At 40.2% G+C, this 144179-nt stretch overlaps 1 protein-coding gene across 2 annotated transcripts; it reads right to left on the reverse strand.

Moving 5' to 3' along the window:
- Positions 1-5240: 5240 nt before the first annotated feature.
- ADRA1A (adrenoceptor alpha 1A) lies at positions 5241-95478 on the reverse strand. Of its 2 annotated transcripts, XM_068552419.1 has the most exons (3): positions 94596-95478; positions 9466-9851; positions 5241-5277 (listed from the first exon to the last, which is right to left on the reverse strand). In XM_068552419.1, the coding sequence occupies exons 1-3, from the start codon at positions 95476-95478 to the stop codon at positions 5269-5271; spliced, it is 1278 nt and encodes a 425-aa protein (XP_068408520.1). In that variant the 3' UTR covers positions 5241-5268. The 2 variants fall into 2 exon arrangements, with proteins under 2 accessions (XP_068408520.1, XP_068408519.1); XM_068552418.1 differs by lacking the exon at positions 5241-5277 and having other exon boundaries at positions 9150-9851.
- Positions 95479-144179: the final 48701 nt, after the last annotated feature.

Genomic DNA, 144179 nt, shown 5'->3' on the forward strand with positions numbered 1-144179 from the left:
GTCACTAAGGGTGTGGGCAGTAAGATTGGGAGGTGGTCTTCAGAAGGTCTGAATGAAAAGGCCTCTGAGCAGGGAATGGCTGTCTACATCCTCATATCCAGTCAAGTCAGTGGACTTTCCTTTCCTCTACTCTTAGGCTGTGAGACAAAGCAGAGTAAAAGCTAACTGGAGGCTGGTTGGCACCCATCTTCCAAGCTAATCCTGATGCAGGGCAGGCGTCACTGAAATAGCACTCACCCACTGCTGGGATTGGGGTCCCGTGGTGATCACAGCCTCCCATGTGCTCCTTAGTGACCCAACTCCCAGAACTGGGTTCTGCCTTTGGTTCTTTTTTTTTGGCCACAAGGCATGTGGGATCTTAATTCCCTGACCAGGGATCGAACCTGCGCCCTTGGCAGTGAAAGCACAGAGTCCTAACCACTGGATCACCAGCAAATTCCCTGGCTTTGGTGCTTGATCCCATCTTGCTCTGTCTCACCTTCTCTCAGGGTCTAGAGTCTGTCCCCTTCATTGATGGCTCCGGGGAGGGATTCCGTGCCTGTGGGTCTGGAGACAGTCACTAGCCTGGGATTCCCCACTGCTGGGTTCTGAACCCTGATTAGAACCAGAAGCCTCTTGTCATCAGCTATCACCCGAGCCTTCCTGGTGGAGCAACTGGTGCTCCCAAGAACCTGTGGTCCTGGTCTCCCAGCCCCTACCTGTAACTAGCGCTTGAATTAGTGGTCCCTTGCTTTCTCCTTGCCTGCTTATGAGGGGTCCCAGTTCTCCGAGATGACCACCCAGGTGCCGAGGACCGCTGTGGGCATATGAAGTCATGTGACACTCCCTGTCCTCCAAGAGTTTTCATCTAGTTGAGAAGACAAAACCTATATAGGTAGAGTGTAAAGTACGTTTTAAAGTGAAAAAATAGTTATGGATTTTAAAAAGCAACAGAAAGATCACAATAAAGTGCGCAAGTAGTTAAATATATTTTATAGACAATCGCTGTAGGAACTTGGAGAGGGTGATCAGGAAGGGCTGCATTTGAACTTCTGATTTGGGAAAAGAATTGTGGAAAAATTTTTATGGGCAGAAAGAAGACAGTGGGAAGGGAAGTGTTATGGGCTGAATTGTGTCCCCCCCTGAATTTTGTATGTTGAAATCCTACTCCTAGTACTCCAGAATGTGACTGTATTTGGAGACAGGGTCTTTAAAGAGGTAATTGCAGTTAAATGAGGTCATTGGCGTGGGCTCTGATCCGACAGGACTGGTGTCTTTCTAAGAAGAGGAGATTAGGGCACAGACACACAGAGGGAAGGCCGTGTGCAGACACAGGGAGAAGATGGCTGTCTGTAAGTCAAGGAGAGGGGCCTCAGAAGAACCAACCCTGCCGACACTTTGATCTTTGACTTCCAGCCTGTAGACTGTGAGAGGAGAGACTTCTGCTGTTTAAGCCACTCAGTGTGTGGTACTTTGTTATGATGGTCTGAGCAGACGGAGGGATTAGAAATGCTAGGAGCTGTGTCAGCAAAAGCAGGAGCACGTTTGGTTGGAGAGGACCCTTTGCTTGCAGTGGAAAGTCTCCCGGTGCAAGGATACGATGAAAGAATAGGAGTCCAGGAGCAAATGGGCTGGTGGGATAGAGACGGGGCACAGCAGCACCAGAAAAGAAGGAATACCTTGCACGCAGTTGAGTTTTGCCTACAGTATTTCTTCTGGGGGAATAATCATTGCTTCATGCTAACATGAAACCAAGTTTACAAGATTAATCAAGGCCTCAGAGGCCCTAAGGCACACATGAGAGGGAAGTGAAAGGAAAAATAACAACAACAAAGGCAAGAGACAAAAGTTGAAGAAGAGAAAGAGAAGGGGACTTTGCAGGGTCTGTAAAGACTTCCGAACTGTCTGAGAGGGAGAGGTGGCAGCTGGTAAAAGGAGAAACGCACATATTGGGGGGGGGGGGAAATAGATACCACTCCTGACTCTTCTGAGATGTGACTGCACATGGTGTTTGTAGCCTTCATTTGGAACTAATAGTATAAGAAGACAAAGACAGCAACCCGGGCAGAGGGTAAGGGTCCTTGGGGAGGCCTCGCCTGCGCTCTCAACCGGCGGGGGTGGTGGTGGAGGGGTGTCTCTTGCCCTGGACTCACTGGAGGGCACGGACCTGCCGTGGGAGGGGACAGAGCAGCTAAGGGAAGCCCCAAGTTGTCGGCACTGTACCCCGTGGGATCTGGCCCCCTCTGGAGCAAGGGCACCTACCCCAGCATCACCACTGCGTGTAAGCTTGGCAAGACAGGGAGGGCGGAAGGATGGAGAGAGAGGAAGGGATGAGAAAGGAGACGGGAAGGAAGGGAAGGAAATGGTGCAGACAGACAGGGCCGGGAGGAGGGAAGGGAAGCGGCCACACAGCGCCTGCCCCAAAGCCTTCCCTTCTGTGCCCACCACGGGCAGTGGTGTTATTACTGACTGGTCTCTATGTTCCCAGGTCCTTCCCGAGCAGGTCTGCCCCTCCCCCCATCCCACGCCCCACCCCAGCCGAGTCTCATCTCTCAGCCCCGTGCACACCGGGTCCTGGGCCAAGGGAACTGGCACACGTTGTTCCCAGCTGGGACAGCCTTCCTCGCTTGACTGCCCATCAGAGCTGGGAGGGGACGGGAAGGAAGCCCCGCCCACAAAGCGCCCAGCTCAGAGAAATATGGCTCCGTCATCCCAGGGGAGGTCTAAATATGTTCCCCATAGTAACGCCATTTCGAGGCTAGTTAGGTCATTTCAGACTTAAACAAAAAGGTATTGAAGAACAAGAGAAGGAGGCAGAGGAGAGCGCTGCTGGTAACTAGCAGTGGTCTTGCGGCTGCTGTCCTCCCGTCCGGCACCTCCTCTGGACCCCAGGTCCCCACGAGCTCCAGGGCAGACCCTCAGATGCCCGGGTGCCTGCGCCGTGGTGAGGAGGCCTTCCCAAGGAGCCAAGTGTGGCCCCTAAAGCCTCGGGGGACCTCCCTTCAGCAGGCTCCAGGGGGCTGGGAGGGATTTCACATCGACCTTGTCAAACGGCTCTGATCGGCTGTTGCTTCTTTCAGAGTTGGCCAGGTGGTGCTGGGGCATTTTGCCAATGAGGGGAAGGGCTGAAAGACCCCCGTGGATGCCCCTGGGCTTCTGCTGACTTGCTTGTTCTGCAGAATACAGCAGTGGGAGGGGGGATTGAAAATCACAATGACGTACTTAAGTTATCTTTTCGGTGGGCAGGTCATACGGGGCAGGAGCCAGCCCTGAATATGAACTTGTCACTTTACCTAACAACTCATACAGTTTGGGAATGTTAATGTAGTCAAGTGTAGATGTGGCAATGGAATATTAAAAAAAAAAAAAAGAAGCTTGTATGTTGAACACCTAAATCCACTGCTTAGCATTATTTGTACTACACTAAACTAGTAATAGCAGAGATCAAGGATGGTAAATTGTGGCCCATGGGCTCAATCTGGCCCATGGCCTACTTTTTGGTATAGCCTGTGAACTAAGAATGGTTTCTACATTTTTAGAGGGTTGTCCAAAAAAATAAAAAAGTTCAAACAAAGAAGAGTGTGTAATAGACCGTATGGCCCACAATGCCTAAAATATCTACTGTCTAGCCATTTGCAGAAAAAGTTTGCCAATCCCTGGTGTACGTTAAATAGATTATTATTTTTTGGTTCATCTGGGAACATCCTTCCCCGTCCCCGTTTAAAACAATGCCTCTTGGAAAAATGCAACAGATGAGCTTGGAACACACCCAGATCACAAGCTGGGGACTGTCTGTGCCTTTCTGTATTTTTTTGTGCCAAGTGCAGCGCCTGGTGCAAGAGAAGAAGTGAACAGCTTGCTGATGGTGATGATCGGGGTGTATACAGTTCTCACTGGAAAACAAACATTCCCGAAACTCTCTCTCTGGGACCTTTCCTGAAGCCCTTAAGGTGTCAATCACTGCTGGCTTTGCCTTACACGTCACCCCGTTGAGCAACCCAAGAGCCCCTCGCCTTGCTTATTTCCTTAGCTCTTGCTGCCTATCTAAGGAGAAAGAACGGAATTACATCTGCTTGTCTTTTAGCCAGTGAGAGAACCCTAGACAAATATGCACTCAGCCCCTAGAACAATCTTGATCGGCCCAGCCGCTGGCAGAGATACAGCAGGAGAGAAGGTACAAATAGAGCTGAAAATACGGTTCAAGAGGTGAGTGAGTGAAATGTAAATGTCAAGAGTCTCGAGAAATGCAGTGGACCTTGGGGATATTGAAAGCATCATGGAAAAAGAAGTCAGAGGCTGGATTTGAAGATATTCAAAGAAATCCTTAAACCTCACGTCACCTTTCCCCTTGTTTTTTCATATGCTAGGTAAAGATAATAATTCCTTCCTTCTCTTTCTGCTTCACAGGGATAACTCGAGATAGACAAAAGTACTTTGGACCCGTATGAAATATTATATAAATAGAAGAAAATACTAAACTCATGTTGGGATTTTCTGTAGCTTCTTTTCTATCACATTGGAATGAAACTACTATATTCAGGTTTTTTAATAGGTCAGTGCCTTCATTATTTTCTTCCCTGCCAAATATAGTATTAATTTGCTCTTAGATTTTATTTTTTACCTAATTAAGTATGTATTTCTTATAGTTTCGCAATAATCATTTCCAGCTCATAACGTGCAACGTTGACTGTGATATGGAGGGAAAGTACTGTAGTAACTCCTGAGCCACAAGTATAAGAAAGACAACTACTTTGTCTTTGGAAATGAATAAGCATCAGCTTTAGGGAAGTTCCTTGTTTATCAGTTGCTGCAACGCATTACCGAACAGCTCTGAGCAATGTCCACAGTCTTCTTCCTCTTCAACAGCCCCCTTCCAACGTCATGACCTTCTTTTTAGGTGGAAGACTCAGTAGTCCGTATTGCAGTAGCAAAGAAGTGACATTTTCCTATACAGAACAGACAAGGTCCATCCTCAGCCCCCATGACATTTGGGTCTGGGGAAGTATGAAAGAGGTAATGCTGATGGGATCACTGGCAAGGGCTGCTGTCCTCTGCTCAAATCCCAGCTGGCTTTCGCCAGCCCAAACCCACAACAGTCATCTTCACTCACTCATCTTGCAGGGACTTTGGAGGACCAGAGGCCATTGCTGCCATTGCTTTTTGAAGATGGCAGACCCCACAGCAGCCTGGGCTCAGCCCTGCTCCTCAGCACAGTTTGTAGACAAGGAGCATGGGGCCAACAGTGTTCCAACCGGGCTCGACCGGAGCTGTGTGCAGGTAGTTTCATGGTTAAAAGTCCTAGTAGTGTAAAAAGAAATCAGAGTGACAAGTGAGCATACCTCGGATGTCTCCATATTTACCACCGCTGTCTTCTTTTTAGTCTCCCTGGTTTTGCTTGAAGAATTTACTTTCCATGTGCTTGGGCTCCCTTCTCCCTTTGCTGACAAGCAGAGCTCTTAATTAAGTCAACAAGTTCTCAGACACAGAGGCAGTGTCTCTTTTGGCAAGAGGATCTGAGCAGAAACAGCCCCAGAAGCAAGTGAGAATGTTTGTCAAGCTGTGATTAAGCAGCTGTGATTAAAGAGAGAATAATTCCCTGCCCAAGCAAATAGTTCCTAACAAGTTATCACTCCCAGGCCATAACCGTGAAACCTATTGGGCCAGAAGGTCTGTGTGATGGTTCACTTTGAGGGATGGGAGTAGCTGAGACACTCAGGACTTAAAGCTTTCATTTGTGAAATCCAGGAACAAGAGGATGTCATCTAAGAAGCAGCCATAGCTGCCAACTGATTCTTCATTTTCAAAGATTGCCAAGGTCTCTGGCTACTTGAAGACCAGCATTCTGAACCATTTCCTCATGGTGACAGATAATGAAATTCACATATTTGACACACTCTCTGGGCTTTGTGTAATTCCTGGTGAAATATCTATAATTCCTTCTCTCTCTCCAACTCAAAAAAACACTTTTTTTGGAGTACAGGTGAATGTAAGTGATACTGTATTTGCTTTTTATTTATTTTAAATAGGGATATACTTCCTGAAAGTGTGCTGATGACCTGTGGCTGCTCGTCAGTAACTTCAACACACTGCACAATGCGTTTTGCATCCACAACTGTGTTTGCTGTTCTAAGCCAAGCCAGCCTCTTCTGCATTCTCTTATATGTCTGTCTTCACCCAGTTTGATATAATTTGTCCTTCATGTAAAGCCTGAAGAACATTCCAGGCCATTCTCCCCTACAAAAGTGGTGCCATCTGATAGTTAGAATTATAGGCGCCAAACCCTTCCCATTACGACCTGCTCTTGGGTTTGGCTGGGATGGAGATTTGGCAGCATGTTTACTGAGATTGACTGGAAGCAAATCCCAAAGAAACAAAACATTAAAAAGTGTGGGTATGGTTTCGTATCCTCAGCATATCCAATCCCAACTTGGGGAGCTTTGCAATCCAAGTAGGTGGCAAGAGCGTTAGAAGCCTTACTATCTTGGGGAGCGTTAGCAGATCCCAAGTGATTACAGGCAGAAGCGGTCTTTAAATGAGACACAAGGGAGGTAAAAGGAAGAAAACGTGACACGTAAAATGCTTTTCTGAAATCCTTGCAAAGGTCTGGGGAAATTCTTGAGTAAAGAGATTCAAGGTCTCTCTTAAGGCGTGCAATTTGAATTGCAGGAGAAACTCAAATTTCACCTATCCCATAATGTCAAGTTGATTTTTGGTGATGTTTAGACAATCCCAAAGCAACTGCTTTTTATAATACATTAGAGAAGATATTTTGACCACTGTTACTCTGGGTATGTTCTTCAAACTCCAAATAGAAGCAGTAAACATGTGAGTATAAATATGACGATCATTTATTTAACTGTGACAATTTTAGAGAGCTTTTGGCATGCTCAAAGGTACAGAGATTTTTGTGGATGAGTAAAAAAATAACTCGTACATTGTTTATCCCGCTTTGGACTAAGTCTTGGGTGACATTATCAATTTCTTGTAAAATTGGCATGTTTATACCTAATATCATGTCATGGGAAAGGAAAAAAATGTTAAAGTTTGCCTCCCTGGAGGGAGTGGGGATGGAAAAGGGTGTAGCAGACAATTATTTATGGATAGTTTTACATGAATACAATTGTCATGGCTTTTACCTGATGACCGAAAGATTTCCGAGTTGTTTATTTTGATTAGAAGTGGCATTAAGGCTAGCTTTCCGGTGATCCTAAGCTTTCTAGTATCTAAAATTTAAATTTGTCTGTAGAGGTGTTCAAAGAACATCTCAAACATGGAGTCATGTTCTGTTGAAGAAAAGCTATTACCCTTCTTTTCATGGGGACACACTTCCTGTAAGGGGGAGCCTGGTAAGATTTAAAAATTCAGATCCTAAAAGAAGTTCTTCTCAACAATGAAACTGAAGTGAAGTTTGCACAGTCAAGTCCTTCCCTGATGCCTACAGGCATAATATAGGACACCTACATCTGGAAGAGCTGTCAGGAGACATGCAAACAGACCAGAAGAGTCTAAAAATCCAGCCAACATCTACTGCCAGAATCCAAGTTACAAGCACAAGGCACAGTGTCTATCTGGTCAACAACGAGACACTTTCCAGAAAGGGCTGAGAAAGCAGTAACATTCTAGGTCAAAACACAACCAACAACCAAACTCAAATCCACATGCAAGCATACCTTCCAGCGCAGTATGCGAAGAAATTAGCCTTTTAGAAAGATTTCAGGAAATTATCATTTTGCTGCAAGAAAAGAAGGAAAGGATGCTGGGGACACTACCTTTGTTGTGAAGGTTAAATAATGGCTACAATCTGCCTTGAAATTCTTAGAGGGAATTACCCCAAATAGGGGGAAGGAGGCCACAGAAATGGTCAGGAGTTTAAGAACAGTGATTCTAGTCAAGAATTATTTCCAAAACATAAATCTTCTTTTAAATTCTTACTGTGGAATGCGAAAATATTTTAATTTTTACATATAGTCACCATCTGTATCTTTGTAATATACGGAATTATTAAGGTTGACCAAAATTTGGTATACAGAAAGCAAAAAATAGTGTGTTCCCCAAGTTCTTGTAAAAAGTGGGGATAGATTAAATAAACGGACTATTGGATCTTTTATCAGCATAAACAGGCTTCTGTCAAAAACCGTTTGCAAACTCCTGTTTCTGATGGGTTTTTGGTGACCAGAAAGCATCCTCCCAAGCTAAGCGTGTGTATCTTTCAAAGTTCTGGATCATCAGGCTCATTCCAACATGTCCCATTTGCCCCAGGGACTGTGGACTTCACTCATTATGCAATAGTGAAGCAGCTGAGAAAAAATGGGAGTCGTGCTGTGCCTTTCAAAATATTACAAGCTCTGGTTTTTTCATAATGGAATTCTGGAAAAGGTAAGTGATTTGCCAAGAAAAGCCTTTCTAGGCCATGTTGAAAAGCCTGTGGAGTAATTCTGCCACCTCTATCTTAGCATGAAATCAGCATCCACCCCAACCCAACCTCTTGATCTTTAAATATGTTACACAGGAAGCCTTCTTCCAACTGATCTTTGAGACACTTAATGGAATTCTGTCTGTAGAAGTTAAGTTGAAAAACTGACCCTCATCTTCACTGTCTTCCATTAGGAAAAGCCATCTTTCCCCGACTGGTTCTTTCAACTCTTTCTAGACCCAAGTGCAGATGATGTGCCTCCATTGTATCAGAGACGTAATGAGTGTCCCTCCCTCTCATCCTTAGGGAATCAGAAGCAGTCACATTATAGCCAAAGGTAAATCTCACTGTCAAGTTTCCCCCAAGCTGAGAAACTGGATGTGTCAGAAATGGTGGAGTTTAAAACTTGCTCTAAAAATAACGTGTCTGGATACCGGCCACCATCTTAAGGCTCTTCCCCTCCAGGCCTTCTCCCCGTAAAAATCCAAAGTGGTTCTCAGTAAGTTTAGCCTGGAAATAAAATCCCCTCACTCCATCAAGAAATAGCTCCAAACTTAGAGTGCATGCTCAAAATATTCATGATGAAATCATAATCCTATATTTATAGTCTTTTGGATTGTGTATGAAATTCTGTTTCCCATGGTGTTTTTCGTTGAAAGGGCCAGACATGGAAAGCGGGCTCAGAGGATGACCCAGAGAGCATCAGCCTCAAGGAAGTGCTGTTTACCATCATTGTGAACGGGACGGTTGTGTGACATCCTTCCTCTTCCCTAAGCCCTACCCACTGCCCAAGAGTCGGGTCTCCTCCCCAGCCCATTCCCAGATGGTCCCTGGTTTAATGGTCCTGTCTCATCATCCACAAAATGTGAACTGGCCTTCCCAGTAGGAAGTGGAGTGGGTGCCTAAGATCATGCCCCTGCCCTTCTGACCTTCCCTGTCCTCTAGACTTCCTCCCCATTCTCACTGAGGGAGATGGTATGGGTCTTAATGGTTGGAATTTGATGATTCTCTCCATGGCTGGGTGTCGAGGGCCCCGTGCAGCAGCAGACCTGCAAAAAGCTTTTACTTCTCACCCGGGCAGTGGTGCAGGCTGATTGGTCTTTGGGCACTGTAATCCTGGCAGATCCACGGGGCAGGGAAGAGAAAAATTTCCATTCACAGACCCCATCCGTCTTGGAGATCTTATAGAAGGTCTCTCCGGATCCCACTGGAATGCGCACCAGGTCCTTGTGCTGCCCCTCCAGGGCATGGCTGGGTGGGTGCAGAGTATAGCCCAGGGCATGTTTGGAAGAGTGCTTTCGGCTCAGACACTGGATTCTCAAGACATTCTGAAAGGCCTTTTTAAACTCTTGACTGGAGCATGGGTATATAATGGGGTTGATGCAGCTGTTTAGGTATCCGAGCCAAAATGCTATTTTAAAAACTGTTTCTGAGGGCCTGAAATCAGGAAAGAAAGACCCTGGAAGAAAACACACAGATTCATACATGTTATTTGCATGCCAACGGGCCAACTGGTTAGGAAAATAAAGCAAACCAACCAACAAACACCTTATTATATCTTTAAAAAGTTTCAAGTGATTCCCAATGCATTTGAGTTTTCACATTTGACCAATTGTTCCCTAGGAATGTACCCCTTGGTAATATCCTCAAAGGGCATTCTCACTTGGTCCACATGTGTAATATTATTTAAGGGAAAAGACCCAAAGGGTAGGGCTGTGCTGGTTCTTAGTGATAAAACATTACTTGGTGTCCGCTATAAAGCTTTAAAAGATGAAAACATGAAATTTAGGCTGAGTCTACATAGGCAAATTGTTTTCCTGAATTTAAAAATAAGTTGCAATCCATTCAAAAATTCATAATAAAATAGGGTTACCTGAATGTTCCCTTTGTTCTTTGATGCAGTATTATACAGGCACAGCCTAAATAATTATGAATTCTTTCTCTCCTGAATATTGGAGTTGTATATTTTAATGAGAATCCCAAATTTATAAAATATTGACTTGGCCAACTTTGGCCAGTGATTTTTGATTATTTTCCTTTGATGATGCCTTTTGACATTACAGTATACTTGTCTGCTCATAGTACTCCAGTAGCAACCAAATGCTTGTCAATAGCTTGACATGCAGGGTCCTCCACAGTGCTAAACCTACTCTAGATTTCTAACATTAATACTTCCACTCTAACCAGACTCACTACAAACTTTTCTCCAGATCATTGCTCATTTTTTTTTGTTCTCTTAAGTTGGGTCCAGATGTCTAAAACTCTCTTTCCTGTCCTCTTCACCTATTTAAGACATCCGCTAATTTACACGGCAGGGATCAAGTTTCAGGCGTCTTTACATCTTATGTGGTCACTATCTAATAGCTCTTGGAAGCAGAATGGCAAAAGCATGGAACCCTAAAGCAGGAACTGTCTTAGAGGTTATTTTCTTCAATTATTCAATTTCCAAATGAAAAAAAATGATATTAAAGTGGCTGCCACAAACTTAATAGCTACAGTACTAACATAGTGATGGATAAAGAGATATAGAACTCCAAGCCCAGTGTTCTTTATTCTCCGCACAACTTTTTTCTTTTGCCTCAGCCAAATAAAGGTCTTGATTTTATGTCTTTCTTTTTGTCTCTGCTCTAGAGACCCATCAGAGTCATGACAAACTGATGGGTAGGCTTAAAAATCTACTCTGGCAAGCAATGCCCTGAAATTTTGCAGAGAATCTCATAAATATAAACAAAGAGTAAAGTTAAATATTGCAGAGCCAGAGAAGGCAAAATGGTACAGTGATTAATGAGAGCATTTTTTTAAATCTCTGAAACACACTCCCTGATAAATTCAGTGTGTCTCAAAGAAATTAAAACACACACACACACACACACACACAACCACACATGCAGATGATGATGATGTTAAGTGAGAAAGTATTATTCTTTAGCTCCAAAGCTTTTAACATTTTCCTATAATTATAAGTTACTCATATGGAATGCCTGGTGTGGAACAGGCTGTGTGCTAAATACTTTACATACAATTTAATCATCATTAGTAACATCAAGAGTTACATGATTCCTACTGTAGAGCACAGGGAACTCTACTCAATACTCTATAATGACCTATATGGGAAAAGAATCTAAAAAAAAGAGTGGATATATGTATATGTATAACTGATGCACTTTGCTGTACAGCAGAAACTAACACAACATTGTAAATCAACTAGACGCCAATAAAAATGTTTAAAAAGTTATATGATTCGCATCAACATCCCCATTTTACAAATGAAGAAACTGGTTTAATGAGATTGAATAATTCAACTAAAGTCACTCAGCAGATGGTTACTGGTAGAGCTGGGATGTGAAACTGGGAAGTCTGACTTTGGGGCCTATGTTCCTTTATCGAGTCTCAAAATATATTAGAATAATACATCTCTAGGGAATGAGGATGGTGGGTGGAGAATGATGAGGTGCACAGTTGGGGGCGTTAAATTGGAAAGATGGTTTTTCAAACTTAAGCAGAGAGGTGAAGAAAGCAGCCAATAGCAACATGAATGGTGGTTTTGTGTGAATGTAGTCAGTTCCAGAAAAAATTCATCTTAATTATGATGCCTGTATGTTGTCCAATATTTCTTCCTGATAGTAACAGTGACAGGATTAAGGGAACTTACTTCACAAGGCAGGCCTTGGCTCAGGCTTAATAAGAATATATGAGCAGGGCATGCCCCGAATTACCTTGTCTTGGAATTTCACTATTCTGTAAATCAGCTAGAGAGGGAAGTGTATTTCCCTTATTTGAAGAGCTTAAATTAAAAGAAAAAGAAAAAAAAAAAACCACATGAATTCTGAATGTGAATGCTAGCGAGGTGATTTGGGATCCTCGGAATTTCCCATAATTCCTTCAGGGACACTCTTCGTGCTCACAGACCCCCGTTCTGCATTCAGACATCTCAACAGTTCCTTTTAGTCCCTTTCCTCCCATTCCTCTTCTCTCCTTCGAGGCCCCCTTAATGCCAGGTCTGGCTGACCCGGCGCCAAGTCACTCTGGCCTTCCGGTTGTGTCCACAGCTTCAGAGGTAAATACCGGTCCTTTCCCTCCTGTGCCCTGCTCAAAACACCCATTTCCTCACTGCAGCTGAGGTATAGGGTGAGGAAGGAGATGGTTAAAATGAATTTACACTAAGATTTGAAAAGTCAGATAGTCCAGCTTTAACCCTGCAGGAATACTGTGTTGCTAATCCAAGCAAGTCTCTAGAGTTTTGGCTTTTCAGACAGTGAATGGGAGAGTCTTCCGGCCAGAGGCTTTCCCATAAAGGAAACCACTTGCTTTATCCCATCAGGTGTGTGACAGCACCTGTCTAAACCTAGCATGATCTGTCCACTCCCAATCTGATGATCCCACAGGGGTGGATCATGGGACCCATTTCTCCTGCCCGCTGTGTCCATCCTCCCTTGGGGGTGATTCTCTCTCGTCAGCTCCCGGCTGGGGTTAAGAGAGAGATTCATAACTGTGCTTCCTTCAGATGCTTTCCAAAAGTTAACAAAAGACAGCACAAGGCTGTTTCCATCCTTATTAATATTATTCACATCATTAGATATCTTCCTTCCCTTCATTTTTCCTCTCCTAGGAAGAGAAGGTTGAGCTGGGATCAGGCTTGGAAAAGAGTTGTTGCTTCCTGGGATCGATCAGGGTGTGCTCATCTCGGTACCCACTTCCCTGCCCAAATCTTTCCACTCAGGCGTCATCTTCTCTGAACTCCCCACGATTTCTATTCCCAACCTCACTTTCTTCTCAGATCCCTCTCTTCCTGATGACGATGGTGTTTTTTAGACTAGGAAGGCAGCTGGACCATGCTTCTCTCTGTCGTCCCCCCATCATGGCGTGGAGCACCAGGGTTGAACCTGCCTGGCTTAGGGATGGGCACCTCAGACCCAGTCACTAGGTTGTAAACTCCCTCTGAGCCGGTACCATGTCAGTTTTGCTCGCTCATGGAGCTCCAGAACCCAGCACACTGCTGGCATGTCAAAGGCATCCTTCTAATTTTTGCTGAATGAAGAGCCGATTCCTTGAATGACCTACCGAATGAATGAATGATCCTCCCCATGACTCTGCTTCACAGTGTGGCCTCATTTCTGCTCTGCCTGAGTCATAGCTCTTATTTCTCTTCCTGCCCCTGCCTTCTTTCTGTTGTCTCTTTCTTTTTTCTTCGGCCCAGTTTCTGCTCAAACCTCTGCTTTTCTCTGGGCTGTTATTACACTATTTTATTTTTCCGTGCTGCATCACCTGGTGCTTAACACTCTAGTTTTTCTCACCATGCTTCATAGGAAGAGCCAGACTTTTGAGTTATCCACAGAAGCATAAGGTCTCCTATTTTTCTTGCCACCGTAGGTATGTTGTACTCTTCAACAACTTCTGTCCAGACTCTGCTTCAAGAGGAGCAAATAGCTTCTGGCTTAATTCCCGGGAACCCCTCACCCTGTGGGTCATCCTTTGCATATGAATTTGCCTCATTTAATTCTTGAGCTTTGGAAAATCCCCAAGGCCCTGGGGACTCTTCCCTTCACTGAGTTTTCCTCCACGATTTGATCCTGCTGCAGAATTTCTGACTCTTCTTTTCAGGGCCCTCCAAACTCCCTGATCGACTAAAACTTGGCCAGACTGAGATGGGCAGAGCATGAATTTATCCATGAACACCATCAACATCTTCACCCTTGGAGAGTCAAAATCTTGGCTTCCGTTGTCAAGGTCCCTAGATTCCAATGAGAAATTGAAACTGATGTGTTCGAAGGATGCCACTTAAGTCTCATCACTTGATGTCTCCTCCACTGGAAGCATTTGACTTTTTGTTTCTGATCTGGGGCTTATCTGTAGGCTTATGATGGTGGACACTGGGGACCATCTTAGTGAAGGCTGTGCCACTAAGTTACAGCAAAATTTGCTCTCAATGCCCCCAATACAAAGAAAACCATTTTCCGGCCAATGTTGGTCTCCTAAGTGAGTTTTCTCCACCAGTGTTCCAGTTCACTCTAAAACACAGTAAGGATAAAAATGGAGTCCTCAAATTCCAACCCAGCACTGGTAATAGAAGGTTCCTCTTCAGTTCAGCTCTTGCAGAATCAGGGGACTTGGTATAGAAGCAGAAAACCATGAGTCAGTCTTCTGGGTTCTAACCTCCCAACTTCTAAGCTTCATTTCACCTACCTGAAAACTTGACATCTTAATGACAACCTTGAGAGACACTGGGTTATGACAAACCCTAATTAGCTGGAGTCACAGAATGCTAGGGTGTGAAGAGTGGCGGAAACCTAGCAGGCACTGTCAACCTGTCCTATGCAGATGAAGATAGTATGGATGAGAAGGGAAAGTGGTTTCCACAAAATCATCTGCTCATCTGTGGTCCAGTCAGAATGAGATCCAGACTCTGCTCTGCTTCCCCCATTTCTGCTCCTGATCTTGTGCACCATGTGGCAACCCCAGAATGGCTGGGAAGTGTTAATGGCAATATGTCCAGCTGTTGTCATAGGATGACAACAGGTTCTGCAGAGATAATGAGAAAGAAGGGGGAGAAGAGTAGTGTCATCAATAACTACATCATTTAAAAAAGTTGTACTGTTCAAACACTGGAAAAAAAAACAGTGGGTGATGATCTTGGAAGGCCTTATCTGAAGGGTATCACATTCTGAAGACTGAAGCTTAAATGACTCCAATTAAAAAAAAAATATGGACTCCAAAGCAGAAGCTAATGCTATGTGACCATAGGAGACAATAACCCTTAATCGTTTCTCTTTGTCCAACCAGTAGTCTCTCCATATGTCTGGTACCAGTCCAATGTGGCTGGTATACATCTAATGAACAGGGGACAGACACAAGCTGTTACACAAATAGGTGGCCAGTTCCCCAGACCAAGGAGCTCCAGTGCCAAACAATATTCAGGCCAGATCAGTTGGCATCTTCTGGCCAGGAAAAAAGTTCTGTCCCATTGATGTAATCCCAGAGAAAAGCTGTTGGAATCAGAGTGTGAGCACAGAGAGACCCAAGTTTATTGTCATCCTGGAGTCTACCAGACGCCTCCATGTTTGGCTGCTGGTTTCCCTGTGTCACAGTGACTTGCCTGAGCCCTCCTGAGGTTTATCCAGGGGCCACCCTTGGGCAATTCTCAGCCAGACAAGAATATTTAGGTTAGCTACCTGGAATGGTGGTCAGAAATCTCTAAGAATGCTGACCAGATTAACTGCAGACTAGAACCCTAGGCTCTCAATGCAAGATTCATGGATAGACTTCCCATGAAATGAAATACAGTCTGTGTATGAACAGAGATTTTCCTGAGAACAGGAATTCAGCTTTTGTCAGCTGTGCACAGTGGTCTTGGAGATGCAAAAGATGGCTGAGCCTGCCGCCCAGCTACTGAGCAAAAGCTGAACCTCTGGCTGGTGCACGTCACTTAGCCCATATGTCCTGATAAGAGCATCCAGCTTACAAACATGGCAAGAGGATGCCAGTTTACACCTCTTTAGAAGGACCTGCTCTTTTCTTCTCCTAGTTAACTGGGACTTGAAATAGCACAGCTCTCATCTTGTGCCTCTGAGGGCAGGCATCTGATTGCTCCCTGGAGAGAGTTAATATGTTGGGTCTTTTCTGAACTTTCTGGAGGGAAACTTGAATAGTATAGTCAAGGTGAGGAAGGATGGTGTGGGAGGGTGTAGTGAGCAGGGGGAAGAGAGGCACATTGTTTGCTGGTTATGTAGCGGTGAACAGAACAAATCTGGAATGCTGTGGGGACCCAGTGGAGGATGGAGGCGCTGCCCCTTTTCTCTTTTGCTGGGGACTGAGGTATATCAGCCTATGGTTACTGTTGTCAAAAACCACTGCTTCTTCCAACCATAGTGGGGAAAAAGGTCGGTTGGGGAGACTTTTTCTCATACCTCATACTTCTGCAAGTGGGAGACATTCTTCATGGGATCTTTCTGGCTGGTCAAGTGTAATTCTGCAGAATCAGGGGTTTTATCCTGGAGGAGTCCAAGCTGCTCGAGGTAAAGCTCTTCAAAGAGTTCCTCTCTCCAGTTACGAAGCCCCAAACAGTATTTCTCCTTTTAGCAAAGAGGACTCTCTCCCAGAACGTGCATGTGAGGCCCCCAAACCCACGATGACTCGGGAGAGAACGACTCTGACCCAGGTGCACTCGACTCACCATGTACATTTCCCTAGAAGAGCTCCTTGCGTTGCCTGTTTCCTTTTGAAATGAATACATAATTCAAACGATTTCAACAGATTGCAAGATTTTTTTTCTCCTTTACTTAACAAAATATATTTTGATTCAGGAAAACGATAGTAACTAAGTCACGTGTTCTTTTGTTGGTTGCTTCCTCAAAAGCAATCTCCTTTCATAAACCAACTTATTTTCCAAACTTTGCCTTTTTTCATTAAGGTCACCATTGTTTCACGAGTCTCACATTAGAAGCATCTTCTTGTTTTAAAAAATTTATTTATTTATTTATTTATGGCTGTGTTGTGTCTTCGTTTCTGTGCGAGGGTTTTCTCCAGTTGCGGCAAGCGGGGGCCACTCTTCATCACGGTGCGCGGGCCTCTCACTATCGCGGCCTCTCTTGTTGTGGAGCACAGGCTCCAGACGCGCAGGCTCAGTAGTTGTGGCTCACGGGCCTAGTTGCTCCGCGGCATGTGGGATCTTCCCGGACCAGGGCTCGAACCCGTGTCCCCTGCATTAGCAGGCAGATTCTCAACCACTGCGCCACCAGGGAAGCCCTAGAAAGCATCTTATCACCTCTACAAAATCTTTCTCCTACCACCCAGTGTAAAGCAGAGGCGTCCTCGAGCGTACACCTGTAAGCGTGGTTTATTTCTTTCATGGCGTGTCCGATTTCTTTTCTTTTTCTTTCAAAAAAGTTTTCTTTTTCCTTTTTCTTGTGATGAGGATGTTTAAGATCTACCCTCTTAGCAAATTGCAAATATGCTACTGTATTATTTACTATAGTTACCATGCTGTACATTATATTCCCAGGACTTTTTGTTTTATAACTGGAAGTTTGTATCTTTTGAACCATTCACCCATTTCATACCCTGTAAGTCGTCTTGTTTACTTGTTTTCTTTGACAGTCTCATTCTCCAGAGTGTCTAATAAGCACTACAGTGGTTTTCTTTTGGAAAACCAAAACTGTCAAAAATGATACCCGTCTGTGTCAGGAGGGATGATTAAAGAAACCTGTGGGGAGGTGGCCAGAAGGGAAGAGGGCAGATTGAAAGGGGGGAACTCGAGGTCCTAGGTTAGGTTTTAGGGAAAACATCCTGATATCCATCCTGGAGATCTGTGTCTTCTGGAGGGAAAGAAGGACTGGGAGGAGAAATCCAAGGGCTGTTGTCATGAGATACACCTGTGTAGAGGCATGTGTGACACTCTGAGGCCCAATGACAGTGAGTCACACGGAGTGGGAATGGCATTTGTTCTTCTGTGGTCCAGGCTGCTGGCAGCTCCAGGGCACCCGTGCTCCTTGGCAATGTGGGGGCTTCACACACCCACATCTAGGGCCTAAGGTGCTATGGCAGACGTCATCTGGTCACATCCAAGGGGATGGGACAGAAAGTGGTGGAAGCCATGAGGGAAAATTCCCAGAAACAACCAAAGGAAGGGGAGGTTTTTCAAGGGGATAAGGGAACCTCATAATAGTGAGACCGGCCAAGATATGTGTTGTACATGATCTTTTTGTTGCTGATAAGATCAAGTTCAAGCTCATCACCTTGTCATTCAAGGCCCTTCATCATTTGGTTTCACCAGCCTTACACGACTTTCTCTCCCGTTATTCATTCACTTAGCAAGTAATTTGCTTAGTGCTTTCTACGAGACAGACACTGTTGTAGACATTGGAGATAGAATGATCAGGAAAATGCACAAGGTTCCTGCCCTTGGAGTTTACATTTTATAAGTATTTCCAATAAATGCCTGTTGAATTGAATTGTGAATTTCCAACAGCAAGGCTATCTTCTTGCCATGGTTGACTTTTCACTGTAACTCTGTTAATCCACCAAGGTGACTATGGCCTCAGCTCACACGGTTGTCACCTTCATTCTCCTGCTCCTCTCTCAGTGACCTGCCCCTCTCCCCTAGTCAAACTTGGATTCATTCAAAATCTCTCTGTCTTCAAAATTGTGTTCAAAATCCAGCTCATCCATGAACCCTTCCTTCTTGATAGCGTAACTTGTTTTCTCACCTCCCCTAAGCATTCAACCTTAATTCCTTTTCTCTATATAGCACTCATCACCATCTTCTATGCTTATTTCTTCTTTGTCCCTTTCCTTGAATATGAACTCCTTGAAGGCAGAGGTTTTTGTCTTTTCATTTCACTGCTTCGTCCGCAATGCCAACAACAGTTTATAACATATAGTAGGCTCACAGCAAATACTGTTGGACGAATAACACAATCCTTATTTTTAATGTCTCTCTAAAGACACATACTACTCCTTTTCCTTCATTTAAATTTCCTTCAGTGATGAACAAAATTCTCAATAAATGTGTATCAAATCAATGGACGACATTTGCTGATGGAAGAAAATGACATTTTGTATAAAACTCCCGCTTCAACTACTTAAAGCGGGAAATACACTCTTAAATGGAGAAAGAGAGCCTGTCTTAACTCCCATTCCAACACTTTATCTTCCCGATCCTCAAGACACTCATATTTACACAAAAATAAAACCATTCTACAAATAATTTTATACAGCTAAGTTGTAGGCACTTCATAAAATGATTACTTCCAGTACTTATAAAGACATTTTATAGGGTCCTGTAGGAAAGGTCAGAGCCTGTAATTAAGATGCGATAGTCATCAGCAGCCTTTCATATTTGTGGGATGTGAAGCCAAGGCCAAACACCACAAATCCGAAGCAGTGACAGAAACAACCAAAATCGGTCACCCAGGGAGGAAGCGTGGGAGGTCTTCACGATGCTGTGCCTTCATGTTCAGCTTAAAGGCTACTGCAGGCTCTGTTCCAGAGTCCGGCCACCAGGGACATGGGTGAGTTGGCTGGTGCTTATGTAGTAAGAGGTGAACGGGGGAGCCAGCAGGGACTGTTGGCTCTGGACTGATGGTAAAGATATGGAATCTGAGTTCTCTGGACAAGTCCCTACTTGGAAATGACATCCCAGGTCCTCTCACTGGTCACTGGGTCACCCAGAGGCATGTGCCCTGATGCTGTAGCCATCCTCCAGGAATACCATCTAGTTCAGTTCAAGGTAGAATATGAAAAACACTTCGCTCTCCACTGGGAGCTCCTGCACATCCCCTTCCCCTGCCTGGGTTACGCCAGGGATGGAGGTTGTCTTTGGCCCCTGCTACTTCTCCCCAGCCCTAGACTCAAGCTGGACCAGACCAGAATGCCTGACCTCCATCAAATCAGATGGTATTCAAACTGACATAACATACACGCATAGGCATTTTACTAGCTTATTTTTCAAAATAAAAGGTGCTTTTGGGGAAGCTGTAATCTGACTTCTAAATATAGCTGGGCAAACTAATTTTAAAATGCAGAAAAGGGTTGGGGAAATTTACTTTTTAATTTTGAAAGGCAATAGAGTATGGCCCTGTTTTGATTATAGACACCTTTGAAAAAAAAGAAATGACTATGCCTCCATCTTTCATAATAAATGCAATGCCGAGACATCTCAGTTTTGCTTGCAGGAGACATTCTCATTCTTTTCAAACTTAACCAAGCCTTTTGCAGTCTCAACTGAGAACTGTCTGACACTCTAAAGGGGGAAGATAGAGGTCAGGGAAGCTCATCCATTTCCATGGTTTCGATTTCTTTCTTTGCTTTGATGAATTCTCCGATCTCTATCCTGAGACCATATCTGGCTCCTAAGCTCCAGTTCTGTATACACAACTATTACCAGACATCTTTCCTGATGTTCCCAAACCATCTCATCCTTAACATAACCAAACTGAGTTCACTGTCTCTCACAAAACCTACTCTTTCTTCTCTGGTCCATCCTCAGTAGATGGCACCCCTTCCCCTAAGTTGTCCCAGCCAGAAGCCCACTGTCATCCTCAGCCCTTCCCTCTCCCAACTCTTCCACTGCAACCAGCCACTCAGTGCAGACCACAGAACCTTCATTCTTCTTGTCGCCATCCATCCTAGTTCAGGCCACCATCACTTCTAGCTAGGATCCCGCATCAGCTTACTAATAACTAAGCTTCCTGATTCTCATCTCACTGCCTTCCAACCTACTTTCACATTGTAGCCAGAGAGGGTCTGAGAAAACAAAGCTGATTTTATCTTCCTTGATTAAATCATTTCAGTGACTCCTCACTGAATTCAAGTACTAGGACTTATTAGTTTCACGGGTCTGGGAGAGTGAAAATCCACTTTTCTAGATAACTAGTTAGTAGACTATGGTGATCCCAGTGCCCCTTCAAAGACTCTAGTTAGTATTATAGAAGAGTAGAAAATTATAACCAACAGGAATAACAGTGTGTAACTGTTACCTCAAGTGAGTGATAGAGCATTTTTGTTCGCTAGGATATGGTTTAGGGTTTCAGTGGTTGATGTATCATTAAGGAGTCCTTAATCCTAAGGAAACAAATATTTGGCTTCCAGACAGAATCACGCCCACTAAAAAGTCTTCTCAAGGTCAAGGAATAGAAACCACTTATGAATTTCCAGCCGTTCCAGTGGTAGTGATGACAATGGTTCAGAGAGTTTTGCAACATCTGGAAGGTCTGAGTTGGGAATAAAGATGCCTGGAGGATAAACATGGAAAATGGTGAAGAAAAAGCAAAGACACAGACAAATGCCTTCGAGGCTTCCCGAAAAGAACGAATCCCTGGTGCATGGTGTGATTTTCTGTTACCAAAAACAGTCATGTTTCTAAGGAAAGATTGTTCCCCACTGTGGTGGTTCCCCTCTGAAATGCCCACCCGATATCTGCTTGTCAGGTGATTAATTCAGAACACACTAGATAATCACAAACAATATTTTTTGGATGCACTGTTAGGAAAAGTAGTTTCCCTCAGCAACTCCAGCCCAGCTGGGTTCAGTCCCCAGGCAAGTGTGGAAGCAGCAGAACTTTTACCTGCATTAATTGTCAATTTGTCTCTCTCATTCACAGAAAAATTTCCATGGGAAGAGAAGAAAGCTACAGTTTGTCAACATGAAAATAATGATACTCATTGTTGTCTCTTATTCCAAGTTGATTCTGGTGAGTTAGAAGTTAGCTCCACTTAACGTCTCGAGATGGATATCAGTGTTAGCAAGTGGCTGGCTTAGGAACATGCTAGAAACTGGGGCTCTGGCAGGTTTCCATTTTCCTAGTATTTTGTTTTTTTTTTCAGAAAGCTTACATATCTAGGAATAACTAAAGAGGGGTGCTAGTAGCAGCAGGGAGACCAGCTAGGAGACTAGTACATTCATCTGTCTTAGATTTCTGACCAATGGCTAAAAGCTGTAGGAAATCAGATTTGGGCTGCCCTGAAAATAAGTCTTAGCATCAGTGAAAGTATCCTAAGATAGGATGGATAACCACTCACTGAAGCATCATACTGGGGACCCAAGCATCATGAAGCATCCTATTAAAATACTCTTAAGGGACCCTTCTAACCCTGAAGTTGGAAAGCAAACAGTACTGGGGGACAAAACACCGGTGGTTGTGAATGTCTTGCTTCCTTTTTAATACTGCAATAAAGAAATTGTGCATTGGAAGGATTTTAAGAGGCACATACATATAAGAATATGGACATGTTATTGGATCTGACAATTTACTCAGCTGATTTAACTTTTTCTGGGAGTGGGACTAGTCTGCATGTATTTCAATAGTTTGTAAATTTTCTTCGTAGTCTATTTGGGATCCAGCATACATATTTTGATCTAAATTGTTGTTGAAATTATTTATAACCACTTCCTATAAACTCTTGAGGCACCAAGAGCCAAGCGGACATCTGGGCTACAAATAGATAAGGATGTGAACATGCAGAAAGGGTAAGGCACGTGCTCAGGGTTACACAGCTGGTGAGAAGAAGGGCTAGATTAAAAATTCTTGTCTTCAGACTCCCGGTTCATAAACCTTTCTATTAATTAATACACTGAATTTTTCAATTGCCAGAGTGGAAATATCTCTGATTATTTGGGAGTGCTCAGAGAATCTGCTCTAAGAAATATGGATGCCATCAAGATTATTATCTGTAGCTAGCATTTAGATATTAAGTATATAGCTTGAGGCCTTGCTTATTTTTTGAGCTCATGACCCATACATGCATCTCCACTTAGATGTCTCACAGGAACCTCAATATTAATCTGTCCAAAATGACACCCTAATCTGTTTGCCTTCCAGTATTCCCCATCTCTAGAAATGATATTTAACATTCATTCATTTGTTTGTGACAAAAACATGGCAGTCAATCCTGATACCTTCTTGATATCTCCAGTAGACTATACCTCCTAACATTGCCCAAGTCTTTGCACATCCCTCTGTCTCACTGTCATGGCCTAATCCAGGCCACCACCATCTATCATCTGCAGGAGAGTCTTCTCATTGGTCTCCTGCATGCATGCGTCATTCTCCTTTTTCTCTAGGATGATCTTTATGAAATGCAACTAACTCCAATTCCGTGACATCTCTGCCTATATGTCTCAAGTGCTTTCCAGTACTCTTAGATGAAATCCACAATCACTAACACGGCTCATCAGGCCATACGATCTGGTCTTGCCTTTCTCTCCTAATCTGCCTTGCACACCTTCCATGACTCCTCCAATCATCCTCACCTTCTCTCAATTCTCTGCCCCAGGACCTTCACACCTGCTGTTCCCGTTACATGTAATGTTCTCTCCATCTCCATCCCCTTTGTAGTGCTTACTCTTCCTCATCCTTCAGGTCTAAGATTAAATTCCAGCTCTTCAGGAAAACTATCTCTGATCTCTCTCTACCCACCTACACACTCCGGATTCCACCTAGGAATTCTCTTGTTAAATGCAACCAAAACATCCTATACTCTTCATTCCTAGCACTTGTCACAATTGTTCTTATATGATTACGTGTATGATGATTTGCTTAATGTCTTTCCCTATATAAATTTCACCAAGATAGGAATTGTGCCTGGCACAGCATAGGCATTTAGTAAATATTCATGAAAAATACTCACATTCACTGAGCACTCATATGCCAGACATCATGCAAGATATTTTGCAAACATTATCCCATTTAACTCCTCCCTACAGCCCTATGTGGACATATTCTCACCCCCATTTTACAGATGAAGAAACTGAGGCTTAAGGAGTTTAATTCACAACTAAAGAAATAGCTGAGCTCAGATTCAAACCTAGTCCTGTTTGACACCAAAGCTTATGCTTTTAACCTCCAGATTATGCTAAGAGTAGGTCTCTGCTTTGGGGGCTTTTTAATGAAAATAGTGTTCACTGTTACAATGCTCAAAGTTCAAAACAAAAACAATCATCCGAATGGCCAAGAAAATTCATCACACATCTTATGTACTATTTTTCAGAAAGCAGAGAAATGTATAATTCAAATCATTAAAACAACAATAAATTCCTCCAAGTTGATAATTTTGTTTGTTCAGGTTAGACATGATTGGCCACGTGAAAAACTGTGAACATTATATTCTGTCAAAAAACCTTTGACAAAACTCTATTAATAAAGAAGGCTTAGAAAACAATCAGGTTAGACTAAGTCAGAAGGTATTATTTGTCATTTATTTTAAAAAATTAGAGTTCAGGCCTTAAAGGAGAACTGAAATCTGTAGTTCTTGAACATGGAGAGTGGGAAAAAGTGAAGGAGAGCAAAATGAAAATAGTTACCATCTATTGTGGTGCATAAAAATACCAATTCCTGCTACAGACTCTTTAGAGCTGCTCCTTGTTCCTGGGAAGGAAATCCTGAATGCTCACTTACTGGTCTACTGTTAAGGGCAGGTTTCCTACCTTCTCTGTGCCTCAGTTTCCTCCTACAGGTAAGCACAGTGCCTGGCTGTAAGCACTCATTACATTTGAGCGATTTCTTCTTGCATATATGTCAGTTCTGCATCTAGTTTCAGGGTGTCTCCCTCATTCATTAGTGCTGATCTTGTCTATTTTTAACCTTCAGGGATACTTTCCAAGGTCAGAAACCAGACCTTCTGGTTATCCATGAGTATATCTTCCTATCGAGATGCATCTGGGATTCTTGTTCCGACTTTAGGGCTCTGGTCTCCTGTGAGCCCTCCCTGACAACATTTCTACTTGATTATCTCCTTAAACAATGATCAGCCAGGTACCTCATCTGTCATTTTCTCAAAGCAGCTGCTCTGAGAATTCCCAGGTACTTCGAGAGAACTTTGACTCTTATTCACTGTATTGGGGGGAACCCACACTGACGTGGGTTCCCATTTCTTGAATAGCCTCCTGCCTGATAATACCTAATTTTGGCAACAAAAAGGAAAGGTATAATTTTGTCCATTTGAGAATTTTCTTGGACTGGGTTGAGTCTAATTACATAAATAGTAGGTGCTTTTCCAAGTTGTGCTGTGTCCAGACTAGGGCTAGAGCCACACGCTCATTCCATTGCATTTCTCTCTTGAATCCCCTCCTCACGAAGGGGTACCTGGCCTTTCTACCACCTGGCACTTTGTTTCTTATTTTTGTCTGTTTTAAATGAAAAGGCTCTTAGGAATGAGGCATAGTTTTCTTGGTTTTGTCTTCCAAGTTTTTAAAGTTTCACAGTCCCATAAAACCTGCAAGAATTCTTCAGAGACCATGGGAGTGACAATGGCGGTTCTCGTAATAATAACACTAAAAATAGATGTTAATTATTGAGCACTTTCAAGTGTCCAGTATTGTGTTAAGTGCTTTTCAGGAGTCACCTCATTAACTCATCACAACCCTATAAGGTTATACTGTTTATCCCCATTTTGCAGATGAGGAAAATGGGACTTGGGGAGTTTAATAACTTGCCAAAGAACAATCAGCTAGTAAGAGTGAAGCTGTGTTCAAATCCACCTCTGTTTGACTCCAGATCCTGCACTGCACCCCCTAATACTGAACTTGCCAAACAAACCAATCAAAAAATGAGAAGACCTAAATAGACATTTCTCCAAAGAAGACATACAGATGGCCAACAGGCATATATATGAAAAGATGCTCAACATCGCTAATTATTAGAGAAATGCAAATCAAAACTACAATGAGGTATCACCTCATGCCGGTCAGAATGGCCAACATCAAAAAGTCTACAAATAATAAATGTTACAGGGGATGTGGAGAAAAGGGAACCCTCTTGCACTGTTGGTGGGAATGTAAACTAGTAGAGCCACTATGGAGAACAGTACGGAGATTCCTTAAGAAACTAAAAATAGAGTTATAATATGATCCAGCAATCTCATTCTTGGGCATAAGTCCCCAAAAGATGAAAACTGTAATTTGAAAAGATACATGCACCCCAATATTCATAGCAGCACTATTTACAAGGGCCTAGACATGGAAACAACCCATGTGCCCATCAACAGAAGATTTATTTAAGAAGATGTGGTATAATATATTAAACACACACAATGCAATATTACTCAGCCATTAAAAAACTAATGAGGGCTTCCCTGGTGGCGCAGTGGTTGAGAATCTGCCTGCCAATGCAGGGCACACGGGTTCGAGCCCTGGTCTGGGAAGATCCCACGTGCCGCGGAGCAACTAGGCCCTTGAGCCACAATTACTGAGCCTGCGCGTCTGGAGCCTGTGCTCCGCAACAAGAGAGGCCGCGATAGTGAGAGGCCCGCACGCCGCGATGAAGAGTGGCCCCCGCTTGCCACAACTAGAGAAAGCCCGTGCATAGAAACGAAGACCCAACACAGCCAAAAACAAACAAAAAAAAACTAATGAAATATTGCCATTTGCAGCAACATGGATGGACCTAGAGAGTATCATACTAAGTGAAGTAAGTCAGACAGAGAAAGACAAATAATATATGGAATTAACAGATGCAAACTACTTTACATAAAGTAGATAAGCAACAAGGATTTACTGCACAGCACAGGGAACTATATTCAATATCTTGAATAACTATATTCAAAATCTTGTTTTATATATATATATATATATATATATATATATATATATATATATATCTGAATCACTTTGCTGTACACTTGAAACTAACACAATGTTGTAAATCAACTATATTTCAATAATAAAACAAAAACAATGACTATACACCTATTAGAATGGCCAAAATCTAAAACACTGACAACACCAAATGCTAGTGAGGAGGTGGAGCAACAGGAATTCTCATTCATTACTGGTGGGAATGTGAAAATAGTACACCACTTTGGAAAAGAGTTTGGTGGTTATTTTTTTTTACAAAACTAAACATTCTCTTACCATGCAATCCAGTAACTTATGCTTCTTGATATTTACCCAAAGGAGTTGAAAACTTATCTCCACAGAAAAACCTGCACATGGATGTTTAGAGCAGCTTGACTCATAATTGCCAAAACTTGGAAGCAACCAAGGTGTCCTTCAGTAGGTGAATGGATAAATAAACTGTGATACATCCAGACAATGGAATGTTATTCAGTGATAAAAAAGAAATGAGCTAGCAAGTTGTGAAACGACATGGAGGAACCTGAAATGTATATTACTAAGTGAAAGAAGCACAATCTGAAAAGGTAAATACTGTATGATTCCAACTATATATGATATTCTGGAAAAGACAAAACTATGCAGATAGTAAAAAGATCCATGGTTGCCAGAGGTTAGAGGGGAGGGAGGGAGGGATGAATAAGTGGAGCACGGAGAATTTTTAGGGCAGTGAAACATTTATATGTTACTATAATGGTGGATACATGTCATTGTACATTTGTTCAAACCCATGGAATGTACAACGCTAAGAGTGAACCCTAATGTGAACTATGGACTTTGGGTGATTATGACATGTCAATGTAGGTTCATCAATTGTAATGAATGTAGGACGCTGGTCGGGGATGTGGATAATGAGGGAGGCTGTGTGTGTGGGGGGAGTATATGGGGAATCTCTGTACTTTCCTCTCAATTTTGCTGTAAATCAAAAACTGTTTAAAACTTTTATATAAAAAAGACAGAGCCTTTCAGAGTTAAAAAAATTAAATATGTACTGTTTGTGAAAGAACCAAGATAAAAAACAAAATATCATTATATGGCTAAAGGAAAAACATAGTTTGGAATTACACACACACACACACACACACACACACACACACACACAGACAAACCAACATGGGGTAGCAATATTAGTATCAAACAAAACAGAATTCAAAGAGCAAGGCATTTCATGGGATAAAGATGCTTATTTTATGTTGATAAAAGGCATACTTCCCAATAGAGCTATATTTGTTAAATTTTATGTACCAAATGATATCAAATATATATGTATGTGTGTATATGTATAGATATTAAAATGCTCTTAGAAAAAAATTGATAAAGCTGTACTCATAGTAGAATGACTAAAATATAAACTCAGCAAAATATCTATTGATAATTTTTCAGTTGAAGAGTAAATCAAAATTGCAATGACAGACAACTTAGAAAATACTGAAATCTGAATTTCATATAATTTTTGTGTTATAAAATATATTCTTCTTTTGATGTTTTTCAATCATTTAAAAAATGTAAAAATCATTCTTAATTCATAGGCCTTCAAAAAAAGGAAGCAGCTTGTATTTGGCCCATGGGCCATAGCTTGCTAATACCTAAAGAAGAATTTATCCCTCACTTTAAGGGGAATTTGTTTGAGATCAGAAATATTTGTTCTGTTCTTTCCTTGATTATTCAAAATGTTTTTTATGAACAAAGGTGTCTAAAATTATAATTAATGAACAATGTTCTAGAAGGCACAGTCAATGCAATGGTAGAAGAAAAGAAACAGGGGATATAATGGAAAAGACAACTTATTATTATTTGTATACTGCATACTAATGATTTGTTGCCTGGAAAACAAATGGTGTATTTTATCCTAAAAAATCATATTTCCTAGCTTTGACTACTAAAAAGACCTAGAAACAATGAACAATGCAATGTAATAAGTCTCCTACTAGACTGTGGCCTCAAATACTGTTTCCCACTAAAAAGAACCAAGGATTCTTGGAGAAATCAGGTCTGGGCAGGAAACAGACAAAAACAGACACGAATATGGTAGTCATGAGAAACCATGGGATCATGTCAAAAGGACTCAGGAACTAACCCGAAGAAGTTGCCACTGGCCAAAGTTGGCACAGTTTGAGGCTTGATAAGGATTTTTAAAAAGTATTAATCATCACAGTAAGGATTAATAATGTGTTTCAATCTATAAGTTTGAATCAAGCATTTATCCTGCCTCTCTTGTAAAATCTATACCTCAAATGCGCAAATAGTTGATGAGTGGAAGTTGCTCCTTTTAGATGTTTTCCAGCTAATAATAAATGAAGATAGAATGACAGAGAATAGAATAGAATGTAACCATTTTGTGATCCTAATAAATAAAGCAAATTGATGAATTTGCAGAGGTCATCATTATCGATAGAGAGAACCAATAAACATTATGTACCTCCTGATGGAAGTACACCATCTAAGCATTAATTTTTTAAAATGAAATCAAACATCTGATAAAGGCTTTTGGTTCTAATGACCAATTTCCAGGAAATACAAGGAGAAAAGGAACATGACAACACAGGGATGAAGTCAGAGGAATCTAGACTACGGAAAACTGTGCATTCAAATAAAATAAAAATAAAATTTTTAAGGAAAAGGAAAATAAAGAGATGAAGGGGGAACTTGTAGGGTGAAAAAGACTTAAGACACATAAAACCAACCGTAATATATGAACCTTATTTGGATCTCAATTCAAACAAAAAGATATAAAAGTATTATAAAAAAATTGGAGAAATGTAAACACTGGATATTTCATAATAAGTAATTATTGTTGACTTTCCTCTTAGAAATGATAATGATATTATGGTTATGCTTTTCAAAAATGAGTATTGTATAGAGGTACATAGTGAAAAATTTGCAGATGAATCAATGTGCTGTCTAGAACTTGCTTTGAAAGCATCTGCATGGAGTAGAGAATTTGAATAAAACAAACGGTCTACATCTCTATTTATAATTGTTAAAATTGGGTGATAGATAGGGCAGCCTCATTACCCTGTTCTCTCTACTTTTGTATTTGTATTTGATAACTTGATAATAAAAATTTTAAAAATTAAAAAAAATGAAAGCATATAACTATAAAAACAGTTCACTTATTACCTGAGTAGCTTCTAATATGGTAACATCAACAGATGTAATCCACATAAACAAAAGCTCTTTGAGGGTCTCAATAATTTTTACAATTGTAAAGGAGGCCTGAGACCAAAAAGTCTGAGAACTGCTGTACTCAAGTGTTTATTAAGGATACAGAGAAAAAAAGGAAAAATGTCAAGGTAAAAGTGGTCAAGACGTAGTAATTACTTCAGTAAATAATCATTAAACACTCACTATGTCCAAAGTACTGAAATGAAGCTGGAGGGATAAAAGTTATCCTCAGGCTGTCAAGCTGGCTGTCTGTTTGATTCAAAGTCAGACACAAATTGTTATCTGCATTGACAAGTAAGTTAGCTTTCAATAATTCCTAGTGATCCAAATTATCTGCTCTTTTAGCTGAGTGGATGGGCAAAGCTTTGAACATCTCTCACTATGAAAAGCATAGCTTTACTAACCCATGGAGAAAGAACGTGTTCTAAAAAGGACTCCTAATATATTCAGCAGATCCAAATACACTTATCCCTTTGCTTATACAAGTCATCAACACTAACAGTTCTCACCTACCTCCTGCTTATTCTCATTTACTTTTGTTCCAAGGACATTTTTCAGAGATAACAGTTCATTTTTCTTGACATATCATTTAATGCATGGGTAGGGAAAGCCAACTTCTTTGACTATCTGGAGTCTAATGAAAAATAGAGCTAGAAAGGTATATGCCTGCAAAAAACACACAAAGCTGTAAAATATTCTAAACTTTACAAGAAGAGTATATTTTAGGGATTATGTAGGTTACCATTCTTCAAAACCCAAATGGAGGGTTACTTCTTTAAGAAACTTTTCCAAAACACTTCTCACCCACCACCAACCCCATGTCAAAATTAAATACTCCCTTGTGTTCCTATGAGCACTTTTGATTTTCATCTTATGTCCTTTATTAATTTCTTGTATATGACAATTTATTACACTACTTTCTCCTTTGCTTCCCTGCCTAGGGAGGTCTTTTAGAGCAGGTACTTTACCTTATTCATATTTGATTCTCAACAATGTGGTACATGGTGCCAATTTTCAGTAATGGATGTTAAATTTAATTAGCTAAAAAATCCTAAGAGTTACCTATGTTGCATTTGTTTATTTAATGTGTGTAGTTCTGAACGTTACCAACCGCCTTGATCTACTGTCATTTATATAAAACATTACTTTCAAGGAGCGTGGGGTACATATTCTTTTTCAATTCATAGTGCACTCACCAAGATAGACCATAAGCTGCTTCATGAAACAAGTCTCATTTCATTTAAAAGTACTGAAATTATACAAAATCTGACCACATAAGAAATTAATAATGATAACATATGTAAGAAAACCCACACTATCTTATAATTATGCAACATATTTCTAAATAATTCATGAATTAAAGATGAAATCAGGAGGGATATTAGAAAATATTTTGAACCAATAGGTAATGAAAATAAAACACACCAAAATGAATGGGATGCAGCTAAGGCCCGCAAAGACACAGCTAAAGCTTAGAGGGAAACTTAGAGCTTTAAATGATTACATTAGGAAAGAAGAAGGATCTAAAATCGGTGACCTAAGCTTACACTGTTAGAAACTAAGGAAAAATAAAACCAGAATAGTAAGTTAAAAATAAGTAGAAGGAAAAAATAATAAAAAGGAGAAATCAATGGAATAGAAAACTGACATATGGTGGAGAAAATTAACAAAGTCAAAAGCAGGTTCTTTGAAAAGATAAATAAAGTGGACAAATCTCTAGCTAGACTGATTCCCCTCCTCCCCTGCCAAAAAAAAAAAAAAAAAGAGAGAGAGAAAATAGGAGTCACCAATACCATGAATAAGAATGATGCTACCACTACATGTTATATAGACATTAAATGGATAATAAGAGAATATTAAGAGCCACTCTGTGTCAACGAATTTGACAACTTAGATGAATTGGACAGATTTCCAACAATATATGAAAAGGTTATGACCTTTCATGTTATGACCTATTATGACCAATTATAGATTATTCCAGTAATACAAGCCTGGTTTAACCTTCAAAAAATCAAATGATAAAATTCACCATATTAACAGAATGAAAGAGAAAAACTAAATGATCATTTCAATAGATACAGAAAAATCATCTGACGAAAGTAAATAATCATGATAAAAACTCTCAAACTAGGAATGGTAAATGATAAATGACACCTATGAAAGACCTACAGCTAATGGTGAAATACTGAATTGTTTTCCCCTGATACCTGCTCAGGACATTAGGAACTAAAAGGCATAGAAGTGGAAAAGGTGAAGGAAAACTATCCTTATTTGCAGATGATATGATTATGTATATAGGAAATCTCAAAGGCTGAGTCTACAAAATAACTACAGAAACTAGGAAATGCATTTAGCAAACTAATAGAATACATGGTTAATATGTAAAAATCAACTGTATTCTTATATGCTAGCGGGAAACGTTTGTAAAATATAAAGGTAATCCCATTTATAGTAGCACCTAAAACATAAAATACTTAGGAATACATCTAAAAATTTGTCAAAGACTTCTATACAGTTTTGTGTGTGATAACTGTACTTGAAATCACTCTCTTAGCAAATTTCCAGTGTTTAACACAGTATTAAGCGTAGTAATCATGTCTGTACATTAGATCTCTAGACTTATTCATCCTACATAATTGCAGTTTTGTATCCTTTAACCAGCATCTCCTCACCCTCTCCTGCCCCATCCTTGCCCAGCCCCTGGTGACCACTCTTTTACCCTCTGCTTCTATGAGTTGGATTTTTTTTTTTTTTTTTTTTTTTGTAGATTCCACATATAAGTGAGATCACACTGTATTTATCTTTCTCTGTCTGGCTTGTTTTACTTAGCATAATGTTCTCCAGGTTCATCCATGGAGTCACAAAAGGCAGAATTTCCTTCTTTCTCATGAAAGAATAATATTCCATGGTGTATATATACCACATCTTTATCCACTCATCTGTTAATGGACTTGGGTTTGTTTCTGTGACTTGGCTACTGTGAATCATGCTGCGATGAACATGGGAGTGTAGCTATCTCTTCATGACCTTGCTCTTATTTCCTTTGGTTAAATACCAAATGAGATTACTGGGTCATACAGTAGTTCTATTTTTAATTTTTTGAGGAACCTCCATACTGTTCTCCATAGTAGCTGCACCAATTTGCATTCCAACCCATAGTGCATAAGGGTTCCCTTTTCTCCACATCTTTGCCAACACTTATCTTTTTTCTTTTTGATAATAGCCCATTCTAACACGTGATATCTTATTGTGGTTTTGATTGGTATTCCCTCATGATTAATGATATTGAGCACCTTTCCATATATCTGTTGGCCATTTGTATGTCTTCTTTTGAGAAATGACTATTCACATCCTTTACCCATTTTTAAATCAAGTTATTTGTTTTCTTGCTATTGAGTTGAGTTTCTTACATATTTTGGATATTACCTGCTTATCATGAATGGTTTGCAAATATTTTCTCCCATTCTGTAGGTTATCACTTCACTCTCTTGATTGTTTCCTTTGCCATGCAGAAACTTCTTAGCTTGATACAATCCCATTTGTCTATTTTTGCTTTTGTTGCCTGTGCTTTTGGGGTCATATCCAAGAAAATCATTGCCTAGATCAATGTCAAGACACTTTTCCTCTGTTTTCTTCTAATAGTTTTAGGGTTTCAGGTCTTACATTTAAGTCTTTAATCTATTTTGAGTTGATTTTTCTATATGAAGTGAGATAAGGGACAAGATTCATTCTTCTGCATGAGGAAAACCAGTTTTACCAACACCACTTTCTTTCTTTCTTTCTCTCTTTTCTTTTCTTTCTCTCTCTCTCTCTCCCTTCCTTCCTTTCTTCCTTCCTTTCTTTTTCTTTCTTTCTTTCTTTCTTCCTCTCTTCTTCCTTCCTTCATTTCTTCCTTCCTTCCTTTCTTTTCTGTCTTTCTTCTTTTTTTTTCTTTCTAATTGTTCTGGCTTGGACTTTCAGTACTATATTGAATAGAAGTGGTGAGAATGGGCATCCTCGTTTTGCTCCTGTTCTTAGAATAAAAGCTTTCAGCTTTTCACCATTGATTATGATGCTAGCTGTGCGCTTGTCATAAATAGCCTTTATTATGTTGAGGTACATTCCTTCCATCTCTAGTTTGTAAAGAGATTTTCTCATGAAAGGGTGCTGAATTTTGTCAGATGCTTTCCTACATCTATTGAGGTGATCATATGATTTTTATCCTTCACTCTATTAACGTGGAGCATCACAATTATTGATTTACATATGCTGAATGATTATTGTATCCAAGGATAAATCTCACTTGATCATGGCGTAGGATCCTTTTAACGTGCTTTTGAATTCAGTTTTCTAGTATTCTGTTGAGGATTTTTGCATTTATGTTCACCAAGGATATTGGTCCCTAATTTTTTTTTCTTGTAGTATACTTGTGACTATGAGAATAATTTGTTATGAGAATAATTCTGGCCTTGAGATGAATGGATAAGTTCCTAGAAACATGCAACCTACCAAGAGTGAATCACGAAGAAACAGAAAATCTGAACAGACCAATAATGAGTAAGGAGATTGAATCAGGAATCAAAAATCTCCCAACAAATGAAAGCCAGGACCTGATGGCTTCACTGGTGAATTCTACCAAACATTTAAAGGAGTATAAATACCAGTCTTTCTTAATTTTTTCAAAATATTTCAGAAGAAGAAACATTTCCAAACTCATGTCAACAGGCTTTTTTGTTTGTTGAAATTAACAAGTGAACCTGTAAAATTTATATGGAAATACAAAACATCTAGAGCAAACAGAGCAATTTTTAAAAGAACGAAGTTTGAAAACTCACATTAACTGATTTTAAGACCGTAGAAAGCTAGAGAACTAAGGCAGTTTGGTATTTGCAAGACATTAGGTATGTAGATCAACTACACATTATAGTCCAAACAAGAGCCTACATAAATATTGTCATTTGATTTTTGACAAGGATGCCAAGGTAACATGTAGTAGGCAGAATAACAGCCCTCTAAAGATTTCCATGTCCTACTCCCAGGAATCTGTGGAATATATTACTTTACATGGCAAAAGAAACTTTCCAGACATGATTAAGTTAAGGATGTTGAGATGGGAGGATTATCCTGAATTATCTAGGTGGACGCAATGTAATCATGAAGATCCTTATAAGTAAAAGTGGAGGCAAGAGGGCTGGGGTTAGAGTGGAAGTAGAGGTCAGAGTGATGTGAGTGCTGACTTTGTAGATGGAGAGGGCCATGAGGCAAGACACACAAACAGTCTATCGAATTCTCCAAAAGGCAAGGAACAATTTCACCTTTAGAACCTTAAGGAACACAGTCTTGCTGATTTTGATTGGATTTTCGTGCTGTAAGATCTATTTCTGACCTCAAGAACTGTAAGACCACAAATTTGTATTGTTTCAAGCCACTAAGTTCACAGTAATTTGTTATAGCAGCAGTAGTAAACTAATACATATCCAATGGTAAAAAAAAAGTGTTTTTCAACAATGTTTCTGAACCATCTAGTTATCCATATGGAAAGAAAATGAACATTAACCCTTATTTCATACCATACATAAAAATTAATTCAAAATGGATCATAGGCCTAAGTGTAAAACCTAAACCTATGAAATTTCTAGAAGAAAACATAGGAAGGCAGCTTTGTGACCTTGGAGTAGGCAAAGGTTATTCAGATAGACGACCAGAAGTATGAAATATAATGAAAAATATTGATAAATCAGACTTTATCAAATTTTTGTTTTTGGAAGACACTATTAAAAAAACAAAAAGACAGGAAGAAACTAATCTGCAACATATATATCAGATAAAGGATATGTGTCCAGAATATACAAAGAACTCTTACAACTCAATAATAAGACAATATATGTCACATAATAACAAAAAATGTGTAAAAGATTTGAAGATATCCTTCACCAAAAAAGAAACAAATGGCCAGTAATCACATGAAAAGATAATACACGTTGTTAGTCATCAGGAAAATACAAAGTAAAATCACCATGAGATACCATTGTACACCCATTACAACAGACAAAAAAACCTGACAATAGCACATGCTGGTGAAAAGCAATTGGAAACCTCATACACTGTTGGTGGGAATGTAAAATGGTCGAATTGTTTTGCAAAATATTTTGGGAGTTAAAAAGTTAAAACACACACTGAGCACATGACCCAGTCATTTCTCTTCCATTTACCCAGGAGAAATGAAAACATATATCCACACAAAGGCTTAGATAGAAATGTTCAAAGCAGCTTTGTTTGTAATAGCCCCAAACTTCAAAGTTCAGATAGTTGAAAGTATAAACATGTTATAATATACATATTACTTAGCAACAAAAAGGAACTAACTTGATACACACAACACAGACACACCTCAAAATCATGGTGAATTAAAGAGGCAAAAAAAGAGTACATACTACATGATTCCATTCACACAAGAGTCTAGAAATTCCAAGCTAATATATAGTGACAGAAAACAGATTAGTGTTTGCCTGGGGGCACAAGTCCATGACTCCAGAGTTGTGTTCTGAATTACTCAAACATATGTCACTGTTTGTTTAATGAACAAATGCTCATATAAAGTGGAGAATATCTAAACTAAAAGTTTGGGGACTAATTCCAGAATGACCACTGACAAGTCAGGTAACCTCTGTGCAACCCATCAGAAGAATATCTAATGCCTTAGAGGTTGGTTGTATTAGAGATCAGATGAGATGACTTATGAAAAATAATAGCAATTATAAGGTCTGATAGAAATTTAATTTATTCTTATTGTTTTGTTATTAACAGCTAGAGAGAAGCCATGAAATTGGGATTTCATAGCTCATCAGTGAGCATCAACCATGGGTGTACATTAAAATCAACTTTGGAGTCATAGACACACACACACACACACACACACACACACACACACACACACCCCACTTGGATTCCACAGATGTTGATTCTGGAGATCTGGGGCATAGCTCTGAAATTTTTTCTAATGCCACCGGTGATTTGGATGCTCATTTTAGGCTAGGATTCACATCCTAAAAGATCAGTTAGATGCAGCTTCATTGTGACCACTGAAACTGGGGTCACATATGTCTACCTATCTCTTTTACTTAAAGTCACCTTCCTAGTTTGCCCAGGGCAGAAGCAGTTCATGCCAGTTGTCTTGGCATAATTATTCATAGCCTCTCTTTCATTCTCTAAAGTGTCACGGGCTGGACAGCAGATTAACATGAATTGATATTTGCTGGTTAGGATCGACAAGGTGGGTATATCATTTCCACCTTAAAGATGAGGCAAATGATTTGCTGTAATGAAGGGAGCCCAAGACCAGGGCAACCGAGACCCAACATTTATTGCATGTTCACTATGTGCCCAGAACTTTATAAGTGTGTTCCATATATTATCTCACTTAATTTTCCAAAAATGCTATGAAGTAAAGTATTATTACAGACAAGGAAACAGGCATGAGAGGCTAAGGAACCTGCCTGTCACCACTCAAGAAGGAAATGGAGGAAGAGGATTTGAACTCACGCAACCCAGTGATCTGGAACCTATGCTCTCAGCCTGTACCCCTTGGCCTTACCACATGCAGCCACATCGTTTTTGTCTGAAGAATGAGTTGGCATGTTGATCTAACAGTTTTCTTCCTCGGAAGGAAGAAAGAAAACCTCTATCTATCAGACCGCCACTTCTACCCCACCTCTGCTCTCCCCCAAACCCCAGCATGACCCACTGTGGGGAATTATTACTGTTCTATTTTTAACTGGCTGCAATTCATTCAGCCTCCTAACTGTGTTTGTATCAAAATAATTTCCACCACAGCTTTCCTTTGGATATGGTGAAACCAGCCCCAGAAGCTGAGTGTTTAGGCATAAGAGTTTATTTTTTAAATTGAAACCAGGTTTCTGTTTTGCTCGTCCTTTGTAGTATAATAGCGAAGAGGGTGTAAAAAGCTCTTTATCAGTTGATACAGTGGCCCTAGGTGGAAAAAAAAGCACTATTCAAGTTTTCTGTGGCTTCTGACTCAGTTTTAACGGAATGTAAGTACAATGCCAGAGCCTGATAAAAATAGAAATTCTCTGGTGTCCAGGCTCTTCTCCAGATGGTGCATGGGAATCCAGACAGTAACTCATCACTGAGAGGGTCACTATTAATTAGTGGGAAGATGTCAAGCTTTACACAGGGCAGTAAGTGAAAATGGCTTAGAGTTTAGAGTAGAGCTGTTGCTATTGCCAGAGAATCGGGGTTGCTCCCTAAGTGTCTTTGGGAGCAAGTCTCTGGATTAATTGAGAGCTCAGTCACTATATAAAGCAGCCACATGCCTTGAAGGATGAAACAGGAAGAGACGGCGTGGTTGGCCCTGGTTAGATATGGCCTGAGGGAAAGTCCTGGAAAAGGAGAAAGAATCCGCCAGATATCCACAGAAAGGAAAGTGACATTCTAGACCCCACTTAAAAGAAGTAAAAGGAGAACAGGGCAGAGCCCTCCACCTCAGGTCACCAGAGTGGATGGGAGTGGGGGCAGCAGACCTTGTGAGCACTGAGAGAGGATGGATGAGTGGGAGGAGGGCCGGGGCTCGGATACGTATGGACCATCTCCTTCTCTACTGAGGGCCTGCAGAGCTTGACTTTGGCCTTGTTCATAATGTAAAACTTATGTAGGGGAAACACTACAAAAGAAAATGTGTTCAATGAATGAGCTTAAAATTCCCAAAACCCATGGCTCAACAAGGTCCTATAACCAGGTGCAATCAGTATAAGAATAGAGAGCCTTATAATAGTTTTCACAACAATAATTATTTTCCTTCATAAAGATTACAAGCTTACCTGCCTCCCATTAAGCATAGCCTCCTAAGAGGAATTAGCTTCCAGCCTTGGGCAAGCCACTTACCTCTCCAAGTCTTCCTTCTTTATCTGTCTAATGAGGATGATCATAGCTATTTTCACAGGATTTCTTTTAGCAATGAAATAACAGTGTACGTGCAAGAATCAGGGAGGGTGATTAAGCACATAGGTGATTAAAATATTAATTTAAGTAATGAAAGAAATATAAATGATTGGTACCATTAAGTTAGAAGCAGAGCGAAACGACTCTTTCTTTCTGATTTGACTGCAGGGTATCTCTCCCCTAGTCAATTCTTACTAATTTTCACTATTAAGAGTCAGTGTCATTTACAAGCAGCTCATGCAGCTCAATATCAAAAATACAAACAACCCAATCCAAAAATGGGCAGAAGACCTAAATAGACATTTCTCCAAAGAAGATATACAGATTGCCAACAAACACATGAAAGGATGCTCAACATCACTAATCATTAGAGAAATGCAAATCAAAACTACAATGAGGTATCACCTCACACCAGTCAGAATGGCCATCATCAAAAAATCTACAAACAATAAATGCTGGAGAGGGTGTGGAGAAAAGGGAACCCTCTTGCACCGTTGGTGGGAATGTAAATTGATACAGCCACTATGGAGAACAGTATGGACGTTCCTCAAAAAACTAAAAATAGAACTACCATATGACCCAGCAATCCCACTACTGGGCATATACCCTGAGAAAACCGTAATTCAAAAAGAGTCACGTACCACAATATTCACTGCAGTGCTATTTACAATAGCCAGGACATGGAAGCAACCTAAGTGTCCATCGACAGATGAATGGATAAAGAAGATGTGGCACATATATACAATGGAATATTACTCAGCCATAAAAAGAAACGAAATTGAGTTATTTGTAGTGAAGTGGATGGACCTAGAGTCTGTCATACAGAGTGAAGTAAGTCAGAAAGAGAAAAACAAATATCGTATGCTAACACATATATATGGAATCTAAAAAAAAAAAAAGTGGTTCTGAAGAACCTAGGGGCAGGACAGGAATAAAGACACAGAAGTAGAGAATGGACTTGAGGACACGGGGAGGGGGAAGGGTAAGCTGGGACGAAGTGAGAGAGTGGCATGGACATATATACACTACCAAATGTAAAATAGATAGCTCATGGGAAGCAGCCGCATAGCACAGGGAGATCAGCTCGGTGTTTTGTGACCACCTAGAGGGGTGGGATAAGGAGGGTGGGAGGGAGGGAGATGCAAGAGGGAAGAGATGTGGGGATATATGTATACGTATAGATGATTCACTTTGTTATAAAGCAGAAACTAACACACCATTGTAAAGCAATTATACTCCAATAAAGATGTTAGAAAAAAAAAAAGAGTCAGTGTCACCTATCTGAGAAACTGTTCTGGAATGCTATGCTACATCATTAATCTCAGTGTCTGTTCTTCTTAATAGGCAGTGAATCCCTTCAAGAGAGGGGCTGTGCCTCATTCAGGTGTGTGGTCTGCCAGCATGTCTAGTGAATGGAGGTGCTTGGATATTCATTGAATAAAGGAATGAATGAAAATTTGTGTTGGTGGGAAACACTGGGAAGAGTACTCCCTTTGGTGGGAATGTGGCATGAACAAAAGAAGAAGCATACTTATAATATTCAGGAAGAGGCAGGGGAGGGTGGCCTGGCTGGAGAACAGGGGTTGGGGAGTACTGAGAAATAGATCTGCCATAGAGGCCAGGACCCACCTGCTTTTGCTCGTCACCTGTAAATTCTGTTCCCTTCTTCCTTTTCACTGCCTCACAAGATGGCTAATTCTCTCCATCATCACCTCCTTCTCCTCTCTGGACACAGACCCAGTTCCCAAGCCCCTTATGCTACGTCCTCTGCAATTCCTTATTTTTTTAAGTTCACACTTGAATGGCTAATACATTTACTTGGTTCAAAAATTAGAACAATATAACAAGGTATGCACAGAGATGTCATACCCCTAGGCAATTCTGATCAGCCCGGTTTGGGAACCATTGCTGGAGAACTTGATAAAGTTGCAGAGATCCAGTCCTTTCGCATGGAAATGATCCTGGCTTTTGGAGGCTCCGCTAGCTCTCCAGCTGATCCTGACACACACCAGACTTCGAAAACCACTGTTCTAAGAGAGATGTGAGGCCAAATATCAGAGCCTTCCGTGGTTGGTTTGTTTTTAATGCCAATTGTTAAAATTTTGCACAGTCTTTTGAGATCTTAAAGTTCTCTTCTGTATTAGCCTTTTCAGGTAGAGTTCTTATTACAATGATTCTGAAAATAATAGTAGAGTAACAAGTTCTCTGTAAAAATTGGTTTTTATTCATTGGTTTGAACCCCTGTAAAATCACAAATCCCACAAAAATGGGAAATAAGTTGTAAAAAAAATGAAAAGACTCCATCTACGCTATTCCCCCTCAGCCCTACAGGAAACCATTTTTATTACTTTCTTGTTTACTCTTCCAAAGTTTTATTTTCTGCAAATGTAAGAAAGTGTGTCTATATAGTCTTATTTGCTTACATTTCCTCCACAAAATGTAGCATACTATATATACTTTTACGCCTTTCTTTTTCTCACTTAATGCATCTTGGTACTCACTTCTTTATCAATGTGTAAAGATCTTTTCATCCTTTGTCCTAGCTGAATAGTATTCCACTGTGTGTATTTAGCACAGCTTATTAAACTAGTCCCCTATTGTTGAATTCTTGGCTTGATCCCTCCCTATTTTTCTCACTATACACACTGTGGACATGGATGACCTAGTAATTTTGAAGAGTTTTTGAATTTGGTCTTTTACTTGTTATTGCCTTTGTCCCTTGGTGATCTCAGCCATTCTTAGAACTCCACAGATGACTTCCACACGGGTGACAAAGCCCTTTTGCGCATGTGTGCCCTCTCTCCTGTTCAAGCTGCTTGCAGAATATTACAATGTTGTTATCTCAGGAATATCTCAACTGCAACTCTAAAACTGACCTCATTTCTCCTCCACCCTCCTCTGCTTAGTAGGTTTTCCTACTAAAAAGGTATAAACACTGAGATGTCATGCTCGCTCTCCTACTCACTAAGATTTAAAACTTCTGTTGCCTGTGACTTCTTCCCTCCCTTTACCTCTACACCCAGTGGGGCAAAAAAACTCATTTTTTTTTTCCCTTGTACAACTTTTTGGACATACGTCCTTTCTTTTGGCTCTGATTGCTGCTAACTCGTTCAGGTTCCTGTTAACTCATACCTGGAGACATTTTAAAAACCAATATATAATTAGTTTTTCCACTATAACCATACAGAAAGCTTTGTGGGGGGCAGATCACCACAATTTTGATGGGATTACTTCCTGTCATCACGCATATCCCACTGCTGGTGAAGAAAGTTTATATCACTGCTTGTAATCACACTTAGATGTGAGCTCTGTAAGAGTAGGAACCTGTCTGCCTGCTTACCATCCTACCCCTCTCATCTCTCACGAGGCAGGGCACATGGAATATGCTAAGTATACAACTGTTGAATTTGTCTCTACAAAGTAATTTCAGTGGGAGTTTCCAATCTTACCTCCCACTAATCCTCTGACTGAACTTTAAACCAAAGCCACCTTGAACACTGTGAAAGATGCCTTTTGGGCTTCCACATCTTGGGTTATGCCATTCTCTCTGCCTGGAATAGTCTTCGCTCTTCCTCATACGTACTCTGGCCACATACTGAAAACCAATTATTCCCCAAGGAAGGTCCAGCCTCTCTGAGAAGTACTTTCTGATTACCCTAAAAATATTGAGGCTCCAAAGGAAGCAAGCTACTTAATAGAGAAAACCGAACCATAATTCTGGTGTCTCAGCTTCCATGAGCCAAGAAACAGTAAGAGACTCTGCTGGTGGAAACTACTCATTTCTATTTGAGTGTCATCTGGTCCTAGACCGATAGTTGCCTTACAATTTTTATTGAAAGATAGGGAGAATCCCATGAAATAATAGATAGTAACCATTTGTAAAAACACAAAATCGTATCTACTTTAGTGATGCACAATGGACACTTAAACTCAAATAAATAAACAAACATGTATTCAGCTTTTACCTCTACTATATGCTGGGCACTGTGCTATACATGGAATGCAGGGATGGTCTGTTCCCTCCAAGAGCTGAGGGACAGTCATGGCCACTGACTTAGCCTCATAAAATGCAAAGTGATGTCACCTATTCAAAGGAAGAGGAAAGAGTGACAATCCTGAACATGGCTTATCTCTGTAAAAGACTTGCTGTATAATTTTGGCAAAGTCTCTCCAGCAATTTGGTCCTCAGATTTCCTAGATGGTTAATAGAATTTCTTCCTTAGATTATTAAACTCTTTCCTGTGTCTCAGCTTGCAAATTTTATAACAGCAGTCGAACTCTCTAAGAAGGAGATCTTCCCCTGGAAACTGGCTGCCCTTCTCTTAACTATGCTCCATCGGCTTGTACACGTCTTTTTTTGTTAACCATTAATGCTTTAAACTCAGAGGTCAAGTCAATAAAAGCCAACATCTTGTAATGTGGCTATCTCAAGTACTAAAGTAACTTTTTTTTTTAAAAACAAAAGAGTAGTCATGTAGTTCTAGCAATTTAGGTAATTTCCGCTGTGGGTTAATTTCACATTGAATTTCTGAATTCCCTCTGCAGTTTCTACTGAATGTAATTGTGATTGCAGATTTTTCTACTTGCTCCATCCTAGGAGTTGGTGACAGGCAACAAGCTTAAAACAGCTGCTCCATTTCAACAGGGAGAGAGGCTGCACATGTACTCTGAATGAAACCATATGTTAGAATCTTCTAGCAGTGTGTTAAGGAAGGAAATGGTGGAGAATATTTCAAGAAGCTCAGTTAAAGGTAACTGAGTGTTTATGGTATGATCTGAAGCATCTTAAATAAGAAGGCAAGCCCTTATTAACATCTCACTCCTAAGTCACACTGGCAAGGCAGACCTGGCATATTCCAGCCTAAAGTACGCACAGTGATTTTTCCTTGCAGAAAACCAACTAGTTCATTAGAGAGATGGCATGGAGACTTTGGCAGAGACCAGAACTTATATTTCATTTCTACCTTCAAATCCCATATACCCACTCCTGTGAATCATGTATGGACAACACATCTTTGTTCCTTGGATGGCAGGTTTTGCAATTGTTTTTAATATGTGTGCTTCCTACTTGACTGACCCCAAAGAGTTTGAAAGTAAAAAAAACAAAAAAAAAAAAAAAAAGAGAGTTGCCTTAATTTAAACTCTGATTAACCAATTATTTGAAAAGTTACGTGAAAATAAAAAAAATCAAGATTCACCTGGCATGGCATTTTATTCTTTCACGATTTCCTCCAAATGTGCTTCTGTGCTCAGTTAGGTTTTGGAGTTAACGTGAGTTAACGTGAGCTAACTCCAGCGCATATAAGAGTATATAAGTGGGGCTCTACTTCAAATTTCTTGCATTAGAAAAAAATTGAGATTTAACTTAAAATTTGTAAAGTACCCAGATCTTCAGTATCCAGCTCAATGGTCTTATATGGATGTGAACACACAGGAAATTGCTAACCAGATCCAAATACAGAACATCTCCATCACCTCAGAAGGCTCCCTCATGCCTGCTCCCAGTCAACACTCCCCATAAAGGCAGTGGCTCTTCAAACCTCTAACACTGTAGCTTATTTTACCTGTTTCTGAACTTCATATAAACAGAGTCATGCAGTTTGTTCTCTTCTATGTCTGACTTTGTTCACTCAACGTTGTCTGTGTGATTCATTCATACTGTTATATATATATCAGTAGTTTGGGTTTTTTATTGCTGTATAGTATTCCACTATATGAGTACAACACAATGCATTTTCCTATTTAACAGGTGATGGGTATTTGTGTTGTTTCTTGTTGTTGGGCTACTCCAAATAAAACAGCTATGAACATACTTATAAATGTATTTGGGAGACAAAAGCCCTTTTAAAAAAAAAGTCTGATTTGATAAATTAGATATATTTAATGTACTTTCTCTTGGAAGAAAAAGGCAACATGACCTGCTGCAATAGGAAGCTGAGAAAACAGGACTCTGATTAGATGAATCCAGAGGTAACCTCTGCAAAATTGTGTCTTTTCTGCCTTTGATATGCCTACGCCTGCCTCTTCCTCCCCTTCTGCGTCCACTCCTAAGGATGGCAGCTCTTACTCACCCATTGTTGTTCTGGGGCATTTTCCATACCTTCTCCACATGCCTTCAACTTACATCTACTCAGAAAAAAATATAATCAAGTGACTAATACTTAGGCTTAAATAATAACGACACCACTCTCCCGATGATACATGCATATTAACAGGAAACAAAGGAAACAGTGTAACTACAATTTTTAAGCATTAATTACAACCATATACTTCTAGAAATTGTGAGCCGAAGGACAGGTAATGAAAGATTATACTCGCTTTAATAGTTAAACATAGTAGAGGAAGGTTTTTCAGTGAAAGCTGTTCAGTTGCTCTGAAAAAGCAAAAACTGATAAATATTGGCTTCCTCCTATTATATCCACGGTAGGCAACCTACTCCAAGCCACCAAAAGATCAGGTAAAATGATTTTCAGTAACATACCTAGTGGGAGGCTTTTAAAGGCAAGATTAGAAAGAAGGCATAATAAATATTTGGCACTCTTTTGTCTTGCCTTTCTCAGCCCTACCTCTCCCAAACTTTCTGCCTCACGGATTAATGAAGACTTAGTGAATTAATGAAGACTCTCCCTGTAAGGGAACTTGTGGCTGAAAGGGATCGTAACTACCCTTGCATCCATCCATCTATCTGTGCATGCATGCATGCATGCATGCATGCATCCATCCATCCATCCATCTGATGCTTAGATCCCAGACCAGTACTCCACAATGTGGACATTCGGTCTGTGTTTCATTCTTTCCAGTGATATAGGACCCACACAAACCAAGCAGCCAGCTTATTCCTGACAAAGTAACAAGGTCAACAGGTAGCTCTGATAAATTAGCATTCTTGTGTTCTCATTATTTTATTCTCCATTGCTATAACCATTGTTTCGGCCACTGTGCAATAGGACATTAAAAACAAAAGGCAATTTCATATGTAAAGGTCTTTTAAGACTGGATTCTAAAACCTAGACAAAATGAAGGGCAAGTCTTAAGAGCTAAAGTTTTTCTATAAGATTTGGAGCAGGAGAATAATTTCTCTACAAGTGACAAGGTCCTGATTCTGTTTTGCAGTGTGGGGCTCACACATTTGCTTTGTTTGGCCAGAACCATATTTCTAAAATAATGAATACATTGTTAAATTTTAACAGACTATTTCACATAAAACTTCAGTCTGGCTTATCCTAACAGAAAGAGGACGCTTAATGATTTTCATGATCCTTTTTCATAACTTTAAAAGAATATCTTTAGTGATTACTATCTGATATAGTGAAGAAACACTCCCTGGAATGAAATGAGTCCTTTAATTTGGCTTTAATGTATTTTCTTTCTGCCAAACAAATTAAATTTAATACCTTAAAATTAAAAAAAGCACATATGTCACCATTTTATGTTTCTTTCCATCCATCCATCCATCCATCCATCCAACAATTTTTCCATTTTTAGACTGTGTTGGCCAAGTGATAATGGCTGTTTTTTATGGATGGTAGAATTTTAGATGGTCTTTAACTTTCTTTTTGTATTTTTCTGAGTTGCTGTCATTTTTAGTATTCAACACATATTTTTACATAACAGTAGTCATTGTCACTTAACAAATTTCTTTAAAATTCAAATATATTTCTTTTCTTTTATCTCTTGAACTGAACTTTTAATGGATATGATTAGTGAAATCTAAATTAATAATAAACATCATTTTTCAGATTATAAGAAAAACTTAAAAACCAGAGTTTCTCTATTGGATAGCTTTTGCCTCTAATACCAACCCTTATTATTTAACTCATTGTAATAATTTAGAAAAACATGTATTTTATTCCTTTTATTGGTCAATATCATTTAGACATATGGGCCAAAATGTCAAAAATTTTCACTACCAAATTCTCATCAAGACATACTGGATTAACTTCTATGATAAAAGATGGTAAAATAATACTCTTAAAGAGACTTAAAGATCACATGTAGACTTCCATTTCTGGAAATAGGACAGACGAGATATACTGAAAACTTCCTGTAACAGAACACCTAGACATAATGGGTAAAATTTAATAAGACCCCTTGTACGTACATAGCTAAGTTATAAGATAGCAAAAAAGTTCTCCAAGGCCCAACAACAAGAGGTAGTTGAAAACAGAGTATCAACATAACACTGACCTAATGTTGCCTTATGGGCACTTACTGTTCTTGATTATCAAGAGATGTGAGTTTCAGGAACCACATGGGGACAGAACATGAAGGTTTGGGTCTGCATAAGAGTGGGGGGAATATAAACTAAGATCCTTGCATGAGACCTGGAATCCTCAAAGGGCTAGGCCTTCAATGAAAAGGTGGATGACTAGGAACCTTATCAGTCTCAGCCTGGATCCTGATTGTGGGAGAGAAAAGTCTTTGTTGAGAACTGAGCCATAACAAAGATTAAATATATCCAAACTTGGAGGTCGCAGCCAAAGCAGTACTTAGAGGTATATTTACAGCCTTAAGTACTTCTATTAGAAAAGAAGAAAGCTGAAAATTAATGAGCAAAGTATCTGTCTCTGTTCTCTATAAAACAGAGGTTGATGCAAGGAGTAAGTGCTAATGCTTTATTTGGAAGGTCCACCTCCAGGGCAGAAAGTATGAGGAAAAAGGGAAGTGAGGCAGGAAAGGTGGGAAGCAAAGAAAAGTGATGTGTTAGCACACTGGCCATTGATATATCAGAAGCCATGATGGGACTCAGCTGATTCCTTGACAGGTGTATCAATTTGGCCACCCTTTTGTGTCTGTGGATACAGGTGATACAGTGAAATAGTGTCTCCAAACAGAATCCTGAGAAAGTGTACCTTTTGGTGTAGGCCTGGGAGAGGGTAATAGCCGCCCTTGCAGGAAAGGCATAAAATACCACCTGGATCCTTCTCTTTTATATTTCCAATGGAAACAAAAACCTTAAGCTGATGTGGGAAGGACATAAAACCCTCTCACCTTTAAAGCATTGGAGAAAATCAAGCAGGGTAAACACAGTAAAACATAACAAAAATTGCTGATAACCAAAGACAAAGAGAGAAATTTTAACACAGATAGAGGGGAAAAAAATGTACATTACATACAGGAGAATACAAATAAGAATTACAGAGTTCTCATCAGAAACAATGCAAGCCAGAAGACAAAGATGTGACATCTTTAAACTGCTGACCCAAAAAAATCATTCCAGAATTCTATACCTAGAGAAAATGTCTTTCAAAAGTGAAGGAGGGCTTCCCTGGTGGTGCAGTGGTTAAGAATCCACCTGCCAATGCAGGGGACATGGGTTCGAGCCCTGGTCCAGGAAGATCCCACATGCCGCGGAGCAACTAAGCCCGTGTGCCTGCGCTCTAGAGCCTGCGAGCCACAACTACTGAAGCCCGCGTGCCTAGAGCCTGTGCTCCACAATAAGAGAAGCCACCACAATGAGAAGCCTGCGCACCACAACAAAAGAGTAGCCCCCGCTCGCCGCAACTAGAGAAAGCTTGTGCACAGCAACAAAAATCCAATGCAGCCAAAAATAAATAAATTTATTTTTTAAAAAAGTGAAGGAGAAATGAAGACTTTCTCAGAGAAATAAAAATTAAGAGAATTTGTTACCAACAATCTTGCACTATAGGAAATAGGAAAGGAAATTATTCAGATAGAAAACTGAATCTACACAAAGAAAATGAAGAACACTGGAAATAGAATAAATCAAAGTCATATAAATCATTTCCCCTTATTTTTAATTGTAAACAGACACCTCCAGAAGTAATGTTTTACCAGCTGTTTCTTTTATTCTGTAAAGTTGCTTAAATTCCTTTTAAAAAATTCTTTAAATCTCCCCTTGAGGAGTAATTTCTTGATTAAATGACCTTGATCTCCTTCACCTACAGCTTCATATCCATTCAGCTGGACAGTACAAACATTCCTTTCTCTGTGAGACTTTTCACCACCTTACTAAGGCATGTACCAAGCATTCTCTGCTTCTCTGCTACCACCTGCTACCTAACCAAGCCATGCATTTGTGGTTTCATATGCATACATATGCTCACATGTGTCAATATATAAATACTGTTACAAAAGAGAACTGGCTTCATTACACTGAGACTCTGGAATGATATAGTGTCCATAAGTAATGGGTGTATAAAAATTAAAATTTCTTTTGAGATAATTGTGGATTCACATATAGTTGTAAGAATATACAGAGAGGTCTCTTATTACCAGGTTTTCTCCAATGGTAACATCTTGTAAAACTATAGTACCATATCACAACCAGGATATTGACACTGATACAGCCAAGATACAGACCATTTCCATCACCAGCATACCACCCTGACTTTGTTCCCAACCCCACGTCCTCCTTAACCTCTGGCTACCATTAATCTGTTCTCCATTTCTATAATTTTTTCATTTCAATAATGTTTATAAATGGAGTCATACAGTATGTAATAATTTTGGAATTGGCTTTTTTCACTCAGTATAATTCTCTGGAAATTGATCCAAAGAATGTTGCATTTATCAATAGTTCTTTCCTTTTTATTGCTGAGTAGGAATGGATCAGTTTGTTTAACCATTCATTCACTAAAGAACATCCAGTTGTGTCTGGTTTGGGGCTACTACAAATAAAGCTGCTATAAATATTCCTGTACATGTTTTTGTGTGAGCACAAATTTTCACTTCTCTGGGATAAATGCCCAGGAATGTAATTACTGGGTTGCATGATAGTTTCATGATTAGATTTTTAAGAAATTGTCAAATTTTTCCAGTGTCTGTACCATTTTACATTGCCACCGGCAATTTAAGAGTGATCCAATTTATCTGAATCATTGCCAGCATCTGATTTGGCACTATTTTTTTTTTTAGCCATCCTGATAGTTGTATAATGATATCTAACTATTGTTTTCATTTGCATTTCCCTAATGGCTAATGATGCTTTTCATTATCATTCAAAAGTACATCTTTTTGTGTACTTATTGAGATGTCTGTTCATGTCTTTTGCCCATGTTCTACTTGGACTGGTTTTATTACTGTTGTTTTGAGAGTTCCTCAGATATTCTAGATAGCAGTCTTAGGATTGCTGAATATAGGATTTGAAAATATTTCCTCCCAGTATGTAACTCATCTTTTCCTCTGCTCAACAGGGTCTTTTGCAGAGCGAAATTTTAAAATTTTTATAAAGTCCAGTGTATTAATTTTTCCTTTTATGAATAATGCTTTTAGTGTCAAGTCTTGTCTAAACCTAGATGTCAACGATTTTCTCCTTTGTTTTTCTAAAAGTTTTATAGCTTTGTGTTTTTTACACTTACATCCATGATACATTTTGAGTTAATTTTTGTTTAGTGTGTAAGGTTTAGGTTGAGGTTCAATTTTTGCCTCTGGGTGTCCGGTTGCTCTAGCGTTATCTGTTGAACAAGCTATCTTTCCTCCATTGAATTGTTTTTGCATCTTTGTCAGAAATCAATTGGGCATATTTGTGTGGGTCTATGTTTGGGTTTTCCATTTTGTTCCATTGATCTGTGTGTCTGGTCTGTCCCTCTGCTTGGTTACTGTCACTATATAATCAATTTTGAAATCTGATAGAGTGATTCCTCTCACTTTAAATTTGTTTCCAAGTGGTTTTAGCTATTCTAGTTCCTTTGCCTTTCACATAAATTTTAGAAGAGTCTTATGTACAACTACTGATACAAAAAAAATCTTGCTAGAATTTTGATAGTGATTGTGTTAAACCTCTATATTAATTTGGGGAGAATTGATATCTTTGCTATATTGAGTCCATGAACACAATATGTCTCTCCATTTATTTATGTCTTCTTTGATTTCTTTCATCAGCATTTTATTGTTTTCAGCATACAGATACTGTATAATGCACTATTAGATTTAAACTTAAGTCTTTGTATAGTATTGATATATTTAATTTTGATGTCCATGTGCTTATTACTGGTACATAAATATATATATTTTTTGTTTTGTTTAACTTGTATTCTGAGACCTTGCTGAACTCTCTTACTAGTTCTAGAAGGTTTTTTAAAAAATAGATTCCCTTGAATTTTCAATGCATATATCATATCATCTACAAATAATGACAGTTTCATGTCTTTTCCTTCCTTTTCTTGCCTTACTGCATAGACTAGAACTTTCAGAATATGCTGAATAAGAGTAGTGAGAGGGAAGATCACTGCCTTGTTCCTGATTTAAGGGGGAAAGCAGTTACTCTTTTACGATTATGTTGAATGTAATCTGTAGGTTTGTTGTAGATAATCTTTATCCAGGTGAGAAAGTTTCACCATCTACTCCTAGTTTTCTGAGGGTTTTCATAATATCTGCTTTTGTCAATTAGCTTTTGTCAAATGCTTTTTCTATATCAATTGATATGATCATGTGACTTTAGTGTGTTAATATGATAAATTACACTGATTGATTTTCAAATATTAAATTAGCTTTGCATCCTTGGAATAAATTCCACTTGGTAATGACATACAATTATTTTTATATACTGCTAAATTCTATTTATTATTTTGTTAAGAATTTCTGCATATATTCATGAAAGATACTAGACTGTAGTTTTCTTTTTCTCCTTTTCCCCTTCCTTCCTCCCTCCCTCCCTCTCTCTCCCTTTCTTTTTCTTTCTTTTTTTTTTCCTTCCTTCCTTCCTTCTTTCTTTCTTTCCCTCCCTCCCTCTTTTCCTTCCTTTCTTTCTTTCTTTCTGGTACTAGCTCCAAAATGAGTTGGTAAATATTCCATCCCCTTCTATTTTCTTTGGATATTATTCTTCATGGAAACCATCTGGGTCTGGAGATTTCTTTTCTGACAGTTTTAGGGTAACAAATTCAATTTCCTTAATAGTTGTAGGGCTATTTAAATTATCTATTTATATTGTGTGAGTTGTGATAGTTTGCACTTTTCATGAAATTAGTCCATTTCATCTAAGTTGTCATATTGATGTGTGTAGAGTTGTTTGTAGTACTACCTCATCCTTTTGATGTCTGCAGGATCTGCAGTGATATCCTGCTTCACTCCTGATATTGGCAATTTATGTCTTCTCTCTTTTTTTCCTGGTCAGTCTTACTAAATGTCTGTCAATTTAATTGATTTTTTTCAAAGAACTAGCTCTTTGTGTTATTGATTTTCTCTCTTGTTCTTCTGTTTTCAATTTCATTGATTTTTACTCTTATCTTTTTATTTCCTTTCTTCTTCTTGCTTTGGGTTTATTCTGTTTTCCTTTTTCTAGTTTCTTGAAATAGAAGCTTAGATTATTTGAGACTTTTCATTATGATGTAAGTATTTCCATCTAGCACTACATTAGCTGTGTCCCACACATTTTGATATGTTTGCTTTTCATTTTCACTCAGTTCAATGTATTTCTGTTGAGACTTCCTCTTTGGCCCATGGATTATTTAGAAGTATGTTTTTTAGTTTCCAAGTGTCTGGGGTTTTCCCTGTTGTCTTTCTGTTATTGACTCCGTGTTTGATTCCACTGTGGTCAGAGACCACCTGTACACGTATGCTTTTAATTTTACATTTGTTGATGTGAGTTTTATGGTTTAGAAAATGATATATAGTCTAGGAGTCCTTGAAAAGTGTGTTTTCTGCTGTTGTTGGGTGACATCTTCTATAAGTGTCAATTAGACACTCTTGATTGATAGTGCATTGAGTTCTAAATGCTTGCTGATTTTCTGTCTGGTTGTTTTATCAATTGTTGAGAGAGGGGTGTTGAAATCTCCAAGTATACTGTGGATTTCTCTGTTTCTCCTTTCAGTTCTATCAGTTGCTCCACATCTTTTGCAGCTATGTTGTCTGGTGCATACACATTTAGGATTGCTAAATGTCCTTTTGGTGGACTGACCTATTTATCAGTAATTTGCATGCTCTGAAGACTACTCTATCTGATAAATATAGTTCTTGCTTTCTTTTGGTTAATGTTGCATAGTCTGTTTTTTCCATTGTTTCACTTTCAAACTTATATATCACTATATTTGAAGTGAGTTCCCTGTAGACAGCATATAGATGGGTCATGTTTTTAAAATCTACTCTGGCAAGTCTGTGATTTATGAGGCAAAAAAAGGCAACACAGGAAACTTATCACTGTGCTGTTCCTCAGGTCTGAAGGTCTCTAGCTGGTCTACCTTTTCTCCATCTTTCAGAATCTTCTGATGTTTACTTTATACATAATGTCCAGGATTTTTAGTTAAAATTAGTGGAAGGGATAGGCAAAAGTACATATACTCCATCTTTCTGGAAGAAGTCACTAGTCACATTTTGTAAGAATTTTTTGTTGCTATTTATCCATCAGAAGTAAAATACACTATGGTGGTTTAGAGAGGAGATTTTGGAGTCAGACTAGCCAATATCCACCATGCTTCCACCATATATGACCTTGGCAAGTGAACAAATATCTCCAAGACCTACATTCTTCATCTGTAAGATTGTACTTACCTCATAAATTGTTTTAAGGGCTAAAGGAGATTACACGTACAAGTTATTAGCATGTGGCTACTGAGAACTTGAAATATGGCTAGTATGACTGAGGAAGTGCAGCTTTTAACTTTAAGTCATTTAAATAGCCACATGTGGCTAGTAGCTACAATATTAGACAACACAGACTTAACTGTTATAAATGAGGATAACAACAATCCTCACAGGATTAAGGTAAACAGAAATACAGAAAATAAAACTGCTTTGAAGACATTCTAGTATGTAACCTAAAATGATATTTGTAGTCAATATAATAAATCAAGGACTTTTTGGGTACAGACTGAGAAAGGTTTTTTCTGCCTTCCAACTGAGAACTGACTTGTTTTATTATAGGCATGAACAGAAAAATAAATACTTGGACCTAGAGATTATCATACTAAGCAAAGTAAGTCAGAAAGAGAAAGACAAATACCATATGATATCACTTATATGTGGAATCTAAAATACGACACAAGTGAACATATATACGAAACAGAAACAGACTCATAGACATAAGAGAACAGACTTGTGGTTGCCAAGGGGTGGGGAGGGATAGATTGGGATTTGGGATTAGCAGATGCAAACTAGTATATATAGGATGGATAAACAACAAGACCCTACTGTATAGCACAGGGAACTGTATTCAGTATCCTATCATAAACCATAATGGAAAAGAATATGAAAAATAATATATGTATGTATGTATAACTGTCATTTTGCTGTACAGTAGAAATTAACACAACACTGTAAATCAACTATACTTCCATAAAATTTAAAAAAAGAAAAATAAATACCAGCAAGAAATGGACAAAGTGAAGGAGGATGGCAACAGGAAGCAAAGTGTGTGGCTAGTCTTTCTCCAAAGTGTGCCCCTCTCTGTGACACACTCAGACACCCGCACAGCATGGCATCTTCCTTCCACAGTGTCACCTGATGAGCTCCACCCTACACGGTGGCTCTCTGCTGGGGGCTGGGCACGGGTAGCAATTTTCTTCTGCTTCCTCACAAAGCATCATCTCACAGAATTCATTATGGAGATAGGTCACCCAAAGGGATGTGCTCTGGCATGAAAAACTTGTCCCTGATTAGCCCCATCTCTGATTCCCCCCTCTCAAAAATTTGTGCAAGGAAAGTAGATGAGGTTCATTGACAGATAGTTCATTATTTCCCCAGGACAGGTATACATTCCTGAAGAAAAAGAACTTTTCTTCCATCTTGGACATGAGGGCAAGTGGGCTGGCTCCAGAAGCACTGGGAATGCTATGAGGCTGCCCGGGTTCTCGACATATTTGTGCCACCAACTATGTATGTGGCACCAGGAAATTCAGCTCCTTTTCTTCCTGTGTAAAATGGAGGATCAGAATTCAATGGCTCAAGATCCCCACCAGGACCACAATTCCATTATTCACACCTGACGGGTACATTTTTGTGACTACAAGGAAAAGGAAACATCACTCCCTGATGTATATCACAATTACAGCTGTATAGATGAGGAACCAGAGGTACAGTAAGACCACGATTTAGTCAAAGCCTCACAATAAGAAGGCAGCAAAACTGGAAACGAAAACCTCAAACTCCAAGCCCTCGGGTCTTTGCCATATACCATGGTGCTCTGAGCTCATTTACTAGTTTTTTTTTTTTTTGGCCTCACTGTGCTGCACGTGTGATCTTAGGTCCCTGACCAGGGATCGAACCTGTGCCCCCTGCAGTGGAAGCGCAGAGTCTTAACCACTGGACCGCCAGGGAAGTCCTCTGAGCTCAGTTAGAAGACAGTACTGTTCAGGGCTGGAAAACGGAATGCCTAGTGAATATACCTGCTTCTCTCTCCTTCCCCTACCTTCGTTGCTCAACCCCTACTTCTGTTAACACCAGCCCTGGTTCAGATATGTAGAAAGGAGGATAAAAGCAGAACAGGGCTTCCGTGGTGGCGCAGTGGTTGAGAGTCTGCCCGCCAATGCGGGGGACGCGGGTTCGGGCCCTGGTCTGGGAGGATCCCGCATGCCGTGGAGCGGCTGGGCCCGTGAGCCGCGACTGCGGAGCCTGCGCGTCTGGAGCTTGTGCTCCGCAACGGGAGGGGCCACGACAGTGAGAGGCCCGTGCACCGCGGTGAGAAGTGGCCCCCGCTCGCCCCAACTGGAGAGGGCCCTCACACGGAAACGAAGACCCAGCACAGGCAAAAATAAAATAAATAAACAAATTTTTAAAAAAAGCAGAACAAAAGAAATAGGGAGCCAAAAAAAGTACAACAGATGCTTAATAGTTTCCATTGGTTCAGAAAGAAAGGCACTTAAGAGTTTCCATGAGAGCCAGCATCTTCATAGCATCATGAACAGTTAAAGAAAGGGAAGACAGGAAGGTGGAGTGACTTGTTTCAGGTGACAGAGGTTTATTTAGTAAGTGGACACTAATAATGGACAGCAGAGCCTGGGAATTAAGGCCAATTCGAGTTCCAGTCTCAGCTCTGCCACACTCCAGCTGGGAAACCTTGGTCAGGGCAGCTTCTCTGAAATTTTATTTTTCTCATCTCTCTGTAAATGGGGTTGTGATACCGCTTCATAAGTTTATTGTGACGATTAAACAAGATAATGTATGTAACACAGCTGTCCAAGATAAGAACATAATAGAAGAGAAGATTTATTAGTTTGGACTAGAACCCAGATATTGTTTCAATCAAGTGATCTTCCTGTTACAATATGCTGCCCCTCCTCTTCCCTCCCTCCTACCCCAATGCCAGCTCATTCCCTTAAGCCGTCTAATTAGCTAAATAAAGAGTGCAGACAGGGTCTATGTAAAAATGCTCTCGGAGCCAAGTGAAATCCCCAGGGGTGCGAAGAAACCTACATGGCCAATTACCATAGCATCATTTCATTTCCTGGGAGTGACTAATACCCAGAGATGGTCACTTAAACACTAATTGCAGGAGAACAGGTAGAAATCACGTTAAATGAGCCCAACACTATTTCTGGGGAAAAAGACAGCAAGCCTCTCTGATCCACGAGTATGCTTGCTTCTTAATCTACAGAAAGACGGCGGCTTCCATTTCCAACTGGACATAAGATTTCGATTGCATTGGTAATTGTTCTTACCAACAGATTTACAGCATGGAACTGATTTATCATCACAAAAACGTGCCAGCTCCATTCTGTGAGCATTTGATTTTTCTGAATTCAAGCAGTGGATGAAACGATGCTTCAGAGAAGCCATCCACACCCACACCTCTCACCTTGAGCTTGCTAGACCTTCCAGGGCCTCGGTGCCCACTTCTGTGCTGAGAGCGGGGGAGGAGAGAGCCTCTTCTTTAAGAGGGTTTTAGGGCAACTGTGAATCATCCCTCCCCACCCCCTAGCTGGCTTTCCGCCTTCCAACAGTACCTTTGTTTCCTTTCTTCTCTCTTCCTGCTTTTAACCATACATCCATCCAACACCAAAGACAGAGAGTTGGGCTGCATTACAAAAGGTGTAAGGCAAGCAAGGAGGAGGATGGATTTTCCTTCATTTCCTAAGTCAGCCCCACTTCCTTACCTGCAAGGAGATCGAAAGCCTTTCTCACCAGTCAGCCTTGGGTCTCTCATCCTCCAAAGGCTGTGTTTACCCCACCTGCAAGCTGTCAACCATTCTTGTCAAAATGTCCTAATCCCTCCTACTTAAGTCTTATTTATTCTCTAAGTCCAGGTCAAGTACCACCTCCTTAAGAAGTCTTCCTTAGCTGCTTCAGCCCTCATACAACTCCTGTTGCTTCTTTAGAAAAACACAAAGCGTACTTCATAATCATATACAAATTGTATTGTTGTGTAACGTAGACTCCTTGTCCTGATTTAATGATCCTGAAGGAAGGAGAGCAAATCTCCCATCACTCTTGTATCCTCCATGGGTGTCTTGGTTCAATGCTAGGCACAGACCTGGTTGCCTATCTGATACCTGCTTAAAACAGAAAACCCACTTCCAACTTCCACACGCTGGTGTTTGCATGAGGGCACGAACTTGGTGAGCCACAGAGACGGCTTTCCATGGTGCTAGGGTTCAATTCAACACAGAACATATGTTTTTGAATTCCCCCAGTGTTCCAGGTACTGAGCTGGCCACTGGTCGTATCAGAAACACACCCTGTGCAATGCAGTCTTCACCTCTTCTTTCTCAGGAGATGGCCAACCCTACAAACTGACCTTACTCTCATCACGAAGATAATGAAAACAAGGTGCCTTACAGCTGAGCCAATACTTCATGTCTGTCAAGGCTCAGCTCAAGTTGGACTTCCTTCTGTGACTTTCCTCAGACTGCGTAACCGTAAGTACCTTCACTTTCCCCAAGGAAATGAAATGAGGAATGTTAGAATAATTGACTAAGACGATTGTCTCACGAGATGATCTTTTGAATCTATTTCCAGTTGGTGGCTGGGTGTTCTGAGTGGCAGGCAAGCTCTTCAGTAGACTCCTTCCACCTGTGCTCTGCCACCCCCGAAGGCCTTGGTGTCACCTGCAATCAGGAGGCGGCAGTAGGGCCACATTACGACTTTCATGGCTCTTCTTCCATACAAAATATTAAAAATTATATTTTATGACTGTTGGTATAAAGATGAATATATTATGTATGAATACATTTTCTTTGACCTAAAAGCTTATTTTTTGATTCTGATTTTAAAGAAATTAAAACCTTCCATGAGGCCTTCAGAGCATCCTGGTTCCCAGGTACTGTTCTTATCCAGTCTGTGGTCATCTCTCCCTGGTCTGAACCTCCACGGCGCTGGTCCGCCCATGCCCTTGGCAACCGGCTCGTGGGGACTTGCTCTGCCCACATGATATGTGCACATCAGACAGACAGTAGGGTCTTAGGCGTCTTGCTAGCTCTCCAGCACATTGCACAGTGCTTGGTCCAGAGCTAGGGCTCTGTGTGTTATTGATGACGCAGCTGTGCACGATTGGACAATTTCCTTGACTCAGTAAACTTCTGTTTCCTCATCTGGAAAATGGAGCTCAAGATTTGAATCTTTCTCATGGTATTGCTGTGAGGATGAAATGAGATGATTCGTGCTTAACACCGAATCTGGCACATGGTAAGCAATGAATAAATGTCAACTTCGTTATCATTATGATTTAATATGACAATAACTCGTGGTTATAGAATGCTAGGGTTTTCAAAGAACTGCCACGGGATGATACTGTGTGGCCACAGTTTTCATGTCTCCCTGCAGCCAAAGCTGGTTTATGGAAAATGTTGAGATTTAACCAAAAGTTTTTAGAATAAGACAGATGTGGATTTGAATTCCACTCTGCCACTCACCAGCTGGGTGACATGTGACACATATTTAATCTCTCTGAGACTTTCTTTTCTCATCTATAAAATCAAATCATAATAGCAGTTGCTTTACAAGTACTAAAAAAACCATCCCAGAGTTTGGGATTGACGTGTACACACTGCTGTATTTAAAATGGACAACCAACAAGGACCTACTGTATAGCACAGGGAACTCTGCTCAATATTATGTAACAACCTAAATGGCAAAAGAATTTGAAAAAGAATCATACATGTATATGTATAACTGAATCACTTTGCTGTACACCTGAAACATTGTTAATCAACAACATTGTTAATTAACAATTGTTAATTAACAACATTGTTAATCAACTATACTCCAGTATAAAATAAAAATTAAAGAAATAAACCCACTTAGTTCATTTTGCTGTTCAGTTTAAAAATCAAAAACAAAAACAAAAACAAAACAAAACCATCCGGGGTCTCCCTGCCACCAGGTTGCCTTACTTTTTTGTTGAGGAAGAAGATTAGTCTAACGAAATCCCTCCTACTTGCGTGTGGTTACGAAAGCCTCCAAGACCTCATGGGAGACCAGGAGATTTGGTACAAAGCTCAAGAATGCTAGGTCCTCTTCCCTGTCCCATCCCTGTTAAAATAAAAACACTGTACTCCTGGAAGGGGTGAACGCCCAAGTCCTTCATCACTCGTTAACACCTTAACATAAACGTGCTTCTCGTCTCCAGAGAGCAGCTCCAGCTGCTGGTGAAGACAGGGAGGATTTCAGAACGCAGGGCTGGGGGCTAAAGCCTGAGATGCTGAGGACTGACTGTGTTTCTTTCTTTTTTTTTTTTTTAAATGTATTTATTTATTTATTTTTGGCTGTGTTGGGTCTTCGTTTCTGTGCGAGGGCTTTCTCTAGTTGCGGCGAGCGGGGGCCAATCTTCATCGCGGTGCGCGGGCCTCTCACTATCGCGGCCTCTCTTGTTGCGGAGCACAGGCTCCAGACGCGCAGGCTCAGTAGCTGTGGCTCACGGGCTTAGTTGCTCCGCGGCATGTGGGATCTTCCCAGACCAGGGCTCGAACCCGTGTCCCCTGCATTGGCAGGCAGACTCTCAACCACTGCGCCACCAGGGAAGCCCCTGTGTTTCTTTCTTTAGGCATCTTTTGTTTCTGTGATACTGGCATGACCACAGTACGATGAAATCCTCTTGGTTTTAGAGTGACTACGCTCCCTGTAGACCTCTTCTCTAATAAATGAAGTTGTGGGGTGTACATTTCAATTCTTTCAAGTCTTTGTGGTCAGTGGCCAAGAGTCAGTTGACCTAAACAATGAAAACGCCTGTAGCCTAGTGAGCATTGATATTTGTTAGGGACACGTCATAACCACACGCAGGGCATCCTTGGTTAGAACCCAGGGCCTGATGCCAGTCCTGCCTTTGCCACATACAAGCCACATCACTTAATCATGGGATTCCTCCATTTCTGTTTCTTCCTTTAAATCTGAATCATAACAGTACCTACAGGGCTGTACGCATGAGGTAGTTCAGGTCAAGCTTACGGTGTCTGGCACATAATTTTGCCAGAAGCGTTGTATCTCAGTACAGCAGAGCCACAGTACACAAACAATTGCTGGAAGCCGGGAAACACAGCAGGAACCATGGTGCCTTCCAGCTTCCACCTGAGCCGGGGATCAAACCATCACCCACCCCGACCTGTAGAGCCACAGGTAACCTGCCTGCCTCACTTGCTGGCAAAGCCAGGGTCTGGATGAACCCCGCTGGATTCAAGACCAGGTGACAAGAGGGGAAATATAGGGCTGACAAGAAAATGACCACAAAACAAGGCAAATTCTAATGGCTACCAGTAGTATCCATTAAAAGGAAGCTACAGGAAGACAAGACAGTTCCAGAACATTCCAAGAAAATGAGAAAATGAAGAGATATGCATGTCTCTTAAAGCAAAGAGCAATATTGCAAAGATTCCAATTCATCCCATATTTTTAATAAATTTACTTTTAATGGAATTTTCATCGGCACTTAAAATTATGTTATAAATTTCACCCATAAGAAAAAATGGCAAGGAAAAGATGACAATTCAATAAATGGAGAAAGAAAACAACAACAAAGGAACACTAGGCAAAAGGATAAAAGGCTCAATCACATAGCAAAGAAATGCAGCTATGTAATCTTTGATCCCACTTCTGAACATACAGAGCCTGCATCTGGAGTTTATTGTGAACGTGGGCAAACAGCTAGTGTCGGGGCTCAGAAGACTACCTTACAGAACATGGAAACCTAGAAAAAGATAAGTAATTCCATAACATGTACTCCTGGTAATGGTCTTCAGGGGAAATACTGAAAACCCTCACCTAAGATGCAGGCAAGCTGAGTTGAGGCAGATTCATTAGGGAAATAGTGGCTCTGCGTTCCTCAATGCAGACGAAGGCGGACTGGGTATTGCAGGGAGAAGAAATGGCAAAAGCTTGAAGAGAACAAGGTGTGTGGGAACAAACGTCTAATAGACTCAATTCAACTATTTGTGTCAACCGCGAGGACCCAGCCCAGCCCTCATGAGGCAGAATATCTGGGAGTGGGGCTGGGAATCTGCACGTTTAAAAAGATTTCTAGGGCTTCCCTGGTGGCGCAGTGGTTGAGAATCTGCCTGCCGATGCAGGGGACACAGGTTCGAGCCCCGGTCTGGGAAGATCCCACATGCCGCGGAGCAACTGGGCCCGTGAGCCACAACTACTGAGCCTGCGCGTCTGGAGCCTGTGCTCCGCAGCAAGAGAGGCCGCGATAGTGAGAGGCCCGCGCACCGCGATGAAGAGTGGCCCCCACTTGCCGCAACTGGAGAAGGCCCTCGCACAGAAACGAAGACCCAACACAGCCAAAAATAAATAAATTAATTTAAAAAAAGAAAAAAAAAAAGCTTTCTAGGTCATGCTTATGCTCACCAAAGCTTGAGAACCACCACTTTAGCACCTGCCACCCAGACACCAGCGGCTGCTTTTGGGCAGGGCCCAGTGGTCCCACGGGGTGGGGAGCTGAAGGCTGGGTCAAAGCCCAAGTCCACTGTTAGCAGAAGATGCTTCATGGCCTATTGCATCTGCACCTGCACTTGATCCTTGGAGGCAGCCATGGATACCCTGCTTTTTTTTTTTTTAATTTTTAATTAATTAATTTATTTATATTTATTTTTGGCTGTGTTGGGTCTTCGTTTCTGTGCGAGGGCCTTCTCTAGTTGCGGTGAGCGGGGGCCACTCTTCATCGCGGTGCGCGGGCCTCCCATCATCGCGGCCTCTCCCGTTGCGGAGCACAGGCTCCAGACGCGCAGGCTCAGTAGTTGTGGCTCACGGGCCCAGTTGCTCCGCGGCATGTGGGATCTTCCCAGACCAGGGCTCGAACCCATGTCCCCTGCATTGGCAGGCAGACTCTCAACCACTGCGCCACCAGGGAAGCCCGGATACCCTGCTTTCAAAGAAAGGGGAGGACCTGGAGGAACATGGCTATGAAATGCGGCTGCGCCTTACGGTCTCACTCCTGTCGACCCGGTTCCAAGCCCTGCTTTCTTTTGCTGTCTCCAGAACCTGCAACTTAGTCATCGGGACCCACATCTGGACCACAGGGAAGTGGCCGTGAAAGGATGAGGCTCTGGACAGTATTCTTTCAACTCAAAAAGGGGAAAAGTTAACAGAAGGTAAAAACCAAAGATGGTTTGGCTGGAGGGACAGCGGAGTTGGACCTTCCTCAGCGTGGCTGACAGCAAGAGTTGGCAGAGACGACGCTTTACTTAAGGAATTAACTGAGAAATAGCTGTTCTGCCCGCAGTCACCTCAGCTGCCAAAACCTCAATTATTTTCCTACCCTGAAGTGATCTTAGGAAAAGAATCGCTCAAGCTCTGCCACGGTGTCAGCTACTGCCTCTGGACTTTGTGTTAACCCTTTCAGAAGATTAAAACAGGATTCTGCATAATGAGACTAAAAGGACCTCGATTGCATGGGAAAAACTCACAAATGTCTAAAATACCACGTCTTGTGTGATTCCATTTATATGAAGGCCAAAGGCTGGCAAAACGAATCTATAGGTTAGAAGTTGAGAGAGCAGTCACTTGGGCTGAGAGGAAGGGGGCCACTGGGGCCTCGGGGTTCTTAAGCTGGGTGCTGGATACCCAGGTGTGCTCACTTTGTAAAGATTTATCAAGCTGGACACTTAGGTGCACTTTTCTATGGGTATACTATGCTTCTATAAAAAGTTTTTTAAGTTAAATATATATATATATATATATACACACACACACACATATGTATATATATATATATTTGATTCTGCAGCTTGGAAGCTGGTTGCTGCATAGCCTTCCAGATGGAGTTTGTTGGGGTCTTTCCCTCTCTCCCACGCTCTCTCTCTCTCTCTCTCTCTCTCACACACACACACACACACACACACACACATTTTTTCCTCTTTACTTATTTTCACAGGATTAAATTATTTGAATGAAGCCCAAGACATTGGTCTTCATAAGGTCTTTGTTCTCACTGATGCATCATTACTTCCCAGACTTCGGGAGACGGAGGTCTTTTATAAAGAAATATGCTGGGAAGATGAATCGTCCGCCAGGAGGCGGGCGGGCAGCGAGGCTCCGGAGCCGGAGCCGGGGTCGCTGGAGCTGTAACCTAATCATGCATCCTTGGCAGCTAAGGCAAGATCCCCTGCTGACTTGTCAAACTCTCACATGGACGTTAAGAAGATTAAGATAACAGCATGCCTAACATAGCTAATAAAAGAGACTTAAAACAATTGGCAAAAATAGATTGAGTTATGAAATGCTTATTAGGGGTAATGATCCCGTGTCACAATAATAGCATATAGGGTCAGCTCAGTTTCATACACCAGAAAGAGGAGAGGAGGCGCCAATGAAGACCAGCCAGGGGATATGCTTTATGCCCAGTGCCCGACCAGGCAGAGACACACCCGCCTGGCAACAAGCCCCCCACCATACCCCACCACTGATCATGGCCACTTTGGAAACAGTGTAGAGGTCATGGAGGTGCCAGGTCACATCCAACATCTTAGACATGGGAGGAGGTGCCTCTGCACCCAAATATCCTAAATAGATTTTTCCCAGTTTAAGAATACTCACCTCGGTCTTCCCCCTGTCCAGCCTGGGTACACCAGCGACATGCCAGTTTTCTTCCTCCTTGTTTTTAGGGACCAGAAGAGCACAATTCCACTCACAGGGGACTAACTAAGGACCCGTTTGGGCCCGCTGTGTCTTCCATCCATTTAGAGGAAGGAGTCACCTGGAGGCCTCGGGACTCTCTCAAGCCCGTCAGCCTTGTCTTTCCCTCACCAAACTCTCCTTCTTTCCAACAGGGAAGAGACAAGGTTGGGTCTGCAGTGGGAAATGACAAAGGCCTGAACAAAGCCCTGATGGAAGATGAGCCCTTTGATCTTCAGGGGGGAGTATACGCAGCTGGGAAGTCACCTCCGTTGCTGGTGAAACGACGTCCCCGAGTCTTAAGAAGGTTATCCAGCAACGTCTTTTAAAATTTAAAGCACACGTACCCTTTAACCCAGCAATCCTCCCCTTAGGGATCTATCTCCTAGAAGCCAAAGCACCTGTGTACATAAGCACCCGTGCACATAAGGGAGGAGTTGGCAAAAAAAAAATCAAAAGAATGACACTAAAAATTCAAGCAGATTGTACAGGTCAGGGAAATGGATTGAGGTACAGACTCTGGGCGGTAGACTCCACTCCTTGGGAAGTTGACTCTGAGATGGAGGTTTGTCTGCAGGAGGTTTATGGGATGTGCCCTCGGGGTCACACCTGTAGGGCAGTGAAGCCAATCCCAAGGGAGCTGGGAGAGCTCTGGACAGTTGCCCTGAATTAGGACGAAGACTGTCATTGGACGTGGGCTGCTCCCAGAGAGGGGGCAGCTCTCCCACCAGCAGAGGTGAGACTGAATTGTGAACTGTGGGCCATCAGCACTTCCAGCTCCGAGAGAATGACTGCTTCGGTCCCGGAGGCAAGGGACCCGATGGCCCAGCACAGCATCCACTGCACGGGATATGACCACATGTATGTGTATTTGAGAAACCACAGATATAGTGTCTGTGCAGATATATAAAGGAAAAGCATAAGCAGAAGAAAAGAGCAGCCTCTTTGATTTTCAGATTTACCTTGTACTTCGAACGCTGACAATTCTGAAGCCTAACCAGACCCCATATCGAGGGGAAACAGAGGAGATGCCCAGCCTGGGCAGTTCTGGTGATTTCCCCTGACCTTGTCAGAGTGGACACCAGGCACCCAGTCTCCCAGCTGAGCCAACTTCCACTCCTGAGAACTCTGCCTGCCTTCTATTTTTGAATGGGTTGGAAATAGAACCAAGGGATAAATTTTATCTTCCTTTTGCTTGTCAGGGGTGGGTACCTTGAATACGGGTTTGAACTAAAGTCAAGTATGAAATGCAAAGTAAAGACCTCAGAAGGACCCCCACTGTCTCCCTGAAAGGCAGAGCTATATAGGGTGCTGTAAAATTGGAGCAATTGCTCTGACCCAGCCCGCACTAGGGAGCCCCGCGGTGACTCAGGTAAGCACCCTCTTGAGACTAAATAAGATGCTATAAAATGTAGGAACCTCATAATTAAACTAGAATCAGTCCTTCAATCCCACCTTCTCCTTCTTGCCCCATATTATTAAGGCAAAGCCAAGAGAAAGCACTCAACTTGCATATTTCTCCAAAGATTGCCTTTCACAGTCATCTGAATGAGATTTTACTCCTATCAGCAAGTGTTTGAGAAACAATGGAGAGGAAGAGGAGGCTGACACAGAGCTTTAAAGTTCCATGTTTCTGCTGGTAAGAAAGAAAGCCTATCGTCCCAACAGGATATCTTCATTTATTTAACATTGTTCTAGAAATAATAGCTAATGCAATTAGCCAAGAAAAGGGTGAATTATATATACCGGAAAAGAGGACCACAGTAAGTGCAGATGATTTTTGTATACCTGGATAACCCCAAAGAATTAGCTAAAAAATTACTAGAACCGTAATAAGAGAGCAGGAAGGTGACTGGTTAAACCTAAAGTATATTAAAATCTATAGCTTTCTTATCTACCAGCAATCATTAGAATTAGAATGTAATGGGGTCAAGATTCCATTCACAGTAACAAAAAAAATCTAAAATACCTAGGGGTATATTTAACAGGAAATGTATAGAATAAACAAAGGGAAAGCTACAGAAATCAACTGACTTGAATGAAATGATACATGCTTGGATGGGGAGTCTTTATATTGTGAAAATATCACTTTCATTCATTTTAATATACAAGTTAACAGAATTCCAAACTAGAGTTTATTTAGAACTAGGCAATTCTAAATTTCATCTGGAAGAATAAATACGGATGAAAAGCCAAAATCAGATGAGGATTGTCCTATTCGATATTAAAATATATTTCAAAGTTACAGTTGACTGTCAAACAACATGGAGGTTAGGGGTGTCAGTGCCCACGCAGCAGAAAAATCCGTGAATAACTTTGCAGTTGGCTCTCTGCACGCGGTTGGCATCTGCAGATTTAATCAGCTTCTGATCGTGTAGTACGTAGGAGGTACTTATTTTAAAAAATCTGCATATAAGTGGACCTGTGCAGTTCAGACCCCTGTTAGTCAAGGGTCAACTGTGCATCAATTTATAAATATCAATACCAAAATGGAAAGCAGGCTGTCTGCTGATCATTTAGCCACTTCTGATGGTCTGGACATGGAAATTAGCATTCTCTCCTTCCTCAGCTGACCGTGGCCTCCTGTGGATGGGATTTCTTCTCCTGGCTACCTCCACCCACGTCCCATTGGCCCTGTGGTCCTCGACACCACCTTAGGAAAAGCGCTTGTGGCCCTACACTTTGGGCCTTTATTCCTTTTTGACGATACTGGGTCAGACTCCGAGGTTGGGACATTAGAGCATGTCCTCTGGTTGTGTTTACAAGACACCAGACATCTTTGAGAGAAGTGACCCATCCAGCTGGAACAAACTCTTACATTTTCCACTTCCTGTCAGCCTCTTAAGGGATAGGTAAAACATGCAACGCTCATTGTAATTTTTTACTTGTCTTCTGGATTTCTGATGCCCCACATACTACGGTTTCTCAAATCTGTGTGAAGGGCCAGTTTTTTCCAAATATAACATGTACCAGTCCTTTTTTTAAATGTAAGAAAAATAAATTACAAAAAAGGAGAAAAATACCTTAAAGACCGAGCAAATACAAGCTCCTATTTTTATTATTATACTCAACAGACATAAAATTTCTGTCATCTTGCTATAAATGTCTTCTAAATACTCTTTTCATAGGCCAGTGACAACCGTCCCTGGCCAGGCACCCGGTCCACAGACTGCACATTGTAAACCTCGTCACCACCAAACTGGCTACCACTTTAGACAAGGATTATTCACGCCCTGCGGTCTGTGTAACAAGACAATCTTACATTTGTATAACACAACTTTTTATAGCACTCAAATCTTCTCCCTCAGATGACTCTCCAAAAATATTATTCTGAGGTAATTGAGGCAGCTTTTAAACAAACCCCATTTGTCAGGCAAGAAATTCAGATCCTGGCAGAGATATTTAGGGACGCGGCCAAAGTGGTTAGTGAGGAAGCTATATTCACTCACCTGAGATGTTCTGATTCATGATCCCGAGATCTTCCCACACCTTAAAGGAGCCACACACGTGGCAGTGACCTGGTTACTGGTCTACGCAACGAGTCTAATCTCACGGCCCTGGGCCACAGAGCATGTTTAGTACTCACGCTACAGAAGTCTCTCTCCACCTTTCTTGACCCCATATCCTCGAAGAGAAGGCCCACCAAATTGTCCAGAGCCCTAGGGCTAATGATACTGTTCTCATACTGCAACACTGTGCTAGGAAACACATTTCAAATGATCCATAGTTCTCAAAAACAATAGCAAAATCAAACTGCAGCAATGGCACTAAAAACTAAAAACTCTCATTAAACTCTTCGAGAAGCACAGCAAATTATTTAGGCTCCTTGGCCAGAGCTAAGGAGGCTATGCTCACCTCCTAGCTGTTTTTCCTACCTGCAGGTACTTTATGTAACAGCAAGTAAGTAGCCTCTTGTATGCCAAATTTGCAAATTAAACTACAAAGAAATCTCGGAAATTGCAAACAAAATCTCTGCTCAGTATTCAAAAGGGGATGCTTTTCTCTGTCTTCTGCAGGAGGTGCCAGCAATGGTGTTTGGCGTGGGTGATAGCAAAGGTGAACGCTCAGGTCACCTCAGGCTTCGTGTGGTTAAATGCAGCCCAAAAGAGCTGCAGGGAAGCAAATGACCAGCTCTGGAAGGCAGGGCAGTGCAGGGGCAAGGCCTTGGTTCCAGAGTCAGAGGGTCCTGGTTTGAAACCCAACCCTGCCACTCCTTAATGGGTAATGGGCCTAATAGAACAACAATTATTAAACAAAGGTATATGGAAATGGCTTAGCACATAAGTGCTGGAAAATACTTGTCTTTGTAAATAGAAAGAGAAAAGCAGGTAGAGTTCACTTCCTCTACCAGGCATCTGCCTGCATCTTTTCCAAAAGACCCTTCTGAAAGATTTTTGATTTATTTTGGTCCCACACAGATTCTATAGTATTAAAATAGCTTCAGGTGGAGTGTGGAATCTACAGGAAACTACACAGTCAAAAGGAGAAGCAGTAAGAGTTGCATCGAAGTCTGCACTAGCCATTGGTGCTCAAATGGATAGCTGGAGGGCTGATCAAAGTCAACAGTGGGGATGCTTTATTTGCAGTGGCTATTCTGACACCCACCCCAATGATCTAACACACAAGGAGAAGGTGCATCATTTATGGCTCAGTGTTTCCACCTTTTCTGGCTTTGATTCCTGTCCTAACACTTTATTCTCTAACAAGGCAACTCAGGACAGGGAAATAGAATTGTCTTTAAGTTACTGGAAGCACTACAACATACAATTAGGACACAATTCAGATTTTTTTCTTCTTTTTATTTTTTTTTGCTTGAGTTGTTCCAGTTGGCTGTAGACACTGATCACAAGACTCCTGTTTCTCAGGGCTATGTAGTTAAGCCAAGTAACCAAGCACAAACCAGAACAGGCTTTCGATCATACAGATGTTTCACACTGTGTTTACTTTTCTGGCACCAAAAGAAAACTTAGAGACCTTTTTAGTTTACAAGATCACATATAAGTGTTTTGGATAATTGAATTTTTTTTCTTTTAAATTTAAATATTTAACAACACGAGGCTCGGGCCAGTCTTTGCCTGAATCTACATCTGAAGATTAAAGTTGGACCAACTTAAAGAGCCAAGTCACCACCAAGTCTCTGTGACAGGGAGAAAACCCAGACTCTTGGTTCTGCTATTTATATACAATATGGCACAGGATCTCTGAACTCTACCTTAAGACTTGTTTTATCATCTCATGTAGAACTGACTTTGAGTCTCTTTAACTCAACAAATATTTATTCAGTACTTACTACTGTGCATTGGACATGAGGATTCAAAGCTGATTAAGACAGATTTAGGTGAGACTTGTAGAATATAATACAGAGCTTAAGAGACATCACCTAAACCAGGCCCATCATTCTTTTGGTGAAGAATTGAGGTCTACAGACATAGAAAACAAACTTATGGTTACCAAAGGGGAAAGGGGGTAGGGAGGGATAAATTAGGAGTTTGGGATTAACAGATACACACTACCATATATAAAATAGATAACCAACAAGGACCTACTGTGTAGCACAGGGAAATATACTCAGTATTTTGTAATAACCTACAAGGGAAAAGAATCTGAAAAAAAAAGATATATATGTATGTATAACTGAATCACTTTGCTGTACATCTGAAACTAACGCAACATTGTAAATCAACTATACTTCAATAAAAATAAATTAATTAATTAAAAAAAAAAGATGGACTTCCCTGGTCGTCCAGTGGTTAAGACTCTGTGCTCCCAATGCAGGGGGTACGGGTTCGATCCCTGGTCGGGGAGCTAAGATCCCGCAGGCCACACAGTGCGGCTAAAACATAAAAAAAATAAATACGTATATTTTTAAAAAAAAGAATTGAGGCCAGGGGAGAAGGAACCTTCCCAGAGCCACATAGTAGCAAGTGTGAACCTTTAAAAGTCATGCTTCTGAACCAAGGTAATTCAAAAGTTCAAAATCATGGTTAAAATGTAGGTGCCATTACTTTTAAAGAAATGGTAGAAAATAAAAAGAAGTGGTAGAAAATAAGAGTAGTGTATGCATGTCCCGTATTCTGTAGATCTGGGGCTTAGCTGTCAATCCATTTCCCAGCTGGACGCTACACACGCAGCTGTCTAGCCGGCCACCCCTTCACATAAACTGCCCTGCAGATTCTCCAATCTGTCCCCTCAGTTCTGAAGGCAGAGTCAAGGCCACAATGACTCTCACTATGTCCTCAGCTCTATTCTAGGTATGTCAGTTCTTTAACCCACAGTAATAAAAACCAGGTTTTCATGCTGAAGATTTTTGTAATCTAAGGAGATACCGAGACAGACTTGCATGCAGATGTGTGTATTTAAAATCTACATTTTAATGATGAAATGTTCATGCTAATTACATTGAAAAGATCATACTCATCAAGTCACTTCTCTTATGAAGCCTTTTTGACACGCTGCCCCCAAATTGGAAAAGGAACCTCTTCCAACGGTACCTGTGTAATAATCACAGCCCTTTACTGGGCTCAGTTACTTAGGTCTCCACCTTGAAGTCAGGGTCTGCTTGCATCTGCCACCCAGTAGGCTCTCAATATGTTTCTTGCATAAAGTAAATAAAAAGATATTTTGAGATTCTAGTCCACTCTGGGGTGGCTTCCCAGAAGAGGAAAGCTGGGATTTATTTTAAGCAATGAAAATGATTTGGTGGAAGGAGGCACATTTCTTCCTTGGTTCCTTCGCTCTGCCTAGAAAATAGGAGCAGGGCGTGGGATGAGGGTGGTGAGAAGGGCGTGGGGAAGAGGAAAGGCATTCGCTGTTCCTATGATTCTCCCATGACTGGAGGGAAGTTCTCAGAGGCAGGCTCTTCTGCCAGGTTCAAGGGTGGGAACAGGAAAGACATTCCTGACTCTCGGTACAATTTCTTTTGCACTGTCATGCCATATGTTCTCCATACAAGACATCTTTGTACCGAGCTTTGTAGTGACCTTGGGAAATCACTTCCCTCTGGAAGCTGGGGTGAATCACAGGAGGGCAGGATGCAATTTCTCCAGTTTGCAATTGGCCTGGACTATCGAATCCACGTTCTAACCGTTATGAAACACGATTGCCCAAGAGTGCTGACAGATGCAACATTGGTAAATCAAAGCGTGTGGCTCTAACTCCCATCCAATGAACACAGTTAGATAGAGAGAGAAGTCACAGATGGACGCAGCTGATCGTTTGTCTTTGAGAGGACGGCTGACCCTGGGGAGCTCTGGGCACTTGGTCAGCACAGCAGCAAGGTACAAGGGTGTGGGGAGGCAGTGGTTGGGTGGAGAGGGTGTGCATGCAATATTCTTCTCTCTGGTGTTTGTCCCAGGAGACCTGTCTGATATTGACACCTGAACTTTGTGACAGCTCCGTTCTGCTCCACTGACGTCTATACAGAAAACATGATGCAAACCAGCTGGGGTAAAAAGCAGTTCCCATGGAAACCCCCAACTTTACTTTGGAAAGTAAAAGTGATATTTAGGATGACCACAGCTATGGTTTGTATCAGCGCACTTCGTGGGAAGTTTCTTTTTATCCTGAACTTGAGCATTCCTTTTTTTCCCCTTGCCCTGCGGAATTTGGCAACAGAAAAATTTTAAATCATATTGAAAATATTACCTTCCCAGTTAAATGGCTAAAACAGGAGGTCTTGATTTATTCAAACCATACTTGTTAAAACAAATTTAACTCTAAATGGAGAAACTGTGTAAAGGTCAAGTTTTGTCTTGGATACTTTGAAAAGAGTTGCTAAGCATTTTGTCCCCCATGGAGGCTGTGTTGACACCAGGAGGTGTTATTTGTGTTATTTCCCCATAGCCATTTTTCCACCTCTCAGTAACAAGAGGAGAATTACGGCTCTAGAGAGCAGAGACACATCCTTATGTGGGCATGATCACAGTTGTGGTCAACATGGTCATGATAGCAGGAATAGACTGGTCGCTTAAGCACACTAGCCTGAGAACACAGAGGACATTAGGGCACGAGGTTGGGCGCCAGAGAGAATCATGTTCCAATACCTACTCTGCCGCTTGTACTTGTTGCATGAACCTGGGAAAGTTACTTAACCAGTCTCTGCCACAACTTCCTCATCTCTGAAATGAGAACCAGAGTACCTATTACTCCAAACGTTTGCAAGGATTCAATGAAATAATGCACATAAAGCATTCACTATCAGTCCACAATAAACTAAAATCCAAAATTAAATCAGTCTCTAACAACTGTTTACCCTAATGGCAACGAGGACAAATGATCTTTGTCTGGCCAATGGAGTTGCCAACACATATGCACGCACACATGCACACGTATTCAACTGTATAGATCTATTTTTAAAAGCAGCTCTTCAAACACGAGTGTAACTACTGATTTTTATAATTAAATAGTATTGAATTAATTGCCCCTATGTTCATAGTAGTGTGATGAGCCCTGTGCAGCTCAAGTTAAACTGAGCCCGTCCTTGTCCTTACAATCTAAAACAGATGACACGGGCTTCCCTGGTGGCACAGTGGTTAAGAATCCGCCTGCCAATGCAGGGGACACAGGTTCGAACCCTGATCTAGGAAGATCCCACATGCCTCAAAGCAACTAAGCCCGTGCGCCACAACTACTGAGCCTGTGCTCTAGAGCCCACGAGCCACAACTACTGAGCCCGCGTCTAGAGCCCGTGCTCCGCAACAAGAGAAGCAACCACAATGAGAAGCCCGCGCACCGCAACGAAGAGTAGCCCCTGCTCACCACAGCTAGAGAAAGCCTGCGTGCAGCAACAAAGACCCAACTCAGCCAAAAATAAATAAATAAATACATACATAAAGTTTATAAAACAGATGACACTGACATGGACAAATAATAAGTGTACATGTAGAGTTGCAACAGTTTTAGAGAAATCTAGAAAGCTAGGGAGTAATACTATGCATAAATGTTAAGGTCTAATGCATTAGAAAAAAAAGTCAGAATTAAATCCATCTGAAGGAAGAATCCAGTGGAAGGGAAGTGGGGAAGACAGGAGAGCGAGACCAAACTGAGCAATTCCCCGGCTTCATGCAACTCTTCTGATCTCAGAGGACAACGGCCATAAGCCCACCCACAGCTCCCCTGTTCCCCCATCCCCTGGGCCCCCCAAAGTCTAACCCCTCTCCTCATGCCCCCTTTCTCATTCCATCCCAGCAGTAAAGGTGTCTGGTTTTCACAGGTACCTTCTTCTTCTAATCCTCTGAACCAATCCCTGAAGAGTCTCTCTTTTGTATCCATCTTCCTTTTCTTGGGGAAAGAAAGAATACTTGACTGTGACGCCCTTGGTGGTGACAGTTCCATCTTCTTCCTTCCTTTTCCCTTCTCCCAGCTGCTGGCTCTGCTCCCCACCTTTATTTTCTTCCTCCACATCCTCCTTACCAAGCCCTGGTCCCACCACTCTCGTGAAACTGTTCCTAGTCCCCGAAATCCTACCCCGGTCTCAGAGACAGCGGGTGACATTCCTATTTAATCACATCTCTCGCTCCCTCCGCCATTGAGTTTGATAGGTCACCAATGACCTCAGATTACTAAACACGATTTCTTTCCTGGTTCTCTCTCTCCGTGATGTCTCTGCAGCATTTGACATTGGCACCACTCCCTCCTAACTGACGTTTTCTCCTTGTTTTGTTGCCAGGATGTTATGCTATGCTGAGTCTCCCACTTTTCTAAAACCTAGGGCAATTTTTGTTTGTTCTTCTTATGCCTCATTCTCTCAACTGCATGTATGTCCTAAGATTCATCCCTAGGCCCTCCTCCTTGAGAGATGACCCACTGAATTATCATCACCATTTCCCCATTCCCATCCCAGGAGCTACCCCATCACAAAATGCTGATATTTGCTACTGATGTCTAGATCAGTCCAGTGCAACTGAACATCCCGAGATGATAGAAATTGGTCTATACGTGCAACTGTCCAATATGGTAGCCATTAGCCATATGTCACTAATGAGCCCTTGAAATGTGTGAGCCTGAATGAGGAACTAAGTTTTTATTTTTATTTTATTTTTATGGAACTGTGTTTGCAGTTGACATGGCATTTATATCTGGTATGGGGTATTTCCAAAGCACTGAGAAATTTAGGGGAGAGGGGATGTATGAAATGGGATTTAGAGTGGAACCACATGGGAAAGATGTTACATGTGTTTTTACAAGAACTAAGTTTTTAATGTTATCTGAAGTCAATGAATTTTAATTTAACTTCAATGCACCACATGTGGCTAGAGTTTACTGTATTGAACAGCACAGCTCTTGATAGTTTCACTTAAACACCATGATTTCGGGCTGAACATGCTCAAAACTGAAGGCCTTGCAGAAGATATTCATCTTCCCAGCGTCACTGTCCTTGGCACTACAACCCCACTCCGCACTCAAAGCACAAATGCTACGTTTTGTTTATCCCACTCTGATTCTTCACATGCAGCCTCTGATTCCCATAGATTCTACCTGGAAATATCCCTATTCTCTGTGCCTCATGGCCTCACCCCTGTTCAGGTTCTCATTCAAACACAGACAGTCAGCCTGGGTCTTGCCCCCACTGCTGATCTCATCTCATTCTAACACTTGTCCACCATGTCACCTCCCTGCTCTCTACCCACAGTGGCTCCCCAGTTTTTCTTAATTCAAGGCCAAAATCCTTGTCTGGTTTTCAGTAAGACACGCAGGAGAATGGCGTCCACCAAACCTGGTCAATGTTGTCTTCGATGGTTGTCCCTTGCATGTGCGTGCTTACATACACACACACACACACACACATGCTCAACCACCCTCCCCAGGAGGATGAGCTCATTAGCGCATAAACATGCCATGTTCACTTCTGCCTTGGAGCTTGGCTTTTCAAATCTTACCTTTCAACACCCAATTGAAGACTCTTTCCCTCCACAGAGATTTCCATGACTATCTAATCCCTGCCTGACCTATCTTACCTCTGAATCCTAGAGCTTGTCCTGATAACTATTGTTTCATGGGTGTCATCCTTTTTTTTTTTTTTTTTTTTTTGGGTGTCATCCTTTTCTTCCCAGTTAGACTTGAAGGCAGTGGGTCACCTTCTCCAGTATCCTCCATTAGACTTAGAACTGAGCACATAGCAGATGCTGGGTGCTCCATAAACACTTCTGATTAATCAGCAAGTTCAGGAGAAGAACTGGACACGAAAACATCTGAGAACTCAGCGAACATTAGACTCACATGGTTAATAATTTACTCCCTGCTCCCTCTCATTTTCTGCTTATCCCTCTACTTGTCCTGGCTTTTTCCAGCTTCAATTCCTTTCATATAACTACTTTTTCCCTTCATCCAGGAAATTATATGAGCTAATCATGACAGGGTCAGGGTAGATAGTGCAGGGTTTTCTGTTTTCTCCCGGAGATGATGGCCAAGGCTAATGCCTTGTTTGCCATATGATCGACATGGTTCTATTGAGGAAGTTAACACACCATAGAGGAAAAATCATGACGGACCTTCTGTTACTAGCTTGGTGGCACTGGTTAAACTCTTTAACACCTATGAGTCTCATTTCTTGGGCAGGTAAAACAAGGATAAAAACACCTCCTCACAAGTTTATAGGGCAACTGTGGAGTTAAGGAAAATAATACTTGAATAATGGGCTAAGGATATAGGATTGGATGTACCAGAGGAAGAATGAATGCACCTCATGGATGGCCAAGGCATTTTTCATTTTAAAGGATGTTCCAGAAGGGCAATGTTTAAACCAAAAAAACCTCATAAAAGTGGAAAAATTCCAGACTCTGTAAACTAGTCCAAAGGAGGAGAATAATCTAGAAATCACAAATAGCCCATGATGAGGTGAGGGGGTATCTGGGCAGGTCTGCTGCCTCTCAGGAGTGATGATACAGAGGAGAACTACAAAAGGGAAAGGAGCAGTCCCCACACAGGAGCCAGACCAGACATCAGGAGAAAACTTCCTTTGGTTTGCCACCCACGGGAGCTAAGCAGGACCTTGAATTCATGGCAGAGCTTCCCTTTTCAGTTTCTCTTGCTGTATAAAAAGAGGCTCAGAAAAACCACTCCAAACTTTTTTGACTACCAAGGGTCACTTTCTTATTTTTCCCAACAGAACCTGTGTTTTGAAAAATTTTAAATGAGATAGAGTAGGTAAACATTGACTAACACAGATCATTGTGCCATAGATGTTAGTTACAGAAAACACATTGTGATTGTTTCTCCTCCTGTTTTTCTGCTCAAAGATAGAAAATCGTCAGAGTTTTGAGCATCATGAGATAACCAATATTGCCCTAATAGAATGACACAGGTCCACCATTCCTTTTCTTTTGGAGCCAGATATGTTTTGGAACCCAGGTTGTTTCGGATTTTATAAAAGTAATACGGATCACATACTATATATTGAATAATACCATCAGAGAGGCAGGGGTACCCCACAATCAAACACATGCATCTTTTTGCAACTTGATGTGTGAATTAAAAAATCTAGAGGGGCTTCCCTAGTGGCGCAGTGGTTAAGAATCCACCTGCCAATGCAGGGGACACGGGTTCAAGCCCTGGGCCGGGAGGATCCCACATGCCGTGGAGCAACTGAGCCCGTGCGCCACAACTACTGAGGCCCTCGCGCCTAGAGCCTGTGCTCCACAACAAGAGAAGCCACCGCAATGAGAAGCCTGCGCACTGCAATGAAGACCCAATACAGCCAAAAATAAAAACAAATAAATAAATAAATTTATTAAAAAAAAAAAAGAGTATTGGTGAATGTGGATCCAGATATAATTCAAAAAAAATCTAGATAAAATATAAATATTATATAAAATTTATTTAAAATATAGATTTTATATTCTATAATCTCTATATTCTGAAATCTATATTCTCATAGATCTCATAGAATCTACAGATTCATGTGAGTTCAGGTTAGGTTCACTGCCAAATGAGTTCTCATTAGCTCCAAATTAGTAATCTAGAGCTTTTTAGCCCCAAATTAGTAAGCTAGAACTTTCCATCTTTACAATTTTTGAATTTAGGAATTCCAAAGGAATCATGCACTATTTTATGTAGTATTAATATTTTTTTAAAAAGAGGTAATATTTTTTAAAGCTTCCATCAAGCTTTAGGAAATGTAAAAAATACTGGGTAGCAATCTCAAAACTACTACAAAGCTACAGTAATCAAAACAGTGTGGTACTGGCATAAGATTAATAGACGTATGGAATATGGAAAAGAAAGTCCAGAAATGACCCATATATCTATAGTCAATTGAATTTCTACAAGGATGCCAAGATCACTCAGTGAAGGAAAAGATAGTCTCTTCAACAAGTAGTGCTTGAACAACTGGATTTCCACATGCAAAAGAATGAAGTTGGAACCTTACCTCACACCACACATAAAAATTAATTCAAAATGGATCAAAGGCTAATGGTTAGAGCTAAAACTAAAAACTCTTAGAAGGAAGGATAGGGATAAGTCTTTGTGACCTGGATCAGGCAATGATTTCTTAGATATAGCACCAAAAACACAAGCAACAAAAGGAAAATTAGGTAAATTGGACTTCATAAAAATTAGACATTTGTGCATCAAAGGACACTATCAAGAAAGTGAAAGGACAATCCACAGAATGAGAGAAAAGTATTTGCAAGTCATGTATCTCATAAGGTTCTAGTGTCCTAAATATATAAAGAACTCCTACAACTCAACAACAAAGACAAACAACCTAATTTAAAAATGGGCAAAGGACTTGAATAGACATTATGCCAAAGAAGGTACACAAATGGCCAACAACCACATGAAAAGATGTTCAACTTCTGTAGTCATCACTGAAACGCAATTCAAAACCACAACAGATACTACTTTATGTCCAGTAGGATGGTTATAATTAAAAGACAAAAAGGAAAATAAGTATTGGTGAGGATGTGGAGAAATTGGAACCCTCATACATTGCTGGTAGGTATGTGAACTGGGGTAGCTGCTGTGAAAAACAGTTTGTTAGTTCCTCAATAAGTTAAACATAGTAGGACAATATGACCCAACAATTCCACTCCTAGGTATAGACTGAAAGAAACTAAAAACGGGTATTCAAACAAAAACTTTTACCTGAATATTTATAGCAGTGCTATTCACAATAGCTAAAAGGTAGAAACAACTCAAATGTCCATCAACTGATGAAAGGATAAATAAAACATGGTATATCCATATAATGATATTCAGTTATGGAAAAGAATACAGTACTGATACATGCCACACAGGGATGAGGCTTGAAAACATTATGCTAAGTGAAAGAAGCCAGACACAAAATGCCACACAGTGTATGATTCCATTTATATGTACTATCGGGAATAGGCAAATCTATACAGACAAAAGCAGATTGATGGTTGCCAAGGGCCTGAGATGGGGGAAATGGAGAGTGACTTTTAAAGGGAACAGAGTTTCATTTTGGGGTAAAGAAAATGTTTTGGAAGTAGATAGTGGTGATGATTGCACAACATTGTTAATGTACTAAGTGCTACTGAATTGTATGCTATAAAATGGTTAAAATGGTAAATTTTACCAAAATAAAAAAAATAGTGAGTAGACAACTATTACTTTTTAAGGGACCTTGAGGCATCTGGAGACTGTTTTTGTTTGCTTTTTTTTTTTTTTTTTTGGAATCACTAGCCAAGATATTGGAAACACAGTTAAAAAAAAAAGTCTGAATCATAATCAGAATTGGTTTTCTTTTGCTTTAAACGTGGTGTTTCTAAAGATTTTGATTGATTTTAGGAATTCCTTTAATATAAACTATGATTTATCAGTCTTGGCAATGTTGTCGTTTGGGGCTGGATAATTCTTTTTGTGGGGCCATCCTGCACATTGAAGCATGTTTAGCAGTATCCCTGGCCTCTATCCAGTAGATGCCAATAGCACCTCTCACCCCAACTGTGACATCGTGACAACCAAAATTGTCTCCACACATTGCCAAATGTCCCCTGGGAGTCAAAATCGCCCCTGGTTGAGAACTCCTGCTGTGAATTCTTTAAGAACAGTTTGTTTTCCTGGGAGTTCACCCTCTCTTAGAGTTTCCTTTAAAAAAAATATCCATTTCTGAGATTGTCCTTTAGTTATCTCTTGATGACAGCAAAATCATTTCACAAAGCAAATGATTGCAGATGGCAGGTAACCTTCAAAAACATTTCTCATCATATGGGATCAAACTACATGACCAATTTGTAAACAGCAAGTTTCTCACTGGCAACTAAATGCCCCAGCGATAAGCTAAATGCGGAGAGTACACAAAAAAATAAAGAAAGTTAGTGCGCAATGTTCCCTTTTCAAACCCTTTTTGGGCAAAGACTACGGCTCTGCCAGCATTCCAGAACAATGACAGCCGATGTGACCTTTGTCAACTTTCCCTCCTTCTCCTTTGAAAATGCAAACCGAACTCCTTTCAGAACTTCTTCTGATACCCTTTACTGAGTCTGGAATCAGATACTATTACAGAGAGCAACCTGTGCTCCAGACCCCCCCAGCGGCCACTGCCAGTGGGAAGGCGAGGACTCAGTGTCCAGGACTCCAGGTTCCCTGGCCGCTTCCGTGGGCGCAGCACCACTTTCATCCATTTCATATCTTGGGCTTCTGAGTAGGATATCATTGGAACAAGGAATTGTGAAGCTGAGAAGCTGGAAATCTACTGGCCCCACGCAAGCCCCTTTTTCTACAGATGAGGAGCTGGAACCCAGGGCTTTTAACTCATGGCCAGAGCACTTTCCTCTGTTCCAGGGAGGGCAGCCAGGTAGCTCCATCAAGATGTCATTTCCTCCTTGTTGTGCCTTGGTTTCCACTTCTCTACATGAGCCTGGCGACTTCTATCTTACAGGCTTTTTCTAGGAATTAAATTAGATGCAAAAAGTGGCCTGCAAGCACCACTGCTATGGACTGAATGCTTGTGTCTCCCCACCCCAAATTCATCTGTTGGAGCCTTACCCCTCACTGTGATGGTATTTGGAGGCAGGGCCTCCAATTTGGGAGTTAATTAGGTTTGGATGAGGTCACAAGGGTGGAGTTCCCATGATGGGATCCGTGTTCTTATAAGGAGATAAAGGGACCGGAGCTGGTTTGCCCTCTGCAGTGTGAGGACAGAGCGAGAAACTAGCCGTCTGTAAACCAGGAAGAGGGTCCTCACGAGAACCTGACCATGCTGCACCCTGACCTCGAAACTTCCCAGCTCCGAAACTGTAAGAAATAAATATCCGTTGTTTAAGACAGCCTGTCTGTGGTGTTCTGTTACAACAGCTTGAACTGACTAGGGCAACCACCCCTCACATCCCATACGTAAACTCCTTCATTTCTTTATCCTAGAAGAAGACTTGTTAAGCTCTTCACATGATTTCATCTCATCCACTTGTGATCAAGAGAAAGTTCAGCCTGCTTACCTACACGGACTCTGCACCATCTGACTCCATAGGTATCTCCCTCTGATTGCTTTGTCTTGAACCACAAGCTTCCATGAAACCAAAGGAAATGATCACATGTCAGGCTATTCTCATTTCTGCTTCACATTTTGATATCAACCTGAAAAGATGCCAGGGCTGAGGCAGTGGATGTGTGGATCAAGCTGCACTTCCTCATCCCTTTTCTAAATTCTTAATAAATCTAAAAGAATACACATATAGGTGAAATTTTACATCACTACTAAAAAACACTAGGGAAGGGCAATATCCATAAGCTAGAACCTCTGAGAGATTTCTGGAAACTATAATTTCATCACCACCAGCCTGAATGAAGGACTAATGAGTCCTCAGTTTACCTCAAGAAAAGGGGTGAAGGGAAGATGGCTCCCAGTTGCTGCCAGGTGACACCCCCAGGGGCTTGGAATAGCAGATGCTAGAGATACAGGCAGACTCAGGGGTAGCTTTTCAAAGACAAATCGTAACTGCACTCGAGTGTCTGAGGAGAGTACTGATGCTGAGGTCCACACAGGGTGGGAAATCCCTCGCTTTTCCCATCAAGACCAGCAAACAAGTAAAGGGAGGCTCTTCGGGACGTGGATCCCAGGGGGCCGGCCATGCCACCTGCAGGAGAAATCACTGCACCCACTGTGTCAACCAAACAGGACAAGGACTCTTCTGCTGTGCAACAGTGAACCTTTGTCCTTCTACCTCCCCTCTGCTCGCTCTGGATGAACAGATCGGTATACTCTGGCAAATATAAACTACAACAAAGACAATTCTTTCCTTCTCCCCTTAATATGGGCCTGAAAGATTTGGACCAGGACCCAACCAGTTCCAAACAGAACCCATTTCAAATTTTATCCCTAGGTCACCCTCAGTGAGGTTGAACAAAAAGAGAAGAATTACTGTTCCCGTGAAAAGATTCAGCTGTTCAGGAGACGAGATCAATCTGAGGAATCTGAGATCCTCAGATATAAAACTCCACTTTTGGGACTTCCCTGGTGGCACAGTGGATAAGACTCCATGCTCCCAATGCAGGAGGCCCGGGTTCAATCCCTGGTTAGGGAACTGGATCCCACATGCATGCCGCAACTAAGAGTTTGCATGCCACAACTAAAGAGCTGGTGAGCTGCAACTAAGGAGCCCACCTGCTGCAACTAAGACCCGGCGCAACTAAATAAATAAATAAATAATTTAAATAAATAAATAAAAAATAAAACTCCACTTTTAAAACAGTGACATGGAAGAAAATCTCTATGTTGTATTGAAATGCGATTTAAGGAGCTATTGGGTTTACAAATGCAGTGTAGGAGATAATGAAGATGGAACAATATGCCAATAAAATGGAGTGGACTGGAGCAAAGGTGGTGGAGGTAGCTACTAAGGCTAACTAGGTAAAATAGAGCACACACTGGAGAAACGTGAGAAACTTGGAAGTCAGAGGAAAATAGCGAGAAGATGACTAATGTGGGTAAAAGAGCAAGAGGAAAAGGGGACAGGTACAGGAGATACCAAAATAGAGTTAATATGAATTCCAAGAGAAAGAGTGAAGTAGACAAAGTGATCACCAAAGGATGCTATCTTTAGCTTCAGGACAAAAAAAAAAAAAAAAATGTGCACAGGGTTCCAGGCAATCACAATGAAAAAGTTACCCCACAACCAGAAATGTCCAGGGGACATTTTTTAATTTGATTGGGAAAAAATTCTATAAACATCTTGGTTAGAAAATAAACACATAAATAAAGAGAATACATGAGAAAAGGAAAACAATAATCAAGTTGGCCTCAAGTCATTTATAAAGCACTAAATACCAAGAGACAGAGGAGTAACAACAACAATATTTTGAAATTAAAAAAATATATAACTCGAGTTCTATACTCAGAGAAGTTGTCTTTCATGTATTTAGGCTCAGGCATATACGGGCTTAAAAAATGCGTTTGGCTTATGTTGTTATTGGTCAAATTTTATTTGGCATTATACTCTAATATAATAGCAAATATTTTAAACCTTGTGGGTCATGCAGTCTCTGCAGCAACTACTCAACTCGGCCACTGTAGCATGGAAGCAGCCATGGATGATTTGTAAGCAAATGTATATGGCTGTGTTCCAATAAAACTTTATTTACAAAAACAGGCCATAGTGTGCTGGTCCTTATTTCACATGGTAGATAAAGCAAAATCCAGAGCTCATGAATGAGTAAATCATAGTATATGATAAGAAGGCTATTTGTATTACTAAACTAAATTACAGAAAGATACAAAAAACAGGATAGGAAATATAAACACTTAAAGCAATAACCGACATTTAAAACACAGAATTTTATTAACCAAAAGATGTAGGTTTCTGGAGGAAGGGAAAATAAGAGTGTGATAAACTTCCTCCCTTATGTGGGCAAAGGTGGGTGATAGGGATGGTTGTTTAAGAGAGAAACGAAGGTTTAAAAAATGCTTTTGAAAAGCTCAAAGATAATCTCTAGTAGAATTAAAAATAGGAGACCACCTTTCCAAAATACTGCAGAATTTAAAAAGCAAAGAATAAAATGGTCCAGTTTGCAAGAGACAGAAAACAAAGAAAAGGAAGGAAACATAAAACCAGGAGACAAAAATCAACCCAAATATATCTGTTAGAATCAGCGGAAATTAGTTAAATGTTTACTAAGACACAAATACCCAGATAAGACACGTAGACACTGAAAAATCCATTTGATGCAAGTTACACAAGCTGATGTATAAAAAGACAGGCAGGGGCTTCCCTGGTGGTGCAGTGGTTGAGAATCCGCCTGCCAATGCAGGGGACATGGGTTCGAGCCTTGGTCTGGGAAGATCCCACATGCCGCAGAGCAGCTAAGCCCATGTGCCACAACTACTGAGCCTGCACTCTAGAGCCCATGAGCCACAGCTACTGAGCCCACATGCTGCAACTACTGAAGCCCGCGTGCCTAGAGCCTGTGCTCCACAACAAGAGAAGCCACCACAATGAGAAGCCCGCACACCACAACGAAGAGTAGCCCCCGCCCACCACAATTAGAGAAGGCCCATGCGCAGCAACGAAGACCCAACACAGCCAAAAATAAATAAATTAAATAAATAAATTTTAAAAAAAAAAAGACAGGCAAAGGTATGTTGGCAAATGCAAACAAAAATATATTAGAGATTGCAATATTAATTTTCAAAAATGTACATATCAAGGAAAAATAAATAGGACAAAAACTCTATTAAATAAATAAATAAATCTAAATAATACCTTTAAATGAAGGTATTATTGACTTAATCTCTTAAGTATCATGCATCCGCATCAACATATATTAAGTAAAACCTGTTAAAAATATAAGAAATAATTGGAAGAATTATTCCCAGTAGGAAGGTTTACCATACCTCTCTCAATATGTAACAAATAAAGTAGATCATGGATAAAGGTAAAGATAATGAATACTGGATAAAGATGATCTTAATAACACCTCGTCAACGTTTAATTAATATATATCTTTCAAACATTAAATCTATTAAATGTGCTAATTATTGATCATATATCGTCATTAAAAAAGCCTCAATTCATTTCATAAGCTAGAAATTATTGGATGCACATTCTCTGACCACTATAAAGTAAATTCAAAATTAATTTTTAAAAATGGGGGATAAAATCACAAATTATTTTTTAAATTAATGAACAACAATAATACAATGAATCCTCTTCTGTCCACATAGGACTAAGGAGCTACTAAAAGAGGAAAAACAGAAAAACTGGATGAGAGTACTGCCTAGCAAAACATAAAGTAAGGAATTCAAGTCTGCTTGGAGGAAAATGTACAACTTTGGTTGTTTTTAATCTTAGACAGGAATAAATTAAAGTATGTGAACCAAACATTTTCCTCAAGTTAATATAAAAGAACAAAATATAACCAGAAAAATAAATTTCTGGAGATTAAATTAGTGCACTGGAAAACAGAGCAAAGTGATTAATAAATCTAGGACATGGGTTCTTTGAAAAAACTAATGAAATAGACAATCTTTCAAGATATCTCAGTGAAGACAAAAAGCAACAAAACACAAGTATATGATGTGGGAAATGAGAAAGATAGAAAAGAAATGAAAAATAACAGAATTTCATGTAGAATTCTGTGCTAAAATGTTAAACCTCAATGAGAAGGAAAATAGAAAATAAGAAAACAAAGATTATCAAATCTGACAATCAGAATAGACCACTATCCATGGAAGAAATAGAAACCAGTCTCTGAGAGCTGCATCCATAAAAGGAGCTGTGTCCAAATGTTTTATGGGCAAGTTCTTTCAAACCTTCAAGGAACACATAATTCTTATGCTATTTAAATTGTTACAGATGGTAGAAAAAAAAATGGAGAGTGTCACAATTCGTTTTATAAAGTTAACATAAACTCGAAACCAACATGCAACAAAAACAGCACTGTAAAATAAAACGATATACTCATTTCACACAGAAATACAGATGCAAACCGGAAATAAAATACTTAGTGTAATGCAGTAACATAAAAAAGAATAATGTCACTGATCAGATAGAATTTAATCCAAGAATATATGGATAGGTTAATATTAGGTAATAAAATATATCAAATCAATATCAATGAAAAATATTATATTGATGCATATTTAAAAAAGCAGCATTTGATAAAATTAAAAATTCATTTTTGATAAAATTGTTCTATAAACTATAGAAAGATACGTCCTTGACATGATGAAGGTTACTGATCTAAAAACCAACGTGCTGTATCTAATGTTGAAATACCAAAGCAGCATTTCCTGACTTCATTGTAACAGTCATTTTTCTAAGACATGTTAGTAAGTGTGATTAAAAGTAAAGTTTAAACAATAGTCCAAAAGTAGTTTGGGAAGTAAATGGAGAAACATGTCATATATTTTTATTGAAGCAGAGTTGATTTACATATGTCATATTTCTTAACAGGAGGTCTCAATGTGATAAAAATGTCTCCTTTCAAATTAATCTATACATACTAAAAATTATGATTAACATGTGACAGGATTTGTGTGTGTGTGTGTGAGTGTGTGTGCGTGTGTGTGTGTGTGTGTTGGTGCTGGTGGGGGTAAGAGATGTAACTTGACAAAAGGAGTCCAGACTTTTCCCGGAAGAACGTGCAAAGACAGACGAAATCATTTTGAAAAAGAATATTCATCCAGAGCTTCCCCGGTGGCGCAGTGGTTAAGAATCCGCCTGCCAATGCAGGGGACACAGGTTTGAGCCCTGGTCCGGGAGGATACCACATGCCGCAGAGCAACTAAGCCCGTGCGCCACAACTACTGAGCCTGTGCTCTGGAGCCCACGAGCCACAACTACTGAAGCCCGCGCACCTAGAGCCTGTGCTCTGCAACAAGAGAACACACCGCAGTGAGAAGCCCGCGCACTGCAATGAAGAGTGGCCCCTGCTCGCCGCAACTAGAGAAAGCCCGCGAGCAGCAACAAAGACCTAACGCAGCCAAAAATAAATAAATAAAATAAATAAATTTATTAAAAAAACAGAATATTCATCCAGGGGCCTTAACCTAGAAAATATTAAAATGTATTATGAAACAACAGTAGTTAAAATAATGTAGCACCAATATCAGAGAGACAGATAAATGTAACAGAAGTGGGAGTTCCAAAATAGATTCAGGATTCTCTCTAATACAACAAAGGTAGTTTTCCAAAGAAGATGGGAAAGGATACATTATTCAATAAATCTTTTAAGAATATCTGGTTAACCATTTCTACATAAATACAGTTAGACATCACCTACCAAAATACAAAAGTAAATTCCAGGTAGATGACAAATGATGCTTTAAAAGAACGAGGAGAAAATGGAGGTTATCTGACTTACGTGGCGGAAGATCTCTCCAAGCATCCCTGAGAAGGCACAATCCATGAAGAAACAGATTAAAATATGTGACTACATAAACATTTTAAATGTCTATGTATTTTTAAAAGCCACAAGAAGGATAAAATGCAAAAAAAACCAATGGGAAAAATAGTTGCTGAATATGTATAAAGATTATAACATTGTTAGATACTCCTGGTCTTTATTCCCTTTTTAGTGAACCTATCTCGCTCTCTCCGCCTGCATCCATTTGCCATTGCTGTTCCATAGAAGATGGATGCCCCCCAGGGAAGGAAGGGGACATGGTGCTGAGGAGGGTCCCATTTAGCCAGAAAAAGGAAGGGAAAGCCTGCCGCATCTGTCCTCCACCGGTGGACTGCGGGGAAAAGTGGGGAAGGAGGGAGTGAAAAGAGGCATCCTGGTGTTTGTTCCGAGCTCCCCTCTCAACAAGGACCACAGAGGCATTTAAGAAGATAAAGGTGGTAGTGAAGGTGCTTTTCCCCACTCTCCATTCTGGGCATCTGGGAGAGGACACAGGAGGGCTCTAGCGCCCATTAAAGTGACAGCCAGTGTGGGTGGGCAGAGAGTAAGTCTGGGTTGGCACACTTGTTTGGTGTGGTGTGGAGAGGTGTGGAAGGAACCCACAGGGCTCTCCATACCTTGAGACAGGGATGAAACATTGCTGAGGGTTTAGCTCAGAAGGTTGTGAAAGGTGATCACGGGAGCCGTTATGGATAAAGTGACTCCTTGGCTTATAGCCACAGAGCAATTGTCACCCCAGCCAGGAACCAAATGGAGACATACATCAACTTTGAGTGTCTGTAGTCGCAGTTAGGACTGAGTGGGGCTGAGTCATCAGGTGGGTCAACGGTCCATGGGTGAGCACCGTCAGACTTATTGGGAGACGGCTGCGTGATGGCTGGAGACCAGCGCCTGGGGACCGGTCACTAGACTAAGCCAATATCCCCAGTACAGGAAACTAAAAATCACCATGGAAGGACAACCGAGGGCCCGACAATCTCCTCTCTCCCCGACCCCAATAACCACGAGGTTATGTGTGCCCCTGATGAACAATTTAGCAGGCAAACCTGAAAGGCTGAGTTATCCAAGGGAGGCTGAGTATATAAAGACGCTGCTTAAGTGACTGGATTTGACTGAACTTATTGGATTCAACTAAAAGTGTGTGTGTGTGTGTGTGTGTGTGTCTCCGCTGGAGTTCATGAAAAAGATCATATCAGCTTTTGAGAAATAAAGAAGGTACATTTTCTCAGCACGTCTGAATATAGCATGAGAAAGCCGGCAACCCGGGATATGCAGTAATAAGTGATTAATGTTCAATGTATATAATAATCTTACAAAAAGAAAATAAATGAAAATCAATGACTTAATAAAATGTGGCCAAAGAGCACAGATGAGCAATTTCACATCACAAAATCGAAATATAAACGACTGATAAAAATATGGGGGGGAAATTTTCAAATAGTAAAGAAACATGCAGTTTCAAAATGAGAAGCCACTATGTAAGTGTCCAGTTGGAAAACCAAGTGAAAGGGCTAAAAGACAGTGAATCTACCAAACAAAGAAAACGCCTCAGGAAAACATCCTAGCGTCTGAACCTGAAACTATGAGGTAACAAAACACAGCAATGCCTAAGTCACTAAGTATCGTCTCCTTCAAAGTAATGACTTGCCAGTGTGCAGCTGGTTTGAAAGAGGCGGCAATTGTTCAAAGCTTTGTTAGAACTTATAGTAGACGTTTTCTGAGGCTGCAGCACATTCTTTTGAATATGACGGTAAATCTCTGTTGACACATTCATCTTGCAGAAAGAGCGACAATTAACTTAAAGCCAAGTCTGGTTAGACTACTTGTGATCAGGGAAAGCATTTCTCGTAAATCTGCTCTGGAGGCAATGACAGAAGGGGCATTCAAAAACTATGTGGCAGCTCACAGAAATAACTATTTTCAATCACGAGTGAGAAGGATCCTGCTTGGCAGGATATCTCTCAACTGTCCTGTGTAAACGTCTCCCAACTGGTCTATCCACAGTCTTCTTTTCATTAAGCCTTTGATAGTTTAAAATATAAACTTGATCATGTCATCTCTGCTCCTGGTCCTCTCCAGATAAAAACAAAAACTCATAATATGACTTTAAAGGCTTATTTGGTCAGATCTCTTTTTGTCCAGCTTCATTTGATACTAGTTTTCTATCAGCCTTTCATCTCTGGCCACACTGGCCTTCTGGAAAACCCTCATAAGCATCAAGCCAGTCCTATCAGAGTTTTTACGCATCCCATTCCTTCCCTCCTCCTTTTAGCCAATGAAGAGCTCCTCATTCTACAGATCTCAGCTCAAAGGTCAAGCTCTCCTTCCTAGCAAGACTTTTCTGCCCTCCTGCCCAGGGTCACCCTTATCCACAGCATAGGTTTCCAAGGTACCACCCCATCCTCTTCATTGGATTTTTTATGTGGTTATCTGATTAATGTCTATTTCCCTGTGGAGATGAGAAGCCTGCAGGAAGGCAAGCACCCAGACTGGTGTTTACATGATGCATTGCGTAAAGCCCAGCATACGGGGAGTTCTCCATAAATAACTGGAAGATGAAAGAGAAATACTATTTGATGTGCTTGTGAGGAAGAGGTGCTGCAGGATGGCCACAAAAATCCCCTCATCCCTTTATGGATCTGCTCCCCCATCAGGAGGTGAGTCTATTTCTCTCCCCGCCTTGAACCTATACTGGCCACATGACTTGCTTTTCCTGCAGAATGAGGCAGCAGTGACACTGGGCCGGGTCTGGGCCTCTCTCTTCAGAAGCCTGGCAGCTCCTGCCCTCTTGGAGAGAACTGCCACACTGCGGGAGAGCGCGTCTCAACCCCTGGAGGAAGAGCGGCCACCGATTCTGACACCCAGACAGCCCAGTGAACTGGACCTGGACTCATCCCCGCCCCACAGAGTCACAAGCCATAACGTGACTGCTGCTTTAAGTTACTATATGTTTTGGGCTTCCCTGGTGGCGCAGTGGTTGAGAATCCGCCTGCCAATGCAGGGGACATGGGTTCGAGCCCTGGTCTGGGAAGATCCCACATGCCGCAGAGCAACTAAGCCCGTGTGCCACAAGTACTGAGTCTGCGCTCTAAAGCCTGTGAGCCACAACTACTGAGCCCGCGCCTAGAGCCTGTGCTCCGCAGCAAGAGAAGCCACCGCAACGAGAAGCCCACGCACCGCAACGAAGAGTAGCCCCCACTCGCCGCAACTAGAGAAAGCCTGTGGGCAGCAACGAAGACCCAACGCAGCCAAAAATAAATAAATAAATTTATAAAAAAAAAATATGTCAGTGATGGTCTGTGAATCATATGAATTCAGATAAGATTAACATTTATTGCCATTTGCTCTGTGTTAGGCGCTATGCTAGGCATATTTTACAAAAAGAAAGCCTGGGTTGCAATCTCAGGTCAACACTTTTTCCACCCAGCACACTGCCTTTGGTACTGCTGGGCTCTAGACAAAAGGATGAAATAAGCAAAGATGGTGCACACACTTCAGGTGCCCAGGCTTCCCTGAGGCACAGTTATACCCTTCCTTCTTTCCTATGTTGAAGGCTAACACCTTCAAATTCTCTTTATTTAGCTTCATGATCAAAACTTGTTTTTTAAAAACATTCACTCTAAGGTATAAATGACTGATAACGACGTGAAGCATGATCCCCCCTCCCCCGAAGGGGTTCTCAATTTCAGCCAAACATTTAGGATGTGGAAAAAAAACAAGACTAGCAAGACTTAGACTTGAAAGCAGACAAGTCAGATTCCTACCTGCAATCACACTATTCAGTCCAGCAACCCACCCAGCCCTGGTTGGGAGGAGCTGGGGAGAGAGTGAAGTGTAGAGTCCAGAAGGAGGCATAACCTTCTCATAACTCCAGAGGGACCTTCAGCAATGAAATGGAAAGCCCTCACTCACCTGATTATCCTGGTCTGGTTCTTACACAGGTGGGGGCTTCACCTCTCAGCTTTGTACACTACACTCACTCACCCCTGCTCTGGTTTTAGTTTCCAGTCCCACTGTTCTCTGGCAGCCTAGCACAAGCTGATAAGCTATTCTCCCCAAGAGACTACTTGTTATACTTAAGAGCTCGTGTCCTTTGTGTATAATAACATAATGACATGTTTATTCTTCTATTCACATTTTGCATGAACTATGTACTTCAGATACTTACTAAAAACAAACAACATCTCACTGATGGCCCAGCAGACATGGTGCTGTCTTCAAGTCCCTGCTTAGTCAAACTGCAATACTTCTAGAAGCTTCTGTAGTGATCTCCAGACACAGTTAATTGTCATATTTCTCAGCACTTGTAATACCACTTTGGGGACCAATCTCACAGATTTGTGATAATCTTTTTCAATTTGTCTCCTTAACTAGATTGTGAGGTCCTTGAGGGCAGGGAATGTGCTTTAGTCATCTTTCTGTTCTGTCTAACACAGTGCCTGGAACTTATTATACAGCCATAGCTCCTGGAAGAAATAGTGTCTTACTAGTTTAGTGTCAGGAAGAAACCGTGGACCACAGATGTGGTAGGTTCGGTGATCTTGTGCCCATCTTCACTTCAACATTACCAGGTCTCCAAGACAGCAGATCCGAGAGGGAGGCTATGATTAGGCCAGAGTCTCCCTTCCCCTGGAGGACCTCAAGACCCAGTCTATCATGCTCATCTCCTTGGATAGCTAAGCCACCACCAGCAGTCCCAAACTCCCAATCATCTATCCTTACCTGAACTTTTTCCACCATCTAACTCTGTATGACCAGTAATCTGATCTAGCCTATGTCCCTTCACACACTCTTCTTTTTTTTTAACATCTTTATTGGAGTATAATTTCTTTACAATGTTGTGTTAGTTTCTGCTGTATAACACAGTAAATCAGCTCTAACACACTCCCCTTCTTTACCAGGGTCCCTAGATACAGTCAGTCATCAGCAACATTCCCTATCATCCTCAGCCTCTTAGTTGTGAGAAAGCAGCATCCAGCCTTCTTGATTGGCCTTCCTTTAAATTTATGACCCTACGTCTCAAACACATCCTCAGGACCTCCTAAATTTCCATCATCTATTTACTCCCTCACCTCAAAGATTAATCTTTCACATATTCTTTTGCTCCTCAAACCTCCATCATTTCCTATTTCTTCCTCACTCTTAGGTGATGATCTTGATTCTTCCTTTTTTTTTTTTCAACTCAACTCAATTTACTGAAGACAGCGAATATAGATACCACAGGATAGTTTCATATACATTTAGATATTTGGTTCATTTCTTTTTAAGAATGAGCAGACTGATATAGAAAGGAACCTGAAGAAAGAGGAATTAAGCTGATGTCTAGTTTTATCTGTCTGACTACAATTTGTTCCTGATGTGCAAAGCAACGCGCAAGCAATTACCATTACCCACATCTAAAATTTAACTCTCACAACAATGCTTTTGGCTTGGTAGTGAGGAACACCTGCTTTTTAAAAACTTGCATGTTTTCTATTCTTTTAGTCATTATGAAATTAAAAAATAACTTAGTTTTAAAAATACATAAAATTAATCAAATTTTGAGATGATCTTGATTCTTATTTCATAGAGGATATACATATATTTGGAAGAGATCTTTACCTTTCTCCCTCCATACCTACTGCCTCTGTGCTCATACACCCTGGTTTCCCTGTCACCTCTAAACCCTCTGGTCTCCTTCCTTGCCTACACCATCAGGATCTCTCTATTCCATCATTTCCATCAGAATATAAATATGATATCCTGTCTCCCACCTTTGAAAATTCTCTCTAGATCCTTCTAGCTACACTGCATTTCCCTGCTCCACTGTCTAGCAAAACCTTTCCAAAGAGTTGCCTGTTTTCACTGTCCCCACTTCATCTTTCATTCTCTCAAGAAAGCACACCATCAGGCTTTAGTCTCCATCACTCCACGGAAACTACTATCCTCAAAGCACCTCCTCATATCACCAAGGACCTCCACATGGCCAAAGTCCAATGTTGATTCTCCGTCCTCCTCTGACTTGGCCTAGCAGCTGCATGTGACACAGCTGATGACTCTTGCCTTGGTGAAACATTTCCATTCAGCTTCGGGGACATCAGGCTCTCATACCTCCCTGGCCACTCCTTCCCAATTTCTTTTGCTGGTTGGTTCTCCTTTTCCCAACCTTTAAATATCAGGATGCCCCAAGCCTCGGTTCTTATCTCTCTTTTCTCTCCAGACTTTCTCTCTTGCAGATCCTTCCATTTCTGTGGCTTTAAATATGGTGATGTGTCCCAAGTTTATATCATAGCCCAGCTTCCCCTCTTAGCTCCAAATTCATGTATCTAACTGCCTACTTGACATCTCTACTTAGACATCTAATAGACACTTCTCAACATGGCTGTACAAAATAAGCACTTGTACTTTACACTCCCACCAGCCCCTTACGACCTTTAGTTTTCCCAATCTCAGTAAAACGCACTACTATTTACCCAGTTGTTAGGTCCCCAAACCCGGGACTTATCTCTACTCCTCTCCTTTTCTCATATCCCATGTCCAAACTTGTCAGCTCTACCTTTGAAATAAGTGCCGAATATGATCACTTCACATCACCCCCACCTGTCTCACCTGAGTGCAGGGCACCCTCACCTTTCTCTCCTTGACGTCTCCAACAGCCTCCTAACTGGTCTCCCTGTTTCCACTCTCACCCCAAAATAGCCCTCACTCCTCCCAGAAGCCAGAATGATCCTTTAAAAATATAAGACCAGCCACTCACCTGCTAAAGGCCCTTTGATTGGATGGCTTCCCATCACAATTAGAATAATATGCAAATTCTACTTTGGCTTAAAAGATAGGTCAGGTTCCTTCCCATCTCTGCACATGCTGTTCCCTCTGCCCAGAAAGCTCTTCCTGCCAGACTTTGCAAGGCTGGCTCCTCAATTCAGTCAGGTCTCTGCTCAAATATCACCTCTTCAGAGAGGACTTTTCTGACCACTCGCCACATGGATAGATAGAGCACCACTCTATCCTCTTATTCTGTTCATTTTTAAAATAGTGCTTATTAATCCTTGACTTCTTAAGATATATTTATTTGTTTTTGTCTATTTCCCCCCAAAGATTGCAAACATCTTACTGCAAGGATTCTTCTGCCTTGTTCATCCTAAGTGTCTAGAGCAAGTGCTTAATAAATACTCAACAAGTGAACAGATAGATGCATGAATAAATGTGCAAACTTCAGGAGGAAGGGATGGGATGCAGACAGGCAGGTAAGCAGCCAGTGGCTCAAGTAAAGAGTTTTACTATTTATTTAAATTTATTTAAATAAATTCAAAACTCTAATGTAATTCTAGGAGCAGAGAAAGCAATAATGATGAAAGGCCAGGGAGTGGACTTGGAAGGGCATCTCAAGCAGCCATGTTGGGTAGAAATTTCTGCAGTGATAGAAATGTTCTATATCTCTGCTCTTCAAAACAGTAGCCACTGGCCACATGTGGCTCTTGAACACTTGAAATGTGGCTGGTGGGACTGAATATTAATTTACTTTAATTTTAACTTACATTAAATAGCCACGTGGGGCTGGTGGCTATGGTCTTAGACAGCAAAGCCCTAGAACCCGAAGAATCCCTTCCCACGACTTGTGATTACAGGATAATAATGCATACCTCACTGAGTTATTGAGAGGACTAATGATATAAAATTGTCAATATCTGAAACATAGTTAGCCCTCAAAAAATAATAGCTGCTATTACTACACAGTGTTGCAAATTACTTTCAGTACATGCCATGTAAATTGGCTCTAAAGTACAGAAACAGACTTTTATTAATTTTTTAATTGTAATTTTTTGTTTGCCAGAGTTAGTGGATAACCAATGTGTGGGTCTATATTTGAGCTCACAAGCTAAAAATAGCAAACAACCATTTTGGGATCTCAGGAAGGCCTTCCAGAGACAGACGATTCCAAGTGGATCAGCTTGCTGATATTTATAATGAACTAATTAGTTTGACAACAGCTAATTTAGCATTTGCGAAAATTGGATTTGTAACATTACTGTATTATTTTCAAACAGTGTCATCTGAAGCTTCCTGAATGATTTTGGATAAGAGTAGTGTTTGCTTTAATACTTGGTATTAAAATAAAGCCGAATGTATTTACTTATTGGAAACATTATGTTGAATTCTTTAAAGGTTAAATTGGTTTGGACATAATATCATTTTTTTTTTCTTGTCAGTGGCTCACCATACTTTCTTCCACACTGAATCCAGAAAACAAAATGAACACAGATACAGAACATAAGCAGACTGTTATAACTAACCCTTAATAATCTAATCTAATAATAAAACTACACATTTGTTCAGAATAAGCATGGTGCTTACTTTTAGGACACAAGAATCTGCAGTCCACAGCAGCAGAGGTGAAAGTGGCATTCCATGGCCCCTGCCTAAGGGCCTGGTGGAGACTGAGACTTGAAATCCGAGGACGGATGTATTTAAATTAAACACATGCTTTAAGGCATTAAGAAAAGTTGACGTTCTTATTAAGGAGACCAATTAATCTGCTTCGGTAGGATGCCACTTTGCAGTAGTTGAAAAAGTGCCCTAGAACGTTATATAAATGAAACCAGAAGCAGAAAGGGAATGAAAATTTACTTTTCTACATAGGAGCCTTTCCTTAACTGCCCTCCCTAGCTTTGCTGTTTGAAATGCAGATCCTTTCTCTTCCACCCCTGACTGTGAGTCTGGGGTAGCATAATGGGAAGAGGATGAAGACTCCTAAATGCTAAAATGAGGTGCTGTAAAGACTTACCAATGGGCATCACTAAGAAAAAAGGCAGCCAGCAGAGGACGAAGCAGCCGACCACGATACCCAGTGTTTTGGCCGCTTTCTTCTCCCGGGAAAACTTGAGCAGTCTCACGGAGAAGTGTGTCTTGTTCTTGGCGCTGGGCACCCCGCTGCCTCCTACCGGGGCATTTTTGCGATGGATGCGGAGCGTCACCTGCTCCGAGTCCGACTTGTGGGTCTTGAGGCCGGACTTGAGGCCCCGGCTCTCCCTCTTGGCCACCACGTAGACCCGGCAGTACATGACGAGGATGATGGTCAGCGGCACGTAGAAGGAGCCGAGCGCAGAGAAGAGCACGTAGCCCGGCTCCTCATTGATCTGGCAGATGGTCTCGTCCTCGGGGGCCGGCTGCCTCCAGCCGAACAGAGGCCCGATGGAGATGACCAGGGAGAGCGCCCAGACGCAGAGCAGAGCCATGAGACCCCTCTTCTGCGTGACGATGGTGGGGTAGCGCAGCGGGTAGCTCACGCCGATGTAGCGGTCGATAGAGATGATGCAGAGTCCCATGATGGACGCAGTGCAGCACAGGACGTCCACCGCCGCCCAGATATTGCAGAAGACCCTGCCAAAGGCCCAGTAGCCCAAGATCTCGAAGATTGCGGAGAAGGGCAGCACCGTGGAAGTGAGTAGAAGGTCGGCCACCGCCAGGTTGACGATGTAGTAGTGAGTGACCGAGTGCAGATGCCGGTGGCAGGCCACGGAAAGGATCACAAGGATGTTCCCCAGTACCCCGAAAAGGATGAGGCCCCCCAAGATCACCCCGAGCAGAATGGCCTTGGAAATGTTCACCGGTGGCGGCGGGTGGGTGCAGTTGGAGCTGTCCGAGGCATTTCCAGGGAGAAACACCATGGTCCCAGCCGGGGCCGGGCGAGTTCCGGCTCTTGAGGGCCACGCTGGGCCTGGGCGGAGGTGGGAGCGAGGGAGCGGGGGGGGGAGTCAAAAGATCTCCGCTCCGGGGAGCCTTGCCTGCTGGGGTTGTCTGGGGGTAAGAGAGAGCGTACGGGTGGGAAGCAACCCGGGCCAGCCCTGGAAACCCTCAGAAGGCCACGCAAAGGGGCAGGGCATTAAAGGCAACATGGTCAGGGGCGCGCGGGGCTGCCCGCCGACCCTCTCCACCAGCAACGCTGGCCCGGGGCCCCAACTCCCTCCCTACGCGAGACTCAGCACAGAGCTCGAGGAGACGCGATGCAAAATGCAGTCCCAGAATTACGCGAGTCCCCTTTCCTGCAATGTCGGATCCGTCCGGGTGTGAAGATTGAGCATTCTGCACATAATTTGGAATTCAAAAATCCAGCGCCTGTCTCTCCCACAAACCACAAGCACGGACGGGTCTGCCGTCGACTCTCAAAGGCGGGAACCGTTGGCATCTGGGCACTTCTCCCCACCCGCAGTTACCCTCAGTGTGGCTGGACTCATGGTAGATCCAGCTTCTAGGCGCGCAGGCCGGGGGACGTGGATGTGAAATGTTTGCCAAGACCAAGGCGGCTGCGGAGCGTCGTTTGCCAGCGTCCTCCTGAAAGAGCGCAAAGAGAAATGCGGAGTGTAAGCCAGGCGCCCTGGGGAGTGAGACTGTGCCCTGCCTCGACTGGCGGTCGGACCCGGCGGGGAGTCCTGCCGACTCTGCGATCCCGAAGCGGTTCGCCCGGCAGCAGGCGAGCGCGCGGGAGGGGACCGCGAGCCGTGCCCCGCCGCTGGGAATCTGCCCTGGCGCGCTCCGCCGCGCAGCCTCTCGCGGGGTTCAAGAACCGAAGCACACACCCGTCAAGCTGCAGCGCCCGGCGGCCGGACTGCTAGCAGCCGTGCGGTGAAATTAAAATCCCAGAGCCCGAGAAGCGCGATTGCAGCTGACGGGCATGCAGCGCCGAGCCAAGCCGGTGGAAACCCGGAGGATCTACCCGGTTGCCACTAGAACAGGTTGCTTCGCAGTCACCTGGAGGAGGCGGCCTGGGAGAGGGAGCCGCTGCGACCCGGGGACCGCAGGGCCAGTGCCACGCGCACGCTCACGCCCGAGGAATTCACACTTGAGTGTGCGGAGAGCGTCGGTCTGTCGACCAGCCAAGCCGGCCTGAGAGCCGCGTCCAGAGCAAAGCCCTCGCGACCCAACGAGGGCTGAACGCGACCTAGATCGGTCCAGGATTCCTTTCCTAGCCAGAGGATCAGCGGTCCCGGAGGACTCGAGCCTCAAGCCACACCCAGGCGGGCTCCGGGGGTCCAAGAGGAAGAGTGGGAGCGGGGAGCGTCACTCTGTCTAAAGGGCTGTGCAGGCGGCAGTCACTGCGGATTTTGTACAGTAGGCGTAAAAATCAAGTCCGCGCGCCCGCGGACAGGGGACGCCTCGTATTTTCCGAGCTGGGGACCACGGTCTGCGTAAGAGAGCTAGGTTTCCACAGCTGTGGGCCGACCGCAGGGACTCAGGCAGGAATGCGGGGAGTGGGGACACACCTTGCCTTGTAAGGACTCTGCGGCTGGGCCTTGAGGCGGGATTCCCGGGCAAAGGCTGCTGTGAACATCACAAGTTCTAGAGCTCACAGGCGGTACAAAAAGCAAGCAACTGCGGAAACCCGTTTCCCCCTACCTCGGAGCGGTAAATCCGGGGTTAAAAAACACACTTGTTAACGAGGAGATAACTTCCCAGAATATATAAGGGAAACGAAGTGGGGTAAGGGTAAGGGTGAAAGAAGCGGGAGGAGCTTGGGGAAAGCGGGAGTTGGGTCTCACCCTGAGGCCCAGGGAGGTTTTCTCTCATCCACCCGGCCCTGCTGGACGCCGGCGCCCGGCGCTGCAGCGCACTCACCTGGAGCGCGGACGCAGAGCCACTCGCGCGCGCGTGGCGGGGACTGGACGGGCTTTCGGTCCCAGGAGCAGCCCTGCCGCCTCCTCCCTCGGGGGAGAGGGGACCGTTTCCGACGAACCAATTCCTAGTCCTTTTGCACCCGCTGACTCACCCCTTTCTCTACCACAGACGTCTTTAAGCTCCTGTCTCACAGACGTTTTACCTGGAGATTTTAAAAATAAAGAGAGAAAATAGAAAAAAAAAACAAAAACCAAATACAGCCAGGCAATAACTCCACCTTCACCCTTTTAATATTCAGCTCCCCGACATCAGCAAAGAATGGCAAGGAACTTTGCAGCTCTCGCTGACGTAACACAGTCAGTAGCCCCAGCTAGTACCGTAATCTCCTGCTGTTACCGTATTACTCTGAGGTAACAGGAACCGTGCGCGCAGCAGTATTTTTTTTTCTCTTGCCTTGGTGAATTGGGTTCTCGCTTCACTTTAAGAAAGTGTGTGTGTGTGTGTGTGTGTGTGTGTGTGTGTGGCGTGGGGGTGGGGGGAGCGGGTAGAAGGGATTTTTTATTTGTAGTAAATAACTCTTTTAAATGATCTGATTTTAAAAGTAAAGAAAAATAGACACTTGCCAGACACATATTACTGTGTGTATGATGTGTTCAAAGAAATGCCCAGTAAAGTTACTTTTGAACAGCTTGATTCAATGAACACTTAGGTTCTGTTAAAATCAAAAAGAAGCATATTGTTATGCCATATATGCAGGTAAATTATATTATTTGCAGATGCTTTAAGATGAATGTAAAATCAGATAAAATTCAATAAATCTGACTGTAATAAAATTATAATTCTAGGAAAATAAAGTAAGCATATCTAAACCTTCTGAAATACGATCCATCTCTCATTTCTTCAGACAAATGGACTTAGAAAGTATGATGGTCGCACTGCAGTTTCTTACGTGGTTTAGTGTTATTAAAGTGCTATTAATTATTTTCCAGTTTCCGTAAGATAATGTACCCTTTAAAAGAGTGTTACTTCTCTTTAATGCATGAATAGTTGGAGTATGAAAAGTCGACATCACCAGTCTTATTTACTTTTTTTTTTTTCTGGTAAATTCCATGTTCTGTTTAGCTTAAAATTGAAGAAAACCACCTGTGTTTTAGAATATTGGGAAAATACCAGAATTTTCTCCATTCTGATTCCCACCTCCTAAGTCCCCTTCTTTCATCTTTATTGATTCAGACAAAACACACTGTTCATAAAGTAGTTAGTAGGTTCTCTTAAACCTAGTAATAAAGAGATAACTTTCAGTACAGGAAAGTATGTACTTGAATTCCCTCACCGGAACAAAAGTTTATTAACATTGTTACCTTTTCCAAGGGAGCTGTTTGGGAGACTTTTTCATAGCAGTATACCTCCAAATGCCTCAGAGGAATGCCCTCAGAAGGATCAGGGAGCCCTGCTTCATCAAAGACCTAAAATTCAGATGACTTCTTTCCTGTAAACAATGCCATCCCACCCGCCACATCTATAGGGGGGGTGAATTCTATGTTGTAGGAAAAGCATATGGGGTGAGGAGACAGGAAATCTGGGTTCCCTCTAATTACTAAGTCACTTGCTCTCTGAGATGCCGTCCCCTCCGTGGAAGAGGCTTTACTACAGTTCCCTGAGACCCCTACATCTTACCATCAAATATGTATACAATGTCTGCTCTTCAGAAATCCCATCCACCAGAGGACGATATTATTGTTTAGTTTCGTATTCATTAACCTTACACGGTGAATGCAAGCTTTCTAGTAAGATCTGTTCCATGGCAAATAAGGGAAGTAGTGTTATCAAGAGGAGTGACTGAAAATTGCTCAACTCTGCAGGGTCAAAATGTACAAAGGCTTTTGGAACTCCCAGGACCCCACCTCCAACAAACAAGCATACTCACAATCCCACCCCCTCAACCAATTAGCTAGTGCCCAGACGGAGAAGAGCAGCGCTTTATTTCCACCTTGGCCTCTGTATGCTACCAGGTAGGTCTTTCAAATCCACTTCCAAGCCGGTGAACATCAATCTTGGCTAAACTAGCTCTCAGAACCAATTTTTCCATGGCTAATCACAGACCTGCAAACAGGAAACTATTCATCTTCATAAAGCATGGTTGATGTGGGTGTCCCAGAAGATGTTGAGATAGACCCATGGGAAGTTGGAGTGAAGAAAGAGTAGGCTGTGGAGTGGTAAAGATCTGTTCCTGCCCTCCTATGAAACCAGGGTGGAACTCAGCTTTTCTGAGACTTGGTTTCCTAATTTTTAAAGGGAGACAATAACCCCCAACCCCAGGGTTATTTGGACTGAGTGAGATTATATCTCATGAAGCTTATCAACTCTCTTGTTATTAATCTTATTAACCCTTTCCCTTTCTGCTTATTTTGTGTGCTACTTTAAAGTGAAACATACTTCTAACCCAGAGTGGTCCACATTCCACATTTAACAAGAGCACAAAGTATTCAGCTGCAGAGGTGTTTGAAATGCCCTGTGAACTATGCCCCGGTCCACTGATGTAACCAGAGTGACCCTACACGGCAGAGAGGGAGAGCTGGCTATGACTCCTGTCTACTCCTCCTTTTCTTCCCATCCCTTCTCGTCCCACATCTTGAAGGGCCATGCAGATATGTGTGAACACTTCAGTCTGTACACCCAAACAGCTGCCTCTTGGCCTTGGGCCTCAGGGTGCACACACCTGTGATATGGTCTTCCCTTGAGAGGGTAGACCCAGAAAAAAGGCCTAAAGTCCTTGAAAGTGGTTGTGTGGCCATTTGGGGCAGGAGATGCTAGATCCCAGAGCATGATCTAGAAGGGAGGGCACAGGCTCCAGGCTGGGATATTACCTTACTCCTGTGGACTTTTTGCTCCATGGAAAGGGCTACAGCCAGAGGGAGTCCGAGCTGGGCTTTCTAAAGCACGAAACCCAAGGCACGGGTCCTATTACCTGGACCTAAGAGTGCTACTCTGTAGACTTCAGATGTGCTGGAACTTGAGAAATCTCCTGCAGGGGAGGTTCTGGGAAGCCTCATGGGATGATGTTGCTTGACTTAGTGCTTGCAGGATAAGCAGGATTCGGATTGGTAGACAAAAGTAAGGTAAGCAGATGAACAGCAGCTGTACAGTAGAGTGGGGTGTGTGTGTGTATGTGTGTGTGTGTGTGTGTTCACAGACACGGGGGGAACCAACCTCATTGGAGAAGAAGGGCTTGCAATCGACATACACGGACGCCTTAGACTGGCAGGACTCTGTTAGTGACTAGTGAGAAAGTCAGCTAGTGTGGGAAGCTTTGAAGAAAAAAAAGAATCTGTCAATCATTATCTTACAAGACAATACACAATGAAATTAGGAACTGATTTCTGGAATTTATAATTCCACTGACAGGGTAGAGGGCTTAATGTTAGTATCCACCAGAAAGACCTGGCTTTTCAACGAATTCTCCTAAGGCTTAAAAAAAAGTGTGAGGGAAATGAAAATCTTTGCTCAGAATGATACTGATGCGGTATCCAAGTCATGATTCTCCAAACAAACATTGTGTTCTAACCCTTGAATGAACCGAGAAGACTCCCAGTGCACAGACACTGCTGAAGGAAGCCTAGCATGAGATAATGATTCTGTCTTTGGCATCATTCATCTCGATTGTTCTCGTCGCCCTGAGCAAATAACTTGCTTCAAGTTATGGGAGTCACAGCGTCCCATCCCTACAGTGTATGTTATGGTGGGAATGTGGAGTCAAGCCAGCCAGTAGCCAATTATACTTTTAAAAGCATAAAACTCTGCTCTTTGCATAGCAAGTATTAGTTGAGGCATATCAATCAAATTCTTTCAATACCTTTGTCCAATAACAACAGAAAGGGAATTGAAACACCTAAATCAATATCTGTAACAAATTTAGAAATTCTTTATCTCATTTCTCCATCTGCTGACCTGCTCTTACAGGCACATTAAAATTCTTATTGACCTGAATTTCATTATAAAATGTATGCTCATAGTAGCACATTTTAAAAAGTTAGAAATATATAAAAATAAAACGAATCTGTAACTCTGTCACTGGAGAAATAGACACTGTTAAATATTTGGAATATTTTCCCTTTTTCTAAACCCACGTGTATAAATGACATACATAGATATATATATATGAAATATATTATATACATGTATTTACAATATTATGTGTGTAAATATACATTACATACAATACTGTACCTACAGTTATATATCTTGTTTTTTCATTTAATATTATTAACCCCATATTATTAAATTTCTGCCCAAACATGACTTATAATGGCTGCATAGCTATTTCATTGTGTGTATATGTCATGATAAATTTAAATATTTGGATAATTAATACTTGGATATTTATGTTTTTAACAGATGTCTGATTTATAACTTGTACTGTGATAAATATCCATATATAACATTGTACTCTAATTTTTTCTTAAGAATAACTTCTATAAGTGAAATTAAAGAATCGAAAATTATGAACACTTAAAAGTTTATAATACACGTTGCCTTCTAAGAAGGTTTTACAAATGCAAATGGAAAGTGTAAACTCCTAAGAGTAGTGTATGGCAGAACCTCCTTTTTTCCCTCTTGTTAACCTTGAGTATTTATAATAAAATCGATAAGTACATAAATAAATATAAATGAAATAAACCTTAGCCAATTTAACAAGTAAAAATATCTCATTAAAATTTTTATTCTGTAATTATAAGTGTATTTTTATACACTGATTTGACATTTTCATTTATACTTTTCTGATTTGCTTGTCCATGTTTCTATCAGTCAGGATTTAGTCAGAAACTGCTGTAGGTGTTTCAAGCAGGGAGTGATTTAATACAAGGAATTAGAGGCTCATAAGACAGTTAAGAAAGATTGGAAAACAGATCAGGGAGAGCTGCTATTTGCTTTCAGGAAATCTGTAAGTACAGGAATATCAGGAAATCACAATGGTGAGTTCAGGTGCCTGAAGCATCAATAACGTGCAGGACACCCAGAAAGAATCTTCTGGCAAATCCTCACATGTGCTGTGGGCTGAAGCCTTCATTCCTACACGACAGTGTTACATGGTGCACAATGGCTTCTGCTTCTCTTTTACAGGAATTCCTCTTATTGGTACATTGTAACCCAAAATCTGGTTGACAGAGATTCTTCCAGCCGTTGCAATGCAGAGAGGAGCATAGAAGGGGGAAAATGGTTCTAAGTGGCTGATGGGTAATTTGGTATAATGTCCACTGGCCATTTTTATATTGGTGTTTCCCCCTTTTGTCTTGTTGGTTTGTAAATACTCTTTATATATTGTGGCAGCCGTGAAAATGTGCCATCAGATCTCCTGCTGCATAATTGACTGACAGTGCCACATTTTGTCCTTCTGGATCCATCCCTGTGTTCACGCCACACTTCCTATAGGCTGCTCCCTACTGATGGCTAAGCAGGCAGAGGTTCTAAAGCAGGCCTATTACTACAAGACCTGGGATTTCTTTTTTCTTTTCTTTTTATAAATTAATTTATTTTATTTTATTTATCTTATTCTTTTTTGGTTGCGTTGGGTCTTAGTTGCTGGGCGCAGGCTTTTCTCTAGTTGCGGTGAGCAGGGGCTACTCTTTCGTTACGGTGGGCGGGTTTCTCATTGTGGTGACTTCTCTTGTTGCGGAGCACAAGCTCTAGGCGTGCAGGCTTCAGTAGTTGTGGCACACGGGCTCAGTAGTTGTGGCACATGGGCTTAGTTGCTCCGCGGCATGTGGGATCTTCCCAGACCAGGGCTTGAACCCGTGTCCCCTGCATTGGTAGGTGGATTCTTAACCACTGCGACACGAGGGAAGCCCAAGACCTGGGACTTCTTGAATGGGGGATTTTGTCTCAAGTGCTCCCCATCAGCTGGCCAAAACGTTCTTCCAACTGTGCAACTGTCTGACACTTTTCTTTCCCAGTATTCCTTTCTTCCTCTCTGCTTCATAGGATTCTGACTTGGATCATGGTCTGAAGGCTCTCCTTCTCCAGCTCTTCCTTTTGCCTTCACAGGAATTTCCCCCTTATATCTTTTGTATGATTAATTATGTCTTGGTGTCTGCTTACTGGAGGACAAAATTAACACATACATTAAGGATGTCAGCCCTTTGTGATATATGTTGTCATTTCACAGATATTTCACAGATATTTAAAGGAAAACATCTCATGAATTTTTAAATAAAACAAAGAATAGAATTTTTTAGAAAAACTGACAAATTTACATCAATATTCAATACTTTTCAGTTTGATAAAAGGGACAAAAGGGCAAGGCTAAATTATAACTTTAATTGGAAGCAAGTATTATAAAATGTATAACACACCAAAATTATTTTCCAGAGTATGTTATGTTCTACTGTCTAACCTTCATTGTTTCTGAGAAGTCAGACAAATTTATATCATTCTGTCACTGTAGATAATATACAGTTTTTTCTAGTGGATTCACATTGATCAGCTGGTGAAGATGTGACCAGAGGCGTGCAGGAACCTAACCTTGTATTTCCCGTAGGAGCAATGGTTCCATATTCACTAATTCAGTGTTTGCAGTGACTGTACGGAATATAACTACCACCAGTGTGAATAAACTGTGTGTGTCTGTCTGGCTATGTCTGTATCACACACACAGACATGTACACAGTGTGCATATGCACACACATACATATAGATAATCCAGGATTTATAATTGTTATGTGTGGGATAACTATGACAAAAATACTCCACCATTTCCAGAAGGTAAAAATGTCATTTGAATTTTAATGAGTTCATTGGTTTTCAACAAAAATCTTATTGGAATTTTAACTGTGATTGCAAGAGTTAGACTGTGGAGAATGAGCATATTTATGATAGTCCCATCAGCTACATTGGTATATTTCTCCTTTTACTCAAAATATATTCTTTAATAAATTTTAAACAATTTTTCATAAGCATCTGGCCTGATTTTGGTTAGTAATTTTTAGATATCTTATGTTTCTTGTTCCTATTATAAACAATGTCTTTTCCCTATTAGATTTTGCTGACATATGGGAATGGCATTAATTTTTGTATACTGATCTTATTTGCTGAATTCTTCTATTTCTTTTCCTTTTCAAAAAATTAATATTGATTTTTAAAATTTCTGGATCATCTTGGATTTCCTACAAAGACAATTATCAATATTTAGTAACAATTTTATGCCTTTCTTTCAAATCTTTATACCTATTCTTAGTCCTTTTATATTTAATTATAGCCCCAGTATAATGTTGAATTTTAGGGATAATTATAGACATTCTTGCCTTAATCCTTACTTTAATGAGAATGCTTCTAGACTGCAATGTTTAGTATGATGTGTATATATCTTTTGCTAATAATTTGTTAAATTTGTTCCCATATATTTCTAATTTGCTAAGAGGCATTTTAAAATTCTTCTCACTCTTAAGATGATCATATGATTTTTCACTTATAATTTATTAGTATGATGAATTATATGGATTGACTTTTTTTATATTGACGATTTTTTTTTCTGCTCTTGATATAAACACTACTTGGTCTTAATATAGTATTTTCTTTGATATACTTTTTGTTTCATTTTCTGTAATTTATTTATAACTTTTTCTAGTGATATTTACCAGTAAGATTGGACTATGATTTCCTTTTCTTATGTTTTCTTTATTCTGCTTTGAAATTATAATTATACTCGCCCAGAAAATGATACCTGGTTCTCCCTCTTTTTCTGTTCTCTGAGACAGTATAAATAAATTAGAACTTCTGTTATTTGAAGGTTGTGCTAATTCAGGTACAAAACACTTGACTTAATATCTTTATAGAGGGGGAAGTTTTGTCTATTTCTATATCTTTACTAGTTTATAGTTTACTCTGGTTTTAACTTTTTAAAGTTATATTTTAATTTAACTTTTTATGGTTATTGACATATACATTTTCATGATATTGTCATACAACTTTTAAAATATTTTTTCTATTTTATGTCTATTTATGTGTTTTTATTCCTAATATTGTTTAAATACTCTTTCTGTCCTATTTCATAATCAGTCTTTCAGGAGAGCTTTTTTTTTTTTTTTACATCTTTATTGGAGTATAATTGCTTTACAATGGTGTGTTAGTTTGTGCTTTATAACAAAGTGAATCAGCTATACATATACATATATCCCCATATCCCCTCCCTCTTGCATCTCCCTCCCACCCTCCCTATCCCACCCGCCTAGGTGGTCACAAAACACCGAGCTGATCTCCCTGTGCTATGCAGCTGCTTCCCACTAGCTATCTATTTTACATTTGGTAGCATATATATGTCCATGACACTCTCTCACTTCATCCCAGCTTACCCTTCCCTGTCCCCGTGTCCTCAAGCCCACTCTCTATGTCTGCGTCTTTATTCCTGTCCTGCCCCTAGGTTCTTCAGAACCTTTTTTTTTTTTTTAGATTCCATATATATGTGTTAGCGTATGGTATTTGTTTTTCTCTTTCTGACTTACTTCACTCTGTATGACAGACTCTAGGTCCATCCACGTCACTACAAATAACTCAATTTCATTTCTTTTTATGGCTGAGTAATATTCCATTGTATATATGTGCCACATCTTCTTTATCCATTCATCTGTTGATGGATACTTAGGTTGCTTCCATGTCCTGGCTGTTGTAAATAGAGCTGCAGTGAACATTGTGGTACATGACTTTTTTTGAATTATGGTTTTCTCAGGGTATTTGCCCAGTAGTGGGATTGCTGGGTTGTATGGTAGTTCTATTTTTAGTGTTTTTTAGTTTGTTTTTTTTTCTGAAACACCGGTTTTGATTTTGTTGGTCATCTCTTTTGTTGTTTTGCTTATTTGTAGTCTATTAATTTCTGCCATTATCTTCATTCTTTCCTTCCTTCTTTCTACCACCTTTGGTTTTACACAGCAATTAATACCTTAGTTTTTTGGTGTTGAATAACTAATTTCAATCTTTATATTTTAACATGTATTTAAGAATATAAATTTATTTCTAAATGTCACTGTAGCTATATTCTAGAGGTTTGATGTCCTTACTTTTTTATTAAGTTCTAGATATACTTTAATATCATGAGGGTTTTTCTTTAATTAGTTTTTTCAGTTAAACTTTTTACTTTTAGATAGTTGTAAATCACATGCCATTGTAAGAAATAATACAGAGAGATCTCATGTAGTCTTTACCCAGTTTCCACACTGATAAAGTCTTGCAAAGTCATAGCACAATATTACAATCAGGATGTTGGCCCTGACAGAGTCAAGATACAGAATAGCCTCACCCCACAAAGATCCCTCATGTTGCCCTTTTATAGCTGCTCAGATTCCCTTTCCCACCTCACCTGTCCCATTCCCCTGACAATAACTAATCTCTAAAATATGTCATTTCAAAATATTATCAAAGGAATCATGCAGTATGTGACCTTTTTGGGTTGATTATTATGTCTCAGCATAATACCCTAAATATTCATCTAAGTGGTTGCATGTAACAATAGTTCATTCCTCTTTATTGCTGAACAGTATTTCAAGGTATAGATGTACCACAATTAGTTTAACTATTCACCTTTTGAAGGACATATGCGTTGTTTTCAGTTTTGGGCTACTACAAATAAAGGTGCTATCAACATTTGTGTACAGGTTTTTATGTGAACACGAGTTTGCACGTTTCCGAGATAAATGTCAAAGAGTGCAATTGCTGGATTGTATGGTAAGTTTATGTTTAGTTTTATAAAAAACCACCAAGCGATTTTTCCAGAGTGGCAGTACCAGTTTACATTACCAACAGCAATGTATGAGTGATCCAGTTTTTCTACCTCCATACTAGTATTGTCACTCTCTTTTTTTATTTTAGCCATCCTGGTAGGTGTGTTAGTGATGTATCACTGTGGTTTTAATTTGCATTTCCCTGGTAATTAGTGATGTTGAGCATCTTTTCATGCACCTATTGTCCATTTGGATGTTTTCTTTGGAAAAAAAATGCCTGTTTAGTTCTTCTGCCGATTTTACAATCAGATTTTTTTTGTTGTTATTGAGTTGTATGGATTCTTTATAAATTTTGATTATTAACCCTTTATTCAATACATGATTTGCAATTTTTTTCTCCCATTTCATAGGATGCCTTTTAATTTTGTTGACTGTTTCTTTTGCAGTACAGAAGCATTTAAATTTGGTGTAATCCCACTTTTTGATTTTTGTGGTTTGTGCTTTTGGTGTCATATCCAAAATATCATTGCCAAGACCAATGTCCAGGAACTTCTTCCTTATGTTTTCTTCTAGGAGTTTTATGGTTTCAGGTCTTATGTCTTTGATCCATTTCGAATTTCCTCAGTCTTTAGCTTTACTTTTTAACAAAAGCAAAATTTCTTCTTAATGATAAAATCCGATATGTCAATTTTCCCTTTCACAGCTTGTGTTTTTGTCATCAAGTCTGAGAACTCTGCCTAGCCCAGAGATGCTTTCCTATGGTTTTTTTCCTAAAAGTTTCATAGTTTTAACTCAGTTTTTAAACATCACGCTTTTAGTTTCCATTAGTATTGGTTTTGTCTCTTTAAAGAAACTTATCTTTATATTGTTGATTTCAAATTTAATTGCTTTGGGATCATAACACATGTTACTGTGCTTACTGTTCCAATAATTTCTGCTCTTTCCTTTCCTTTTTCTTTTTCTACTTCGTTTGGTTTTTTTCTGATGTTATTTTTTCTGTCACATTGGACATACACAAATTGGACATTTTATTAGTTTCTTTTCAAACCAAACACCATTACAGCAAGAAATTTACCTCTCAATTCCACTTAACAATCCCACAAGGTTTGACTTGTTATGTAGTGATTTCATAGTCATCTAGTTTGAAACATTTCACACGTTCCAATACTTTTTTTTTTTCTTATCTGTGAATTAATTAGGAGTGTGATTTTTCTTTGTATCAAAATTTTAAGCTATTGTTTTAATGTTGATACATAATTTGATTACATGATGCCTAGGAAAATAAATCTATATGATACTGAATCTTTGAAATTCCTCAGACTTACTTTGTAACTTAGCATATGATCAGCTTTGAAAGGTTTCATATGTGCTTGAAAAGCATGTATATTCTCTATTTCTTGGGCACAGGAATCCCAAACACATTAATTTTGTTATGAAAATTCTGCTTACCCTTACTAATTTTAGGTCTACTTGGTCTAAAAGTTTCTGATGTAAGTGACTTAATGTCTTCCACTATGATTATGGATATAACATTGTCTCCTTATAATTCTGACAGTTGTTACACTGTGTATGTTGATATTGTAGCCAGGTTCATCCAATTCATGATTATTCATTCCATAATATTCATAGTATTGAGGGGTAGAGCAAGAAAAATTCCCTGCCACATCATAATGTAATATCCCTTTATTTTTCCTATTAAGGATCTTTACCTGAAATTTTATTTGGTCTGATATTAATATTATAACACCAGGTTTGTTTTAGGCGGCTTATTTCTGGTTTATGTTTTTCAAGACCTTTATTTTCAGCTTTTTGAGTCATTTCGTTATTGGACTATTCTGTACAGGTACTTCTGTGTAGATGCTATAATTCTTTACTTTTTTTCTAAATATAATTTGACAGTTCTGTATTTTAATAGGTAAGTTTCATCTGTTCACATGCATTATGATTATAGATTGTTTGGATTATTTTATCTGTTTTCAAAATTGGATTTATTTCCATCATATCATTTTGCTTTCTGACTATCATCACCTCTCTCTGTTTCCTCCCCGATTTTCCCTCTATCCATTGCATTAATAAAGTTATTCTTTATTCTTTCCTTCATTTAATTTTTTTTGAATTTTTTTGGTATATTTTTTCCTATTCTGCTGGTAGTTACTATCAAATTTTTGTTATTTGTAATTAAATACATGTTTTTCAAGCAAAAGCTAGAGTTATGCTGTGTTTCTCTTCCTCTCCTAAAACTAACCATTTTCCATGCTTTAATTACCCATTGAACTACACTTCCCAATTCTGCATTCTTGCCAATTAGAATTTAATTCCACCTTTTACAAATAAAAATTAACAATATTATAATTGAACTTACCAGCATATTTCCTATTTTTTCCTCACTTTGTTCACCGTTATCTATTTTTTTTCCTGTTCACTTTTCTTCCTCATTCAGTAAATATTTATTGAGAATTTCCTCTGTACCATGCATTATTTCAGGCAGTTGAAAAATATCAATGATCAAAGGAGACAAAAATCTCTTCTATAGATTTTTTAAAATTTTATTTATTTATTTTTGGCTGCAGTGTGGTCTTCGTTGCGGTGCGTGGGCTTCTTGTTGCGGTGGCTTCTCTTGTTGCAGAGATGGGCTCTAGGCATGCGGGCTTCAGTAGTTGTGGCACATGGGCTCAGTAGTTGTGGCTCACAGGCTTAGTTGCTCCGTGGCATGTGAGATCTTCCCAGACCTGGGCTTGAACCCGTGTCCCCTGCATTGGCAGACAGATTCTTAACCACTGTGCCACCAAAGAAGTCCCTCTTCTATAGATTTTTAAATTCTTGTTAAAATATAATCTCTAATAGTTCTTTCACAGAAGTTTTATAATGATATAAAACTTTCTTCATGTGTGTATATCTGTGTATATAAAACTATATATTTTTATTTCATATTTACTCTTGAAAGATAGTTTCATTGGTGATAAAATTCTAAGTCAACATTTATTTTCTCTTTAGTATTTAGAAGATTAATCCTTTTTATGCTGTTATTCATTTTTGCTGCTGATAATTTTGCTATCAGTTTAACTGGCATTTGTTTGTAATCTTTTATCTCTCTAGTAGTTTTTATTTTTACCTTTTATATTCTGCAGTTTCATAAAAATGTGAATTTGTTTCTATCTGTTGGGTACTATTGTGTGTTTTCAAAGTGAAGAGTCATGTAATCATTTCCGGACAATTCTTATCTATTATTCTTTGTTTAAACTTTTAAAATTGAAATAAAACACATATGCAGAAAAATGCACCAATTGTAAATGTGCAACTTGATGGATTATCACAGTGACCCAGGTTTTAAACAAAAACAGTCCCAATTCCCTAGAAGCCTCTTTCATAGGCAATTATCTTCTTCCCTAAAGGTAACCACTATCTTGATGTCTAACTTTATACTTATGTCTATTTTTGAATTTTATGTAGATCATACAGTACATATTCAATCATATCTAGCTTCTTTAGTTCAAGATTACGTTTGTGGGATTCAATCATGCTTTTCGTATAAATCATGTAGATCATTTATTGATGCTGTTTTATAGTATGTCAGTATATAAATAAGCCAATATTTATTTATCCTTTCTTTGTCCACTGTTTAGCTATTATGGATGATGTTGTTTTGAACTTTGTGTAAAGATTCTTGGTGCACATGGGCCAGAATTTCCATTGGGTATATTTCCTAGAAATGGAATCACGGGATCATAGGGCAAAGTGTAAATTCTAGAAGTTCTACTTTAGTAGATATTGACACATACTTTTCCACAGTACTTGTACCAGTTACACTCCTAACAGAGGTACAAGAGTCTCTGTTGTCAGTCTTCTTAATTTTAACCATTTTGGTGTGTATGTAGAAATAGCTTATTGTGGCTTTAGTTTGCGTTTTCCTGATTACTAATGAATTTGAGAAACTTTTCATATGTTTATTGGTCGACTATCTTTTTTGTGCAGTGTTTGTTCAGGTCTCTTTCTGAAATTTCTATTGAGTTATCGAATTTTCTTTTCTTATGAGGTTTTATTTTTTAAATAAAATTTTTATTGAGGGATAACATGTGAAAAAAACCCAGTAGAATCGTTAGTGTACAGCTAGCTAGATATTCACAAAGTAAACATCCTGATTAAGAAATACATTCTTACTAGAATCCCAGTAGGACCTTTCATGCTCACTCCCAATTAGTATTATCTCCATCCTTCCCAAAGTTAACAACTATACTAACTTCTAAGACCAGAGGTTACTTTCCCTATTTTTTTTTTATATTTATATGATTGGAGTCCCAAGCATATATATATAATATATGGATATATTATATATATTTTGCTCTCCAATAAACCTCTGTAATGATAGAAACTTTTTTATATTCTGTGCTGTCCAATTTGGTAGCCACTAGCCACACATGGCTACTGAACACTTGAAATGTGGTTAGTGTGACTGAGTAGTCGAATTTTAAAATTTTATTTAATTTTAAATAATTAAATTTAAATAGCCACATGTGGCTAGTGGCTACCATATCTAGCACATCTCTAGAATAATCCCTTGTATGAATATGCTACAAATTATTTATCAGTTCTACTGTTTATGGATGCAAGGATTACTGTAACGAAAAAGTTACTGTCAACATTTTTGCATAAGTCTCTTGGCACACCTATGTACACATTTTGTTGAGTATATACCTAGGAGTGAAATTGCTGAATCTTAGCATACATGTATATTAAGCTTTAGTGGATAAATGCCAAATGATTTTCAAAAGTAGCTCATACTAATTTATTCTCATAGGTCAGAATATGAGAATTCTAGTTCCTTCACCTCCTCAAATATCTTTATCATTTTAGTCGTTCTAGTGGATGTGTATTGTCTCTGACAGCAAGTTTAATTTGCATTTAATTAGTGCATAATGAGGTTGAACATCTTTAAAAATGCTTTTTAATTATTTGGAATATCCTAATTTTGGAAGTCTCATCCATTTTTCTAATGGGTTGTATTTTCCTTATTGATTTGTGGGAGTTCTTTATATATTCTGAATACCTGTGTTTTAGCAGTTATATGTATTGCAGATCGCTTCTCCTGAGGTATGGCTTGTCTTTTCACTTTCTTAATGGTGTCATTTGATGGACAGAGGTTTCTTTTTTAATGTAACAGATGTATCCATCTTTTCCTTTATGTTTCATACATTTTATACCCCAAGGCTGTGGAAATATTATCTCATCTTATCTTTTGAAGCTATATTATCTGCCTTTCAAATTTGGATCTTTAATCCACCTGGAATAGGTTTTGTGTTTGGTGATCAAGGTGAATTATTTTTCATGTGACCTAAATTATTTTTTTAATTTTCAATGTCCCAGAATCATTCATTGAAAAGATCATCCTTTCTCTACTACTCTGTAGTGTCATTTTGGTCTTAAATAAATTGAGTATGTAAGGCTAGCATCTGGTCTTATTCTGTTTTACTGGTCTATTTGTTTATCATTGCACTATATCAAACTGGTTAATTCCTGCATCTTTCCAGTAACTTTGATAGTGAAAGTTCTCTAATCTTGTCTTTCATTATTGTGTTAACTACATTTGGCCCCTTCACACTTCCATATAGACTTTGGAATCCCTTGCTAATTTCTGAAGAAAACCCCATAAAAAACAAACACACACAAACAGCAAAACAAAACAAAAAAATCTCAAGTGGTAAACTTGGCTCTGGTGCATTTTGTTCCTTATCCTTTAGAGTAATAAAAGCTTTGCCTTTCTCTGTCTCTAAAATCTGGGTTCAACAAACCTGTTTAAAGCTTACTTACTACTTTGACCATATCTGTTTTTTAGATCCATAAAGATATCTCTCTTAGAGTATGGCTTTATATTTTTAGCCTTTTAAAATGTTTAATGTTTTGTATATTGTTGCTGTTTATAGGAGTGGGGAAGAGGAAGGGCAAATAAAAGCTGAAACTCACAGTGCCAGTTTGACTAGAAATCTACAATATGTTTTCCCTGCCCTAATTCTCACTCTTGCCCTTTTCTCACCAGCTGCGTTGAATTACTTGCCAATCACAAAGTTTTGTTCTCAGTGTTCATTCAGCCTTATTTGCTGCCATATCTACATGTGCAAATCAGCTCTGTATTTCAAAACTCAAAAGTTACATCTTCTATGACCCTTGCCCTAATAAACCCAGCCAAAATTAATCTTGCTCTTAAACTTCCAGAATTTTGGTAGTTATCACTTTGTACTTAATTTCAGAGTTACTTGTGTTTATTTCCTGTAATAAGGCTTATATTCTGTGAGGCAGGAACTATTTGTATTGTATACACCTTTGTATTATGTATGATTTCTAGTATAGTTCTTCGTCCATAGCTAAGGTGATCACATGCTTCATTTTCTCAGGACAGCCCACGTTTATGCTGTCATCCTGACGGTCCATCTAGTTAGCACTCCTTTCTACTCTCAACATTGTCCTAGTGTATATGTGGCACTATTTGGTCTCCCTACCCATATTAGAAGCTCCCCCCATTCAAAAGATGGAATTGACAATAACTTAGAAATTAAATTGCTGTTTGAGAAAAGGAAATACCTCTAAGTGACTGAGAAAATAGCTGGTGACATTTATGAAGGAAGTCAGGAGGAGAAGATTTATGAGGTGGCTGATAAGTGTGATAAGTGTGGCTTGAATATGATGAGTTTGAGGTTGCTAGTGAGCTATGTGGCAGAATACAGTTCTACAGAGAATGCTGGGTAATAGTGGTGATTAAAACACTGGGTGTTGCTACTGTGAGCCACCTTCCTTTTTTCTTACATGGGGATTTAGCAGGAAGGAAAACAAAGTTCCTGTTCTCATGGAGCTTAAAATCTAACGGGAATAGGTGCATTAGACAACTATTTATAAGTATGAGTGATTTTGTTTTCTGGAGGATGGAGCTGAGGAGACAATTGCGTCAATCATAAAATGTTGGCAAATACTCATGTTTTCAGGGTGCAGTAAGGAAGAGGAGCCAGGGGAAAATAAAGAGCTGGGAGAATAAAATATTAAAAATTTCAGGCTTTTTAAAAAAAGCATCATCTGATGTCAAATGCTAAGGGTTAAAAGGAAAGACTGAGGCATTAGAGATAATTTATTATACACATTTTGGAAATGGACACACTATTTGCTATCAACATTTACCACAATTTGTTGATGTTCTTCAATAACTTTTGAGGAGGGAGAAATACCTTAAGAGGCTCACGGGTGGAATATAATTTCATTTTTTGTTTGTTTGTTGCCAAGTTTGGTGACATTTAAAAGCTCTTCAATTCCTGAATGTATTAGACAAGGTAGCATTGTGGTCACAATCAGCCAACAGCATTTACTTGAATGTGCTTTTTCTCCTTACCAAATGTATTATATTAACTTGCAGCAAAATTTTGAATTTCTCTTTTTCTAAAGAAATGAGTCTTCACTCATTTTAACTTCAGGAGGATAGAAGCTTTGGCATTTGAAAACAAATCTCTACAAATAGTTTTTGGAAAAAAAATATATTTTTTCTTTTGTGGTTTTTCTACTTTGAGTGTGGAAGGTTAAAAAACCACAATTTCTTTTCCATGCAAGTAATTTCCCACATAAACCAAATAACAGCTTCTAAGAAAAGTTCGAAGCTTTCGAATAATTTATGATTCAAACCAAATATTTCTTTGGGATTTTTCCCACACTCTATCATTGGAACTATATATATACAAACTAAAGCATAATGTCATCAGAGTGATTCTATTTCCTAAGAGTTCAATAACATTAAGAGTAATAATAGCTAAAATTTAAATAAAGTTTATAGTTTACAAAGAACTTTGACGTACGGTTTGTCACTGGGGTATTTGAACGGCCCTATAAGATACTCATTTATTACTCATATTTTTAAGATGAGGTAACTGAAGCTTAAGAAGTCATATGAGCTGGCCCAATCACACAGTGTCTTAGAGATAGAAACCTAGGTTTTCAGAACCTAAATCCTTAACACATTTAAATAAAAAAAAGGTCCAAAATAAAATGAACTTATTGTTGGTTTGGAGGTATCAACAAAGAAAAAGAATAATGCTAACATCCAGCACATCCATTTGGCGTTTTGCAGGGTTGGTAAACTATGACCCATGAGCCACATCTGGCTCCTTAAATTATTTTTTGTAGATGTCCTTCAGCTAAGAATGTTTTTATATTTTTAAGGTTTGTGAAAACAAGCATACAGAGAAGAATATGCAACTGATATGTAGGTGACCTGCAAAGCCTAAAATACTTAAAATTTGATCCTTTGCAGAGAAATTTTGCTGATCCCTGTTTTATGGCATGGTTGGTATTAGGCCTGCCTGGAGACACGTGCTTCTCTGGCAGATGTTCCTCTAGCCTGAAGAGTTTGGGAGGAGGATAGTCTTAGGAGTTTTCAGGGCACCTCTGGCCTGTACTTCCCAGAAAGTCTCTAGGAACTGACCTGTGTGACTTCTGAAGATAAGGAACTGGTCCCCAGTGGAAAAGGGCCTGGCTTTCCCCTAGGCTTTTGCCTCAAGGGCAGGCTGGCTGTCCACCTTTGGTGAGGATAGGAGCAATTTTAGAGTCATTCTATATTTCAAACTATCCAATGATATTTTGGAACGTCTGGCTTAGAACCCTACGTGAAGGTGGTAGCCTAAGGAGTATTTTCCAATAATGAGCACAAAAACAGGGTAGTTTTCCCATTCTCATACTAGTGGGGGCGGGGGGGGGATAAAGAGGTTGAAAAGGTTTCCTTCTATTTGAATTTTTTTTTTTATTTTAAAATTTTTATTGGAGTATAGTTGATTTACAATGTTGTTTTAGTGTCTGCTGTACAGCAAAGTGAATCAGTTATACATATACATATATCCACTCTTTTTTAGATACTTTTCCCATATAGGTCATTACAGAGTGTTGAGTAGAGTTCCCTGTGCTATACAGTACATCCTTATTTGTTATCTATCTTATATGTATAGTAGTGTGTATGTGTCAATCCCAATCTCCCAATTTATCCCTCCGCCTTTTATATATCATTTAAAATATTTGACATGGGACTCATAATTGAGAGGTGTAGTTTCTAAAGATGGCTTTTCCACAGACTTTTATTGAATACCTAGTATGGAAAGGCACTGTGCCCGAAGCTAGGAGTGTGAAGATGAATAACAGCTATACCTGCCCTCGGGGCTTCACGGACAGGAGAAGGAGGTAGACATGTAAACAACTGCATTAACACGTTATAATAAGTATTAAAGAGAAATTCAATGGAACAGATAAATGCATTTTTAATATCAAATATGCCTGGATCTTGACAACACCCATAGCTTTTTACTGCTAAAATGAATGTTAGAGATAGCCTTATATCAATGACTAGGAAGTGGAGGTCCAGGAAATTCTGCAAACATTTACTAGGAACATACTGTATACCAGGAAGGCTTTTTGTCCTTCCACCTAAGAAAGTTCTGCAAATAAAATGGCAAGTAGCACCAACACCAAAAACCACTTAAGCCTCCAGTTAAGTATTGAACCAGGAATCCCACCACTGCCGAATGGCAACTCAGACAGGCGCTGGCAGCAACCAAATCTGTTTGCTGTGTCAACCTGAGAAAGTTATAAGGAAACCAGTGGTAATTCGCATCTAGCAATCAAAGCGAGTTTGGGAAAGTGAGAGGGTTTGGCAGAGGGAATGGCTGAGGCATTGACTCATGGATACATTTGTTACATGACAGCTACTTGGGCAGGCTCTGTTCTTAGTGTTTTGAATCACATGCAGATATAAGCTTTATCTGCTGCCACTGCAGACTGGCTCTGCTTTTTCACTTCCCAGTTTTGCTTACTCCCTTTCAGATGTCACAGCTTCTACTTTACACTGTAGCAAAAGAATCACCAAAACGAAACCTACCCATGGCAATTTTTTTCCCCTCTGTACTCAGAGATTCCAAAAGGAACATTTGCTTCAATCTAAACTGGCCTCAAGTCCCTGGATGTTGCTGACCGGTGCTCACAGAATTACTCTCTCACGCTCTGGAGTTTCTTTGGCTATCAAGGCATTTTGAGTTGTCCCAGGCTTCCAGATGAATTATGAGAAATTGGCAGAGGGAGCAGTGGTATCAAAACCAGAGAAGCCGAAAGTGTTGATGCCAGGCCAAGTTCAAATGGAAATAGTCATTCTCCTTTTAGGCCAATGAACACTTAGGTTTATGTGAAGCATCTAGAGGAGGGTTTCCTTCACTGTATCACCCAACAAATATTTACTGGGTGCAAAACCTGGGTGCAGCGTGTACCCACTAAGAATCTCCTCCACTACATGGAACTAAGTGAGCTGGAAAAGTAAGTGGACTCTATTTCAAAGGTACAAGCAAAACTAATCAAAGACATTTTGGAATTTTCATATTTGTAGGAAGAAACGCAAATAGGTTCCAATCCCAGTTTGTGAGAAAGCTTATCCCCATGCTGTGCTGCAAACAGCTTGTACTTGTGGGGAGACACAGTGATGGCTGCTGACAGATGAACCATGACTTCAGGTGTGGGGTTATTGAAGAGGAAAAAATTCAGAGGTACAAGTGAAAAAATCCCCTTTGCTTTTTTATTATGTCCAACTCAAGTCAATTTATCCCAACTCATTTTTATGGCAGGCTGTCAATGTAAGACGAGGCTAGTCTATTACATACTTTCAGGATGAATATGGGAAAGGGATGAATCAAAAGCCATTGCGGAAAGTGGGCTGTCTTCTGAGGACTTTCTTTGAGCTAATCTTTGTGGAGTTCAGTCAGAACCATAGATGCCTTTCCTGGGATTTTCAACCTCTCTGCTCCCTGAAACATACCACAGTTACCCAATAGCAGAGGGATTTGCAGCTCAATCTGAAGAAGATAAACACCCCAGAGTCAGCTTGCAAACTAGAGCAAGTCACTTCATAACTCTTTGCCTTTACAGCAACAGATGTAGTCATATTTCTTTATTTTTCAGGTTAACACTTGCTCAAAACCCCACCTGCCATATTGGAAAGAAATCAGATAAATCTGCCTACATTCCCCACTACAAATTTTCCAAAACCCTAAGGACTTACACAGTCTTAAGGGAGGAAGGACACTGGTGTCCACTCAGTGTGCTCATACCGATGTCCACTCAGTGGAATGAATGGATGAAATCATGGGCTCTGTGACCAGACTTCCTGGGTTTGAATGCCAACTCTGCCATTTACTAGCTTTATGATCTTGGACAAGTTGTTTAGCCTCTCTGTACCTCTTTTTCCTCCATGGTGCAATGTATAGTAATAACACATTTTCACTGAGTCATTGTGAGGATTAAATGAGTTAATCTATGCATCTTAGTGTGCTTGGGCTTCTATAACAAAATACCCTGGACCGTGTGGCTTAAACAGACATTTATTTCTCACAGTTCTGGAGGCTGGGAAGTCCAAGATCAAGGTGCCAGCAGATTCAGTATCTGGGGAGACCCCTCTTCTTGGTTTGCACACAGCCTCCTAGTTCCTATGTCATCATGTGGTGGAGAGATGGAGAGCTCTGGTCCCTCTTCCTCTTCTTAAAGGGACACTAATCCCATCATGGGGCCTCTGCCCTCGTGACCTCATCTAAATCTAATTACCTCTCAAACGCCCTACCTCCTAATTCCATCAGAGATACCAAGAGATAATAAATGTTTGTTGTTTTCAGACACTAATTTTGGGAGTAATCTGTTAACCAGCAACAAGTAATTAATACATGGGTTGTTAAAGTTCTCTGAGGGCAGATGAGTGCCAGGTTCATACCAGGATGTTCCTATTTGGGCTTTTGTCTAGCTGATGCTCAGCTATTTTTCCAAGGTTAGAAGCACTATGACAGCGTGTTTGCTTTGGAGGAGCTCCCAGGATCAGCCCCACTGAAGAAACCAATCCTTTCATATGGAACCTTCCGTTCTTATCCTGAATTCTCCTCTTGAGCTTGCACTCCACTTTTCTCACTGAAATTGTATTTCAGGGACCTCACTGTCCTGCCCTGTAACTGGGACTTGTTTGAGGTCACATTGGTTTAACACATTAGAACTCCTTAAGTTCAAGTGTTGAGAAACCTGGGTGGTTTTCGTTCTTTCTCTTCCATAATCGCAGGTGATGACAACGAAAAATGAGTCATAAAAACTTATACTGATATCCCAGACTTTAAATGACGCACTCAGGTTGGTAATCCTTCAAAAGATCTTAGTGTGTACTTTCCATTTACCCTACTGGTTGTATGTTTCTTTTTCTTGATTTTTGGCTTCACTATATTATTCCATTTATTTCTTCTCTTAGTTTGGAATTTATGCACTTTTTAACTCTTATTTTAGTACTTACCCTAGAAATTCAGTATGTGCACTTGAACTACCAAAGTCTAATTTTAATCCATCATTTTACCCTTCTCTGAAACAATAAAGGACCTAAGAACACTTGGCTTTCTTTTAATCCTCTCTTGACTTTTATGGTATTGTTCCCATTTAATTCAATCATAGATATAATATCCAAACAAGGCGTTATCACTGTTGTGATAACATCGATGCTCATTTTGGTTTACCTTTATATTTATCAGTTTTGTTGTTCTTCCTTGTTTTCTGCATCTTGAGCCTTCCATGTGGGATTACTTTTTTTCTGCCTTAAGACCTTTAGGATATCTTTTACTATAATCTTTTGGGGGCAAATTACCTCATTTTTGTTTACCTGAAAATATCTTTAGTTCAACTTGGTCCTTGGAGGAACTGAAGTTGAATTCTAGGTTGGCAGTTATTTTCTTTCGGTATTTTGAAGGTTTTTTTGTTCTACTGTGTTCTGATTCCTGTGAGGTAGACTATATCCTGTCATTCTTTTGAAGGTAGTCTGTTGTTTTAACTCTGACTGCTTTTAAGATTTTCTCTTTATCTTTAGTTTTCTGCAATTTTACTATGATGCATCTAAGTTTCAGTTTCTTTTTTATTTATTCCACTTGGAACTTATTGGGCTTCTTTTTTTAAAAAATTTATTTATTTTCTTTATTTATTTTTGGCTGCATTGGGTCTTTGTTGCTGTGCACGGGCTTTCTCTAGTTGTGGCAGGCAGGGGCTACTCTGCGTTGCGGTGCACAGGCTTCTTATTGCAGTTGCTTCTCTTGTGGTGGAGCACGGGCTCTAGGCGGGCGAGCTTCAGTAGTTGTGGCATGGGGGCTCAGTAGTTGTGGTGCACGGGCTTAGTTACTCCGCGGCATGTGGGATCTTCCTGGACCAGGGCTCGAACCCGTGTCCCCTGCATTGGCAGGCGGATTCTTAACCACCAGGGAAGCCCCTTATTGGGCTTCTTAAATCTGTAGATTGATCTCTATCATTGGTCTGGAAAAATTCTTAGTCATTACTCTTTCAATTTTTCTTTTTCTCCTTCTGGGACTTTAATCAACTATATATTAGAATTTGTTACTGAATTTCCCACATCACTTATCTGCTCTTTTTTAAATTTCATCATTTTATCACTCTATGCTTTTTTCTTGATATAATTTTTGACCTATATGTTACTTACTAATTCTCTTTTTTCAATTGTGTGTAACTTGTTGTAAAACATATTTAGTTAAATTAGTAAATTTCTAGAGTAACTACTAAAATAATAGCAAAACGGTGCTTAAGTTCCAAAATAATTAAATTCTTACTTTCGATTATTATACTTTTCAGTTCTAGAATTTTGGGGGTTTGTTTTCAATCACAAGATATTACTGTTATGTTCTAGTACAAGAAGCAATAGGACAGAGTTGTTCAGGAGGGTTTAGGACCAGGAAAACTTCAGGAGAGATGGGAGGAAGTTTGGACGCTTGTGCAAGTTCTGACACTTGAGGAGGGAAGCCCTAAGAGGCCAGTTAAAGCAGGAAAGAGCAGGAAGATGAGGTTCAGAACCACTGTCTGAGAGAGCCATCTAAAGTAGGACTACTGAGCATTGTCAATGGATGCTGAGCCTAGGAGTGATTTACTCTTTCCTATATTATATGCTGCCTGTTGGGTGTCACAGGCCTGTGGACAGGCACTAAATGAACTAGAAAGCAGGGAAAATCCCATTGCTGAAACTAATCCCTAATTGAGATAAGGAAACTAAACTTCCTTACCAAAAGACTACATAGGCTCATGAAAGTTTTGTGGTAAAGAAAAGTCATAATAAAAGTAATGTTTTAGTATTTCTCTTTCTCTCTGAGTGCAGTATTTTGCATTTTTCAACAATTCCACCTTCGGTAACTTTCATTATAAAAATGAATGCATTAGAAAAGGAAGGAAGGAAGGACGGATATTCATACTGTGACTCTAGAATGAGAAATGAGAATTGAATTTACAACTTTCAACTCTATAAATATCAACTGTGCAACCAATTTTGTTTTATAAGTTTAGGCATTTTGTAATTTTATAACCTGCCTAAATGCTTGCAGGGCCTTCCTGCTAAAATAAAGAACACACATCTAATTCATGTCATTTCTTCTATTCATTGTTAACATACCTCAGACATTTATAAATTAAAAGAAAAAGCAGAATTACTACATTAGAGAAATGCCAGTATAGCTCAATTAATGTATCTCTTGGGAGTAAAGCATTTTTGGAGGAAATCTGCTTTGTTAAAAATGACAATGAAGGGCTTCCCTGGTGGCGCAGTGGTTAAGAATCCGCCTGCCAATGCAGGGGACATGGGTTCGAGCCCTGGTCCGGGAAGATCCCACATGCCACAGAGCAGCTGAGCCTGTGCGCCACAACCACTGAGCCTGCTCTCTAGAGCCCACGAGGCACAACTCCTGAAGCCCAGGCACCTAGAGCCCATGCTCTGCAACAAGAGAAGCCACTGCAGTGAGAAGCCCGTGCACCGCAAGGAAGAGTAGCCCCGGCTCACTGCAACTAGAGGAAGCCCGCGTGCAGCAATGGAGACCCAACACAACCAAAAATAAATAAATAAAATTTTTAAAAAAATGACAATGAAACTTCACTTCACTCTGGTAGAATCTAAGCAATGAGAAGTAGAAGAAATTTGAGTGCCGTTAGGAAGAAGGGGCTGTGCTAATGTCTCATTGCTGAATGGTTGGTGGGGGCAGCATCTGAGCTGGGATGGGGCATAGCGATGGTGTTACTTACGGAAACTACTGTGATTCTATAGCAGCAGCAGGGACAACTGTGGTGATTGTGCCTGAGGCCACAGCAGATGCCCCAGAAGAAGTGGAGTTGGTGGCTCTGGAGTGGCAGCCATGTTGGCTTAGTAACATGTCGTGTGTGGGCAGGACAGAACCTAGGAATCAGGATGTACTTGTAGAATGGTACTTGGGAGTGAGAAACCAAAGGTTTCTTCTTTCGCTTCATCACCAACCAATTATGTAGCCTTGGGTAACTTGCCAACTATTTGAGGCAGCAATTTCCATATCTCTTAGTGAGGGTGTTGGAATAAATGTTCTCTAATATCTTTCATGGTTCTAAGATTCTCTGATATTATCGATGTATTCTCAAGCCTTACATTGATCCTACTGCTGCAAAGCTTAAACTTCTTATAGTAAAAAAAATTTAAGCATAATGAGAAGTAGAAAAAAATGCTATAATAATCCTCAAAAATTCCTCACTTACATTCAATAATTATTAACATTTTTGCTTTATCTATTTTTGCTTAATTTTTTAAAATTTGGATACCTTGACATTCACCCCTAAACAATAAAGACATTTGCTTACATAGTCACAATACCATCATCACAACTAATAAAATTAATAACAATTCTTTGACATTGCTTAATACTCAGCCTTTAGTCAGTTTTCCCCAAATGTGCCCAAAATACTTTCTACCTTTGGTTTGTTTGAACCAATTAGGGTCCACACATTTCATTGGGTTGTTATGCTTTAAAATTCTCTTTTAATACCAAGCAATCTCCTCCACCTTTTTTTTGTGACATTAACTTGTTGAAGAAAACAAAATGTTTAAAGGCAAATAAGCTATTAGCCTGCATCCTCTCCAATAGTAGAGGTGCAATATTATGCTGCCTTGGGTTGGATTGTAAGCACCATTTAACTCAAAGTCCCCTCTCCGATAACCCCGTTCTCAGTAAGAAACAAAACAGAACAAAACTGACATCTTCGGCTCAGACAGCTGTGACTCAAAGTAACCAGCTCCTGTCCCCAGGCCCTGGGGTCACAATTCATCAGGGAGTCAGACTGGGGTGCAAGGTCAGTGGCTGATAACTGCAAAAGGAGACAGAAAGAAAATGTTTTCCTTGCTGAATGGGGAGAAATTTAATGGAGGACATTAAATCTGCAATATCATTTAAATTAGTGTCTACTTTATTAGATACAAGCTTAGCGTTTCTTTAGTGCTAGGGGAATTTTAACAGCAGTCAGTTACCTTTTTCCATTACAAAAGCCATAATTTTTAATATGCTTCTTACGGATATTTTAACCAAGGACTATAATGGTTTTGATTTTATTGAACATTTAAATCTTTTCTTTTTTGTTTGTATATCAATTTATTGGGGAAATCTTCACTTAGGTTAATACATCTGTATTTGAAAGAAATGGAACACCAGAAATTGTCTTCCCATTTCTCAAAGTTCCTGATAAGACCCAGTGGACCCATTGCTAATCCTGCCTGCCGCTCAGTTCTCTGGAGATGTTAATTTTGTCATATGTAGAATAAACAGAAGAGTTTTTCTTTCTTCTTCTTTATTTTTTTCATCAATTCAAAATGAACATTTAAATCTTTCCTGCTAGCTATACATGTCTGCTTACCTTTTTCTTTGTTTTTCTGCCTACAATTTGTATATCCTTTCTTTTTCTCACTAGTTGTACCCTGGTTATGATTTCATCATCCAAACAGCTGACCTCCCAGAGCTGTGGTTAACAGAAACGGAGGGAAGAGCAATTTAAAATTCAATTATGTCTTAAAAAACTTGATGAAAATAGCTAAGCGTAAACAGTAATTAATGTTAGTTGTGGTCATTTATCTTCATTTAAAAAGTAACATAGACACATTATATAAAATTAATAACAAGTATAGAAGCAAAAAAGGACCATCAATAATCTGATCATCTAAAATCTTTGCTGTTAAAATGGTAACATATTTTGTTCCATTTTGAGTTTATTTTGGTATATGATGTGAGAAAGTAATCCAGTTTTATTCTTTTACATGTAGCTGCCCAATTTTCCCAACACTATTTATTGACGAAGTTGTCTTTTCCTCATATATTTTTGCCCCTTTTACCAAGATTAATAAGTGTGGGTTCATTTCTGTGTTCTCTATTGTGTTCCGTTGATCTGTGCATCTGGTTTTGTGCCAGTAACATACTGTTTGGTGACTGAAGATTTGTATTATAGTTTGAAATCAGGAGCGTGATACCTCCAGCTTTGTTCTTCTTTCTCAAGATTGTTTTGGCTATTTGGGGTCATTTGGGGTTCCATGCAAATTTTAGAATTACTTGTTGTAGTTTTGTGAAAAATGCCATTGGTGTTTTGATAGGAATTGCATTGAATCTGTAGATTGCCTTGGGGATTATGGTTATTTTAACAATATTAATTCTTCCAACTTATGAGCATGGTCTATATTCCCATTTATTTGTGTCATCTTCAATTTCTTTCATCAATGTCTTACAGTTTTTAGAGTACAGTCTTTCATCTCTTTGGTTAAACTAATTCCTACATATTTTATTCTTTTTGATTCAGTTGTAAATGAGATTGTTTTCTTCATTTCTGTTCTGATAGTTTGTTACTAGTGTATAGAAATGCAACAGATTTCTCCTTTTTTTTTTTTTTTCAAATTCACCACAGGCTAAGACTTTGGAACTTTAAAAACTTCACCTGTATCTTCTTCTTTAGCTCCTTGACCAGTGAAATAAAAACTTGGATCGCTATTACTCAGTTGGTAAGCATCTGTGACCCTATCAGATGAGGAATAATGTTCCACGTTTCTTAAGAAACTACGGTTACACAAGGTTTACATTCACAGTAAAACTAGACACTGTTTTCAAACACGTTTAAGCGAATTATACAAGCAACTAACTAGATCTCATGGCTGACTAATTCAGCTTCTGTATAATGAAGAAATTTAAGTAGAAGGGAGCTACTTTGGAGAGGAGCCCTCTGTGCTCTGAAGGAAGGCTCTATCTGCCCTTCTGTGCAGATCAGGGTCTTCAACTCCCGCCTCTTCTATTCTTTATTAACTACTCAACATTCCTGAAACCTGCCCCCTGTGTCTGAGCTCATCTTGGATGCTAACCTGTAAGGGTCTTATTTCATTTTCTCCCATTATCCCTATGGTGTCTTTCTTGTACTTATCCATTTAAAAACAAAATAAGAGATTTAACTTTTTTAGAGCAGCTTTATGTTTACAGAAAAATGGAGCAGAGAGTCCCTGTACACCCCCTCCTCATCCACTACCCAGTCTCCCCTATTATTAACATTCTGCATTAGTCTATTTGTTACAACTAAGGACCAACTTGGGTGTAGTTTACGTTAGGGTTCACTCCTGGTGTTGTGCATCCTATGGGCTTTGAGGAGTGTATAACAACGTGTATCTATTCTGTTACAGTATAATACAGAATAGTTTCACTGCCCTAAGAATTCCCTGTGTTTCATGTATTCATACTTCCCTCCCCCCGCAACCCCTGGCAACTACTGATCTTTTTCCTGTCTCCATAGTTTTGCCTTTTCTATGTAGGGAGAATCCTACAGCATGCAGACTTACACATCCATCATTTGTTACTAGTCTCACCCTTACTGCCTACTCACTCCCAGCCAACTCCACCCATTCTCTCTTCTTACTGGGCTAGCCCCTTGCCAATTCTGGTCTTTTATGTTCTTCCGATGTATTGCATGCCCATCAGAAATGTGGTCCACCTTGACGTAGCCCTCAACTGACTCTGCACAGGGAATGGATGTACAATTATTAATGTTTATCCGTCACTGATTGCAGATTGCCTAGGGAGTATTGGCTTAAAGATGACCTTGAAGGTGATCCAATTGTTTGGTGATTCCAGTGAATTTAAGTATCTGACTTGGTTTGTTATTTCAGTGATCTATTCCGTTACTGGGTTTTAGACATCATGCCAGCTGAAAGGGGTGGTGTTGATCTTCAACTAACTCAGATTAGTTTGAAGTCTCATATGCTTCATTGTTCATCTCCAACAATAATATTTAATTGCTTTTCATAATGAAAATAATCAGCTGTTAAGGTGGGAATCAATTCTATTTGCAATCATTGTTGAAAAGGAGCCTTATGGCATCTACTCCTTTGAAATAGGATAAGCACACCAGTAGGTGCATATTTGTGATGATCTATTTTGAGGAAATGTTTTGGTTAAAGGTTTCTATTGTTTTGATGTGAACAAAAAGAGTTACTACTACTACTATGGGCTGAGCCACTATGGAATGGTTCCTGGGAAATCAGTGAAAGATGAACGCATGGATTACCGAGAGAGGGCAAACATGCAAGAGGAATCAGCTCTGATGGTGGTGGAGGGCATTAAGTGCTAAAGTTGGACACACAGGACAAACATGAAATATAAGAAACTGAGAACAAAGATTACACAGTTTCTTTTAAATGCCCCTGTTTCTGATAATAACTGTGGATTTCAGAAGATGACATTTGTTCCTTTTGTTATGAAATATTTGATGGCTTAAATATCTTTCTGTTTATTGTCCCTTTAGGAAGAAGGTCCATGTTTGCTCAAGATTAGCTTGTATAGTTAGGATTTCATGATTTTGTGTGTGTGCTTTGTCTAAGATTGGAGGATTCTACCTCTTCCTCAATCTTTCAGTCTAGTGGAAGGGAGACAGGAGCGCTCAGCTTTTCTCTGGTTTACTTCAGAGCAGTTCCCTTCTGGCATACCTCCATCCCCTCTTCAACGTCAGTCACTGTACAGCCTGACCCAGGCCGGGAAGGCATCTCAGCAGGGACCTTCCCTGTGTTGAATCCCTAGAGGATCAGTCCCCCTGATGCTTGCCCTGATGTGACCTTCTACGTGGCTCCAGCTCACGAGAATGTCCACATATGCTGGAAGAATGGAAATGTTTCACCCAGCTCTTCAATATTACACTGGATATTGAATATTGGAAGTAATACATCACCATCTCCCTCCACATTACCCCACAGCCTGTCAGTACTAATCCTCACTGCTTTGCATCCTAGGATTGTAATGCAGTTTTGCTAGATTCTCTTCCCTTACTTTCTGGGCAGACAGCATGGTAGTAGATGATTCTTTCTTTTAATCCAATCCTATCTCACTATATCTAAATGATTTCTTCAATGTTTCTGACATCTATATATCTATCTATCTATCATCTACATGTATGTATGCATATACAATCTTTCCTTGAACTGCAACACTGGAGGTCCTTCCATAATCTTTATCATCATTTCAGTAGGAATGGGGGAGAAGCAATTTGATGTTTGTACACATGTCATTATCTTGCCTGGTCTCCACATTGCTTCTGAATGCTTTCTGTTGAGTCTTGAATGTGTCTCTAACTAGACCGCAGAGCAAGCCTTAGGTTTTCTTGCATTTTCAACACCATAACCAGAGCTTTGCATATCATTTACATTTTATAAACTGTGGGTGAATTGGACTGAATTCTAACGCAATCTCGCCCACTTTCTTACCTCCAACTCAGGATTTAAATATCAATATTTTTGCTGGCAGGGAGTCTTCTAAAATAAGACTTGAGTCTCCGGTTTTCTTTTTTCAGTTTTAGGAATAAGAAGGTAATTCAGACACCAGATAAGAGAAATTTTCTGTAAGTAATTTAATAAAATAGTTGGGTTAATATGCCTGAATCTATATCATTAGAAGTGAAATCCATGCTTCATTGTTTCACACGGGGTGAATTACCCAGGGAAGCTGAGAGACTGAATTGGAAGACAGCAGCTTGTCTTTCCCTGACTGTTCCTGCCTCCACCTTCACATTCAGCTTGTGCTCAAAGAACAAGACAACAGGAGAAGATGGTTGGAATCTCTTCTGAAATGTTCACATACATATGGTTCTGATGGCTGTTATAAACGTCAGGTTTAAGCCACTGGATTAGTCGAATGAATCACCTGTGAAGGCTATGTCTGAGAATGTGAGCCGACTAAAGATATTAATTATAACCCACTTCCCAGTTTATTCCTTATTCCTCTCTAAGTGACTGACACAACCACCTGGTGACGTAGATTAGCAGCTTGACTCCCGTTTTACAAGAGGCAGTAACTGAGGAGGGAGGGCAGTGTCTTAGTCAGCTCACCGCTTTAATAAAATACTCTAGACTGGACAGCTTGAATGACGGAGGCTGGGAAGTTTATGATCAAGGTGCTGGCAGGGTTTGGTTCTTGGTGCGGGCTGTCTTCCTGGCTTACAGATGGTCACCTTCTCACTGTGTCCACACAAGGCCTTTCCCCAGTGTGTACGGGGAAGAGAGCAAGAGAGTAAGCGCTCTGCTGTTTCTTCTTATAAGGGCACTAATTCTGTCAGAGCAGCCTAGGACCTCATTTAACCTGAGTTACTTCGTTATGGGTCCTATCTCCAATTAAAGCACATTGGGGGTTAGGGCTTCAACATATGAATTTGGGGGGACACAATTTAGTCCATAGCAGGTAGGCTGGGGGATATGGGTATATGTGGAGAGATTTGGACCAGGGATCACAAAGCACATTGTCTTAGTTTCAGTTGTACAACAAAGTGATTCAGTTATACATATACATGTATCTATTCTTTTTCAGATTCTTTTCCCAATTAGGTCGTTACTCCAATATAAAACAAAAAGTTAAAAAAAAAAGGATTAAATGAAGATTTAAAAGAAAAAGAAAAAAGCTACCGTGAATTTAAAAAAAAAAACAAAGCCCATTATCTCCCCTGTTGCTATGTGAATTCAGCAAGTCATTTCACATTTCAGATCTTAATTATCTCATCTGAGGGAATTGCATCAGAAAAATCACAAGGCTTCTGTGGACTTGACCCTCCAAGGTTTTATGGGTCACACTAACATCAGACATGTCGCAGCCTGTCCAGTCGAGTCAGTGCACCAGCCATTGTTCCTTTGTCCACGGACATCATTATGTGCAGAAGGACTTTCTGTTATCAGACTGTCAAATGAGATCCCTCCAGTCCTTCGGAATATCTCAGATTCATCCATCCATTCAATTACTCTATACTGTTTTTTGTTTTGTTTTGTTTTGTTTACTGTTTTGTTCCAGGCACCATTTTAGGTGCTGGAGTTGTCCCTCCTCTGATGAAGCTTACATTCTAGTGGGTGTGCTTGGGTAAAAAGGACAATAAACAAACAAGCAAATATATGGTGTGTCAGATGGCGACAGGTGTTATGAGAAAGAATAAGGCAGGGCAAGGGGGTGGGCTGCCCTGGCAGGGTGGAGGACCGGAAGGTTGTTATTTTCTATCAGAGGGTCCGGAAAGGGCTTTGTGCAGGTGTGCAGAGAACGTGAGCCAGCCAGGCACATGTGCGGGAAGAGGGCTCCAGGTGGGCAGCACAGTAAGTGCCTGGAAAAGAAGGCGCAAGGGGGAGAGAGGAAAGGAAAAAATATCAGGAAAGTGGTGGGGACCAGCTTACACAGGGCCCTGAATCTCCCCCTTTTGTGAAGTTTCCACAAACCTCAAGTAGTTGCTTTTTCTTGTTTCACAGAGTTTACACTATTATATGTGGGAGATTGGTTTGTCAGGAGCTCATTCCTCTATACCGAAAAGAGAACTCTCCGGATTTATATTTCTTAAATGTAAATCGAATCATGTTAGTTGGCTAAAACACTTAAAAAATTTTTTTCCATTTTATTATTTTAAAAAAACGAAACTTCTCACCATAGCCCTTTCTTACCATCCTAACCTCATTTTGGCTACTTCCCTCCCCCATGCCTTCCCAAGCTCCAGTCACACTGGCCTCCTTTCAATTCCATGAATCTTTCAGGTTATCTTCCTTCAGGGTTATTGATGCAAAATGTTTCCCCAGCAGGTCCTCCCTTTTTACCCTGCAAGTCTCAGCTCAAATGTCCTCTTCTCAAGTAGACTGAAAGTGACACTTTCATAGTACTCATAACAATTTGTAATTATTTAATTGATTGCTTTTTTCCCTTAGTTTGTTTTTGGTTTTTTTTTTTCTTTTATACTCTAAACTTCATGAGAGCAGAGACCACTTGCTAGCATTGTATCTAAGGGTCTGGAACATGATAGGTACTCAAAATATTTGCCGAATGAGTAACTGAGGACTATATGAGTTCAGTATTTGATAGCATTGCCTAAAGAAAACTCTGATTTTCTGTGGGTTTGGGGAAAAACTGGATGACTGAAGGCGTTCTCAGTCCTCATCTTTCCTTACTTATCAGCAGCATGTGACTCAATTGATCTTGCCTCTTCTAGATTTAAAAAAATCCAATTAAAATATAATTTTAATTTTAATAATAGTCCTATTATAGACAAAATCTGCCTTTTCTCATTATCAATGAGCTGTACTATTTGACTTTATATTAACTATGTAAAAAGCATAATTTATTGCAAGTATAATTTGTTGACAAATTAGGAGTGACTAACTTGTTTTGGTGTGGGAATGAAATGTGTATTAATATGCATATTAAAATGTAAATATTAATCACTTCATTGAAAGTGGGCAAAAAGCTGTCTTCTTGATCATGAATTAAAGAAACAACTTTTTAATTTCTATGTTTCTACATGATGAGACAAGAGAAGATTTTAGGCTGCTGTGTCCAATCTATTTCTTTCCTTCCTTCCTCCCTCCCTCCCTCTCTCCCTCCATCCCTCCCTCCCTCCCTCCCTCCCTCCCTTCCTTCCTTCCTCTTCCATTTTTAAATTAAAATATAGTTGACGCAGGGTATTATGTTACTTTCGGGTGTACGGCATAGTGATTTGACATTTGCATAGATTAGGAAATGATTGTGAGGATAAATCTAGTAACCATCTGTTCCCATACAAAGTTATTACAATATATCAACCACATTCTTTATGCTGCATGCTACATCCCTGTGACTTATTTATTATATAACCAGAGGTTTGTACCTCTTAATCCCCTTCCTAGTTCACCCACCTCAACCCTTTCCCCTCTGGAAACACCTGTTTGTACTCTGTCTCTATGAATCTGTTTTCCTTTTGTGTTGTTTTCTTGTATGTCTTGTTTTTTAGATTCCACATAGTGAGATCATGCAGTATTTGTCTTTCTCTGTCTGACTTATTTCACTTAGCATATATCCTCTAGATCTATCAATGTTGCCACAAATGGAAAGATTTCATTTTTTTAAGGCTGAGTAATATTCCTTTGTTTGTACACCACATCTTCTTCATCGCTTCGCTTTTTGATGGACACATGTTGCCCCCGTAGCTTGGCTATTGTAAAGGAACTTTGGAGTGCACATATCTTTCAAATTGGTGTTTTCGCTTTCTTCAGATAACACCTAGGAGTGAAATTGCTGGGTCATATGGCAGTTTTATTGCTAATTTTTTGAGGAACATCCATACTATTTTCATAGTGGTGGCACCAATTTACATTCACGCTAACAGTGCAAAAGGGTTGCCTTTTTTCTACAATCTCTTGCTCCTTGGGGAGAACCTCTGCAATTGCAATTATCCTCCCATTTGTGGGTTGCCTACACAGGGGTGTGGGTCTTCACCATATCACTTCTCCACCCCCTGCTTCCCATCTCATTGTGATTCCTTCTGTATATCTTCAGTTGTGGAAAAATGTTTTCTGCTAGTCTTCAGGTTGTTTTCATAGATAGTTGCCCTGTAAGTAGTTGTAATTTTGGTGTACCTGTGAAAGTAGGGGAGTTCAGTGTGTTCCTACTCCACTATACTATCTTGGTCACCTTTCCAATCTATCTTCTTAAACAACATAGAGTTTTATTCTTTATATCCAATAAATGGTCAACTTAAATATATTCATTACTATATTTCCTCTTTTTCCTTTTTTTAAAGTAGTAAATATATTGGTTTCTACATAAGATATATATATATATATATATATATATATATATATATATATATATATATATATATAAATCTGCTGCAAAGATAACTTGTTATTTATACAAGTTACAGATCTGGTGAAGATCAGTTTGAGATAAGATTGCAGAATTGTTATCTTTATTCTCCTAACTTGAATTTTGACATTATATTCTTTATGCTTTTTTAAAAAAACAAATGGTCCATTATGGGTATAAAAGAAAAACTAAGACTACAGCTAAAAGCAATTCAAAACCATCATGGCTAGTGGGATACAATCGAGTAACAAACTGCGTGAGACATGAGCTTGTTCACTTTGAAATTCACTGACCACAGCGGTCCCTGTTCATTAGGTATGAAGTGAGAAGTTAGCAAAGTGTTCCTTTTTTAAGAGAGAGATGCTTAAAATCATTGATTTATTTATTGATTAGTTTTGACAATTTTTTTCCTATTCTATTAACTGATTGGTAAAACTAAAGAGGAACAGGTGCCATTATTGTGAATGAAATAGACCTTCTGGAACTCTTCCATTAAATCCCCAAGGCTTCTGTGACCACCAGCTGGGCAGAGCCACTAGCATTGGTGAGAGGCCAATAAAGGGATTTAAGCAGTGGACACAACTGATTAGATTTTCCTTTTAGAAAATTCACTTTGGATTGGATTACGAAGCCACTGAAGGCAGGGAAAATAATTAGGAGGCTATTGCAATAGTCCCCCAGGTAAATGTTAGTAAGCAGGGATTCGAAGGGATGAAATCAAGAGATTTTTAGGAGGTAATGAACTTGGAGGAGAGCAGGAGGAGAGGTCAGAAGCCTAAGGTGATGAAATGCACAGTGGAAGGTGTCTTAGACAAGAAATGCAGATGGGGAGCAGGTTGGAAGGAGGGAAAATGAGTTTTCCTGGGAAACATGGAGTTTCAGTTGCCCGTGGGATTTACACATGGACTGATTCACAGCACAGGCAGTTAGAAATTTGGGTGAGGGCTTTAGGGCACAGAGATGTCCGGCTGAAAACATATATTTGGGGATTTGGGAATCAGTGTTTTAAAAGCATAGTTTGAAACTAAATGGGGGCATTTGGGGTTTTCAAAATGACTACATTTAAATTCAAGAGGAGGAAGAAGGATGTTGAACTATCCTATAAAGAAAAAGATGAGGAATTGACCTACTAAATATCAGTTAGCACCCTCTTAACAAACAGTGGATGCAGTGGTGGAAATCATAAGCCTGTGTAGAGGGTATAGAATTTTAGCTATTATCTACCTGTCTATCTATCTATCTATCTATCTATCTATCTATCTATCTATCATCTATCAATCAATCATCTATCTATCTATCTATCTATCTATCTATCTATCTATCTATCATCTATGGATCCTCTACTTATCACCTATCTATTGATGTTTTAAGCAAGGGAAACTGCCATTCAAAATTGTCCAACTGCACCTAAATCTAGACGTAACAACAGCAGGTCATCTGGGACATATTCTTTAGTGTAGCAAATGTCAATAGATTTGTCTTTGTAGGTTTATAAATACAAAGGAAGGGTGTTTTACTCTCTGAGGAAAGGTGTTAGAAGACCCTCTACTTTTACCTTCCTCTCTCTGACTTGGTAAATTTTGTTCCTCCCAAAACTACTTGAGATGCAGAAGTCTGGGTGATGGTGAGGGTATCATCAAAGATTTTGCATAAGGAACTGAAAGGGAGAAGAGGGAATGAGACTCTCAATCTCTTCTTCTCAAGTTCAAAGTTAGATCAGTCTGCTTAGGAAAACCTGGGTGACCCTGCTCAAAGCTCTGCAGCAGCAAAGGGCAATAAAACTCCCAAATAAAATTACTTTGGGTCTGGAAATAGTTGTTGTCAGTAAATTGGTCCTTGCTCTAAAGGCAAAAGAGGACAGTTCTAGGACTCTAAGGTGGTAGATATCTTAACGCAGTACTTCTATGCCTGGCACACTAAAAAAAATATGAGTGGAGGTAGCCAGCAGATTAAGTAAATCTGCATCTCTAAAAGTACTTCCAGGCATTAACATTATTACAAAACTTTCCAACCCACAAAATGGGAGAAAATATTTGCAAATCATATATCTGATAAGGGACTCATATCTAGAATATACAAAGATATTTTAAATGATTTTTGAAATTTTATAATTTTTATAATTCAGTAATAAAAAGACAAATAACGCAATTGAAAATGGGCAAAGAACCTGAACAGACATTTATCCAAATAAGATAAACAAATTACCCATAAGCACAGGAGAAGTAGCTCTTCATCATTAGCCAAAAGGTTGCAAATAAAAATCAAAATAGGAAACTTCACATCTACAAGCACAGCCAGAATTAAAAAGTCAAATAATAACAAGTGTTGGTGAGAATATGGGGAAAATTAGAAGTCATACTGCTGGTAGGAATATAAAAATGTGCAGTCATTTTGGAAAACAGTCTGGAAGTTTTTCAAATGTTAAAATAGAGTTATCATTTGAATACAGCAGTTGTACTCTTAGATACATATGCAAGAAAATTGAAAATTATGTCCACGTAAAAACTTGTACACGAATGTTCATAGCAACATTATTCAGGATGGATAAAAGATCATAATGGCTAAAAAGTAGAAACAACCCAAATGTCCATCAACTGATGGATGAATAAACAAAATGTGACATATCTATACAATGGAATATTATTTGGCCATAACAATTTACTGATTAGTACTATATGAAGTACTAATATATGCTGCAACATGGATGAAGTTTGAAAACGTTATGCTAAGTGAAAGAAGCCAGTCATAGAAGACTACATATTATATGATCTCAATTTTATGAAATATCCAGGTTAGGTGAATCTGTAGAGACAAAGTAGACTAGTGGTTGCTTAGGGCTGAGAGTATGGGGGTGGGAGTTAGAGGAGAGAGAGCTAAAAATTAGGGAGTTTCTTTCTGAGATTATGAACATGTTCTAAATTAACTGTTACTCTACTTTGTGAATATACTAAAAGCCATTGAATTCACACACCTTTAAATGTGTGAATTATATACTATATGAATCATATCTCAATAAAGCTGCTACCACACCCTCCCCCCCCCCCAAAAAAAACCTCCCAAAGTGATTCTAATGTTCAGCTAGAATTGAGAACTTCTGTCCTAACCTATTCTAACCCGTCCCTGGAGGACAGAGAGTAAGACGAGGTGGACCGGAGGCATTTGTGAGCGGTAACTTTGAGAAACCATATCAGTTTGGGCATGGGATATTCTTGATTGAATTTCACAGGAGGTAGAAGCTGTAGTCCTCCCTCCCCTAAAAAATCATGGTAGCCTTGGCGGGTTGCTATACCAGCAGGTGCAACCGGCTCTGTCTGCTCAGTGGCTCCTCAGACTTGGGGAGAGAACAGGGCAAAGCAGTACTGGTTCCTCACACACTGCTGAATCACATAAGGGGTATGGATTGAGGTAGGAATAGTCTGGATTACTTGCTAATAGTCTATAGTAGGGCATAATTCACACCTCAGCTGAAATGGTGACATGCTCTTTATACGTGGTCAATATCACTCAGGGAAGTACATGATAAGAAGAAAGGGGGCCATAACCAACTTGTTTGTTTAATTAAATTTAATGATGCCAACATGGTGCTAAATCAAGGAGGAAAAGTCCATCCGTTGAATACAAAGAAAATCAGTTGCAGAATTTTGAAAACGGATTATTCCCCAAGGAGCAGTAAACCTAACATATTTTCTGATGAGTAAGCAGGGGCACCAAAAAGTCAACCGATCTTGGCAGCACAACACAAACATTCAAAAAATCTGCTTATGGGACCCCTTCCATCTTGAGACAGTAACTGTAGCATTGTCTGGTCAAGAGCTACATTGCCCTTTGGTTCCCATGGACCCTGCCCTTACACAGGAAGTACAATGTCAGTGGGGTGTACTACAGGATCTGGCATCTCAACTTTGGACATGGGTATGCATTCCTCTTGGTACCTGAGAGCAAGGGCCCTGTGCTAGAAATTTCTTAATGCAGGTGGACCAGGAGAATCTGCTGCCGGGGTATCATGGAGGCTTAGAAAGATGGCAAGATCTGTGTGGTCCGGAGCAGCTGGAAGGGGTTTCACAGAAGTGATGTGAATTGAGTGATGCCTTGGAGAAAGACTGTTTTCCTGAGTGGAGAGGAGAGAGAAGGCAATCCAGCTGAGAAAGCAGCAGGAACACAGCCACAGGTCGGGGCATTAGCATGAGGAAGTGGGAGGGGTGACAGAAAACAGTCTGACTGGGACAGAGTGCATGCTGGCAAACAGGAAGAAAAAAGATGGATAGAGATGGCACCTTAGAAATTAGATGAAAGTATTTAGGTTTCATTTAATAGTAACAGGAATCCATGTTCTTGAGCTGGGCATGCATCTGATGAAAATGGCATTCAAGAAAGTGTTGTCTGCCATTTCAGTATAATACTTAGAGATAAATAAATGGACAGAGCATGAGTCTCCAACAGCTCCCTTATAATGAGTCACCTAAGCAATCATAATTAAGTGTATTTCACTTACAATGTAGTAATGGAAACTAATTCAGTAACAACAACCAAAAAAAATGATTTCATTCTGCTCTTTATGTGCTGAGAAAATTAAAAAGGAAACTCTCCAGGCTCTGTGTGAATTTAAAAACGATATCCCCATTTTTACATATAGCAAACTGAAGCAAAGATTTCAGAATATAATGTAACAATGCAACCTTATATTCTTAAGACTTGATCATCATTTTAAAGATATAAGGATCATCATTTTTAATTCAATTTTTATACTCTTCTTTCAATAATATTGCTATCAGTCTTGGAATATACTTGCCCTCTGGGAATATTTATTTTTTATTTGCTCTTCATTCGTAGCCCAACTTTGCAAGAAAAATGCTCTCTTAATAACTGAAAAACTGCAGTGTGCTGCTGGTTTACATTTTACCAACATCGCCTCTCCCCAGTGCATGCTTAGGAGCAGAGCCATTTCATCATCACAGCAGCATAACTCCCATTTTCCAGTTCAGCCTCAGAGCTTAGTGGAGAAATGTAAAAATTATTTTACAACCAACAGTTCTCAGACCTTACATATGTTGGGATGTGTTAAGATACTTAGGCTCTTTCTCAAATCATTCTAATGTTATCCCCAGCTATTAAAAAGAGACAGGTAAACCATATTATCAGAGCCACATTTGTAATTCCTTTAGAAAGAATAAGAAGATGGTGATACTCATAAGATATTTAAATGTACATTTGAATATGAATATCCATATGATGTGTGAAAACCTATGAGATAGGTCCGAATGTTTTGATACTTTCCCACAGATCACACTGTATACATTTTGACTTCCTTTATCTTCCAATCAATACAGATGCAGAAACATCCATTAGCGTGGGAGAAAATTATATATCTAAGGGGGCTTATAGTGTTTTTTTTAATTCCTTTTTTTCCCTTATAAATGGCTGATATCTGTGTTGCAAGAAACTTGGTCCCAAGAGGGTCATCTTCTCTTTTAAACTGCAGTAAAAATCCCTTTGAAGGTAAGAGCGGAAGGAGTTGAATTGGAGAGACAGGACTCCTCCAGAAAGGACAGGTAATCTACTGGTTCTCAAACTTAGCTGCACACTAAAATTACCTGGAGAGTTTTCAAGAATACTAATGCCTTGAGTCATCTACACTTTGGGAGCCTCATTCTTCCTGTTTGTGAAAATTAGATAAATACCAGTATCTTACAGGGTGGTTGTAAGGATGAAATAAAATAATGGACATGAAATTTCCTTGAAAACTATAAAGGGCTATACAAATGTACACTATTAGAATATATTTAGACCCTCTTGCTCCAAAGAAATAATTTAACAGTCTAATTTGCACAAAAAGTCATGCTTCAATCACCTCTGCAGGAAACAAAAGTCCTGCCAATTTTTAAAGATAATTATTCATTATTCTGGTAGATTTCAGAACCCAATGACCATTTTGTTTGATACATAGAATTTATACTACAGAGGGATGTTTTAATGCTATTGCTGAAACAGATATATGCATAATTTAGCAGTGCTCCAAGATTTAAAAAAATCAGTCCCCCAAGTGGAAAACTGAGGTAGGTAGATTGGCCAGAGGATTTTATTTCTGCATAAATTGGATATAGCAAAACAAAACAAAGCAAAACAAAAAAACGAAGTCACTGATACAATAAAGAAAATAAAATGTGCAGAAATCTGCAAAGAACAGGGAAATTGTTCAAATAAATTTAAGGAAGCTAAGGATACAGAGATAATCAATGAAATTGACAACATGAAAGTGTTTGAGACGTGAACGTGGATAGAATCCATAGAGTAATGGGAAATGAAATCCAAGGAAAATGAGTTGTAAAATGAAAAAGAGTTGCTGAAAAAGGGAGTGGAGAAAAAGACGCCAAATAGATGAGGGCTTTCAGGCCAAGGAAGAGCTTATTCATAATGTATTGGAGCTGCTTGAACATGCTTGGATACTAGCAGGATTGATACATGGAAGTAGGAATGATCCATGGAGGGAGAGCTGCTGATAGAAAGAAGAGCTCATTGCAAGAGTGAGGTCCTTCAGAAGGGGTTATGAGAAGCTATCCAAAAGGAGTAGTGTGTGATAGGAAAAAATTATAACAAGAGGAAAGACAAAGGTAGACAGAGATTATGGATATACATGCCAGCTGATTACAGATTTGAGAATGGAAATACTGTTTCAATTTTGTCAATACATTGAGAAGCACGATTATTGGCTAAGAGTGTTGGGGGATAAACTCTTGATGATAGAGGAGAAGGTATGAAATAGCTGTTCTGGGAGATGGGAAGTATACTTATTAGGAAAACAAGGTAGGATTGCTGATCAGTGTTTAATGTCCATTTGTTGGTGGTGGTCATGAATTTAATATGAGGCAGGTGAGTACTTTGGTCCATACTTGGGAATAAGAGTGGGAAGGTAGATGTGGGGTTTAAGCAGGATGGTAATATTGACTGGGGAGGATAATGAAGGGATTTACATTAGTTATATTGGTAGATGTAGTTTCACGAAACTAGGTTTATTGAACACTCACCAGTGGAGTTCTGGTGGAGGAATGTACAGAATGCCGTTGTAAGACTTCTTTCAAATGTCTGTTTCTTAAATCAGTGCACAACTTCTGCCCTCCCCTCCCTAGCCACGAGCCAGATTTGAGATAGGGCCAGCTGGGAAGCTTCAAAAGGCAGTGGGGGAATTCTCTGGTGGACCAGTGGTTAGGACTCTGTGCTTTCACTGCTGAGGGCCAGGGTTCAATCCCTGGTCGGGGAACTAAGATCCCATAAGCCATGTGACACAGTGAAAAAAAATTTAAAAATTAAAAAAAAAAAGGGAATGTGTTCTCTAAGGGGCTTGAAATCATTAAAATACATCAGAAATACAGGACCAGCTAACTCAGGTTCTGACACCCTCTTCTTACATACCTAGCATAGTGGGTTGAATGGTGGCCCATCAAAAGATATGTCCACCTGTTAGTGTGACCTTATTTGGAAAAAGGGTTTCTGCAGATGTAATTAAGGATCTCAAGATGAGATCATCCTGGGTAAAGGTGGGCCCTAAATCCAATGACAAAAGACTTGATAGAACAATAGGAAGGTAGAACACACAGAGGAGAAGGCCATGTGAAAGCAGAGGCAGAGGCTGGAATTATGGGGACATAAACCAAGGAAGCCTGGAGCTACTCAGAGTTGGAAGAGACAAGAAAGGATTCTTCCCTAGAGATTTCGGAGTGAGCATGGCCCTATGGACACCTTGATTTTGAACTTCTGGGCTCCAGAACTGTGAGAGAATACATGTTGGCTGTTTTTGTTTTTGTTTTTTAATTTGTGTCATGCTTTATTCATTTATTTTATTTCTTTATTTATGGCTGTGTTGGGTCTTCGTTTCTGTGCTAGGGCTTTCTCTAGCTGTGGCAAGCGGGGGCCACTCTTCATCGCGGTGCGCAGGCCTCTCGCTGTCGTGGCCTCTCTTGTCGCGGAGCACAGGCTCCAGACGCGCATGCTCAGTAATTGTGGCTCACGGGCCCAGCTGCTCCGCGGCATGTGGGATCTTCCCAGACCAGGGCTTGAACCCGTGTCCCCTGCATTGGCAGGCAGATTCTCAACCACTGCGCCACCAGGGAAGCCCATGTTGGCTGTTTTAAGCCACCAAGTTTGTGCTAATTTCTTATGGCAGCCCTAGGAAACTAATAGAACTGGCAAAATATAATTTTAGAACTGGTAAAATTAATCATGAGGATTCTGCCCGGTGCCCTGGATCGAGCAAACTCTGATCATATTATGCCATGAGAGCACGAGCCCCGGTTAATCATGACTTTCTCTCTCTGGCTTCCAATATGTAGAGAAGAGACACAAGATGGAAAAAGGGGGTGGGATTAGGGGAGGCTTCAAAGCACCAATTTTGCTGTTGCCAACCCTGGACTGGAGATTCTGGCTTGAACCTGAGAGCAAATGGGGGTTTGACTCCTGCCTCTGAATTTAACTGGCCCCCACTGAAGAACTGACTTGAATTATGCACCCAGAGGCCAGAAGCAAAGGGTCAGAGACCTGGCTGGGCAGTCCCAGCAGTGAGAGCTGGGTCTACACACCCCGGGAGGTGGCTGGGCCTGGAGGGTTAATCACTGAGCATGAATTAACCAGAGAAGGGGAGCCCGGGTTGCTTTTTTTAACTGAGTTGTACAGGATACACCAACGACTCACACCTGCTCCCTGCTCCACCTCCAACCCTACTCGCTGAACCGGTGATGGAGGAGGGGGTAGATATATGTGGGAAAAAATTATTTTATTCTGAAGTTTCCAATAAGTGCTGCTTCTCTGATTCAATACATTATAGAAAAACTGCTAACGGGAATTCTGTTTATAAACTTTACCATAGTATATATATATATAATATATATAATACAATATACAATTATATTTTATAATTTTTATACAATTACTAAACCACTGTATTTATAATCACTGATGTCAAATGAGCACCTGAATTCTCTGTGGGAACTTGCCAGTTGAAAATACTTCTAATATGAAAGTGAACACATCAGAAAATAGAAACACTTTTTTTTTCCAGCATGAAAGCAAAAACAAATAAAACAAAAAATGCCAAAACAAAACCAATAAAACAGATTTATTTTATCCTTAGTTGAGTGACTGATATTATATGGTTATGTGACAAACTGTGAAATGATAAGCTATTCCAAATGAGCTACAGTGTTAAATTCTGTGCGAGTAATAAATCCCTTATTTTGAACTCAGTGAAAGAGACACATAATTCCATTCATCACTGAAATCGTTTTCTGGACACCACATGTCTTGGCCTGGCCATGACTGTTCTGATGTGAGGCTAGGCCATATCAGGGTCTGCAACCTAAGGAAATATTCAGAAAGGAAAGGAGAGGTGAAAATCGTGGTTTCGTGTTTATTATTCTGTGATACTGTGCAGTTAAAACATGCCACCTCTCTGGTTACTCCTGCATTTGGGGGATCAAAATGGTAATGAAAAATTCATTATGTTGGGCATATGAGGTAACTCTTCTCCCCGACTCACTGGCTCACTTACACTAGGTGACACATTTATCAGTTCTTTTCGAAAAATATTCATATCCAGTGATATTATTAAAATCTGTCCATGTCAAAGGACTTGGTTTTTATAAACTTCAACTTAATAATTTACTGAATTTAATAAACTTACTCCCTTAAACTGGAAAATATTAAAGGTTATTCTGCTTGTGTTAAAAATATACCACAGCTTATATGTGGAATCTAAAAAAATGGTACAAATTAAGCTATTTACAAAAGAGAAATAGAGTCAAAGATGTAGAAAACAAACTTATGGTTACCAAGGGGGAAAGGGGTGGGGGAGGGATAAATTGGGAGATTAGGTTTGACATATACACACGACTAAATATAAAATAGATAACTAATAAGACATGTACATGTATAACTGATTCACTTTTGCTGTACAACCGAAACTAACACAACATTGTAAATCAACTATATTCCAATAAAAATTAATTAAAAAAATAAAAATATACCACAGACAACAGATTTGCAAGAAGAACATGAAATTAGACCTGGGAGAGAGTTGCTTTTGGTTGTATAGCCGATAAGCTGATGTTTCGACTTCATTTCTTTACTGTTCCTATTGGCTCATTATGGAGTACACCCTGACAGCGTACCTTCCTAGTTTCTTCAAGAGAGTATGAAAAAGACGTCTTCTCTGTTATCCTCACTGAAATAATGGCATCCCTTTTGTATAAGGACCATTGCTTATTACTTATCGCTGCCAAGATCCAGACTCCGGTCTAAGTGCTTTATATTCATTGATTTGTGTAGCCCTCACAGTAAACCATATAAAGAAGGTTTCAGTTGCTGTCCTGTTTGACAGATGGTAAAGTAAGGAGCATAGTGATTGACACCCAGACAGTCTGACTCAAACATGCTCTTAACCATTAGTCTATCCTTCCCTTCCCTTTCCCCTTCAATGGCCATCTTGCTCATGAGGATTTCTGAAAAGTCTCTTCCCTTGAGTCCTTCTCTCATAAAGCTTTCTGATCTCTCAAAGAGATCAAATGACTTGCTAAAATTTGCAGAGGGAGCTGAACTTAAATCCAGGACTTCTGATTCCAAATCCTATTATCTTTAATGACATCACACTACTGGTTATAGCTGAAATTTTCAATTTAGGAAAAACTGGCTCTAAATAAAATAGCTGGCACTATTTCATTTCTTTCAGAAATAAATTCCAGATGGATTTAAGAATTAAACCTTGCAAATGAAACCATAAAAGTACTGGAAGAAAATTTTGGTGAATATTTATGTAATCTTGGGGTAGCAAAGGCCATTTGAAAAACGGTCTTAAAGTAAGAAAGATGGACCCGTTAGATTTCATAAAAATAAGAAAGTCAGTATGTGAAAACACTATAAATAATGAGGAAAGGCAAAGAACTCAGTGTGGGAAAGCAATTTTCTCTTTTTTTTGATTCATTCATTTATTCATTCCAAAAATATTGGCCCTGGAGTAAAACGGAGATTAAAAACAGATGGGGCCCCTGCCTTCATGAAGTTTACAATCCAAAGAAGTCAGACACTGACTGATGGACATGTAACTACATGAAGCAAAGGGAGCATGGTTCTATGAGAGCAGATATCAGTTGAGTCCCATGTATATTGAGATATCAGGGAAAACTTCCTGCAGAGCAATGCTGAGTGGAGATCTGAAAGATGAGTCCAAGTTTAGAAGAGAGCAGCAAGGGGAGCATTCAAGACAGAGAGAACAACATGCCTTTTGGGGACAAGATCATGGTCCATATGAAGAGCAAAGAGAAGGCCAATATGATCCAAGGCCAGAGAATAAGGTGAAGTATGGTATGAGATGAAGTGGAGGGGCGGTGCCATTCCAATATAGGAATCCCGGAAGATAAACAGGTTTGGACTGGATGGAAGGTCAAGAATTTGATCTTGGACTTGTTAAGTCTGAGATATCCTTGAGAAGTCCATGTGGAGATTTCAAGTAGATAGTTGTACATAAGGATCCAATGTATAAAAGGTAGAACTGGTCAAAAGATAGACATTGAGAATCATTGGTGTATATATATGAGCACAGCCAAATGAATCCATGAGCAAGGGTGAGAACATGCAGGGAGGGGGACAGAGAGAGAAGAGAAGAATGCCTAGGGCTGAGCCTTGAGCATTGCGAGACTGGAACGGCCAAGTAGGGGATGAGCCTACAAAGGCCATGAGAAGGTCGAACCAGTAGGAAAGCCCAGGAGAGTAAGTTGTCATGGAAGCAAGGAAAGTGGGTGTTTCAAAAAGGAGAGAAAAGCAGTGTCAAACGCTGCTTAAAGGTTAAATAAGATGAGAGCTGAAAAATGTCCAGTGCATTTTGAAGCCTACAAGTCACTCAGGACTTCAGTAAATGCTTTTCTTATAGAAAAACAGGGACAAAGGCCATATTGGAGATGTTGGAGGGGTGAGTGAATGGGGAGGAAGGAAACAGACAGTGAGTGTAGAACGTGACTAGGAAATCGGTCTGTGAACAGGAGAAGCAGATGAGTGGAAGCAGAGAGAGATGTGGGATTAAGGGGAGGCTTAAAAAGTTATTTATTAACTTATTTT

Source organism: Eschrichtius robustus, chromosome 10 (assembly GCF_028021215.1).
Source record: "Eschrichtius robustus isolate mEscRob2 chromosome 10, mEscRob2.pri, whole genome shotgun sequence".
Classification (NCBI taxonomy): domain Eukaryota; kingdom Metazoa; phylum Chordata; class Mammalia; order Artiodactyla; family Eschrichtiidae; genus Eschrichtius; species Eschrichtius robustus.

What these genes read in the sequence shown, in the direction of transcription:
- ADRA1A (XM_068552418.1), bottom strand. Translation starts at nt 95,478, where the DNA reads ATGGTGTTTCTCCCTGGAAATGCCTCGGACAGCTCCAACTGCACCCAC. An exon ending in TTTCTTAGTGATGCCCATTG is followed by an intron (nt 9,852 to 94,595) that starts GTAAGTCTTTAC and finishes GTTTTCTTCCAG; the next exon opens with GGTCTTTCTTTCCTGATTTC.